The sequence below is a fragment of the Erpetoichthys calabaricus genome, chromosome 15, assembly GCF_900747795.2.
Source record: "Erpetoichthys calabaricus chromosome 15, fErpCal1.3, whole genome shotgun sequence".
Lineage (NCBI taxonomy): Eukaryota > Metazoa > Chordata > Cladistia > Polypteriformes > Polypteridae > Erpetoichthys > Erpetoichthys calabaricus.
In genome coordinates, this window is record NC_041408.2 from 66,422,553 (window position 1) to 66,544,025 (window position 121,473).

Consider the following 121,473-nt stretch of genomic DNA (forward strand, 5'->3'; position numbering starts at 1 on the left):
TAAAACAATAATTATTTTGAACTGGAGAGAAATTTGCAGTTCTTGGAGAAGTTACGTTGAAGAAATGGACAACATGTTAAAGGCACCTTTACCATGATTAAATTGAGTCCTTGGTTGATTTCCTGCCTTGCACCTATGTTAATTTCCAGGGTATCATTCATTGTTAGTTTAAAAGGAATAGAATAACAAAAGGTTCATGTAGTTAAATGGCTTTTTAAGAATTTTGACAATTATTCTTTTTATAAAAATGTAAATGAATATTAAAAAACATACAAGTATTGCATTTGTAAAAGGCCTGCAATTTTTCACTTGAAATGTTAAATAAAAGGATTTTGAAAAAAAAAATGGCTATTTTGTAATTCTTACAAAAATTAATTGTGAATAAAGAAACATTTGGCAATTTCTTTTACTGTAGTACATAGGGCAAGATGTTTTCTGACCAACATCTTTAACATATTTTATTCATAATTTCTAATTTATGCTGCAACAGAATAATTTTAATAAAGCTTTAATGTAGATGTGTACTTTAGATAATATGGTTTTTTGGTCATATAGAGAGATGGTTTGTACACTAAATTCTTGTTGCAACTGTTTATATTCTCTGATGAGCCTGAAACTCCAAATTGTGGCTGAGAAGGTTCAGAAAATAAATCAGTGTGTGAATAATGTGGTGAAAATGCATGGCTAATTAAATATTTCAGTGTAGGCTCTTCTCTCTAGTGCCAGTATAGACATCATGTAAACAAGCTATTTAAATTAACACAAGCCATTTTAATGAATAACAAATAAAATACTGCCTATCTCTAGAATAGGTTTATAGGCTTCTTACAAATATTTCAATGTAGAGTTAATTTACAAACACTTCCTAATAATCCGTATATTTGTATGTTACACAGCCAAGGTAAAGTGCTCTTAGCAAGTGTCATAAGCAGGATGTACTCACCTAGGGAAAATGCTGTATGGAGTCCCCATAGAAACCAAAAACTCCATTAGGAGCCAAAATGGAAATGAAAGCAGCCTGTCTCTTTCAATATAAATTTACATAAAGACCGAACTCTGTGTGTCAGTTAAAGGAAAGAAAGATCTGGGAACTCTGCCAGGTGTTGTACTGTAAAAAGAGATGGTGATCAATCCAAAGGCCTTGGATTTGTTTGAATGTTGAAGGAAATTCATAATCTGTGATTTTTTTTTCTTTTGATGAAACACAAGAAAACTAGTAATGGGATTTCAAGTGACACTGTTTTCATCAGGATTTCATCTGGATTCTCATGCCATCCCAAGCATAATTACAGGATCCACTTACCACAAAGAGACTGTGTTTCAGAGTTTAGCTACTTGACAGATGGGACATGAAAGCAATAGATATGTAATCCTTTTTAATAATAAGTATTTATATAAAATATTCTCCTATTTCAAGTCAGTAACAGAAAAGAAATCATCATTGTTTGTTCTTGGTTTGAACAGTTCTGATTATAATATTTGAATGTGAGCCCGTATATTAATAGTTTATTCAAAACTTTTTGGCTTTTGAAAAGTGTTTTGTTTTCATTCTAACAGATCTTTGTGACATCAACCATGTCATTTTTTAAGTAGATAGATAGATAGATAGATAGATAGATAGATAGATAGATAGATAGATAGATAGATAGATAGATAGATAGATAGATAGATAGATAGATAGATAGATAGATAGATAGATAGATAGAAACTTTATTAATCCCAAGGGGAAATTCACATACTCCAGCAGCAGCATAGTGATACAAAAAAAAAAACAATATTAAATTAAAGAGTAATAAAAATGCAGGTAAAAACAGACAATAAGTTTGAATAATTTTAACATTTACCCCCCCCCCCCCGGGTGGAATTGAAGAGTCGCATAGTTTGGGGGAGGAACGATCTCCTCAGTCTGTCAGTGGAGCAGGACAGTGACAGCAGTCTGTCGCTGAAACTGCTCCTCTGTCTGGAGATGACACTGTTTAGTGGATGCAGTGGATTCTCCATAATTGATAGGAGCCTGCTGAGTACCCGTCACTCTGCTACAGATGTCAAACTGTCCAGCTCCATTCTTACAATAGAGCCTGCCTTCATCACCAGTTTGTCCAGGCGTGAGGCGTCCTTCTTCTTTATGCTGCCTCCCCAGCACACCACTGCGTAGAAGAGGGCACTCGCCACAACCGTCTGATAGAACATCTGCAGCATCTTATTGCAGATGTTGAAGGACGCCAGTCTTCTAAGGAAGTATAGCCGGCCCTGTCCTCTCTTGCACAGAGAATCAGTATTGGCAGTCCAGTTCAATTTATCATCCAGCTGCACTCCCAGGTATTTATAGGTCTGTACCCTCTGCACACAGTCACCTCTGATGATCACGGGGTCCATGAGGGGCCTGGGCCTCCTAAAATCCACCACCAGCTCCTTGGTTTTGCTGGTGTTCAGGTGTAGGTGGTTTGAGTCGCACTATTTAACAAAGTCCTTGATGAGGTTCCTATACTCCTCCTCCTGCCCACTCCTGATGCAGCCCATGATAGCAGTGTCGTCAGCGAAACTTTTGCACGTGGCAGGACTCCGAGTTATATTGGAAGTCCAATGTATATAGGCTGAACAGGACCAGAGAAAGTACAGTCCCCTGCGGCGCTCCTGTGTTGCTGACCACAATGTCAGACCTGCAGTTCCCGAGACACACATACTGAGGTCTGTTTGTAAGATAGTCCACGATCCATGCCACTAGGTATGAATCTACTCCCATCTCTGTCAGCTTGTCCCTATGGAGCAGAGGTTGAATGGTGTTGAAGGTGCTAGAGAAGTCTAGAAACATAATTCTTACAGCACCACTGCCTCTGTCCAAGTGGGAGAGTGATCAGTGTAGCATATAGATGATGGCATCCTCCACTCCCACCTTCTCCTGGTATGTGAACTGCAGAGGGTCGAGGGCGTGGCGTACCTGTGGCCTAGGGTGGTGAAGCAGAGCTGCTCCATGGTCTTCATCACATGTGACGTCAGAGCGACAGGTTGGAAGTCGTTCAGCTCACTAGGACGTGATACCTTTGGGACTGGGGTGATGCAAGATGTTTTCCAAAGCCTTGGGACTCTCCCCTGTTCCAGGCTCAGGTTGAAGATGCGCTTTAGAGGACTCCCCAGCTCCAGCGCACAGACCTTCAGCAGTTGTGGCGATACTCCATCTGGACCCACTGCTTTGCTGGCACGAAGTCTCCTCAGCTCTTTGCTCACCTGCGCTGCTGTAATTGTGGGTGGGGATGTCTCTCCTATGCTGGTATCAGCAGAAGGATGGGTGGAGGGTGTAGTACTCTGAGGTGAGAGTGGGTTAGGGTGGTCAAACCTGTTAAAGAAGTTGTTCATTTGGTTTGCTCTCTTCACGTCTCTCTCGATGGTGGCACCCCGCTTCCAGCTGCAGCCAGTGATGATCTTTTAATAAGTAATATGTAATTACTAATATATAATATAATAATATAATATTATTATAATAATATAATAATATTATTATATAATAATATAATATAATAATAATATAAGTAATATGTTTTATTCATTATCAATATTCTTTTATTTGGAGAATAAACTCAAACACTAGACTATAGTTCAGTCCATTATACAATCAATACAATAATACACACAATGTGTTTGAGAGGAATTATGTCAAACTGAACACTAGACCCCTGTCACCTACATGACTTACACAAATACTGTATATGACAATAGATGATGGTATGATGTAGTTTCCCACAAACACCAAAACAGCAGAAAAGATTTATTAGAGACATGCTTGTTTTAAAATAGCAATAATGAAATTTGAACTGTTCCTAACAGAGGCACTTCCATTTTTTCCAGCATAAGGTAGTACAAGACATCATTTACCAGTGAGTTGTGGGAGGTTGGTTAGAATTCTTACAGTATAGCAAAATGAGTGTCTGTGTCAGCAATATAGAGTAGGATATAGATATTTGACTCTACTCAGTGTTACTAGAAATGTTGTTGTTACAGGATTGGAAGTAAGTTTAAATCTGAGAAACATTTAAATGTTTTAACCTAAAACAATATAAGTCTATAATATTTCCATAAACAACATGAGTGCTTCATCACACTGTTCACAATTTAGATCCTGTCCCATATACATTTTAGAGAGTGTTAAATGGAATATATGTGAGTAATGTATAGATTTTGCAGAGATTGAAGAACAATGTATTTAATGGGTGCATGAAGTACATTTATTCCATTTCCATTTTCTCAATTTGTTTTTATCCCAGGCAGGGTCATGGGACAGCTGGAGAATATCCCAACAATCACCATTTACAAAGCAGGAATGACACCTAGACTGGGTGCCAATCCATTGCAGGGTTAACACACACAAGAGCCAATTTAACAACGGTAATTCATCTGACCAGCATGTCTTTGTACTTTGGGAGGAAACCAGAACACCCAAAGGAAACCAATTTAGACATGTGAAGAACATTCAGATTCCACAGAGGGGGAACTGAGAACACAAACTCCAGTCTCTTTATTTTGAAAATGTAGCACAACTGCTGCACCACCATGAATTACAATCCTTATCTGAAATTCTAATTGAGAGGTCCCTTTCCTATTTTTACTATGATTATCAGCTTATTGGTAGAAGCTAGACATACTACCTATATCTTAATCATACTTGAGGGACAGATATGTATTAAAGATGGAAAAATGTACAATATAACATTGCTGAACTCACTTAATCTAATTTTGGGTTGCAGGTGGCCAGAGACTATCCTGGTAAAATCAGGAGCAAAGTAGGCATCAGCTCTGGATTGTATGGTCATTGCAATAGCTCATCATCATCACTTTTTTAACAGACATTTTCTAGGTTTACCCAGTTTAGCCAGTTGCTCACTCATTTTTTCCATAACTCTCCACCTCTGGGGTGGGACTCAACCTTTTCATATCATCTAACATCACCTCCAACCACACCTTCTTTGACATACCTCTTGGCCTCATCACCTTGGCCTCCATTTTGCTGCACCTCTTCACTGAGTCCTCCTTTGCCTTTTGTTCCTTTGTCCACATACTCAAACCACCTTAGTCTGTTTCTCCTTAGCACAATATCTATCACAACCACACAAAGTCTTCTTTTTAACTAAGTATTTGTTTTCTCTCACTCCATGATAATCTACATAACCTTCTGATCATTCTCATCTCTATTCTTTCCAAATATGCTTTAACTGGCAATGTCTCATGCAGACAGAGCAAAGGTTTTTAACCTTTAACCTTATCCTTTTATCGAAGGTCTCCCAGTATACCACAAAAATATGTGAGCCCCCCCCACCCACCCACTCCCCCCCCACAGGCTATGGTACATACTCATGTACCTTTTCTGCAGTCTTGACAAAGGTGTTTGTTTTTGAAGTTACATTTATTAACAAATCATATTTGCTGTTAATGCTGTTACACTACGTATGCTTTTAAAAGCATAATGCAAAATGAATAAGCCATTTAAAAAAGAGTATGGCTTTTTAAAATTAAATAAAATTATTTTTACTATTCGATAAATTTATTAACCATAACATAAAACCAATAGGCATTTTTAGGAATAATTAATAACCAGTAATAAGCAAAATACATACTTTTTCAATGCAGATGTTTTTGATAATAACAAGAGCTGCTCACTACTCACTTGGTTTATGTATTACATTTTAAATTAAACTTAAAATAATTATGTATTTATAAAAAAAAACAAAAGTAATTTTTAAAATGCAGAATTAATCACTCCAGACATTTTTTCATAACTTAATTACAGAAGCTACTTCTTTATTTTGTGGATGCAACATTGGTAGTGTTTCCATCAATGATAAACACATTTAATAAAAGTGGAAATTCAAATACATTTTCTCTCCACATAAAACAATGAATTCACCTGAAAATACAAAAGCACTGTGTAGGACTGTGGGAGTAGTCAGGTAAGCCACAGAAGGGAAGACAGCATCTGTACATCTTAAAAAGAAAAATTGAGTGACGTGTTAGTCTGTCAAATATTCCCCCCCCCCCAGGCAGATACGCGGTGCCAGGTTTTATGTGGCTGCCCCCTTGACCTGGTCCAGCCACTTGGGTCCTCAACAATGAAAATAGCATCCTTTAAGTTGAAAAAAATAAAATAACCCACTTACTGGGAAATCCATGGACATTTCTATCTGCAGGTTTCTAGAGACAAGGAAATCACAAAAAAAATATGTTGAACTTTTTCTGGTTATAAATTACAAACTTTGCAATTAATATTGATATCTAGAAACATTTTACTTGTATGGGCAAAAGGGGTTACATTTAGTAACAGGGGATAATTTCTAGCAATTAACCAAGCTTTCTGCAAGTTAATATTTTATCCTTAATAGTCCTTCCTTCCATAAACTAAATGCTCTTGGAATAATCTGATTTAATAAAGAGATATGAATCCTGGTAAATGTATTATTATATTTGTGTTCCAATATATTTAGAGTGCCAATAAATAGACCAGAAATGCTTGAGACAATTGTATGATAATACTTATGTAAATGCAACAACTTAACTGGAAAACCATTTAAAACTAAAATAGATTCTGGAAAAGATACAGAGAAGTCATATTTTGAAATAAATGGCTGGTAATCTAAAATACTGCGAAAAATCTTTAATTCCAAATTTTCAATTAATTTGGTGAAAGATTATGTGAAAACATAGTTTTGATGCTCCTGTACAAAAATCTGACAAAGGACCTTGGAGTGTCTTACATTCAAAGCAACACCAAAGAAAAAAGTTAAATGCTCCATATCTCCTAAAGATTATTCCTGGAGTATTGGTCCGAATTGACTCATTTTACAAAAAAAAAAAAATCTTGATCCATTTAATTTGGAAAGCACTCACAAAACTACTGAAATGTGTAGCCCCGAAGCTATCCCTTGTACTATAAATACATATGTTATGAACTGACAATTCCACCACTGAAGGTTTCTAAAGGAAGTAGTCCCAAAAATGCCCACTAGAGGGGCAAACACATAATCCTTATACAGTACAGTATATCTTTTTCTTCTTATATATAAAGGGATTTATTCTTTGGAAGAAAAAAATGCTCTGCAATACTGTGAAGTTCTAACGAGCACAAGAGACATACTATGCCTGTTGAAGGCAATTCCAAAAGCAAACAAAATCCCAACACAATATCCAAAGAGTGTTCAAAAGACAGAGCAATAATGTCAAAAAATCCAGAGAAATTACAAAGCACAGCAAAAACACAAGTAAATTCACCAACACCCTAACACATTCAAATGATCTACTAGGTATGTAGGAGATCCTCTGGTTTTATAGGACAGAGGACAGTTGCTGGTGGTAATTGGCAGGTGGCCCCACCTTTTGGGTGACCATCCACAAAACACATGGAACATAACACAGGCAAAAATAGTACAGCAGATAATCAACAAAACTAACATTAACATAAATGAATTGCTCAAGCAAGAGCAAACAACATATAAAACATGGATTTGAACCACAGCCAGGGGAGGAACCCTGACCAATGAATCTAATGGGTTGGCCAACTCTGTCATACCATACAGAGGAAGCAAAAACAGCCAATGCCAGGTAAAGTAATTGAGACATGGCATCTAGCTTGGAGAGAAGTACCTTACCACTCCACAGTTCACTAACTCACTAAACCTGATCCTTTCACTCATCAGTCCACACCACTCATTTATACTGATCTTCACGTACCCCATCCATAGCTCCTGCTGGTGATATTTATTTGCTTAGCTGGCAAGCCCTGAGCTAAGTACTGCGTCGACCATAACTTTAAAGGGGGTGTTTATGAAAACTGACAGTTACAGTGCTCCATATGTAACATGTTTTGGATTCTGATGAAGCTACCTGCTTTATCATCCCTGCTGAAGCTGGATATTTAGTGATTTGAGTGTTCTGTTACCTGTATTTTAAGTAATCTTATGGCAACCTGGAAGTTTACTAGGGCCCATAGGTGGCCTCCACCATGGAGCTCCATGTAGGTGGAGTTGACTCCAATGGGCCCCAGCAGAATCTAGCTGCAGACCTTCGGAGATCTACCTGGTTACATTATGGTTCAGATTAATGTTGAAAGACATAGATGTGCATTCACTGGAAAGAGATTCTCTTTAGATAGATAGATAGATAGATAGATAGATACTTTATTAATCCCAATGGGAAATTCACATTCTTCAGCAGCAGCATACTGATACAATAAATAATATTAAATTAAAGAATGATAATAATACAGGTGAAAAAAAAACAGACAATAACTATGTATAATGTTAAATATTAACGTTTACCCCCCCTGGTGGAATTAAAGAGTCGCATAGTTTGGGGGAGGAACGATCTCCTCAATCTGTCAGTGGAGCAGGACATTGACAGCAGTCTGTCGCTGAAGCTGCTCTTCTGTCTGGAGATGACATTATTTAGTGGATGCAGTGGATTCTCCATAATTGATAGGAGCCTGCTGAGCGCCCTTCGCTCTGCCACAGATGTTAAACTGTCCAGCTCCATGCCAACAATAGAGCCTGCCTTCCTCACCAGTTTGTCCAGGCGTGAGGCATCTTTCCTCTTAATGCTGCCTCCCCAGCACACCACTGCGTAGAAGAGGGCGCTCGCCACAACTGTTTGATAGAATATCTGCAGCATCTTATTGCAGATGTTGAAGGACGCCAGCCTTCTAAGGTAGTATAACCGGCTCTGTCCTTTCTTGCACAGCGCATCAGTATTGGCAGTCCAATCTAATTTATCATCCAGCTGCACTCCCAGATATTTATAGGTCTGCACCATCTGCACACAGTCATCTTTAGAAAGGTTGCTTAATGTCTTTCATCTGCCCGTGAACTTTCTTAAGGAATGCACACTATGGCAAACTAATACGAGAGGAAGTCATCAGGGCGCCAAAATGTTTTGGTGAAAATAATGCTTTCATTTTTTTATATGTCGCATCAACCCTGGCTAATTCTAAAACAGAGAGGGAGAGTAACAGTCATGCTTAAAGTGCTTGAATTTATTGTGGAACCAAACAACAAAAAACGTTTTTTATTACAATGTACAAGGTCAAAATAATGTATTTAGAAAATTAAAAACGCCTCGTAGGTCCTGGTGCCAGATGTAAAATTACTTTATTGCCTCGAGATTCTGCAGATGATCTCCGAGAAAGATGACAATTACAAGAACATAAACTACAATTCCCACAATGCAAAGTACTTCCAGGTCATCTGATGCGTGTGCTTTCTTTTTCTATGGCCTGTGAGTTGGTAACATGTACAGCGGACCAGTGTGAGAGGAGAGTGGGATACAGGGGTATTTAGAGTAACGATTTTGAGATCTTTAAAATTAACTTGAAAACACACCACATAAAAAACCCAGTAATAATTTTTGAAGGCTTCACAAAAAGGGATTTAAATAATGTCGGCCGATCAGGTGAATGCGCTTTGTGACCAGTTAATCAAAGCAGTGAACGTTATGATGGATGGAGAGTCCAGTCAAAGGTACCGACTGGAGGCTTTGAAGGTAACTCTTTGTAGTTTATTATGTAGGTATTGATCACTGTGTACAACTTTAGCGTTGTCCTGCTGGCGACACATAACTTCACGTGCTTGTTTCATGTTCACATCTTTTCTGCCTTCAGTTTGTTGTATATTGTTCATACCTGTCAATTTGTAGATCGTAGGGTTCATAGAATCCCTGATAAAGGAAGAGATTATGGAAAGAACAGTTATTGTTGAGGAAATTGTTTAGGTTTGATGCTGTTGTAAATAACATTTGGAAGATTAGCCATTTATACTATATACAAATGACAGACTGTTATTTCATGGCTTGTTTTGCGTGCTGGGCAGTTGAAATATAAAAAATATTCTGGCAAAGCACGGGACATTGTGTGATAATTCGTAATAATGACATGTATTCTTAATCTGAAGACAGAATCGGCCAAGTAAATATTATGAACAGCTTATCCACGCGCCCAGACTCGGTAGCTGTATTCAAAATAATTTGAAAAGGCAACCATATGCATTTGAATGACCCAACACGATCACGTTATCCTTGGTCTTTATCAATGTTAATTTATACGCCAGCGATATAAACTTCTTTTCTGAAAACCGTAAGCAGTGTTTTTATGCGTAGGGTTACCAGTCTATTGAAGCGTGGCCAATTACATTTTGAGGTAAACCTGTGTTCAAAAAAGTGGTCGCTCAGATCGCACTGCAGATGTCAAAAATAACTAATTTTAAGATCATGTTTATTTTTGGAAGACTAACTATACCTTTCTTTTTCTCAGTTTTGTGAAGAGTTTAAAGAAAAATGCCCCATTTGTGTCGAGTGTGGTTTAAAACTAGCTGAAAAAAGCCAGCCTGCACTAGTGAGGCACTTTGGCCTCCAGATATTGGAGCATTGTGTTAAGTAAGTTTCGTTTTGATTCAGCCATTTATCTTTTAGGTCTTGTTTTGCACTGAAATATTTTTTATTGGTATATTCAACTCTGTTTTTGTACAGTCACACATGAGGTTTTTAAGATTTACTCAGACCTAAGAATCCTGTCAGCAGTGATCTTTACTATAGAGTAGAGCTTTCACTACCTGCCCGGTGCCAAAGAGTAGACTACACTGCACAACAGACTAAAGTGCAACTTTACACATTCCATGCATAGAAGAGTTAAATCACCTTTACACTTTCAGTGCACCGTATTTCCAGCCTGGTTCATTCCCTATTGCATTGCTTTCACACTACAATGGGTAGCCACAAATACAACACCCCCATGTTACTACTTAGACAGTATGTTGCCATCAGTGAACCCAAGAGTGAGTGGTTGAAAACACTAGGGAAACTTAAATAAACATATTTTTGTGTGTTTCTCTTATCTCTAACATGGCACTGTGGCTTATAATCATGACAATAACCTGTTATTGAATTAAGATAGGGAAACAACACAAAAACATCTTGGATTTGAAAATGAAAATACTTTCATAGAAATTCAATCCTCAGCATCCACAGAAATACAATAGCTTGTATCACAGGTTCCAAGTAAAACTCAGATCTGGCTGAAGCCAGATATATTAAGTTAGTTCTTTTATTTTCCAGAAAAGGTTTTCATTTTATTGTGGAGTTTGCATGTTCTTCTTAATGTTGTATGATTTGTCTTTGGGTACACCAGTTTTCCTCTTGCATACTTAAAACATGCAAGTTAGGCTCATTGTTAGTTCTGAACTTGCTCTGTATTTGTGAAAATGGCTTCTGACTCATAGATGTTTGTTTTCAGCATAGCACCCAAAGTTGCCAGAACAGATTCCAATATAACCTTCTACTGCCACAACAGATTCCAATATAACCTCCTACTGCCACCAGAGAAAGACATTAGCCTAACAGATGTCAGTAGTTACATTATTTGCATGAAGTGGTGGGCACAGTCGTCCTGGAAGGCCATAGTGGATGCAGGTTTTTGTTCCGACCCAATTGCTTAATTAGAAACCAACCCTTACCAATAACTCATCTTATTTAATTTTATGGCTTCTTAATGTTTTCATTCTGCCATGTAAGTTCATTCTTGTATCATGTATTTTTATGTCCAGGGATGTCATCCAAAATATTTGTAGCCTTAGGTGGATGAGTAATTCTCAGTCCTTCAGTTTTTCTCTTTAGTTTCCTTTTGAATATACACAGATGTATGTGGAAACATGTTGGCTGGAGAACTGCTGAATCCTTTGTCATTTGCGTCTTATTTCTAATAAGGAGCAGTTGCATGCAGCCATTTCAGACTAAACTAAGCAATTAAGGGTGGGGAATCTTAAAAAAACATGAGACAACTAAAATGAAGCACAAAAATTTTGCTTGAGCAATAAGTGCTTCATCAGCAATAATTGACTTCTCAGTAAGAAATTGGGTTGGAACAAAAACATACAGCCACCATGGTCCTCCAGGACTGCCTTTGCCTTCCCCTTTGTTAAAGGGTACTTTTTTCACCAGTCATAGTTTATATTAATTTGGGTTTGGAAAATTTTAAGGGGTTTGGTTTCACATTTGGATATATACAATGTAAACACCATGTTAAACTGCATGCATATGCAAAGCATTTATTAAATTTTATTTAAAAAATGTTGCACTCAAGAATACAGTTTGCACTAGCAAATTAATGTATAATATGATGGTAAAATAAATATGTTAGACTTGACAAACACTGAACTTATCCTGTAAGTGGACATGTCTAAATGTCAGATATTTGTTTTATTCAGGTATCGTTGGAACAACATGCAACAGCAAGAAAAAGGTTTTTTGAAAAGCAATGTGATGGGATTAATATCAACTGTAAGTACTAATAAAATATTTTTTATGATGGATAGATTACTGTATTCCATTATGCATTTGTAAAGTTGGTGAGCAAAAATGGAGACATACAGACTTTCCTTAGATTTTAAGGTAGTAAAGTAATTGGTGGGCCTTCTTGACTATGGCTCAGTTGCATTTCATCCATCCAAGTTGTTAGTGATTATAACTTCAAGAAATTTAAAGTCCTTGATCCTTTCCACAGCATTCCCCCCCCACTAAAGATGGGATGCTTTCTGAAGTCTATAAAAACTCCTTTGATTTGTTGACATAAAGGGAAAGCTGTTGTCCTGGCAACAGTGTGTGAGAGAGCAATCTGTGAACAGACATGTAGTGGTGGTATTATAAGTAAATGTAATGATGGAGTTGGAGCCGTGTTTGACAACACACTCATAAGTTAACAAAAAGTGCTGGAGGGGGACTGAGCACATTGCCCTGTGGGGTGCCTGTGCTGAGTACCATTGTGGAGGTATGATACTTCCAGTGTGTACTTGCTGAGGTCAGCCTTCTAATAAGTCCAAAATCTGTTTGGTAAGGTTAGCCTCAAGTCTTTGAGCTTGGTTATCAGCTTTGATGGCAAAAAATTAAGTGGTGAGCTGTAGTCTTCAAAAAGTTTTTTGTTATAGCAGTTTTTATTATTCAAATGTACTAGAATAATGTGAAGTGCAAAGGATTTGACATCCTCTATGGACCAATGACGTACAAATTTATGTATCTGGAATATTCTGTTTAATTCTTCCCAGGACCAGACTCTCAAAGTATTTAATCACAAGGGGAGAGACCGCCATTGATATATAGTCATTGAGACAGTCCACTTTTATTGTCTTGGGTACAGGGATAATTGTCGTCTTTAAGTAGGTGGTGAGCAAAGATTCATTCAGAGAGAACATTAAGTGTGTAATTTAAAATGCTAGCAAACTGGTTGGTATAAGCCGTTAAAGTGTATCCTGAAATTCCATCCAGACTTGATGCAATATAGACTTGCTTAAAATTTTTTCCTTGTGTCATTTACAGAAACACAGAAGGATGGATTATGCACTGCTATACGCAGTCACATGAACACACAGTTTGTTGTCATGATCAAATCGGGCATATGAACCATTTAGTTCTTCAGTGACGAAACATATGGATGTGATTGCATTAGGCTATAGGTTCTCGCCAATAAGCACCTGTAAACATTACCACCGTTTACATTTATTGCGACTTACTGCTATACTCTGTCTCTATCTTGTCCTTGTACTGATGATGTTTAGCAAATTTCCTGATCTTTTTACCTCCATTTCTTGGAATGTTTCCATGTTGCCAACCTTAAATTGCCTTGTTCTGAACCTTGAATAATTTTTAAAGAAGTCATTTGTGATCCATTGTTTCTTATTAAGAAATACGAGGATTGTTTTTGTAGGCACACAATTATCTACACATTTTTAATGAATCCAGTTTAGGCAAATAGATCGCTTCTTGTTGCTCTTCAGTGTCTCTGCTTTATGGGTCATCCCTGAAATTTTGTTTACTTTTCTGACTTGCTTGCAGCCATTCATTATACTATGATGTTTACAATACTTAGCCTTTAAAACCATGTTTAAATATTACTTAGTTTGGAAAATCTAGGTTTTTGTTTTTAATTTTGATTTTTGTATTATATTTGTTTGTTTTTGGGTAGGGATTACCAAAACATTTCTCTGACTGCTTTTGTGCAATTAAATTTAATTAATTTAGCCCATAAAGGAAACAGATCATTTTGATTAGGTTTTTTTATTTTTTTTGAGCTGGGACAAGACAAATTTGAAAAAGCAAATGTGATAACTTTCAAGAATATATAAGTAAAAATACAGACATCCAACACTGCTGTGTGAGAGAAGTAGAAAATGGTGAAAGGTTATTTAAAACTGACACTGGGCTATTCTATTACATTTCTACGTATTAGGGTCACAGAGAAGAAAAAAAATTGGTACACAGTAAATAAAAAAAAGTCTTGTAGTTTATTTTGTCATTAAAGTAGGACATCATAAACTTCATCTTGAAATAAATGTTTAATTTAGTCGAGTTTCCCAAACCCTTTAGAATGAAACCGAAGCACTTGGAGGAAACCAACCAGGAAGAGCTACAAACTTCAGGCAGGGAACGCTGAGGATGTGACCCCCTTACTACGAGGCAGCAGCGCTACCTCCACACCACCGTGCCCCCATATGTTTAATTATTAGTAGTATACATTATTTTTATGAAGTTAACAATTTATCTGTAAAATGTAATACATTTGCTTTAATGCATTTCATCATTAAAATGATATTAAGTATAAATCTCAAGCTGTAATATCATGAAGTTAATGTTATTTGTGTGAAGACTGCTGCCTGTGGCTCCTCTCAGAGCAAGAGAAAGTCCACTTAAGAAGCACATAACGATTAACAATTGGTTCGGGGAACACTTAAAATACAGAGCATTTAATATGCTACTTTAGTTATGATGGGTTTTGAGAGACTCTAGTAAATTTAAACATTGATTTTAAGATGAAGTTTATGAAGTTCTTCTTTAATGACAAAATAAACTACGAGAGTAAAGTGGAAATTTTGAGATTAAAATAGAAGTTTCAACTTTAATCTCAAAATAGACCTTTCTAGCTTCATTATCTTTCTTCTCTGTGGCCCTAATTTGGTCCTGTACATTTCTAGTCCCCATGCACAATGAGAAAAAATGTGACAAATGTTTTGTTCTTTTGCTGCCTGATGATTGCCATTCCAATTGTCAAATTTCTGTAGAACATGTGGGTGCTTATTTTGTATTCTAATATGTTCTAAATTAGTAAATTAATTGCAAAGTGAAAGAGTGCTTGGACAATTACAAACTAAGAATTTGCCAAACTGTGACAATTAAAATCTGAGGATAATTGCAAACACCATAGAGTAGCATGCAGCAGTCTATCAATTCCACCAGAGGTATACATTCTTCATCGGTTTGACTTGAAACTAAAGTTAAGAAGTTGAGAGGCTGAAAGAACTTCAGAAATATTGTCTATATGCAGAAAAACTGTTGTGTTTAATATATTTACAGGTATGTTGTTTTTTAATCATATTGTACATACTCATATATATGTTGTTCTGAGCCTGTTTAATGAGAGGCAAGCTTTAAGAATAAATGAAAAATGTTGAATTGGTTTGGGCAGGTTATTATTTTTTTAATGCAATGAATGTTATTTAAATTTTAGGGTATTTGTCCCATTCTGGAGGAAGAGGGTCACATTAAGGATGTTTTGTCCCGTATTGTGGTTGAAATGATCAAGAGAGAATGGCCACAACTTTGGCCTAATATGCTGAGGGAACTGGAGTCTCTTACTAAACTTGGAGTAAGTGCTGGGGGTCTTTCAATCACTTAGTCAACTTGCTTACAGTCAGAATCATCAATTTTGGAGTTAAAGCCAGTCTTTTATAGTATTAATGGCATTCCTAAATAATTTTGTTTGTATCTCAGAAGTATAATTTTGCTTTGATTAAATATTGTTCGTGTACTTATTAAAAGTCAGTTGATTATTTATTTATTTTTTTTTGGAAAGATAACAGAATAGTACTTCAGAATTATCAAACATGCCTCTAACATTTTAATTTACTACTTTACATAATTTAATCAATTATAGATTTTATTATTAATAATTTTCTCTTCTGTTTAAAAAAATCCAGGAAGTTCAGACAGAGCTGGTGATGTTTGTCCTGCTGAGAGTAGCAGAAGATGTGGTGACATTCCAGACACTCCCTACCCAACGTCGTCGTGATATCCAGCAGACCCTTTCCCAGAACATGGATAAACTTTTTGCTTTTTTCCTGAACATCCTACAGCAGAATGTGAACAAATATCGTAAAATGGTAAGTCTCTCTCTCTCTCTTTCTGTCTCTCTCTGTGACTCTTGTCCTTAATAATAACATAATTACATAATTACATTTTATAAACACCTTTAGTGATACTCAACGATGCTATACATAAATATGGTAAAAACTGACAAAGAGTTAAACAAATAAGAAAAACAAATTTACAATAAAGTACAATCAACAACAGTAAAAGCCTATATTTTAACATTTAGGAGCAGAGCAATACAGTAATCCCTCCTCCATCGCGGGGGTTGCGTTCCAGAGCCACCCGCGAAATAAGAAAATCCGCGAAGTAGAAACCATATGTTTATATGGTTATTTTTATATTGTCATGCTTGGGTCACAGATTTGCGCAGAAACACAGGAGGTTGTAGAGAGACAGGAACATTATTCAAACACTGCAAACAAACATTTGTCTCTTTTTCAAAAGTTTAAACTGTGCTCCATGACAAGACAGAGATGACAGTTCAGTCTCACAATTAAAAGAATGCAAACATATCTTCCTCTTCAAAGGAGCAAACAAATCAATAGTGCTGTTTGGCTTTTAAGTATGCGAAGCACCACGGCACAAAGCTGTTGAAGGCGGCAGCTCACACCCCCTCCGTCAGGAGCAGAGAGAGAGAGAGAGAGAGAGACAGATAAAAAAATCAATACGTGCCCTTCGTGCTTTTAAGTATGCGAAGCACCGTTCAGCATGTCGTTTCAGGAAGCAGCTGCACAAAAGATAGCAACGTGAAGATAATCTCTCAGCATTTTTAGACGAGCGTCCGTATCGTCTAGGTGTGCGAACAGCCCCCCTGCTCACACCCCCCTACGTCAGCGCAAGAGAGAGAGAGAGAAAGTAAGTTGGGTAGCTTCTCAGCCATCTGCCAATAGCGTCCCTTGTATGAAATCAACTGGGCAAAACAACTGAGGAAGCATGTACCAGAAATTAAAAGACCCATTGTCCGCAGAAACCCGTGAAGCAGCGAAAAATCCGCGATATATATTTAAATATGCTTACATATAAAATCTGCGATGGAGTGAAGCCGCGAAAGGCGAAGCGCGATATAGCGAGGGACTACTGTACACCTAAGGTTAGAATGAACATGCTATTAATTTCTGGCATGGATGGCAAAGATTTGGAGTTGCTAGATTTTGTTGCAACTAAGAAAGTGCTTTATAAAAGGTGTTACATAAAATGAAATAACTAGGGGAAGGGGAATTGGCTCCTGTTCCTGTTTTTGCCAAAAATATTGTAATGATTAACCATAGTTTGATTAAATTACGTTAATAGTTTAAATCAAATTATCTTAATGATTATACAATTAAATTTAAATTGAAAAATTGTCCTGCTGGTTTGTAATACTTATATATATATATATATAGACTTATTTTAAGACATGTTATTCATTTAAAAAGGCACATGAGGGCAGTGTTTAAGCTTCATATCAGATTTTTTACATCTGGAAAAAGAAAAGATGCCATCATTGAAAAACGTGCATTGTAAATATAGGTCAGTTTGAGACAATTTCAAGCAAAAGCATGATGGACTTTGCTGCACACTGCGTAGTACAGATCTGAAATACTGAAGCAGTCCATCTATGCTGTATTGCACATACAAAGCAAACATGCTTTTGCAAAGTTGGACTGCTATCTTAAAGGCGCTAACAGAGAAAAACTCTCCTGACTGCAGGTCAGACGAAATTGCAGAGCGTGTGAACAGTAATCGGATAAGACATTACCAATCAGTTCATCTCCAGCACAGGGTATTATATTTCTTCTAACGGCACTGTTGCCGTCCGACTAGAAGAGCATTAGAAGATGCAAGAGCTGTAAACCCACCTAAACAAAGTCAATAAATTCTCACTTACCAGTAACTCATGGGTTTTGCTAATAACCAAGACATATTTCATAATAGTAGATCACCAAATAAATTAAGACTGACAGGTGAAATTAGTGGAACTACTGTACAAAATTGTTCCAGCTAGACCTGAATCTGGAGGCCTTGCTGTAAAGCCAACAGTTGCCTTGTAGACATGCACAAGCAATATGCTTGTGGGCTCACTCCTGTGAACCAGGCTTTGATAGTATGTTTTGCTTGTACACTGCAGCTTGGGTGTTTAGCTTCTGCTCAGAGAGTTAACTGAGTATGTGACTGTCAACCAAATTGATAATGCCATTATTCTTAAACAAAATACAGTGCATCCGGAAAGTATTCACAGCGCATCACTTTTTCCACAGTTTGTTATGTTACAGCCTTATTCCAAAATGGATTAAATTCATTTTTTTTCTCAGAATTCTACACACAACACCCCATAATGACAACGTGAAAAAAGTTTACTTGAGGTTTTTGCAAATTTATTAAAAATAAAAAAACTGAGAAATCACATGTACATAAGTATTCACAGCCTTTGCTCAATACTTTGTCGATGCACCTTTGGCAGCAATTACAGCCTCAAGTCTTTTTGAATATGATGCCACAAGCTTGGCACACCTATCCTTGGCCAGTTTCGCCCATTCCTCTTTGCAGCACCTCTCAAGCTCCATCAGGTTGGATGGGAAGCGTCGGTGCACAGCCATTTTAAGATCTCTCCAGAGATGTTCAATCGGATTCAAGTCTGGGCCACTCAAGGACATTCACAGAGTTGTCCTGAAGCCACTCCTTTGATATCTTGGCTGTGTGCTTAGGGTCGTTGTCCTGCTGAAAGATGAATCGTTGCCCCAGTCTGAGGTCAAGAGCGCTCTGGAGCAGGTTTTCATCCAGGATGTCTCTGTACATTGCTGCAGTCATCTTTCCCTTTATCCTGACTAGTCTCCCAGTCCCTGCCGCTGAAAAACATCCCCACAGCATGATGCTGCCACCACCATGCTTCACTGTAGGGATGGTATTGGCCTGGTGATGAGCGGTACCTGGTTTCCTCCAAACGTGACGCCTGGCATTCACACCAAAGAGTTCAATCTTTGTCTCATCAGACCAGAGAATTTTCTTTCTCATGGTCCGAGAGTCCTTCAGGTGCCTTTTGGCAAACTCCAGGTGGGCTGCCATGTGCCTTTTTACTAAGGAGTGGCTTCCGTCTGGCCACTCTACCATACAGGCCTGATTGGTGGATTGCTGCAGAGATGGTTGTCCTTCTGGAAGGTTCTCCTCTCTCCACAGAGGACCTCTGGAGCTCTGACAGAGTGACCATCGGGTTCTTCGTCACCTCCCTGACTAAGGCCCTTCTCCCCCGATCGCTCAGATTAGATGGCCGGCCAGCTCTAGGAAGAGTCCTGGTGGTTTTGAACTTCTTCCACTTATGGATGATGGAGGCCACTGTGCTCATTGGGACCTTCAAAGAAGCAGAATTTTTTCTGTAACCTTCCCCAGATTTGTGCCTCGAGAAAATCCTGTCTCGGAGGTCTACAGACAATTTCTTTGACTTCATGCTTGGTTTGTGCTCTGACATGAACTGTCAACTGTGGGACCTTATATAGACAGGTGTGTGCCTTTCCAAATCATGTCCAACCAACTGAATTTACCACAGGTGGACTCCAATTAAGCTGCAGAAACATCTCAAGGATGATCAGGGGAAACAGGATGCACCTGAGCTCAGTTTTGAGCTTCATGGCAAAGGCTGTGAATACTTATGTACATGTGCTTTCTCATTTTTTTTATTTTTAATAAATTTGCAAAAACCTGAAGGAAACTTTTTTCAAGTTGTCATTATGGGGTGTTGTGTGTAGAATTCTGAGGAAAAAAATGAATTTAATCCATTTTGGAATAGGGCTGTAACATAACAAAATGTGGAAAAAGTGATAAGAAAATGTAATAAAAGGTTTTCTGTAATGTAATGTTTGCTGCATGCTTTAACATAATGTTAAAACAAATTCTTACACAAAAATTATACACATTAAACCTCTGAGAAATTTGGCTCGTATTATTTTTTTGAGTTGACTTTTTTAATGGTAACAGTTTTTAATTAATGAAAGGGTGTAGAGGATTAATTGAAAATTTGATCAAAATTTGCATCCAGAGTTTCTGCACGAGATTTTGATGTGCATTTAATTTTCTAGATAATTATAGATCCAGATCTATAGAATATTTTGATTTGATATACTTTATTAATCCCGAGAAGAAATTGTCTTTTCGCATGATCTTCAGATATCGGAGACTAGGGTCAGCCATTGTACAGTTCCCCTGGAGCAATTTTCAGGTTAAGGGCCTAGCTCATGGGCTCAGCAGAGTTGGATGCCTTGTGGCAGTATTGGCATTTTGAACCAGCAACCTTCCAGATAGCAGTGCAGATCCTTAGCCACAGAGCCACCATGCTACAGGAAATAATGACAGTCATTACAATTAATAATTTGATCTAAATATTCATGAATCTTAGTGCACAGGTTCCCAAACTTTTTTTTTTTAAAGTCAAAGACCCCCAAAATGTTGTACAACCCCAATTCCAATGAAGTTGGGACGTTGTGTAAAACGTAAATAAAAACAGAATACAATGATTTGCAAATCCTTTTCAACCTATATTCAATTGAATACACTACAAAGACAAGATATCGAATGTTCAAACTGATAAACTTTATTGGTGCTTTGCAAATCTTCACTCATTTTGAATTTGATGCCTGCAACACGTTCCAAAAAAGCTGGGACAGGGGCATGTTTACCACTGTGTTATATCACCTTTCCTTTTAACAACACTCAATAAGCGTTTGGGAACTGAGGACACTAATTGTTGAAGCTGTGTAGGTGGAATTCTTTCCCATTCTTGCTTGATGTACAACTTCAGTTGCTCAACAGTCCAGGGTCTCCGTTGTTGTATTTTGCGCTTCATAATGTGCCACACATTTTCAAAGGGAGACAGGTCTGGACTGTAGGCAGGCCAGTCTAGTACCCGCACTCTTTTACTATGAAGCCACGCTGTTGTAACACATGCAGAATGTGGCTTCGCATTGTCCTGCTGAAATAAGCAGGGACGTCCCTGAAAAAGACGTCGCTTGGATGGCAGCATATGTTGCTCCAAAACCTGTATGTACCGTTCAGCATTAATGGTGCCTTCACAGATGTGCAAGTTACCCATGCCATGGGCACTAACACACCCCCATACCATCACAGATGCTGGCTTTTGAACTTTGCGCTGATAACAATCTGGATGGTCCTTTTTCCCTTTAGCCCGGAGGACACAACATCCATGATTTCCAAAAACAATTTGAAATGTGGACTCGTCAGACCACAGCACACTTTTTCACTTTGCGTCAGACCATCTCAGATGAGCTCGTGCCCAGAGAACCCGGCGGCGTTTCTGGGTGTTGTTGATATATGGCTTTTGCTTTGCATGGTAGAGTTTTAACTTGCACTTGTAGATGTTGCGACGAACTATGTTAACTGACAATGGTTTTCTGAAGTATTCCTGAGCCCACGTGGTAATATCCTTTACAGAATGATGTTGGTTTTTAATGCAGTGCCGCCTGAGGGATCGAAGGTCACGGGCATCCAGTGTTGGTATTCGGCCTTGCTGCTTACGTGCAGAGATTTCCCAAGATTCTCTGAATCTTTTGATGATATTATGGACAGTAGATGATGAAATCTCTAGATTCCTTGCAATTGTACGTTGAGAAACGTTGTTCTTAAACTACTGGACTATTTGCCCATGCAGTTCTTCACAAAGTGGTGAACCTCGCCCCATCCTTGCTTGTGAATGACTGAGCCTTTTGGGGATGCTCCTTTTATACCCAATCATGACAAACACCTGTTTCCAATTAACCTGTTCACCTGTGGAATGTTCAAAACAGGTGTTTTTTGAACATTCCTCAACTTTCCCAGTCTTTTGCTGCCCCTGTCCCAGCTTTTTTGGAACATGTTGCAGGCATCAAATTCAAAATGAGTGAAGATTTGCAAAACAGCAATAAAGTTTATCAGTTTGAACATTCGATATCTTGTCTTTGTAGTGTATTCAATTGAATATAGGTTGAAAAGGATTTGCAAATCATTGTATTCTGTTTTTATTTACGTTTTACACAACGTCCCAACTTCATTGAAATTGGGGTTGTACTATCAAGTAGGGGCCCCTAATATAAAGCCAATTCTCTGAAGGGCAGCATGATCCTGGATCTTGCTCACTGCTAACAGTAGTCGGACTACATGATTTTGTGTATTAGTAGCCGTGTTAATCAAAGCAAGAGCATAATGATAGCAGGCTATTGACACATGTGATCAAATGTCATGTGACATCTGTAGGTAAGAAAGAGAGCACTTACTTGAAATACTGTTTTTAGCAAAAATCCATCATTCTTGGTTCATGGTTCCTGGACAGTCCCCACCCTGGCACGGATCAGCTCAAAGAGGTGGGGATTGAATGGGGCCTATGACCTCAGACCCAATGAGTGCATTGGAAGGGTTCAATTTAGAATGGGCAGTGGATATGGAAATAGTGAATTTGAAGTGCAGCTGAGCATGGAGTTTGTGCTTTGACTGCTGTATAACTAACAGTCCTTTTAACATCCCCTTTTGATTCCTGATTTTTTTTTTGTCATATGATACCTGACAGCTGCTTCTGTACCTCACAGGTTGAGGTCTGCTTCACTGGTATATAACTATACTGAAGAAAAAGCACTTTTATGCAACAACTACAGAACACTTTGAGTTCTTGTATGTTGATTTTAAATACTATATGAGACAACTTTAAAGATCATCTTTAAAATTGGAATTTTTTTTTAAATTGGTGGGTGCAGAAGTTCATTCAAAGTTGACAATGTGCAGCTTTGCCACGGCCCATAGTCTGAAAGCCATTGTCCTACTGTTCTCAGCTACTCATCATATTCCTTTTTTTTTTTTTTTTGCTGAGTATTTATTTCCATTTCGCAAGCAGTGCATGGTAATGACATTTTTTTTTATTTTTAGGGGTTACTAGGGGGCTTTGCCCCCTGCTCGCTTCGCTTGCCAACCCCCCTGCCTGCGCTACGCGCCAGCAACTTCATGTCTCTGTTGCTCACGTATGTGGATTTCACTTTCACCAAATGACAAAACTTTTAATTCTCGCAGATAGACCTCTTCATTGGGAAGAAGCACTACTTTTTTTTTTTTCCCCTGATGGCAACACGAATTAGACGATCTACAAGTCTCCGACTTAAAGTTTAAATCTGAACAATATATTTGATCTCTTTTCGCTGTTCCGTTATATTCACCGAGTAATAATTTCTGTTTGTTTGCGCTAATGCGATCTTTACTATCCTTTTTTTGAGACTTTCGAATTTTTGTACTTCCATTATCTCTAACCTGCTCTGCATATGCACCACACCAATAATTTTGAATTCTTTATGACGTTCTACTTTGTCAGCTACTCTTTGTCTTCTATTTCCGGCCCCGGGCTTGGTTAAATCTCTTGGCACAAAGACTCGACTCGCGGGACGTGAAAGTGTCTCTCTGCGAAAAATCACGTCTCGTCTCCTTCAAAGATTTTTTTTTATAATAAAGAGATAAGGAGTATACGTTTTCCTTGAAAATGTATTTTACTTCCTGATTGGAATAGTTGTTAGTTAAATAAATTATTTTTCTATTCTTCTGAAGCAGAATTTTTTCACACAATAGCAGGGAACATGATCTTGGACTACACTGTCACGAGACATATTAGTTTTACCCAATTGTTTTGTTTTCACAGTAGCAATCCTTAACTTCACATTCTTGTGGAATACTGTGTTAAGTTATTTACAGGCATTCATCATCATCGTCATTAATAGATATTGATAAGATAAATTTGAAAATACTAATTTGAAATTAAAAGCAAGCTCTTTATTACTTTGGTTTAAATTGAAAAAACACAGATGGGGTCCACTTTGAATTTTAAATATAAAACTGAAAAATCATCCCTACGTAATATCTTGTTAAATGCATGCTTAACTGACACCTCTTACTGTAATTTTGTGTGTATTAACATTAAATTGTAGTGTAATGCTCCAGTTTTTTGCTGTAAGATACTAAGGGCCTTGCCAAACACCACTTGTACATTCTTTCTTACTTAAAAGTATACCGTGCCAACTATAACCCCTTAAGTCAGTGAGTAGGTTAGAATGTGGATGAGTAAATAGGTTCTTTAGAAAAGTGATGGATGTCATCCCTTTTCTAATCATGTTGTACACACCTGGAGGTGGTGCATATCCTAGCAGAACTGGCTGTCAGGCAGGTTGGTTACAACCTGATGCTTTGTAGTGATTAATTCTGAGTCATTACATATTACACATTACATATCAATTTATATACTCTTCATTTATAGTGACATTATTTATTTTGCATGACATAAGTTGCCATTAGTTTATAATGAGTAAATATAATTGAAATGCAAATTGATTTGTGTTAAATGATCATGTGAAATGTACCATGTAAAATTAAGGCATGTTCTGATTGTAATGTTTCCAATTGTCCATTTATTACAGAAAACCGATCCATCACAGGACAGCAAGGTAAATGTTTTATATATATATATATATATATACACTAGACAAAGAGCCCGTTTCGACAACGTAAGATGAAACGGGCATGAGTGGAATAGTAATAAGTATAAGCACCACAAGCCTGATATAGGTGTATTGAATGAATGCGTAATTTAATCAGAATGCGTAATTAGGCCTCGAGCTGTAGTCAAAATCGCCTTTCAAGCTTCTAGAGCTTTAATCGAAGTCGCCTTTCTCTTTGAATTTTTGCGGCCGTAAATCTGCTGCCTGCCGCGATGTTGGGGTTGGATGTCGGTCGAAGTCACCTTTCTCTTTGAATTTTCGCGGCCGTAAATCCGCCGCCTGCCGTGATGTCAGTCTCGTGAGGTTTTTCGGGCAGCTGCGCAGAAGGCGACTGCACATTCGGCTTCGGACGTGCGCAGAAGGTGACTGCGCATTCGGCTTCGGACAGAAGTGAGTGAGGAGGCTGGCGAATTATGTATTAAGATATATCAAGTTACCCAACCATATTATATATATATATATATATATATATATATATATATATATATATATATACAGTACTGTGCAAAAGTTTTAGGCAGGTGTGAATAAGTGCTGTAAACAAAGAATGCTTTCAAGAATGGAAGTGTTAATCATTTATTTTCATCAATCAATAAAATGCAGTGAATGAACAAAAGAGAAATCTAAATCAAATCAATATTTGGTGTGACCACCCTTTGCCTTCAAAACAGCATCAATTCTTCTAGGTACACTCACGCACAGTTTTTGAAGGAACTCGGCTGGTAGGTTGTTCCAAACATCTTGGAGAACTAACCACAGATCTTCTATGGAAGATCTTCATGTAATCCCAGACACACTCGATGATGTTGAGATCAGGGCTCTGTGGGGGCCATACCATCACTTTCAGGACTTCTTGTTCTTCTTTACGCTGAAGATAGTTCTGAATGACTTTGGCTGTATATTTGGGGTCATTGTCCTGCTGCAGAATAAATTTGGGGCCAATCATACACCTCCCTGATGGTATTGCATGATGGATAAGTATCTGCCTGTATTTCTCAGCATTGAGAACACCATTAATCCTGACCAAATCTCCAACTGCATTTGCAGAAATGCAGCCCCAAACGATCAAGGAACCTCCACCATACTTCACTGTTGCCTGAAGACACTCATTATTGTACTGCTCTCCAGCCCTTCGACGAACAAACTGCCTTCTGCTACAGCCAAATATTTCAAATTTTGACTCATCAGTCCAGAGCACCTGCTGCCATTTTTCTGCACCCCAGTTCCTATGTTTTCATGCATACTTGAGTCACTTGGCCTTATTTCCACATCGGAGGTATAGCTTTTTGGCTGCAACTCTTCCATGAAGACCACTTCTGGCCAGACGTCTCCGGACAGAAGATGGGTGTACCTGGGTCCCACTGGTTTCTGCCAGTTCTGAGCTGATGGCACTGCTGGACGTCTTCCGATTTCGAAGGGTAATAAGCTTGATGTGTCTTTCATCTCCTGCACTAAGTTTCCTTGGCCAACACTGCGATTCTCAACGTTGCCTGTTTCTTTGTGCTTCTTCAAAAGAGCTTGAATAGCACATTTTGAAACCCCAGTCTGCTTTGAAATCTTTGTCTAGGAGAGACCTTGCTGATGCAGTATAACTACCTTGTGTCTTGTTGCTGTGCTCAATCTTGCCATGACATGAAACTGTATTCCACAACCTCACCTTGGTAGCAGAGTTTGGCTGTTCCTCACCCAGTTTTAAGCCTCCTACACAGCTGTTTCTGTTTCAGTTAATGACTGTGTTTCAACCTCTGTGTGACATTGATGATCATTAGCACCTGTTTGGTATAATTGGTTGATCATACACCTGACTAGAATCCTACAAAATCCCTGACTTTGTGCAAATGTACCTATAAGAATTGATGCTGGTTTGAAGGCAAAAGGTAGTAACACCAAATATTGATTTGATTTAGATTTTTCTTTTGTTCGCTCACTTTGCATTTTGTAAATTGATAATAATAAACAATCATTATTTATATTTCTGAAAGCATTCTTTGTTTACTGCATTTTTTCACACCTGCCTAAAACTTTTGCACAGTACTGTATATATTGTCACAAACTCCACAAAGAGCCATAGTAAAGTTTGGGGCAGCCACCCATATAATTGGTTTCCTGGATGCAAATTGACATTTTAAATGGTTGCACTGCTGTGCACAAAACCGAGTCCAAAACAGAACTGAGGGAACAGGGAAAAGGCGGAGGCTTTTAAAGGGGAAGACAGGAAGTGAGATCAAAGGGGTCGGGCCCAGGAAGGTCTTCAGCCATAGATTCGAGCCCGGATGTGACTTCTTCCATAGGCTTGGTCCCAGAAGTGAAGTCAAGAGGGCCAGGTGGAATCTCCCGTGAATGGTCTGCAAGCAAGGGAGAAAAAAAGTCGGTGCACTCTGCCACATCCCGGTATGACTCGGAACTGCCCTTATTCAAGCCCTTTAGCTGCCTCCCATGCGCACGTGTGTGACAAGATATATGTAAATTTTCCCCTGGGGACAAATAAAGAAAATTTTTATGTCGACATTAAATACACAAACCTTTGTCCTTTCAATCCATCATGAGAAAAAATAAATAAAAAACCTGTTTTATCTCATTTAATCTCTTGTAGGGTAAAGCTCACTGCCGTGTTGGGATAGCAACACTGAACACCTTAGCTGGATACATCGACTGGGTGGCTTTAAATCACATTACAAGTGATAATTGTCGGCTACTTGAGATGCTTTGTCTTTTGCTTAGTGAAACTGAGCTGCAGCTGGAAGCTGCTGAGTGTCTGCTTATTGCAGTGAGCAGAAAGGTATGGTATTATAAAGACTATTTAGGTCAGATTGCAGTTAATGTAAAAGACTTTTAAGTAACTGAAGTAAAAATACATTGCCTTGTAAAGATACTCCAACCCTGTAAATGTTTTCAGATGTTACTGAATTACAGATTATACATCTTACTTTAGTCTTTATTTTTTATTGTGAACTTACATGCTTACAAAGAAAAAAATCTTAAGGCAAAATTAATTAATATTTCAGATAATCAAAAGTTAATATAATTTAATATATACCCACACAATATTTGATTCAGCCTCATTTTGCTACGTTAACAGCTTTAAGTCTTTTCAGGTAGGTACTTGACCTTGCACACTGACAATTTCTACCCATTTACGTTTCTAAGACATTGGCAATTTTTTGTTATTTTTTTTCCTATGGCATGAAACATGGACTGAGCTAACAGAATTTGTCCAGAAATATTATTAGCCATCATGCAGTCTTCTTTAACATGTGAGTTTTCTGGCAGCCACTTGTCTTAAAAGGACTCAGACCACTTATATAAATAATTTTTTTCCTGCATTACATTTTCCCGCATGAGGACAAAAGTCATTATTTTTTTGGTTTCTTTCCACTGTATCTAAGCTAGGCAAGCAACCGTAGCCAAAATTTATTAAACTTTCATTTAGTTAGCTATGGCAGTATATCTTTACCATCACCATTTTTGTCGGTCGGCAAATTTATCACCAGCTTTTTTTAAAGTGAAGTGACAAAAGAGAAAATATTTTCTGCTAGGAAGCACTATGTTCACCTGATGCACCAAAACAACTTTTTAAATTCATTGACTTAACAGCAGCAGGCTTGAGTAAAGTGTTGCAGGTTGGAGTGAGAGAAGGGGGAGTTTAAGTTGCAGTCTAGACCTCTGCATGCATTTGTTTATATATATATATTGTTTATATATATATATATATATATATATATATATATATATATATATATATATATATATATATATATATATATATATATATACCTGAAACATGTAGTGAAAACACCTAAATGTATTATTAAATTACTTGAGTCTGAAAGGTATTTACTTGCATTTTTCATTCAATATGCATAGATATTCATTTTGTGCCATAAGTTTTACAGTTAATACAATAATTTTTAACAGGGAAAATTAGAAGATCGGAAACCTCTGATGGTTTTATTTGGTGATGTGGCAATGCACTACATCTTTTCTGCTGCCCAGTGAGTTTTTCTATCTTTGGAATATTTTCTTGATCTTAAATATTGCCCTTTATATTGTGTTTAATTTCTAATTTTGTTCTGGAATTCTGAATGTAGTCTGTATTCATAAATAGTAATTATCAGACTTATCTTTAATTGAAATATTTTAATTTATTTAGATCTAAGTTTTTATTCATATTATTTGACTGTGTAAGTGATAATTAAACAGCTCTGTGTTGGAATTTGCAGTGAATCTGCTTTGATCATGAAGCCAATTGAGTCCTGAGAACCAATGGTCATTTAACCTTCTCTTTAATGTAATATGCAAAAAGATTGTTTGCAGTATAAGCTATCTTTAATCTGTTCAGTAGTCCAACAGGAGGAATCTGAAAATGACAGCTAAATTTTCACTTGCATCATGAAGATAGTCCTGTTGTGTTTGTGCAAAATAACTGAAAATTTGCTTGCATCAAATATTGGAAGATATTATTCTTAAATAGATCAAAGTTTGTTGAAAAAAATATATATTCTTATCTCTCACTTGTGCTGCAGCTGGTGCAAGATAAATAAACAATACACTAAGACAATAAACACAAAGTCATCTCAGTAGAACATAAAATACTGAAATGATTTTACTCTAGAGTCTAAATTAACAGGCTTCAAACATTTAACAATTCTAATAATTCTGGTAAGTTTAATTCAGATTAAGTAGTTATTTCAGAGTTTCGGTGCCCACAGTTATCCTGATATACACAGAAATCACTGGGAAAATTGTCAAAATCATGTAGCTCTGCTGGAAAGCTAAGCTGAAGTTTTGATCCTGTCACAAAATTTTTATATATGTGTAGTATATACACACCTGCTAGGTATATTAAATAAAGTCATTTATTTATGCCCGATAAACTGCTTTGAGAATCATCATTATAAACACACAGCTACTGAAATCCATCTACAGTAAGTTGTTCTTTCTTGTTAATTTGTTGTTCACTAATGGATTAGATTTTTTTTTAACTTTTGTCACATTTAAAATTTTTTAAACTTGTTTTATTGCACAAACCTACATTGAAAGTAATTAATATTTAATATGATTGATAATTTTAGTTAATCTCGTTTTGAAGTTATTAGTGTCCTAACATTAAGTATGAGGAAATTCTTTCTTTTTTCTACCATCTAGCTACACAAATTGTGTCATAAAGCTTTGTTCTGGAAAACAGATGAACCTTAATGCAGATTTTCATAAATACAATACTACTCTTTTGCAGGTCAGCACATGGAGCAGGACTTACTGAAAGACAGTATATATTCTTGAAAAGACTGTGCCAGGTCATGTGTGCCTTGGGGAATCAGTTGTGTGCGCTTCTGGTAATTAACTTATTTTTGCTTTTGAAAACTACAGTGAAATTTTCTTTGTTAACTTTAAACTTTTTAAGACAAAAAGTTAAATGTTTATAAAGCAACCCAGACAGTTCTAAATAGTTTAGAGGAAATATTTCATTAAAATATTACCTCTGGTCTCCCAAATGCTTTCTCTTAATGCACAACTATTTTTTTGGAAATGTTATTGTGTTTTATGTTTGCTATATTTAGTATGCAAGTTTTTTTTCTGAGCTATACCTAATCATTCTTTTACTGCAAATAAAGGTGGCATATAGTACAGTAAAAGAGCACTAAAACCTTTACCTTTGCTGCTCAGGGGTCTGATGTTGATATTGAAATCCCCAACAACTACGGCAAATATTTGGAAGCATTCCTTGCATTTACCACTCATCCAAGTCAGGTAAAGTGCTTTATGAAAAGAAAAATGTGCTTTTAACTGTCAATAATGCCTTTAAGCTGTTAAATTGTTTTTTTTGTGATACAAAAAGAACACTGTCTTGATGTAAAAGTATGTCATTCAAAATTTAAAAAATTGCGAAATAACTACTTGGTTTTGATGTATAACAAACCTTCAGTATAAAATTATTATTTTAAATATAGACAAAAATTTATACATTCTAAAAAATACTGTCTTGCTTGTGTATTAAACATGTTATTTATCAATGCCACATATTCATTGCATATAGACAAAAGGTAGCAGGAAGATATGTAAAAAAAATTAAAACTAGTTAGTTTAGTGCAGTAAAAAAACAAGGAATTTAGACATTAGCAGCAGGTTTTCACTGGTTTTAGATTCTGGTAAAAAGGACCTGAACTGCCTAAGTAGTGCTTAATGCTCCATGACAAAACCAAATTGTGTTTCAGCATGAAAAGAAAAGCAAAATCTCCTTGGATAAACCAAAAGAGGATGCAAGATCGACAAGGTTCTGTTCCAAGATAGCCACTTCCCCCAGGAAAGCAAACTCAGTCAGTCAGTGTCAGGTGCCCCTTCAGTGTAATAGGAACCACAGCACAGAGAAAAGTGTGTACATTGCAACAGGTACACATGTCGTAACCGTAGAAAGGACGGTCCTTGGGTGTGTGGGAATTGTTAACATTTGAATCTGATGATTGCATATAGTGCGGAACTGACCTCTCTGTACTATTCTTTCCTCTGCATGTCCTGGAGTACAAAAGAAACAGCACCATGCACCCAAAAGTGGACACTGGCAAGACTGAAAAAAAAAAAGCAGTCACTGATTACAAGCGCAAGAAGGCGTGCGAATGAATATGAATAGTATGAATAATGTTGCATCAGTGCCACGATGCTTTCCGAAATGTATTATACAGGTCATAAAATTTCCACACAATACACAGTATTCCAAATATCATATTTACCTATGTCTCTGTTTTTATGTCAGTGCGGCTTTGACATCATGGACCATAAGGTGCATACTAATTCAGCATGAGCAGGAACACTCAATAAAACTGAATAAGAAAAAATTCAAGTGACGGTGAGATACGAAGAAGGCAGATTCGGCAGATTCGTTTGTGTGTCAGCTGTTATCCCTCCAGATCAGATAATTTCCAGTTCCATTGTCTCAACATCTACATTTTGAGGTTTATTACTAACACATGAGAAACGTTTCTGTTTAAACGATGTATTTACATAGATTGTTGTAGACACAAAACACACATCAAATTATTTCCCCTTACAATTCTGGGTAGCTCACTCCCAGATAATCAATCAAGGCAGGAACTGTGAGAACTTCTTGCCCGTTCTGAGGTGGTGGGGGGATGGTATAGCAGGCTGCTTGCTGCTTGGGCTTATCGACACATTTAGAAGACAAAAGAGGCTGACGGAGAGGTGCGAAGGGATTTAAGGTGGACCAGAATTGTGAGTTTTTTTCGTTGGCTCTGGTAATTCTAGTGCTAAAAAAACAGGCCCATGTACACTTATAATGAGAGTGTAATGTACTGTATATACAGCTGCTCTGGCACCCCCTTACTTTATGACTTTATTTACATGTCTTTCTTGTGCTGCATAGAATCATACTTCACCCCATGTGCAACTGTTACAGCACAACTTGTTGTGGGTGTCAACATTCTTCAGTTACATTTATACCAAATTACATTTGCAGCTTGTGTATTACTTTTAGTATATTAGCCACTAAGGAACTGACATATGTCACAGTTGGAGATGTTGTCCTAATTATTAAAGCAGATTAAATTTTGCAACGCCACAGCCCTGGTTAACACAGTGTACCTTGAAAAATAAGGGGGTCTTGTATGGGCCTGGGTAAAAGTATAGATTTTCCAATTAATCGTTTTTTTTTTTTTTTTGTTTAAACGATTTGATATTGAGTCTTAAAGTCTCAAGATCAATGTTGTGAATCTCTGTCCAGCTTAATTACTATTACTACTAGATTTTTGCTTATCTTCGTTTTCTTTGGTGTCTTATCCAGTACATGACAGTAATGCTCCTGTTAAGGCTTTCTATGGAAAAAGCACGTTAATACTTTGCATAAAATGGTGTGTCCTCTTTAACTGAAATCAGCAACTTCGACACTTAAATCTTCGTTTTCTTTGGTGTCTTATCCAGTACATGACAGTAATGCTCCTGTTAAGGCTTTCTATGGAAAAAGCACGTTAATACTTTGCATAAAATGGTGTGTCCTCTTTAACTGAAATCAGCAACTTCGACACTTAAATCTTCGTTTTCTTTGGTGTCTTATCCAGTACATGACAGTAATGCTCCTGTTAAGGCTTTCTATGGAAAAAGCACGTTAATACTTTGCATAAAATGGTGTGTCCTCTTTAACTGAAATCAGCAACTTCGACACTTAAATCAGTGTGGACTTACTACGGATTCAGATGGTGCATTGGTAAAGAACAGCTGGAGAAAAGCAAAGCCATATGTAAGATGTGCAGCTCAGACGTTAATTATTGTTGTAACGCAACACATTTGGAAAATCACTTATCCCAACATCACTCTGAAATGTCTCAGTTGACATCCAAATGAGTAGAGCCTAAATAATCTACACTGGAGACTGCATTTAACTCCTAGCTTCTGTTTAAGTTGCCTCGTGCCCAAAAACATAACAGAATCTATAGCAGTTTTTATCTGTGAAGATAAGAGACTCTAAGCAGACAATTGTTAAAATTTTCAGAGCCATCTGTGATACAAAAGTGAGCATGTGCTCAAAGCAGCCGACTTGAAGTAGCTCCAGAATAGTGGCATTATCAGTCATGATGGCCAGTTCTTTTTCTTTTATTTTTCTTTCATTCAGTGCTACTGTTAACAAGCATCAGCTCTAGATTCTCATTTTAAAATGCTTCCTTTTTGTCTGAGGACTGTCATTACACATTTTCGAGACTGATTAACACAACTGCTATAAGTCAGCAACTGAAGATATGTGTAATTTGTAAAATTATACAAAGACACAAATCTTCCCGCTATATCTTTAATTTCAACTAATTCAACATTATTTCAAATGTCTAATAGGGGAATAAATTTGGCTAACAGTTTAGTTGAAGGGTATCTCCATGGAGATTCATAACACACAAATAGGTTATTGAATAACATTTAACTGTTCATCCATCCATCCATTTTCCAACCCGCTGAAGCCGGGGGGTCTGCTGGAGCCAATCCCAGCCAACACAGGGCACAAGGCAGGAACCAATCCCGGGCAGGGCGCCAACCCACCGCAGGACACACACAAACACACCCACACACCAAGCATACACTAGGGTCAATTTAGAATCGCCAATCCACCTAACCTGCATGTCTTTAGACTGTGGGAGGAAACTGGAGCGCCCGGAGGAAACCCACGCAGACACGGGGAGAACATGCAAACTCCATGCAGGGAGGGCCCGGGAAGCGAACCTGGGTCCTCATGTCTCCCAACTGCGAGGCAGCAGCGCTACCCACTGCGCCACCGTGCTGCCCTAACTGTTCATTACTAATCAAATATTTCTTCTTAAATGTCATTCCATGCTGAGGCACATGTTATGAAGTCACTATGCAGATACCCTTCAAATAAAGTGTTACTTAAATTTGCCACATTATATTGTATGTATGGTTAAGTAATTTATAAAAAGGCCACCACTTAAATATATCAGTGCATGCTAATTCAGTCAAGATAAATCGATATTAAATCGGGACATTGTAAATCGGAATAGAATTGAATCAGGACATCAGTGCTGTGACCCAGCCCTAGTCTTGTAGTGGTCAACTATCCCATCCTGCCTTGCACCTAGTGCTGTTGAACTAGGCTATACTCCCTGAAAACAGTTAATGTGATAATTACCAGAGCCATGTAGATCAGCACCTTCTGTACCTGCTGTATAGAAACACACTGCAGGAGAGTGTATTGAATTTCCTAATAGCCTAACCCCAAACTCGCCCATACCCGTTGCAGTTTGCAGTCAAACGTTAGTTCATCACGCACTCGTGCAATTTCTTGACATTGTATAGAACATTTTTATTACTTAAAAAAAAAATAACTGTCCTTGGTAAACTGTAGTTGGTTGTGTCCAAATGTACTTATTTGCAAAACTTCCAAGTCATATTTTCATATCCCAGCCCAGGTATTAAATTAAGTTAGCAAAGCAAGTAAGAAAATAAGTTATCATTGATTGACAAGGCAAGAAAGTAATTAAAAAATGTCAAATCCAAATAACAAAAGTGATACATACAAAACTCCAATAAACAATAAATGGCTTCCACTCCTAGGCCTTTACAACTCCCTTATATAGCCACAGGGAGTGCCCAGGAGTAGTGATGTCAGGATGGTCCAGCCTCTTGGGGGCTTCACCCACAAAGGACGTGGAATAGAACAGAATAATAAAAATAACACAAATGTAAAAATGTAAAAATAAGATGCATAATCACTCAAGAACAACACAAACCACAATAAGATGCATAAACACATGTAATACCATAGCATTATATATTTTAATTAGAATAGAAACACTCATAACCTTACCTTACGTCACTGGCACACTATTTACAGCCATAACTGCAAGATCTTATTTTATCGACTGTATACAATGGTTGGCTCCTGGCATCTGACATAGAATTAAATGCTGACTAGGGCTTTTCTAAATGATGTCACACAACTATTGTGATGTTATCTATCCTTAGGCTGTTCTTACTGTCTTGTAATTTCAATTTAAAACCATGTTCCTCAGTGAACACTTACCAGTGTCAGCTTGTGCATTCTCTCCAGTTTAACACAAGTAAAATAGGTCTATAATTTACTAGTCATTATTTTCCCAGGTTTATTTTAGATGATAGCTGGATACTTTTCCTTTTTAACAGAACCTGTGAACGCTAGAATTTTCTTTTATATTCTTTCACTGTAAAGTTGCACTGAACCACATATAGGCCATCACAGTCCCAAGGGAATTTGATTATTTGCATTGTATACAGCCAGAATGCATAATTAAAGTACTGTTTATCGTGTTTTTGTTAAAAAATGCATAAGACAGATCTCATACCCACACCCGTAGGCATCATGCTTACCCTGAGATAGTTACTCTTTTTTGTTTTTTTTCAGTCAGTAACACTTCATTATAAAGTGTCTATGGCCAATTTGACTTATTTAGAACACTTCAGAAGTTAACATTTTTGTTGTAAAAATGATGCCAAGAAGAATATGTGTATGTAATATATAATGGTAAATGTCATGGTTTTGAGAATACGTAATTATGTCTGTTTTTCTAAGAATTTGAAAGTTTTTCTTGTGTTTGCTTATTTATTTCTTTTTTTCTTTAATTTATTTAGCCTTGTTCATAATTTTCTATTCAGTTTTTAAGGTCTTCTACACAAGTCTGTTGGGGCTCTTTATTTAGACATGATGCTCTTTCAAAAAATCCTCTTACCATCCAGACAACTTTGAAGTATTTGAGGGCCACTATGACTAATCTTGTTAAGGTAAAACAAATAAAATGTTATGTGAGCAGTGAAAAATATTTATTGATGAACTCATTTTCATAATTCTGTTAGTGTAGTGAATATTATTTTGTGGTATTATTTTCTGTATTACAACAGTAGTCTCATACATCTGGATTCTTGTATTTAGATCCTGGCTAGGCCGACTATCTGCACTGAATTGGCATGTCTTCGCTGTGGGTGTGTCCTAAGGGTGTGCAAATAAAGCTATTTGGATTTACATGAGTGTATTCTGTGTGAATGTGGGGATCTCTCCAAGTTTGGTTCCTGCCTTGCAACTAATGTTTTTGGAATGGGTTTTTGATCTGGTGATCCTGAATAAATTATGATAGTTGTGAGAAGTAAATAAATGCTTTGTTTATTGGGCTTGCATAACAGTGTTATATTTGACTCATTCCCATGTTTTGATTTTCATGTGAAGATTTCTTCTCCTTTGTTTTCAGGTTGGCTTTCCTTCAAAATATGATAGCCCAAGCTGTGAATATTCACGTATGGATTTTGATGGCGATGAAGATTTTAATGCATTTTTTAACTGTAAGTATTTTTTATATTTTGATATTGGTTATTTTTTGCTAAGAAGCCCATACAATGTTCCTGTGTGCATCATAGTATGAAAACTGCCAAGGATTGATAAATCTAATCACATTTTGTAGGAACACCAAAAATGAAAAATTTGTGCTCACTAAAATATAAGGACACCTACATGTACATACAATTAGGAACCCCTTTTCATTAATATAAATGTGGCTGCAACTCATAAATATGTACAGCATGAAACTGTGGTCATGAGTCATAGTTGTTGTTTAAAGAAATATCAGGGTGGGGAAAAATGTGTGATCTTACTGACTTTCACTCTGTTGTAATTGGATCATGGACTTGTGCTTTCTTTGATAATCACTGGGTTGAACAACCTCTTTTCTTCTAATTCAGCCTCTGTATATTTTACCTTCAGGAGAACATAAGGTTGTTCCTGAACTACATTGATGAGGTTGGTGTGAGTATTGTGTAAGGCCAGGTGCTTCAAGCCAAGTTTAAAATTAATAATATCTTGTGAGGGACAGCCGGCGGTTCAGTCTGGCCGGGACGTCCCTCAACTAAGAGAAAGAGCCTTTTTAGGACACTACATCCCCCGGGACGCTAGATGGCAGCTTCCCTGGACAGAAATGGTTCCCAGGATTCCTGCAGGGCAGCATGGGACATGGAGTCCGGTTCTTCTGCCCTGTTGGGTGCTGTTGGTGCCGCCAGGGGGAGCTCACCAAGAACCTGGGGACTGTTATGGTGATGCTAACCCGGAAGTACTTAGGAGTCACGAGGTCAGAAACCCGCAGTACTTCTGGGACACCTGAAGAAGGCATTTGACCTGGAGACGGAATACTTCCGGGTCACAGATGTTAAAAGGACTTGGGAAACCCCAGCAGACTGAGCCGAGTTGGGAGGAAGGGTGACTGAGCTGCTGGGAGTGGAGGATTGATTAATTGTAGTGTATTGTATTGATTAATTATTGGAGTATTGTGGAGTGGAGGCTGCTTTGTGCACTTTATTATTATAATAAATAATAATTGGACTTTTACCTGGTGTCTGACGTGTGGCCTAAGGGTTCAAGGGGACGACAGCACCCCCTATCTAGACAGATAGATAGATACTTTATTAATCCCAAGGGGATATTCACATACTCCAACAGCAGCATACTGATAAAGAAAATATTAAATTAAAGAGTGATAACAATGCAGGTATACCGACAGTCAATAACTTTGAATAATGTTAACGTTTACTACCCCCCCGGGTGGAATTGAAGAGTCGCATAGTGTGGGGGAGGAAAGTGACAGCAGTCTGTTGCTGAAGCTGCTCCTCTGTCTGGAGATGATACTGTTCAGTAGATGCAGTGAATTCTCCATGATTGACAGGAGCCTGCTCAGCACCTGTCGCTCTGCCACGGATGTCAAACTGTCCAGCTCCGTGCCTACAATAGAGCATCTGTCACAATCTGAAACCTTTTCTAAGACCTGTACAGATTGGAGTCTTTCTGTAGGAGACAGTTAGTCTCTAAAATGTAATTTTACTGAGTCAGAGAATGAAGACAGTACTGGGACCCTGTTCTTTGGGGTTTAAGCAGATAAACATGATAGGTTTGTTCTAAGGGCTTTCACTTGTTCTGTTTTATCAATCCACCAACTTCGTTCCCTCTCCTTACCTTAAATGAGCCCTGACAGTGGGTAAAGAAGTTAGGGTGAGAGTAGGAATTATCATCTTGACTTGATCCATTAACTGGATCTTGCACAAAGTGATATTGAGATTGTAAATTTGAGCCAGTTGTCTGCTGAGAGTTTTCCTTGTGCTCTGGCAGAGGCGGGCTCATCCTTTCAAATTGTTTACGTAATTGCGTGACATATTTCAAGATGTTAGTCTGGTTTTTGGTCTGAGCCTCCTATTCTTACCTGATTAGGTCAAGAATGCCCCAGGCCCTGTCCTGTTTAAAAAAGAAATAAAGCCCTATGTCTGACTTTGGCACGTCTCTAAATGCAAACAGAATGAGAGAGAGACCAGTTGATGTGGCCCATTTTGTCTGTCTGGACAAATTTTGAATTTGGTGCCTGAAGCAGGGTGGTCTCTGAGTGTCAAATATTGTCACCCATCATCAAGATATGTTTGAATCTCTGAGCTGATTGCTATAGCAGAGTCACTGTATTCATGGTCATGTGCTTGAATGGGATTATATTTAAGGAAAGGAGCACCAGTGATGCTTTCTGTGCTGAGGAATTGATGTAGATGGTGCTCCGGATAGGAAGTATAATAAAAATGTAACTGCTTTTCTATACCCGATGAAAATATTCTTTGTTTAAGCCTCCTGAATGTTTTATCAACTACTCTTTGCTCTCCCTTAATATACAAATATGCGAGTTTGCAGATTTACCAATGCTTTGGGTGATTGAATTAACAGCTACTGGTAATTTTAATTTTTTTTTGTATTGTGACCTTTAACATTACAAAATTAGGCCCCTTTGGAATATTCACTGCGAGTGTTTGACAGTTAACAAAAGCTGCTTCATTTTGAGTATGTTTTAGGGATGTCCTCTTTTTTTATGTCCTTGTTCCACTGTAAAATTTTTAAATAGCGTGGGCAACAGTTTAGAAGGTAGGGTATGCAGTGTAATGGTGGTGCCTTAATTTATCATTGCAACAGAGTGAGCCACCATTGCTATTTGATAGATACTGGGCAAATTGGATTCAGTTAGGGCACAGACAAGCACCTGCTCAACTGCTTCCTCTGCAGTGCTTTAATGGAATTTCAACCACTTAGTGATGCAGCCCCAAAGGTCAGACGCTTAGGTCCATACAGGGTGAACGGGGTCATATCTGGTGAGAATTTTTTTTCTTTAAGATATAATAGTCCCCTGTGAGGAGCTCATCAAGGTTGTACTAGGGGCATGAGGCTTTCCCATCATAAATGGAGCAAGCACATGGACACCAGATTGTGGATCTTGTGAAGACAAGGACATATTGCCTCCACATCTCCTTTGCTCCATAGGTGTGAAAGTAACTGAGCTTGTTGGACCTCTCGATCTTGTCCTGGTAGCTCTTTGGACACTTTTCTCCACCATTTGATTATTTTGGGTGGCAACTTTTATCTACAGCTGCTGTATTTGTTCTCTCATTTGTTGGAGGTCTTCATGTTCCTTTGCTGGGTTGACTGCTGACTCATTATTGCCAAAATAAATACTGCTGACTGTGTCAGTTATTGAATTCTGAAAAAGAAGAATGGCATAAAACAGGAACTAAGAAGAGTTAGAGTGCCACCGTCAACTCTGTTTTACTGGTGTTGTAGTGTTTTAAGGCTCCTTGTATAAAAAGATAGTTTTGGGATAAGAAATGTAGCGTGTTCTCTAGAGCTTAGTCATGAATAATGGTCTATTATTGATCTGATGTCCTTTAACTATCAACTCTGTTTTACTGGTGTGGTAGTATTTTAAGGCACTTTGTATAAAAAATAGTATTGAGGTAAGAGACATGTGGTGTGTTCTCTACAGCTTAGTCATGAATAATGCTCTATAAGTGACTCCATGAGAACCCTAACTACAAAGAGGACTATTTCATTTATGTTAGGTAGAATGCCCAGAGGGGACTGGGCGGTCTCATGGTCTGGAACCCCTGCAGATTTTATTTTTTTCTCCAGCCATCTGGAGTTTTTTTTTTTTTTTTTCTGTCCACCCTGGCCATCGGACCTTACTCCTTTTCTATGTTAACTAATGTTGTCTTATTTTAAATTCTTATTTTGTCTTTTATTTTTCTTTTCTTCATTATGTAAAGCACTTTGAGCTACTTTTTGTATGAAAATGTGCTATATAAATAAATGTTGTTGTTGTTATTGTTGATGTGATGTCCTTTAATGGCAGCAAGACTGATTAAAGATGGCTCAGATGTGATCCCAGCTTCTCCAGTTGGATGAGGTTGTCTTCTTGGCTATAAGTGGAAGGGAAGAGAGGTTAGGCTGCTGTGTAAGATTTAGATTCTTCTACCATGTACCTTTCTAATCCCTGGAAAAGACAGACTATGCTCTTGACAATATATATACACATTTATGTGTGTGTGGGTGTATGTATTTTTGGGCCTAGAAGGGACATGGCTTGGGAAGTCTGTGGGGATCTGGTCAGGTGTTGTCTGGCTGAGGCCAATAGGAGCTGTCAATGGAAAAACAAGATTGTGAGTGTCAGCACCCATCCTTTTGCTGGTAGTAGTTAACCTTCTCAGAGCTATGAAGTAGACCCATATTTGTGCGTATGTGACAATGCATAGATTAAATGTTGCCATTTCAAATACTGTTAAAAGCATGGTTAATCTGTTTTATTTTAGTAGGTTTTAGACTTCTTTGAAAGGAAAATAAAAATTATTACAAATATTAGAACTGATATAAAGAAAACTTTTGGTAATGGACACATGCCTTGGTAGTTTTAATGTATTAAAAAAGGGTTTACCTCCCATTTAACAGTTACTGACCTTATATGGAAAGATTATATAAAGAAATACATTTATTTGAGATTATTGCCTTTTTAAACCTAGTTAGCCTAATTCAGGGATATTGGGAGCTGTGGGCAGCAGTTTCATCCATCAATGGGCACAAATTAGAAACAAAACCAGCAAGTGAGTCTTAGAAAAAAGTATTATTTTTTTTCTGTATTTTCATGAACTGACCCTAATAGTAAAAATGGGTGGTTTAAGGTTTAAATGGATGTATAATTAATTTTTTGCCATCTCTTTTTGTGATCAGCGTTCCGTGCTCAACAAGGTGAAGTGATTCGCAATTCATGCAAGCTGGTTCCTATGGAGGCTTTCCACATGGCAGGAGAGTGGTTGCATTATCAGTTGAATACATCCATTGATGTTGGCCCAACTACTTGTGAGTTTTGAAAGTTTACTTGTTACCTTTCAGTCTGCACATACTATATTCAGCATCGTTAACAGTCAGTGTTCTAAACCAGGGGTTCTCAAACTTTTTCAATCCAAGAACCACTTAGAAGGGATAAAAAAAATTTACAGACCCCCTCTATATGGAAATGCCAAACAAATACTTTATTATAATACAATACATAGGACTCTTGAAAATAAAACAAAATTTTTAATTGTTTACATTTGGAACTGTGCTACACCACATTTTCTATATATTTTCAATTATCATGTATTTGGTAAATTAGTGGGATATCTGTGCTTGTCTCTTAACTGCATAGTTTCTCAATTCTGGGAGGGATAGTTAGACTCGGATCATCTTCCACATACAAATGTGTCCTGTATTTTGTCTTGATAGCAGTCAGTGCTGAGAATGAGGACTCCCAAAACCAAACTGTATATAATTATTGTCATATTTTCCTTTTTTAGCAGGTGATGGCTCATTTTCACTTGACGATGTAGACAATTGACCATAGAATCTGTCTGTAGAAGGTTTTTTTCCCTCTAATCTAGCCACGTATCCTTAGTGTGACTAAGCAAAGCAGAATTATTAGTGATTGACACTCATGCGATTGACAGTATACACAGAATGAGTCATACAAGGCTTCATTCATTTTTATTGGCTCAGAACATTATGGGAGTGACTGGCACAAATGTAAATTTGTGTGCTTATGCTCATGCTTAATGCAAGGGGTCTCAGCTTATGTTGAAAAGGTCAGTCTTTCAGATAACTATATTCCCCTTTAAAAGCTGATATGCAGGACAAAGTTGTGTAAGTCGACAGCTAAAGTTGAGTATTGATCGGCTCTTAGAAAATACTGTTTATGGCATATGTTAACGCCACTCCACGCTCACGCAGTTGTGCTGTCCAGAAAGTTTATACATTGTTTAATGCTTCTTTGGTTTGTTTAATAAAGAACATTATTTTTTGCATTTTCATCAGATGCAACGTTGTGATTATTTAAAATAAGTGAAATGGAGAATAAAAGAGAAAGGACTAACTAGACGGATAGCACACGAAGTGTATGTGATATTTAAGAATTATGTGCCAAATTTTGCTAGTTATTTTGAGGAGCCCTTTGCCATGTTTCATAAACCCAACTTTGAGAAACACTGTTTTAAACACAAGGTTAGACCAAAAATTATACTCCAATGGTTTTCTTGAGAAAGATGCACAAAATAACACATTTTTATTTTCCTATTGGCCCTTACTCCCATTATTTTTAGCATCTTTAATTTGTTGGAATGGCTGTCACGATACCAGACAGAAAATAGTGTAGAGTTGCTCTATACTCTATTTGGATTTAAATATTGTATTTGGTTTAGTTCTCCCAGTTATATACCTTATAAACCTTATTTTTTGTTAATAAATCTTCTATTAGTACTGTATTAATTTAAATGGAAAGATATATTGTTTCAAGAAATAGCCTAGTATTTAAAATCAGTACTTACAGCTGAATTTTACTTAGAGAATGTGTTTAATTTTGTTTTTTTGCCATTTGAAATAGCATTTTTGTGAATTAAGCAATCTGTAACTGTTACAACTTTGTTGTGCAGCATGGTATCCAGTTATTTAAAATAAAGATGTTAGACAAATCTTCATAATTGTGGTGCCCTGAAATCTTCTTAACCCTTATTGAATGTCATTTGCACATCTTTTTTAATAAAATGTTAAATGCAGTTAGTTTATTTTTATAACAAAATAAGTAATATTATTATTTTTAAGCATCTATACAGGCTACACATGAATATGACATATGTGTAAGCTTCATGTTCATGTGTAACCAGTACGGATATTTAAAAGCTTAAGCTTTTAGCACGAGGAGCAGTAGAGTTAACTCAATTTGATCGTATTTATAAAAAATAAACAGAAAATTGTATTTTTTCTTCTCTGTTTTCATGCTGTGTTTATTGTAACCAGATTAACATTAATTAAAGGACTTAAATTTATTTTTGTTTTGGTCTTTTTGACTAATACACTACTAGGATTTTGTACTGTGTTAATTTCAACATTCATAGTTCATGGCCTACCAGTAAACATAATCATGCAGTTCACAAAAAATTGTAAAAAGGCTCATTTATTTTTGTGTGAGTTATTGAAAAGGTGATGATGGAGGGAAATAATAATTAATTGTTTGCATTCCCCCACAGCTAAAACTGCAGAAGGGTTGTGCTCAATATTTTCTCCATCATATGTTCAATGGGATGCCATGACATTTTTCACAGAGAGTGTGGTCTGTCAGTTATTCAGGGTTGTGGATAAAGAGGTAGGTAGCTGTAGTTTTTTTTTAATTGTAGATGGAAATGTAATTTTAAAGATGTTTACTTGGAATTGCATACTTTTTATGTTGCGCATATGAATATGTCAAACTGTAGACTGGTGTCTTATTTAAAACTTGTTCCTGTCTTGTGCCCAATGTTACTGGGATATTCCATTGGTCTCCTTCAAACCTCAGTTGGGTTATGTTGTCTTGAAAATGGACGTTTGGGTAATAGATATCCATAACTTCAAATTATTTAGCACATCAGTGAAATACAATTGTACTGATAGAATTTTTTTTCAGCAAATGTCTTAATGCCTTAATACATAATCTTAATGTCTTTAAGTAGGAGACCAAAAAATCATTATAGTGTACTGCAAATTATTTCTAGTAAATGTAGCTGTAGTTGTAAAATTTTGAGTTTGATTTGCTTTAATGTTTTCTTATGCTACACAAATACCGTATAATGATCAGGAAAATAAAGAGTGTACCTATCCTATGTTTTCTTCAAAGGCACTTCCATTAGATGATGGAGTAAAACTGCTGCAGGAAGTTCTGAATTATGAAACAAGAGATCCACTGATCCTTTCTTGTGTTTTGACAAATGTATCCACGTTTTTCCCATTTGTTAAATACCGCACAGAATTTCTTCCTCAGGTCTTGTCTAAGGTAACAGTCTTTCTGTTAATGTTAAATGCAGCTGCATATTGAATTCTCTTTGCTTCTAGGAACTGAAAACAAAACAAAAATCCCACCCAAAAATTTTATATTTCAAATTTATTCTTTAGATGATGGTAATGTTATTTACAGTATATAATTTTAATTATTATAGAGAAGCTTCATTTAACTTTAAATGTTGGAATTATTTAAATGAAACCATTACTAAATAAGATGCGTAGCATTATATTTGTAATGAGGGGTGAAACAGCTACAGAGGCGATACGATTTTCATCTACCGTTTTATCAGTTGAGAATTTAAAGAAATACTCCACTCAAAAATATTTTGTTTAAATGTAACCCTATGTGCATTGAAGTGATGGATGAGAAAAAAATTGATTTTCTCGTTTTCATGCAGAACTTGCGAAAAACGTTTGACATAATAGAGCAGCAGTAGAGACGAGTCTTGTCCATTGACAAACAATGTGAAAACTTCCATGAAAAATTATTTTAAAAAGTTTTATGTCACTCATATTGTATAATCCACATGTCTATTATCGGTTCATATAATTAAAATGTGCAAAATATGTACATTTTTTTGCTAAAATATTATTAAGTTACTTCCTGAAAACTCACCTCAACAGGAAAGATGTTTTTCCCACAATATTGAACGTTTGAACTGATATCCGCTTTACCCCCTCATTCATTGGTGAAGAATCCTATATTCAGTTGCTCAGAACCTGTCACCATTATAGTTCTGTTATGTCATAAACATTAAAAGTGTAAAAATTAAAAATGTTTCACGGCCTTCACTACAAAGCACAGGGGGGTAAGTAATATTTAACAAAATATTGTTTTTGGTGGAGTATTCCTTTAAGAAAACTGTAGTTTATACAACTGAAATTGTGATGGTACTTTGTCATTTACAGATAAGATTTCAGTGTGTTCTGACAAAACAATTTATTTAATTCATTGGCATTTAAAATGTATTTTTCATGTAATGTATTGTCTGCCCAGGAATTGCAAACCCAATGTTTTTTTCACATAACTAATGTGAATTGATAAGTAAACATTTAAGGTCTTTTCTGAATCTTTCATGGTATGTGTACACACAAAACATTATTTTAATTAGTCTTCAGTTTTTTAAACTTTTTTTTTCTTCATTTATATACTTTTTTTATCCCATTTAATTTTATACAAAATGTTTTTTGTTGAATGTTTTAAAGATAAAGTAAGGGTACAAATAATGTTTAATACAGAATTTTCACTAAATCATGTCTGTTAACTAAAAAATACCTTTTATTTACCTTCTAGCTATTTGCATCAGTAACATTTGAGGTGATTGAGGAAAGCAAGGTAGGCATTATTATTCACATAAATAAATAAGCTGTTTGTTTTACTGATGTGTAATTGGTACCTAAACTGTTTTGATTTTCATTTTTTAAGATCATTAAATAAAAATAGCAAATTCATATGGAAGTATGAAATGCAACTTTTTCATTATACTTTAGTAAATTTATAAAGATTCAGCTAAGTAATTTACCATTGAACTGTGGCATACAAGTTTATATAATGCAATGTTGAATATCAGTATTTCCGCCATTTAGGTAATATATTTGGTTTATTTAAAGTGTAATTGTAGTGACAAACTACAGTATATCCTGACCTTAAAAGCTTCTAGGGAAGGACCTATTTATAAGATGTATAGGTGTCTTGTCTGTTTACTAGTGTAAAGGAATTTGTTGTATTTAGAGGAGATCTGTATGGTTTTCTTACTAGTTATTCTGAATTGTATTTAGCTAACAACATAAGTTTTTTCATACTACACATACATGTTTACAGTAAAATGTAGTGCTTATTTTGGGAATGTGCAAATACCATATTTTAGTAATGTTATGTTTACTGGAATATCTAGGCATAAAGGTTTTATTTAACAGGATTATAGTTAGCAATGCTGAGTATATGTACAAGTGCTGGACTTAGCACTTGTAACCGTTAAACTAGGAAGTCATGTGAAAGTGATAGAGTATTTGCTGCAGATAGATTTAGGAATGTTTGATTAGAGGCATAATTTTCAAAGTGATTTTGTTTTTTTATATGCAAATAATTGAAGACTCTTTAAAATTTATTTCTAAGTAGCACGCACAGTTAAATTTATGTATATACTGTCCAGGTGTAGTACTGTCAAGGTTTTGTGTATTTCAAAAACTAAAACTGTACCTTTTTATTTCAGAAGTATAGGTTTATAGGCTTTATTATTGTTACTTGTATAGAGTATATTGAAATTCTCTGTTACTTGCGGGTGGTAATCAAAATGCAACATGTCAGTACTCTCGTCCATTATTAGTGAGTATTAACAAACATACCATGAGGGTTTTGTCTTGCTTACATTAAAAAAAAATAAATCCCAGAACACAGTTTATAATACCGTATACCATTAGGAAACATTAATTTAGCAGATTTTAAAAAATGATTATGTAATAACAGTTAAAAGCAAATATGTTTATTGGCCTCGTAAGCCTAATGACTGAAATAAATAATGCTGACAAACTATCCAATTTCAGAATTAACTTGCTTAAAACTCGGGTGATGTTCAACAACAGTGCACAATCACAACAAAACAAAGCACACAATTAAACCTTTAATTGAGTCCATTATCTATCTCTCCATCTGCACTCACCAGCCACTTTATTAGGTACACCAGTTCAACTGTGTGTTAATGCAAATATCTAATCAGCTAATCATATGGCAGCAACTCAATGCATTTAGGCATGAAGACATTGTCAAGACGACCTGCTGAAATTCAAACCGAGCATGAGATTAGGGAAGAAAGGTGATTTAAGTGACTTTGAAATGTGGCATGGCTGTTGGTGCCAAATGGGCTGGTCTGAGTATTTCAGAAACTGTCGATCTACTGGGATTTTCACACAAACAAACTCTAGGGTTTACAGAGAATAATCCGAAAAAGAGAAAATATTCAGTGAGTAGCAGTTGTTTGGGCCAAAATTGCTTTGATGATGCCAAATGTCAGAGGAGAACGGCCAGACTGGTTCAAGCTGATAGAAAGGCAACAATAACTCAAATAATCACTTGTTACAACCATGGAATGCAGAAGAGCATCTCTGAACACAACATGTCGAACCTTGAAGAGGATGGGCTACAGGAACAGGAGACCACACCTTGTGTCACTCCTGTCAGCTGAGAACAGGCAACTGAGACCTCAATTTGCACAGGCTCACTAAAATTGGACAATAGAAGATTGGAAAAACATTGCCTGGTCTGAAGAGTTTTGATTTCTACTGTGACATTCAGATGGATGGTACGATCAGAATTTCGCACCAACAACATGAAAGCATGGATCCATCCTGCCTTGTACTGGTACTTCAGGCTGGTGGTGGTGGTATAATGGTGTGGGGGATATTTTCTTGGCACACATTGGGCCTCTTAGTACCAAATGAGCATTGTTTAAATGCAATAGTCTTCCTGAGTACTGTTGTGACCATGTCCACCCCTTTTTGACCGCAGTGGACCCATCTTCTGGTGTCAACTTCCTACAGGTAAACATGTCACAAAGCTCCAATCATCTCAAACTGGTGTCTTGAACATGACAATGAATTACATTTTCTGGATATCAAGTAACTCACAGAATGCGATAAAATGACAATGTCAAAGAATAACAAGACCAAATGCTAAAACACGTAGACAAGCAAGAAGTAATTGTGAATATAGAGAAACAGAGCTGTAGACAAACACGATACCGCAAATGCATGCAAGACAAAGTCCAGGATACAGAATGTAAGAATGTCCCAGAGATAGAAATTCATGGTGTGAAATAGCTGAAATTTCTGACCATAAGAAAGCATTGCTTTTACATCCATACATTAGTATTTCTTTGAAGACCACTACTTATCAAGGTCAGTGTTGTGATCAATGTCAATCTGTATTTTTAATACTGAAAACAAAAGAATGTATTGCCAAAATAGAAAAATTCAGCTTACTCTGGTTGAGCCATCAGAAGTATCGAAATAGATTATAACTTCCTTTAGAAAACATAAGAAGTATCAACAGCTCCTTATCTTTAACTTGTGTTTTTTTTTTTTGTTTTTTTTAGGACTATAGGTCCATATGTTTAACTAGTTAAAGAATGAAAAATCGAGACATAGTGCAGTTGGTTGCTGTAACTAAAGTTGTTTTGTTTGTCACAATTTTTTTAATTATGTTTTTGATTAGATTTGTATGCACAGGGAATTCACATATGCTGTCGGTTTGCATTGTTTTGCTCTAAAATAATATATATACATTATTTTTCATTATAGGCTCCCAGAACTCGAGCTGTGAAAAATGTGCGAAGGCATGCATGTTCCTCCATTATAAAGATGTGCAGAGATTATCCACAGCTAATACACGTATGTCATTTTTGTGAATAGAGGCATTCTGTTTATTTGACTTTTTTCCTAAATGCTTGTTTGACTCTCTTCTAATTTTCTGAATTTTATTTTTTCTTGGCTTTAAACATTTATTTTCTGCCATATCTTGATTTTTTATATTTCTTTTATTCACATGTTATGATTCATAATACATTACTATAGCTCAGATGATGTTTTTGACCCATGATTTATCATAGTTTAACAGTAGTATTCTTGGAACTGCATTGTTACAGTTTTCTAGATTGTTGCACACAACTTAGAATCTGTCTTTGCTTTATGATGCCCTGTTGTTCACATGTTGTAAAGGAGTTTATTGCATTGTGTGTGTAGGTACTCCAATTTTTCCTTTCTACTTATTTTGATTTTTAAAATCTAAGCCTTTTGAGATATGTCATTAAGCTTGTTGAAAATGTTCTTGAAAGAAAATTTCTCAATGGTGTATTCTGCTCAGTGCATTATAGTGTTTTAGTATGTTTTATCTCAGCATATAAATGTTGATCTAATTGCAGTCTAGTGAATCCTGTGTAATGACCTTTCAAGACAAATTTCAGAGTGGTTACTCTGATCTAAATGCATACACAGTAATGGTCTACCCTTTGTGCCCTGAAGAGAGAGAAAGAAAATATGAAACACTTCTTTTCTAGTACATTTGCTGCCAGCAGACTTCTTGCACATTGTGTAATTTGTGCTGTCTCTCCACACAACATAATGCAAATCATAAAACCATGCATCCTTTCTAGAAAAGGCCTTGCAAGACTCTGCATCATTGATAAAAGAGCAGGTGTTAGTAACTTTTTTTGCTTTAATGTACTGTATCACTTGGCTGGTCTAAATCGAAACCTAGTACCTTTTGAGAATTTGGAACACTAAGCCCTAAGGCAAAACTAACAAAAACATAATTCATAATCACATATCATGTTTATTTTATAGGAAGGAATTGTTTGATTAATTGGGTTTACTTCATGCCACAGCTGTAGTATAAAAAAAATATGATTTTCTAGTCACATAGATGGCATGGACTCTGATATGAGTCCTGTGTTTTGGAGCCTTGAGGTTTGATTATAAGTTAGCCCTTATTCGACAACTAAGTATATTGTGGTAATTGATTCACATCAGATTTGTGATCCAAATGTGTTAGGAATTGTAGTACACTTACACATATTAATAAAATCCATAGTTGTACAAAGATATATTTTGAATATACTGCTTGCAAGCACATTTCACTGTTTTCTTTGCCTTTTTATCACTGCAGTAGATTTGGAAATGACATTTGTGTCCTTTTCTTTATCATTTTCTAGCCCTGTTTTGATATGCTTTATAACTATGTGAAGCAACTGTTTTCAAATGAAATGCTTCTGACACAGATGGAGAAGTGTGCATTAATGGAGGCACTTGTCCTTGTCAGTAATCAGTTCAAGTGTTATGAGAAGCAGAAGATATTCTTAGAGGAACTAATGGGAGCTGTCTCCACTCGATGGCTGTCTGGTGAAATGACACAGTATGTTCTAAAAATTAAAATATTGATCTTAACCAAATGTGAATAGTTATTATTGTTGGTTAGAGGTATTTGTGAAAAAAAAACAGTGGAATCATAATGCACATTATTTTCAGGACCATTTGACAATATACGTGCATTAAATAGACCTCTGATTACAAAGTAAGATAAAATCTAATATAGAATGATTATAATTTTTCACTTATTTTCAGTTTCACATCTCTGTTTAATTAAGATACTGGAAAGGTATAGTTTTTGGGAGTAGAGAAGGAGAAAGGCAGAGAGAGCTAAGTAAATTGTAAATAACTGACATTGATCTTTCCAGATATTTGTCTTAGATATGCATTGATTGATTCACTAGCTTTTGTAATAGATTGAATTTTTTTTTTATTTTCTGGTAGTTTAACATTAGCAAAGCATATGCATGTTATTGGAATGCAAGTATATAAAAAAGAAAAAACGGCTAACAAGTGTGCATCTTTCAGTAGTACACCATAATTAGGACCCTGTTCATACTACTACATTTTTATTTAAAAACACATACATTTGTCTATGGTTTCATCTTTTGTACACACTACCCCAACATTTTTGAACCCTAAAAACAAAGGCTTTTAAAAACCCTGTCCAGAGTCTGATACTTTCATAAACATAGCGTCAGTGTTGTGAGGTTAATGAGCAAAAACTTAATTTTCCAAAAGCGACACTTTAATCATACTCAGATTGGTTCGTAGTTGTTTTGTGGTCCTACCTTAATTGGATTCTGCTTATTACAATGTCTCATTCACCAATTTCGACATAGCAGGCATTGGAAGAGTCACTTTCCATGGTGCTTGCTTTAGATGCATACAGGTAAGCAGTACAAAATCTAAATTGGGTTTTGTAGAAGTTTGAATGCTGGACATATACGTAAAAGCCAACTTACTTACCGGTTACTATAGTTTGGTGATGAATGTTATAGTTGGTGGTGTTACCGTTGTAGTGAAAAATTCAGAGCCTCATGAAAATCAGACTGTACAATTAAATAACTTGGTAGACAGGCTCAAATCAACATTTATTATTTAAATGTAATCTTTTCTGTACTGAGGACTGCATTCTGCAATAAAATTAATAAGGCACTTAATGAAGTTGTTTGATATTACAGGACAGAGAGCCATGAAAGCACAATGCAGTAAAGCAAGTCCACACCACAGTGTTGATGCTGCGTTTATGAAGGTTTCTGGCTCTGAAGACAGTTTTTAAAAGTCTTCATTTTCAGGAGCCATAAATGTATTCATATTAAATGAAAATGTAGTAGTGTGGACAGGGGCTAAATCACTTCTTGCAAGTGAGGTGTGTAGTTTTTATTGTTTATGCTCCATTTGTTGTTTTTGCAGTATGTATGCGTAATCTATAATTATTTCATTATATATTTGTTTTTACATTACTTAAATTGTGTGTCTAGTTACTGAAAAATTCTGTCAGTGTTATTTTTAAATAATTTGAAACTAGAACACATATGGTAATCTTTTATTTGAGCCAGAGTGCTTTCGGATCCTGGAATGTTTGTCTCCTTTGTTGGTGCTGACCAGACAATATCTGATCCTATCTCAGATGATCCATGCGGAATTAACAGATCGAGGGTAAGTCAAGTTATTTTTTATATTTTCTTTTGAAGCATGTTACATGTCTAATCATTTGATCTATTTTAAATTGTATTGTTTTTGAATAACTAAATGTTTTAGTCAGTGAATAGCCCAATACGTGCCTGGGCTATGAAATATGTTTAACCATGGGTTAATTTACACAATTGTTTTTGGACTATGTTACTTTGATTGTCTGTGCTGTTTTGTGTTTACAAACTATGTTGCCCAAACCAGACACAGACAGACGCAGGACACACGCTTCCCCCCCAAGGGGAAAATGCCTCACCCCATTTCCCACCTGTACAGCACAGTTCCAAAGCATCAACACACAGTACACAGCACTTTCCTTTCTTTTCTCTTCACTCTCTCTTCGGCTCCCCTCCTCCTCCAGCGAGCTTTGTCCACTTCCTCCCGACTCTGGCTCTTGGAGTAGTGGTGGCTAGAAGTGCTCCAGGTGTCCTGTAATCATCTTCTGGCAGCACTTCTGGTTGTGGCGGAAGTGCTGCACCAAAGGGCTCAACAGTTCCAGGAGCACCCCCTGGCGGCACACACAGAACCTAACAGGGCTGTGCCAAACTCCAATGCCCATGGAGCCCTTTGGGAATCCGTGGTGCTGCTACAACCTAGGGGGGCTGCCACATAGCGCTCCAGGGGAGGTACTGCCCTGAATAAGCTCTCTCCACTGGTCCTCCCACTGTCGAGGCATCCCGACTGGGCAAGGGTCCTGGCCATCCACCACAGTTTCAAAATACTGGACTGTGGATGGTGTGCTGTGCAGAATGTCAAATTGTATTATAGTTTGTATGTATCATCATACCTTTTTAGAATGCATTAAACTTTCCTTGTTTTACCCCATGTCAGAAAGAATATAGTGTACCCAATATTCAACAATGATTAATTATTGAGGATTTTGCTAATGTTGATGGTTAAATCAATTTACTTTCAGAATTTGTAGGGTGAAACTTTACTTTCTTTGCATACTCCTTTTACCCTTATCTACCTAGATCACCATATCTTGTTGATTTAGAAGTAATAAACAGTATAAGTTCAGTTCTACTCTATTTCCCCCTCCCTTCTGCTGTAGATAAGCTTTTGTGTGTACACGATTCTGGGCGTAGTGAAACGGGCCCGCTGGCCTCGTGAACTGGAAGAAGCCAAAGCTGGAGGATTTGTGGTCGGGTACGCCCCCAACGGCAATCCGATCTTCCGCAACCCCTGCAGCGAGCAGGTTGGAAAACTTCTCGACAACTTGCTCGCTCTCATAAGGTGGGTCGAGTTGGACGTGAGTACTATAGCACTTTACAGTGTCTTTTAAGTGTTCTCAGAACGCAGTCTTCCATTTTGAAACAGTGGGAGAACGGGCTGAGTGCACAATGCAGTACTATTTTCTACTTTTATAAGTGGGCAGTAGTACTGAACAATAAAGTGAAAATCATTAAGGATAAGCCTTAAAATCATTTTAAGTTTCCTAGGTCACGTATTTCCATTTTAAATAGTGGGAGCACGTGCTGGGGACTTTCAATCCAAAGTAGAATTTCCTCCTGTTATGTTTTCAGTGGTAGTTAGTGCTGTACATGTAGATATACCCAGATAATTTTTGCTATTCCTGTTTTATTTTCCTAATATAGTCAATTTTTAATTTTGAAGGATTAATCAGTCTTATTGTATATGTTTTATTTGCTAGCTTTTTTTTTTAAACTACATTCCTAGAGTGAAGTATTCCTACACCTCTAAATGTTTAAATTAGTGAGAAGAATATACAGACTAAACCATATGAAGATATGTTTCTTTTTAAGACAATTATCCAAAGATTTCTGGAAGATTCACTAATGAAAAATAATTATACATTTCTCTATCAAAATTTAGTTTAGTCTTTCTAAGAAAAAGATTATGAATGTAGTACATGTGGGGGTGTTTCCATTGCCCTTCTGTGCTAGTTATGGATGACAGCTTCAAACAGCACATCCTTTTCTCTATAAAATTAGTGATAAGTCACACTGCATTGTATTTTGGGGCATGGATGCCATCTTTACAGGATTGTACTGGTTTGTTTGCCATAAGGAACAATAATGCAAGAATCTGCTATGCTTTTAAAAAATCAAAAGCTAATAGACAAAGGAGAGAAAAAGGAACAAACTGAACTGGGTGCAAGGTAATGCTATTTAAACAAGTTGAGCTTAATAACCAATGTGGATAAATATGACTTGCCAGCCAAAGAATGGCTAAGACAAGCTAACTCTTCAGATAATTGTTTTCTGTTGTATTTATTTATTCATTTAGCTATTTTCAGGTTTTCTTACATGCCTTTTTGAAACGATTGATATTCAATAAAAAAGTGTTTTTGATCAACTTCCAGTTTTTATAATTTAGTTTAATACCTTACGCAATCTTTTAGACAAATGGGCAAAAATGTGGTATTTGGCCCAGTGTTTTCTGAAATTTTGTGTCAGCAAAGAATTTTCATATTGATGCATTTCAAGACTGTACCTGAAATTAAAATTCCATATTCTCCCACAATACAGAAAATGAATAATATCTAGAACCTACTCTAGTCAATCGTTTTTTAGTCAGAATACACTTTGAAACAGTCCTTTGGCTGTCAGAATCTACGGATCTAGGTAGAAATAGTTATAAGATTAGCGTATGACTTACTGTACAAAAATGATACAGTAGCTATGCTTAGAAAAACAAAATGATCTTCAGCGTGTTTTTATACGTTTAATAGATAAAGCTGCTTGAAGTATACCATACAATTTTTGGCTTTTAATTCATTTTGGTGCCAAAACTTAAAAGTAATTGTAGGAAAGTACTTTTATTTGGGATTTGACTGGTAGTCAAGGATGTAGAGTAATAAGGTAATATTGGAGACCCTGTAACAATGATAGCTTTATGTAATTCCATCTTAAATATTTACACTTATTACAACCACAACTATTTTCAGCAGAAAACTTTTTTTCTAAATTTATTACTCAAGGCATTTGTGCCACTGCTTCTATAGTGGAACCTTAATTAAAATAATTGTATCAAGAATTTGCTGTTCAAGTACATTTTATTGAATGGTTATGATTGTGAATGTCTGTTTGTTTGGTCCTCTTGAAATGTATGCTTCTCTGCAAGTTTTATTGGATAGGTGGCTACGTCTTGACACTGTGATGTATATGAAATCTTCCAGTCTTCAATGTTAGTGAGCTGTGCATCCTTCTGTGCAATTAACCTATAACTTAAACTTGAAAAGGGGGATTCTGAATTTTATAATGTTAAAAAAGCTAGGGGCACATTCAATTCTTGACAAACTAAGAGCAAAATTCCAAAGCTGTCTTAATTCATTTGTCTAAAAAAAGTGCATTTTTGGTTGTGGGAGTTTTTTAAAGCTTTTGAACATTGTCTTGTATATTTGTTTAGCTGTATGCCATGTTTTGTTACTGTCTGACTTTTTAAAAGATAGGTACAGTTGAAGTCAGAGGTTTACATACTCTTAGGGTGAATTCTTTAAAAAAATCACTTTATAACCCAGATTTTATACTTGCATACTATACATTTGTCCTACCGTTTAAGATATCTGCTTTGTGCAGGGCAAAAGTAATTTTTTCCAACAATGTTCACAGACAGATTATTTAATATTTTATTGATTTTTATCACAGTTCCAGTGGGTCACAAGTTTACATACACTTTGTTAATATTTGGTAGCTTTGTTATTAAATTGTTTAACTTGAGCTAAACATTTTGGCTCGCCTTCCACATGCTTCTTATAATAAGTTACTGGAATTTTGTCCCATTCTTCCAGATTGAACTGGTGTAACTGGGACATTTTCATAGGCCTCCTTGCTTGCACATGCTTTTTCAGTTCTGTCCACAAATTTTCAATCGGACTGAGGTCAGGGCTTTGTGATGGCCACTCCAATACTTTGACATTGTTGTCCTTAAACCATTTTAACCATTTTGCTGCAACTTTGGAAGTATGCTTGGGGTCATTGTCACGATTTTGTCTGTTTTGTGAAGTGCACCAGTCCCTTCTTTAGCAAAGCACCTCCACAACATGATGCTCCCACCCACCTGCTTGACAGTTCGGATGGTGTTCTTTGGCTTGCAAGCCTCACCCTTTTTCCTCCAAACATAAGGATGTCCATTATGGCCAACCAGTTCGACCTTATATTCATCAGACTAGAGGACATTTCTCCAGAAGGTAAGATCTTTCTCCCCATGTGCCACTGCAACTGCAGTGTGGCTTTTTTATGGCGGCTTTGGAGCAGTCGCTTCTTCCTCGCTGAACAGCCCAGGTTTTGTCAATATAGGACTTGTTTTATTGTTAATATTGATACTTGTCTTCCTGTTTTCTCCAGCATCTTCACAATGTCCTTTTGCTGCTGTTCTGGGATTGATTTGCACTTTTTGTGCCAGAGTACGTTCTTCTCTAGGAGACAGAATGCATCTTCTTCCTGAGGGGTACCTTCAGGTGTTTAGAAATTGTTTCCTAGGATGAACCAGATTTGTGGAGGTCCACAATTTGTTTTTCTGAGATTCTGGCTGATTTCTTTTGATTTTCCCATTATGTCAAGCAAAGAGGCAAGGAGTTTAATGGTAGGCCTTAACATACATCCATATTCTGACTCCAGTTAAGCTAAGTTGCTATCAGAAGCTAATCATCTAATTGCCGAAAGGCTTGATGTCATTTTCTGGAATTTTCAAAGCTGTTTTAGAGCACAATTAACAAAGTGTATGTAAACTTGTGAACCCACGGGAATTACAATATAATCAATAACACTGAAATAATCTGTCTGTGAAAATTGTTGGAAATTACTTTTGCCTGCGTAAAGTAGATGTCCTAAACAATATGCCAAATTTATAATTTGTTCGTATGAAATCTATAGAGGAGTTATAAAGTTAATTTTAAAGAATTCATCCTAAGTGTATGTAAACATCTCACTTTAACTGTAGACTATCAGCAATAATTTTGTTTGCCTAAAAATACATTTTCATATTTTGTTCACCTTTAAATATGGTTTGTTATCCTTGACTTTTGGACTCCAGCTCACATGAGTTAATAGGTCCCTGTTGTAATGAGTTCTATAATTTTCTTGACTATGTTCATGAATTGTTTGTGAAGTTAGTGTACTTCTTTAATACAAAAGTGGAATTTATACATGTTTTTTTTCATGAAAAAAATTATTTTTAGTACATATATTTTCTGTATATTCAGATGTGTCAGTTTACAGCTGAAGTTTTGTGTTTTTATTAACTCTGCTTTGTTATATTTTCCCACAAAGCAGTTCTGTTTATAGAGATAGGATAATGTTTCTTGCATCTACATTGTGGTCTCATCTTCATTCTGTTTTGAAGGTACTTTTTAGGAATGCATTTTAATAAGAATTAATAAATTAAGATTATTTCATTTTAGTTTATCTTTATTGTCATACTTTAATGGAATGCTTATTTGGAAATTTCCTCCAAATATTTGGTATCAGAAGGAAACATTTTTTGAAAGTCTTCTTCAAGACAAAGATGTTTTTTGGGCCTAAATAATTTTTTCTAATGAAATTTATGAAATGTGTGCATTTACTTCTGTGCAATGTGGTACATTGGTTATTTGAGAAAATACACTGCAAAAAAGATCTCTCTTACATGGAAAGAAAGCCAATACACTGCTCTCTTCTGGTACAGATGAATGTAGAATTCATTAGCTTTCAGAGTGAACAAAAAACTTCCATGAGCAATAAGCATATAATGGGATAATGTTTATTGCTGGTTTGTGTTTGTCTTTGTAAATAGTTGGTGTTTTACAATTAAAATCTGACCGGGAAAATAAATAAACAATTGAGATAAAGCTGTTCGATATTTATTAAATGCTATAAAAGCTGAATTTTTGTTTCAGAACTCACAACAACCTGTTCTCACCTGAACATTCTGCTAGGCTTAGTGAAACTTTCTCTAAAGCCTTTGACATGATGGAGGTAGAGAAAAATGCTGTACTGGGTAAGTAACCAAAAGTAATTTAATAATGCAAAAGAGTCCAGCTGTGCAAACACAAGTTATATGTGGAATTCGCAAAAGATCATTCACATTATGCAACAAGTAGGTAGGTAATGTAGTGACAAAAACAGAGGAGTAAAAGGAGTTTCTTTTGAAAATGTATTTGTATATTTTTTTATAAGACAAGTGTAGCCAAAATTTGTGATATACAAGGTCATCAGTGTCTCTCAGTGTTTCTTATGAAGACAGTCTGTGTGCTTTCATCCATTCATTGAAGACTGTTATTCTGAATTGAGAGTCACAGTTAACCAGTAGCCATAGCAACAGCATCAAGTGCAATAGTACTGCATGGATTGTCAGTCCATTGCAGGGCATATATTCACTTATTTCAAATATTTTGAGACAAAATGTTTTTGTATTTATTTATTTTATATGTAAACACTACAGTTAGGTCCATAAATATTTGGACAGAGACAACTTTTTTCTAATTTTGGTTCTGTACATTATCACAATGAATTTTAAATGAAACAACTCAGATGCAGTTGAAGTGTAGACTTTCAGCTTTAATTCAGTGGGGTGAACAAAACGATTGAATAAAAATGTGAGGCAACTAAAGCATTTTTTAACACAATCCCTTCATTTCAGGGGCTCAAAAGTAATTGGGCAAATTAAATAACTGGAAATAAAATGTTCATTTCTAATACTTGGTTGAAAACCCTTTGCTGGCAATGACAGCCTGAAGTCTTAAACTCATGGACATCACCAGATGCTGCGTTTCCTCCTTTTTAATGCTCTCCAGGCCTTTACTGCAGCGGCTTTCAGTTGCTGTTTGTTTGTGGGCCTTTCTGTCTGAAGTTTAGTCTTCAACAAGTGAAATGCATGCTCAATTGGGTTAAGATCAGGTAACTGACTTGGCCATTCAAGAATTTTCCACTTCTTTGCTTTAATAGACTCCTGGGTTGCTTTGGCTATATGTTGTTGGTCATCGTCCATCTGTATCATGAAACGCCGCCCAATCAATTTGACTGCATTTAGCTAGATTTGAGCAGACAGTATGTCTCTGAACACCTCAAAATTCATTTGACTGTTTCTGTCCTGTGTCACATCACCAATAAACATTAGTGTCCCAATGCCACTGGCAGCCATGCACGCCCAAGCCATCACACTGCCTCCACCGTGTTTTACAGATGATGTGGTATGCTTTGGATAATGAGCTGTTCCACGCATTCTCCATACTTTTTTCTTGCCATCATTCTGGTAGAGGTTAATCTTGGTTTCATCTGTCCAAAGAATGTTTTTCCAGAACTGTGCTGGCTTTTTTAGATGTTCTTTAGCAAAGTCCAATCTAGCTTTTCTATTCTTGAGGCTTATGAGTGGCTTGCACCTTGCAGTGCCCCCTCTGTATTTACTTTCATGCAGTCTTCTCTTTATGGTAGACTTGGATGTCGATACGCCTACCCCCTGGAGAGTGTTGTTCACTTGGTTGGCTGTTCTGAAGGGGTTTCTCTTCACCATTGAAATGATTCTGCGATCATCCACCACTGTTGTCTTCCGTGGACGTCCAGGTCTTTTTGCGTTGCTGAGTTCACCTGTGCTTGCTTTCTTTCTCAGGATGTACCAAACTGTAGATTTTGCCACTCGTAATATTGTAGCAATTTCTCGGATTAGTTTTTTCTGTTTTCGCAGCTTAAGGATGGCTTCGTTCACCTGCATGGAGAGCTCCTTGACTGCATGTTGTCTGTTCACAGCAAAATCTTCCACATGCAAGCACCACACCTCAAATCAACTCCAGGCCTTTTATCTGCTTAATTGATAATGACATAACGACGGACTTGCCCACTCCTGCCCATGAAATAGCCTTTGAGTCAATTGTCCAATTACTTTTGAGCCCCTGAAATGAAGGGATTGTGTTAAAAAAATGCTTTAGTTGCCTCACATTTTTATGCAATCATTTTGTTCATCCCACTGAATTAAAACTGAAAGTCTGCACTTCAACTGCATCTGAGTTGTTTCATTTAAAATTCATTGTGGTAATGTACAGAACCAAAATTAGAAAAAAGCTGTCTCTGTCCAAATATTTATGGACCTAACTATAAGTAAATGAATGCAATTAAATCTTGTTAAAATGTCAAATTGGCTTTATGTCAGGCTTCAGTTATACCAGTCTTTAAATAGCACCTTATATAGAGCCTGCTATTAAAAAAAAGTACTTTACAAAGCAAGCAAGAACAGAATTCAAGGTAACACAATAACAGTCTTTCAATGCCAGCAATAAAGATGCATGTAAATCATTGTGTGTAAGTCTATTTCATATTGCAAACTACATATATATTTCAATATAAAAATGTATTATTTGGTGTTGAGAACCGACCAGTGGTGGAGTTCTACTCTAGAGAGCCAGGAGGCAGGGAGCAGCCTTGAGCTTAAATAAAAATTCTCCTGGTCTCAGTGAAGGTGGAATTTATAAAGTAGAGAGATGTACTAAATATCTATTGCAGGTAGTAGCAGAAATATTTCACTAAAGTAACACATTTTAATGTTGTATTTTCATTGGACAAATTGTTTTTACAGAGAATAAACAGCTTTTGCTTATAGTTCTGCTTTAAATGATGCTTGATTTATCATTTATTCAATGATGATTGGTTGAGTTCTTCCTTGTTTAGAGTGCTGCAGAGAGATATTATTATTATAAGAATTAGAGAGCCCCCACAACATTATTTTGATATCTATAAAACATATGTTTCAATATCTATATATATAATTCACTAAGCCGCCAACAAGTAAGACACCCATGGCGCACGCAGGACGGAGCCACGCCCACCAACTGTAAGACCATTGGATACGATGACAACTCGCAGAGCCACGCCCACCAACTCGGACGCGACGACTCGGAAAATATGCCATCATTTATGTTCGTCTGTGCTAGAGTCCACATGCACCTCAGAGCCACGTTGATTGTTCATAGAGGCATGTTTCTCGCGGATGTGAATCGCTGTATGCAGCGTCTAAAACAGTTTGCGAGGGGTATCCCATGGGATCCTTAAAACAATCCTTTAAAACTGAGGTTAAAACACAATGAAGGAAGCAGTCTTTAAAAACCAATAAGCCCTGTGCCTCTTTTTCATTAGCGTCTCACCTGCTTCACCGATGCAGGCCCTGCAACAGTCGAGATGCTCTCTCAGCAGCTGACCTTCTATGTGCCTTACTCCAGTACTGTCAGTCGCCTGATTAAAAATGGCCTTTTGAAGGGGAGCTATGGACCCGCTATACCACAGGAACACATTGCCTTCGAGCCTGCTCTCGCTCACTCTAATGTACCGGCTTTCTCTCTGTCCTCACTCGCTCGTACACTGCACAGGGGAGAAATGCCCGCAGCACGACTCCACCCGGAAACCGTTTCAGCCACACTTCCACGCCCCTCGCAATGCTGTGAGTGCAATGATTATTTATTTAAAAATGGCCTTTTGAAGGGGAGCTGTGGACCCGCTATACCACAGGAACACCTGTGACATTGCCTTCACATTGTTTTCCTTTTATTTCTGATCCCGTCGAGCAGATCAGACACCCAGGCAAACAACACTGAATAATCATTAGCTGCAACTACTTTGCCCACCCCAACTCCTCACCTGAGTTGTTTTCGTCTGTGTTCAGCAGTGTTTCCCAAACTCGGTCCTGGTGAACCCCTGTGGCTGCAGGGTTTTGTTCCAACCAGATTCCTAATCATTAATGCTGGTGAAACTCATCTGGGATAAGTCGGTTTTTCAAACGCAGCTGTGTAGCAGATTAGTCTAGCAGACTAGCTGGATGTAATAATCCGAGATGAATGCGCGCCCCCGCGCTGAGTGAAAAGCCAATGTATATTGAGTCTAGAAAACATGATCAGCAAGTCTTTGATAGGCTGCAACAAAATTATGAAAGTACAGGCGCATTTTTTTCACACAAGCTGTGTGTGTGGGTGGGTGGGTGTTAATTAGTTACTCAAAGGATTTCAAGATTTAATATGCATATGCGGTAACACTGCAAAAGCAGCCCAAACCAGAAAAGACGGCTGGCAAAAAGTGGCCGACAAATTAAACGCGTGTGCATTGTACTTACTGAAAGCAGCGTTACAGATTTTGCAAATGTTCATTTTTTTTTCCCTCTGCTTAAAAAACATTAAAAAAGCGGCGTGATTATGCGGCGTATACTACGCCGCGGGTTGGTATGCAGCGTGTAAAACAGTTTGTTTGTCACAGATAATTCGCCTTTTATCCGCAAAATGCCGCAAAGCGCAAGTGCTGAAACTTATCCCTACCGACGAAGTAACTTTCACCAGCGTGGCCTCTATCGTCACAGACAATCTCGCTTTCAGTCACGGATAATTGTATGTTGCTCTCCTCAGAGGTCCATCTTTTCATTCACTCACAGTGGTATCCACAAACCCACGCCATTTGGACAACTGTGTCGTTCAGGAAGTGTTCACCTATCAATACATAATTATGCGGCATATGCTACGCCGCGGGTTGGCTAGTAACACTTTATTTGTTAACAGGGAGAATTTGGACACAAATGTGCAAATGGTATTAGATTAGCTTGGCTCACTTTTACATCTCATTTTTTGACTGCTAATTAAGGTAAAAACTGTTAAGGGGACTGTTAAGGGGTCAGTAGCTTTAAAAAGGAAGTTAAGTGATTGAATACATGCATGAAAGCACACCCTGTAATATACTTGTGCTTCAAGCCCAGCTTCCTATCTCTCTAAATTAAAAATGCTTGTTCAAGAATTAAACTGACTGATATTTTACTTATTTAGTTAAAATGAGAAATTAAGCAAAATGACACCTTTTACTGGTTAAGTTAGTTTTCCTACAACAAGTTAGCCAGGACTCGCACTTTATTAGTTAATTTTGTACATAACAATTCTATGACTGGAACTGTAAAAATGGTTTATGCAATTTGTTATGGCATTTTATAATACTTTTAATCTTTGCACTTCTTGAAGACCAAAGTGGTCTACTGTAGGCTGTGCATTAAGTGTGTTTGTTAATATTTAACATTAACAGTAATCACCACATCATCTAATATTTTGGTGTATTTTATAGTATGTTTTATAATACAAACCTTGACATAGTTTTTATTGTGTAGGCCTGCCTCAGCCTCTGTTAGACCTATATGATTCTCCTGTATATAAAACAGTACTGGAACGAATGCAGGGATTCTTCTGTACATTGTATGACAACTGGTAAGGTTTTTAAATTTGTTTAATCAGTATTGTGATGTCCTTATTGTAACAATGCCATATGTACAAAATATTTTCTCTTCTAAGTAAATGTTTCAAATGTTAAGTAGCAAAAAAGGTAAATGGACAGAATGACATCCCAGTAGCCATAAAACTGTTTTAATAATAGAAGATACTATGGACAGAATTAAATCCCACTTGAAGCGTGTTCCCTGTGAACTTGTAGCCCCTGTAAACAATATTTTTATTTAATTTTTAGTTCATCAAGGAGATTTCAGTAGGTTTATTTTAATAAGATATAGCTACAAATATTATCAATAATTAACAGTAAATCTATTTGGAAATGCTGCACTGTTTAAAAATCTTAAAGCTGTTTATGTAAGCAGTTTAATAAAATTTACAGTAATAATTTTGAATGTTTAGATGGATTGGAACTATTGTACATGGTTACTGATTTTATTAGTTGTATTAATTTTAAAATTTGTAAAAATATATTTTCTTTTTAACGTTTAACTTGGGTTGTTTACCACATATTGCGCAAGATAATAAATTGCACTTTTCAGGAACACATGCAGATGTGCAGGGTTTATTTTCAAAGTGGTAAATTGTTTTTAAAAAGATTGTAGTCATTATTAAGTAGTACAAAATGTAGCTGAGTAAAAATATTTACAAAATTTGTTCTTGACACCTCTGCTCATATTTACATATTTTCAACTGAAGTGAATGTTCAAGAGAATTATGTATTTATGTTGAAAAAGTGCAAAATTTAATCAAGTTTTTTTTTTTTTTTCTTTTTTAATTTTCATTCTCAGTTATCACATTTTAGGCAATGCAGGCCCTTCTTTGGAACAGGATTTCTACAATATTCCCAGCCTTGCTGAAAAGCTGGTCAACTCTGCCTTTATCAATCTTGTCTTTGTTCCGGACTACCGTCTCCGGCCAATGCTTCATATCCTTTCTGCAGTTTGTTTCTAAGTGGCTCAGTTTTAATTTGAAAATTTCTTCACTGACCTGGGCCAGCAAAAATGTTTTGTGGACCCGTAGTTGGGGGAAACACGGCTATAAAGTATCTGTCTTGTTACTCTTTCTTAACAAAGGTTTTAAAATTACCACTTGAAGAACGTTTTGTTATTTATTTCTTTAATTTGAGGGCTAAATTATACACCTTTTTTCTGATTTTTATCAGTAAACAATGCCTTTACATAAAATGTATATAAAGTAGTAAAAGGTAGGTGTACAAACAGTGTGTGAAAACCTCATTGGTAAAATTAGTGGTAATATAGGAGTGCATACAAGAAGAATGAGGTAAGGTTAGGCAATAGAATTGTTCTGAGCTTTCCATAATCCTGAAATGTACAAGACTGTTCAATCATAAGTGTTACTTTGGTAAGTAAAATGTCAGCATTTTAGACACTTATATGCTGTTTGTACTGCCTTTTTCATGTTCCTCTTACTAAAGCTTTATCTCCATTCCCTTTAAAAAAAATGACTATCATTTCATTGTGCAGTAGTTTATTTCATTTAGCAGCATCCATAACTCCTCAGGGTAATCAGCAATTTTTGTTAGATTGCTGTAAATTTCCGGGGTAGCAAAAGTATTCAGACAGGTTGTAGCCTTGGATCCAACTGGGGTTCTTGTAATTTGCAAAGAGTGCTTCTAACGAATCTCTCAAATACCTCTTACATGTGATAGGTTCTAATTAGGTTGCAATCTCAATTATGTTATACTACATAATAAGCATTTGCATATTTTAACCCTCTAAAACTATTACTAGGGAAAGGAAAAGAACATTGAATGTTACATTTACAGAATCCTAAGATATTTAGTATCCTAAGATATTTAGAATAGAACTAAGATAGAAAGTGGGCTGAACTAAGTTAGGATAGAATGTAGGCAGAACTAAGATAGTTGTTCCTAATTTTGCTGACTCTGGGTAACCTGTAAGCTGCTGTTATAGAATTTGAAAAACAGAAGTAACTGACTATTGCAAACGAAGGTAATGTTAATGAGAAATATTTAAACGGTTCAGTTTTGAAATTGAAGCTAAAAAGAGACTGGATATATCAGCAAAACAATAACCCAAAACCTATTTCAAAATCGACTGATACGTAAGCACCTGCAGAAACAGTTAAGGTTTTGGAATGACCTGCATAGTTCCCAGACTTGAATATTATTTTAAAAAGTTTGGGATGATTCAGACATGTAGTATATGAACTCTGGGAGGAAAAAGAGAAAAAACACAAACGTGTAGCTTCCTAAATAGGAATTGAAAGACTATATGTTGGAAACTTGGACTTTTGCCTAAAGAGGTGTTACTAACTGCAGATGGACAGGATACTTAGATTTATCATTGGTTTTTGAACTTGATCATTTCTACAGCACTCCAAAGTTAATTATGGTAAGAATTAGAGAAAAAAAAAGAACATTTAATTAAATATTTGAAGCCATCATACATTTCTCCCTTAACTTATCCACGTGTGTTTTTGAAGCTGCTTGTTGTCTCCTGCCCAGCAGAATACTATGATAGTCTCATTTGTCCCATTCTTCGACCTCTCTTTTCTTTTCTTCTGCAGGTAAGAATAATATTTACTGTAGTTATAATTTTATGGCTTTGCCAATTTAACAAATGTATACTTTTAAATTCAGAAATCTTCCAATTTAAGCAGCTCAGCCACTATGTAGTGTCGCTATTGCTGTCAAAGTTTTGCTAGTTGTTAAGAAAGTATGGCCCATAGTTAACTAGATATTGTCATAAGGTAAATAAAAAGCACAACAATTTTTATATACTGTATTTTTAATTTTCCATAAGATTTGCTTGTAATAATATTTTGTTTTTAACAAGAAGTGCTCAAAGATAGCAAAATGATTGTGTGACTCTAATATATGATGTAATTACCTTATACCTGTTTTTTCACGTTATTTAAGAGGCTTAATCAGAAGTGGCAGATCCTTAATCAGAAAACAAGTAATCTCTGGTAAGTTAGTGGTTCGTATTTTTGTATATGTGTTGTACATACCAGCCTAGAAAAGCACAGTTTTTTATTCAGTCATGAAGTGTAGGGTCTGGCCTTACAAATGTAACTATATTTGCTTGTTTTTGACTAATTAAGGCAGGACAGAATGGAGAAATTAAATGTCTTTGTTTCTACCTGAATTAGATGCTTATTGTCTAATGAAAAATGATAGTATTTGTCCAGTTAAACAGCTTGATTCTCAAAATGTCCTCCTTTTAAACAGGTTGTCATTTGGCTTTCTCAAATTTTCCAGATTCATGATAATAAGCCAAGTAGAATGCAGGCCAGAACCAATCCCAGACGTATAATATACAGTACAAGGCAGGATGCAAACCTAGAATGGTGTGCTCATCCTCCATACAACATCTTTGCAATACATTCTTTCTTTCTATGCTACTGTTGTGACTGCTATCCACAGTTTCTGTATAGCTATTGTGACAGAGTTATTTTTTTTAGTTTTAATATGCATTTCTACAGGTCTTCGTTTTGGTTTAGGCCTACTGACACCAAAGGCAAATTCCAAATGGAAGAGTAAATCAAAACAGAATCAGAAATCAAATCATATCACAATCAGAATTCACTTTATTGGCCAGGTACACTAATGTGTACTAAGAATTTGTCTTGATAGTATTGGTGGAACATACAAGGACAACACAGACTACAAAAGATAAATATAAGAAGATAAAAAAGAAAATGATAAAATATGATGCAGCCTCCAAAGGGCAAGATAAAAAAATAAAGAGATGGTAGGATGAATAAGATTAAAATGTCCAGGCAGTCTAGCGTGCAGGTGTACATGGATACTACGTAGAAGCTCAAACCTGATTAGTAAGAATAACTGCACATGGAAGAAAGCTGTTTAGTTCATGGGTTCTTTTAGCTTTCACTGCACAAAGAAATTTGCCATAAGGAAGTCTTTGGAACTGGCGATGCCCTGGGTGAACAATGATCAGCAATGATCTTGACAACTCTTCCTTACCCTGCACTCGTGGAGGACTTCAATGTGCAGTAAATTCTAGCCTGTAATCCTTTCACAGGCTTTGATGATGCCTTATATATTGGCCTTAGCCTGAACAGGGAGCACCAAACCAAACAGTTACAGATAAGGTCAGAATGGACTCAGGGATGGCTGAAGTGAATTTCCTTAGCTGGTGCAAAAAGAACATTCTCTGAATCGCTTTCTTAAAATAATGCATGTGATGTTATTGTCCCACTATGACAACATAGTGCCCAGAAATTTAAATGATTCAGTCATCCCAAAGACTGAGCCATTTATAGCAAGTGATAAGTGAGCAGGTGACTGTTTCCTGAAGTCTGTGATCATCTCCTGAGTTTTTTGAATGTTAAGGTCCAAATTTTTATGGCTGCACCACAATGTCAAATATTCCACCTCTTGTCTGTATATGGACTCATAATTGTTTGAAATGAGGATTATTAGTGTTATGTCATATGCAGATTTAGAATTTTGACAGAGAAATCACCAGAGATACAGTCATTTGTATTTAGTGAGACGAGTAGTGGGCAAAGGACACATCCCTGTGGTGCAGCTGTACTACGGGTGAACTGGGTCAGACATGTGCATGCCCAACCACATATACTGTTTCCTATCTGTATGAATACTCTGTGATCCAATCGCTGATTGAATTGGGTACATTGAGCTAGGTGATTTTCTTATCTAGGAGCTGTGGTATGATTGTATTGAAAATAGAGCTAAAGTCCACAGACAAGATCCTCACATATGCCACTGGCTTATCAGGATGCTGGTAAATAAAGCTCAGACTTAAATTCACTACATTGTCCAGGGACTGGTTGGCTCTGTATACAAAGTGCAATAGGTCCAAAAGTATTTTTTAGCATTCTTGAGATAATTCAGAATAAAGTGTTCAAAGGTCTCCATTACCACAGAAATTAAAGCTATTGGTAGTACGTATTAACAGCTGCCATCCTCATGGTATTCATGTAGTAATCTTCTCCTTTCCCAGAACTATTATGTGTAGACAATCAATACAGCAATAAAGAGTGGTTAGTTGTTCAATATTTATCCTTACCTACTGTGGTTAGACCAGTCAGAGTATTGTTATTTATTTATGTACTAGACAAAAAGCCCGTTTCGACAATGTAAGATTAAACGGGCACGAGTTTGTGTCAGCAGTGTATGAAAGAAATGATAAGTAAGAAATAAATAAGAAAGTGATGTAAGTAATGATAATTAACTAAGAGGTTTGGGATATGTATGACTTTATCACGACGAAAAATACTGTACACTTAAAAAATACATGCTATCTATGACAACGTTTTTTGTTTGTATACTGGAGGCCTGTCAGTATGCAACTAAAGTTGTAAAATCTCTCTGTAGACTACATTTTTTGTGAAGACACACTCACTGTTTGGTAGTAATTTCCCTTGATGTGGCCCATCTTTAACTTGCACCTTCACATTACTCGCCCTTGTTACTCTTGAAAAAGCCACATACAATTGACCATGGCTGAAAACGGGTTCAGCAAGGAATATTCCTACCATGTCAAATGTTTGTCCTTGTGACTTGTTTATAGTCATGGCGAATGCTAGTTTGACAGGGACTGCCCTTTGAATTTGGAAACACATGTAGTCTTTAAGCTTAATTTATTTTGTGTCATGTGCATAAAAATTGCCATATTTTATAATTATGTAGGCCTATAGCAGTAAAAGGGAAAAATGAGAAATACAAATCAACGAAAAGTAGAAGAAGGTTTTTTGTAATTATTTTAGTCTGCTTTACTCATTACTGTACAGGCTTGTACTGTTAGTTGATGAATTTTCCAGGCTTATAGTATAATATTGAATGTTCCAGTAAAATATGGAATAGTAATAAGTATAAGCACCACAAACCTGATATAGGTGTATTGAATGAATGCGTAATTGAATCAGAATGCGTAATTAGGCCTCGAGTTGTAGTCGTAATCGCCTTTTAGGCCTCTAGAGCTTTAATCAAAGTCGCCTTTCTCTTTGAATTTTTGCGGCCGTTGGCACCAAGTTGTGAGAATAAGCAGTTTTGAAAGGGCGAGGATGCAAGGGGTATTAACATCACTCCAGATGGTGTGGTGAACATTCAGTGCTTAGTGCGAATAGGCCAGCAGTGTTTTATTTTACTCAGATCTCAGCAGCAGCGCACGACAATGCGTACCGCGCCACCTGTGGAGATTTGTATGCGGCTTAGAATGTGTACCTCGCTTCGCACACATCAACATCTGCGGACGACGGTAGTGTAATGATCGTGATGGCTGTGGAGTCGTTCCTGCCTCTGAAAGTACTTAATAATAATATGTTCTTATGTATTATTTTGAGTGTGAGGGTTGGCTGCGATTGGGGCTAATATCCTACGCCTGGGCGGAAGGATTTGGGATTTCAGAATAATAATCCTGAAATGCGTAGGCTAAATCCGCCGCCTGCCGTGTTGGATTTCAGTCTCGTAAGGTTTTTCGGGCAGCTGCGCATTCGGCGACTGCGCATTCGGCTTCGTTCGTGCGCAGAAGGGGACTGCGCATTCGGCTTTGGACGGACGTGAGTGAGTGAGTAGGCAGGCGAATTATGTATTAAGATAATAAATATATACAGTGTTGACATTTTTTATTCTTGTCTCGTATTCATCTTCTCAAATCCATCCTGCTTGAGCATACAATATATCAATAATATCAATGCACTGCTTCAATATTTACTGGAGTCGCACTAAAATACAATAAATGCATTAAATAAATAAAATGTGAAGAGACTGCCATGCTATAATTATTACCTCAGTAGATTTAGTGATTTAGTGGTTACTGTTCCCGGAGTAGAAAGGCTGAATTTTTTTTCTTTTTGATAAAATTAGAATCCAATGTGTACATAAGTATAATGTTGCCACTGTTTGCAAAAGTCATGCTGCATGTGTTAGTAAACTAAACATGGTCACTTTTTTGTTGTCCTACTTACCGAATATTATGCAGTATTGTTTTCAAATCTAATAAAGCAGTTGTAGTATTTGTTCTGTGTAATTTGAATATGCCTATTTTTTGACAGTGACTCTGAAGAATCTCTTGAAGAGGGTCAGGTATCGCAAGAGATGCTTGAAGAACAGCTATTGCGACTAGTGACCAGAGAAGTTGTTGATTTAATCTGTAAGTTTACATTCAGTTCATTCATAATAAATTATAGATCTCTGGTTAACACATTGTAATTGGTATCTTTATACGAGTACTTTCTGCTCTTTGTGTAATTCATTTTAAGTTGAAGTGTGGATTTTTATCTTTCACAATAAAGTTTATAGAATCAACTTTCATATACAGTACCTCTATTTAGTTTTGTCACATTGCAATATCAAATTCAGCTTGTTCACCATCGAACACCCTTCCCAACAGTTACCAAAGCAGATACCCCAGTATATTGTTGTCACTCAAAGGTACTGAACTCTCGAAAAATTAAGAGGCTCAACATGCTTAATTTGGACAACATTAGTAAGTTCTTTATAAATTCTAAAAAAGATTATGGACAGTTTCTATAATAGAAAATGAGATTTTAATTTATTTTAGCTTTATTGAAAAAGATTGATTAGGCATATAAATCACATCTAATCAAAACATAATCAATATAAGATTTTTAAAACAGAAGTAAGATGTTTTAAATCAGAATCAATACTTAAAGGCCCAACTATGCTCAGTTCCAAGAGCTATTTCAACTAAAATCCCATTATTAAAATGGTTCTGACAAAATCAACTACTAAAAAGTGAAAAGTAAAACTGAACCAAGACAGAGCCCTGGCAGGCTTACTTCTGAATAAATTCTTCCCACAGTCTGAAAATTCTGAAAACGCTTTGCAGCATTCCTTGTAAAGAAAATTTGGTTTGTTTCTAGTTTTAAATAATATCTGACATTACTTTCCCATTAACTTCCAGGGGGTGTTCCAGTTGATCAAAATAAGTCAGTGTCTAAGCAATGCCTGTGGAAGACATTTAATAGCAAATATGTTCTATCTCTTGCTCAACGTGTACTTTCAGTGTCTTTCCTCTGTATTTGTGTGTGTGTTAACCTCTCTTCACCAGCAGTTCCTTTCTTGAGCGTGTTTCTATGAAGCCTGCTTCTCAGAGACTCATTATATTCAATGCGCCTTTATCATGTTCTATCTGTTTCTGTACTTCCCTTCTTTAAAGGCAACTGTCAGCATGCATCCTATGTTTACTCCTACTCATGTATCTAACACTCGTACTAACTTTGTTTGTGTCATCAAACCCAAACTAGGCAATCAAGCCAAAGATGAACTGAACAATCAGATTGCTCTGAGGGACTAGACACACAGACCGTACTGTTTTATAAAGTAGAAGATTATTACATAATTGTATCTCATCTGGTGTTTCACTGAATACTACCATTAAAGGCTCAGAAATAATTGTGAGTCAATAATTATTTGACAGTTTAAGCAATTTGAGAAAGATCTTAGTTTAGGGCAGACAAAAAAAGACCTTGCAAATTGTATGCTAGATAATGGCATGTTCACAATTTTAAGTTCAATTACACCTTGCTTTGCCCAAGATTGTTGAATAGTGTGTGTATGAATATCTACGTAGAGGTGAATTAGATGATAAAGTCTAGAAATGCTACTATATTATCCTAATTTTCGGCTAAAATATATTGAATCTTTGATATTGGTAATAGACTAGGGAAGTTAGGTATTGTATCTTGCAAATAAGTTGCTTCCAATAAGGAAGACAAATTTCAAGGTAAGGCAGGCAGACGTTTTCAGCACATCCAAGTTAAGAATTTCACTGTATTCTGCACAAGATACTAGGGGTGTGAGACATTGGCAAAAAATTATATCTTAATATTATTTTGGACTTTGACAATAATGATAATTAGACGATATTTTGCATCCTTTAAAAACGTGTTTGTAAAACTGTTATTGATCTAGCTTGGTCTTGATAATAGGATATTAATTGTAGCTTACTAATGAGATAAATGGTAACATTCAGAACAGCATGGTTACATGTTGCAACATTTTCTCTGATGCTGAAAACCGTCTCAGAAGGGTTGCTTGAGGCAGGGATGCACAAGTACTTTCAGGGCTGTGGATTCAATAGATAAATTCTTCCAGGTACCCAAAATTGTCTCCAACTCCTCGACTCTGACTCCACAGCCCTGGGTACTTTTTTACAAGTTTCCCCAATTTAGGGAAATGTATTTCTTGTGTTTACACCACTCAACTGGATTTATATCACTGTCCAAAACAAGTATAATCAAGTAGCTCTAGATCTCTTCTTCAAAGGCAGTGTGCAGAGCCTCACTTTCTCTGAATTCTTGATTTTTTTTTTTTTAATAGCTGCTAAAAGTATTTTTTTGCTCCCTCTCTTGTGTCAGTCAGCTACTCACAACTTCTGCAGCCATAGGGGTGGATGGAGCGGGGCGAGGAGTAAATTCCCTAATTAAGAAGTAGTTAAGCAAGAGGTAAATAGATATTGCCAATAAAAAGGTCTCTGAAGGTCCAGATACCTAATGACTTCCATGAACTGAATACTACATACTGTAGGCTAAATACCTGGGGGGAAAAAAGCATCTCTTCCTAAAAATGTTTGCAATATTAAACAAGAGGTTTCTAGTAAATCTGAGCTAGTTTCTGATAACTGGAGCAAAAAGCAAGGTGTATAGTTTATTTTATGTGTTTATTTATTTTTGCATAATGCTGTTTGCTGAGTGCAAGCTCAGGGTGCTGTAACAAGTTCACAAACAAAATGCAATTATAACTTGTACATTACTAATTAAATAATGCATACACAAAAGATAGAGATTTGTTTAACCACACATCAGAGGAATCTTAACAAAATTTCATCCCCATGGCTAAATAAGCAGGTGAAGTTTCATTACCTTTGAAATCCATCCATAGTCTTTTAAAGTATTAATATTTTCCACGCAGTAATAAACCTGAATATTAGGTCATACCATGGATGTCTTTATGCTTTACATCTTTGGAATGCTGTCCTTTCTGTATATGGCGTTTTTTCCATTCTAAATGATTTTTATTACAATATAGTCTGCCTTTTTGAAAAAAACTTGTTATATATTAAGTGACATATACTTGTTTATATATATATAAATATATATAAATATACAGTATTGGGTCTAAGAGAATGAAATGAGATTTGGAAAGATATTCATTGAAACAAAATTACAACCACTAAATGAAATGAGATCATTGATTGTTAACAGGATAAATTCTGATTATCTAATATTAAAATACTGAACCAAACAGGGCTGGCCATTATTGCTAATGCTTTATGCAATTCTTTTAAATCACAGGCCATCTGCCTTCAGCAACATGGAGAGATAAGAGAATTATAAGAGAAGGAATGGAAAAAAGAATTTCTCTAGACTGATCCACTCCCATTATTGCTAATCTAATTGTATTAAACGTGTTGAATAAATTTAAGGGATCTTTTAGGTTTTAACTTAATTAGAATAACAGTGTAGGTTTTCTTAAATTAGAACTCTATTTGTTAATCGTCACAAAACTGTTCAGATATCTGATAATATTTTTAAAATTATTATACTGCATTTCCCAAATTCAAATGTGTTTATCAACTGTCTTTGATGCAGCCAGAATCCATAATTATTCCACAATGCATAACCTTTTAACCTGAACAGATTCTGGAAAATAATCAAAAGAGAGTACATCTTAGATAAGCATGTTTAAAGGGATTATGATCATAAACATTTTTTCAGTGAATTTTTAATACAGGGGAATTTTGTAATTTTAGGTGTTTGCTGTATTATGAAAAAAGGTGCCGAACCACCAGTTCCAAAAGATGATTTGGATGGTGAGTTGGTGATTATACTTATAATGGCTTTTTGTGAATGTGTGACTTTATTGCCACTTCTACCAAAAGTAGTACAAGCATTTTGCTCAGTCCACTCTATGCCATCTTCTTTTTTCTCCATGTGGAAACTGGTACAGACTATGTGGTATTTATTTTGAGTATGTGAAAGCATTGATACATGATTTCACTTAACCAAAATATATATATTTAACTGAACATTGATTAATTTCAGATTGAAGTCACTTCTACCATAATAAGGCAGGGTACCAGTTTCTTGTAGGTCTCTCTCTCACTCTCACTCTCACTCTCACACACACACACACACACACACACACACACACACACACATTTTATTGTACTGGGCCAATCCATTTAACCTATCACACACACACACCTTTTGGGTTGTGTGAAGAAAATCAGAGTGGATTACTTTATAACCTTCTATTAGACAATTGCAACTTTGTTAGTCAAGTATCATGCTCCTCTCTCCAGTGTCAACTGATTACTATTAATTGATGTTTAATAAACATTAAACTTTTCCAGTGTACACACAGCACTAATTATTTGCTGGTTCATTGCACGTTACCTTGAGCAAATTATATATCTTGTCTCTTCTCCAAAAATGTAAAAATCTTTTAAATGTTGTGGTGTTCATCATAGAAGGAAATTTTATAAAATAATTTATTTCTTGAGAAATTATGGCTATAAAGACATAAATACGGAATGCATAACTAACTAAAAAGTTGTGTACTCAAGAATCACATGTGGACTTGTAAAAATAAAATGAAAAGGTGTGTGTTATAAAGGTTTAAAATAGATGTTCTTTATTCCAGTAATCAAAATATACATTCATTTATATTAAAGTGTATTATTTACTTAGCAAAACTAATAAAACCCCAGAAATAATTTTCAGTTGGCTAGTTCCCTTTCTGTAACCTCAGGAAAGTTACTTGGATGATGGCTATTAGATGTGGAATCTGAACTGTCAAATGTAAGGTTCTCAATCAGCTTGACAGAATTTCGGTGTATTACTTGAGCAACAATCATTATATAGGGAGCCAAAATGTACTGGGGCTCTACATTGTTTTTGAGAATTAGCTAACAAGCAGTCTGATTCATAATGGTTGACATTTTGTTTCAGAGGAAGAGATGATGGCTACAGATGCTTCCCATACTCATGCATCCGATGAACTGACAGAGCTTGGAAAGTGCCTGCTGAAGCATGAGGTACCTGGAGATGGCACTCTGCTGGTAGCTGTGCTCAGGAGGCTGCATTTACTTTGTAGTGCTAATTTGTCTATGCTCTAGATGATGCCACCTGTACACAATCCCCAGAATGCTGTGGATTTGTTTACTGTTGTGGTACCATATTGGCTTGTCCTTAAAACAGCCTTGTTTTTGGAGTGTTACAGTTCACAGTAAAGATAAAAATGTAGGCATCAGACTATTCCCATCTTATTTGGTGATTGAAATAAGCTTCCATCCTACTTTAAACTGACAGATGAAATTTCTTTGAACCCTTTATTCCCTTTATCTTGTCGCCAGTATTTTGATGTTTTAAATTGATATCATTTCTTAAAGGACAATTATTGGAACAAGTAAAAGATGTAGGTTATTATTAAATACCATAAAATAAATATATTTTTGCCTTTCATGTTCTTTCAAAAGAGTTGAATCAGGTAGAGTAATAAGATTAATACAGTACTAGGAGTATAGACAGAAGTAATTTTCCACATATGATGTGCAGCATGACTGTATTTAATATTCCAGAGTGTCCCATGTATTTTCTTTTGAGGACATGTATCATCTAAGCACTGGTGTGGTAGAAATTATGAATGGCAGTAATTGTCCTGTATGGAAGGGTACGAAGAAGAAATTGACCATGCAGAATTTTAAATGTACATGTGTAGAAGATATGAGTTACAGTACACTGAAGCCAGATTTGAAAACACTGCTAAGCATTCTGTCTTGCTCAACGTAGCACACTTTTTTTATGCCTGCAGTGTCAAGGGAATTATATCACGATGGAAGGTATAAATTCATAAAACTTAATGCAAGATTCTTTTCCCTCAAAGACTGTCTAATTTCAATTTGAACATAACATATGAATAGTGTTATGTCCAGATCTGGCAGGTTATTGACCTGATGCTTACACAGTCCATGCCATGCTTGAGGGACATGTACAAGAAAGGGGGTGATATATAATAAATTAGACTTGAAGACATGAGAATCAATGTTCACCAGTTTTTCAGCTTGGCAAAGGTTGAACATTTTTGGATTTTTTTAGACTTCAACCAAAAGACTCTAAAGTGTAGTTGCTGCTAAATGTTTTGAAAATAATTGGTTCAGTAATGAATGTTGATCTGACCAAGATATTTTATGTATTGTGCTATTTTTAAATTATTCATTAATGCTTTTATGGTAAATATTCTATTTTACCATAAAATCAGTAGTAAGTAGTGTAAAAAAGTCAAATTAATCTAAATGTAATATTATGGCATAACAACATAAGAAAATTTTAACTGTACTGAATACTTTCTCTATAGACATACAGTTTGGTAAGAACTTGTTGAGCATACCATTATGATAACCGGTTTTCTGAAATATATAGTAGTATTGTAGTTTTTCAGGTAAAATCAAATTGTTTTTATTTAATTATTCAGCCACTTGTCTTCACTCACCTTGATTACTTGAATAAATTAACAGTTTTGTGACTTTGACCTATTACATACCATTTATATAAAGAAGATAACAGAATATATTTTTATAATCTTACAGGAACTTTACACAACACTCCTGACAATTGCATTTAGCAGCCTTTCCTGGAAAGACACAATAACCAGCCAAAGAACTGCAAATCAGGTTTGCTGGCCTTTGCTTAAACAGGTGAGAGAGAGGACAATTGTTTAGAATTTTTTTTAATCAAGCAACTTCTTCAGCCTCTAATGGTTCAGTCTAATATTTTGAACAGAACTATTAACATCTTGTAATTATTGTAATGTCTTGTTAAACTATTGAATGATCTAATTTTAAAGAAATTCTAATTTATCGTTGCAGGTAATTGGAGGTAACCTGTTAGGTGATGCTGTATCCTGGTTTTTCATAAGCATTCTCCGAGGTTTGCATGTACATGGGCAGCATGAAGGATGCAGTGTAGCTCTTACACAGCTTGCATTTGTTGTTTATGAGACACTGGTAAGTCTATTTCCTTCTGCATAATTAAATTGTTGTCATTGTATTTATTATATATATTTAACTTGTTTCAGGAATATGATTTTGACTGAAACAAATGCACTTTTTGGGTTTTATACTATACTGGATAATACTAGATTGGCCCATTATGACTATGTTTTGCTATGCAAGTATGCCCTGTAAAAAAGTGATGCCCCAACCTGGATTAGTTACTTCTTTGAATCCTGTGCTTCTGGGATCGGCACTGGCTTCTCACAAATATGAACAGGATAAGTGGTTTAGAAAATGGACAAAAGAAGTGAATATGGAAACGGTGAAAGGCGGAGTGGTGGCTCCGAAGCTAGGGATCTGCACTGGCAATTGGAAGGTTGCCGGTTCGAATCCCGTAAATGCCAATAGGGACTCTGCTCTGTTGGGCCCTTGAGCAAAGCCCTTAACCTGCAATTGCTGAGCGCTTTGAGTAGTGAGAAAAAGCGCTATATAAATGCAAAGAATTATTATTATTATTATTATTATAAATAAAAAAATAACAGTATTTTAAGAATTCAATGTTGTAAATTAAAATTGTACCTTTCTGCTTGTCTGAGATGTGGAAATTGTTGTCTAATAAGTGTTATGTTGTTACTGTTATTTTTGCACAGAGACCTCGGTACATTGAGCTGAAAATAGTTATGGAACAAATCCCCAATATCCAGAAAGATGACCTGGCTCAGTTCGACATGAAATTGATGAACCAGTCACAACACAAAATTTCAGATAAAAAAAGAAAAGACTACTTTAAACGACTCATCTCTGGAAGTTTTGGGGTAGGGTTTCACTTATAAGTGTAAAATGTAGTTTTCTCTGATAGAATTAATGATGACACTCTGATTGGCCCAGTGTGAGTGCATAAGTAGAATCTGTGATGCTATGTAATTAACTCCAGGTTTACCAGTTGATGCTTCATGAGTTAAGATTAAAAGAAAAAAAAAAGTACAGATAGAATGAATGAACAATCGTTTTTGTTTGTTTGTTTCTTTTCTACCTATAGTCTGTACTGGAGAATCTCAGAAACCCTAAATTGAATTAAGTAGATTTGAAAATCTTATATGTATTATGAACTAGTGCAGAAAACTTTATCCTACAGACTTTATCTTATTGAAATATTGTTTATAGAAATTGGTCCAGTGAATGATGCAGTTCTCCTAAATGCATCTCTCTGTAACTAGAACATTCTGGCATGCTTTTGGTTGTATAAAGTAATCTTATTTCCAGACTTAATGCTCTGTCTTCTTTTATAGTATGTCTCTGCATATTTACAATTGAGAAGGACCTTGCCTTATAGCTCATGATTCTCAGATAACATCCTGCCGATATACTGGGGGCATATCATCAGTGGTGTTACCTGGGGTCAGTGCGTGTTTCAGGTCTTTCAACATATCATACCAGGCCACCCAATGAGGGTTGGTCAGACACCACCTTGTCTCCCAGCAGCATTGGCTGACAGATCACCCCTCCTGATCCATAACCATCTGGAGGCTCTTTCAGCAGCTCCACTATTGATCCTGATTCATTTCCTCTTGCCAGCCCCAGCGATGCCAAGTAGGGTGTAGACCCTGCACGCTACTTCAATGAGCCTGCAGCAAACCTTCCAGCCTTGCCTCCAGCATTGCTCCAGCAGCCCCTGGCACTTGGCTCTCTTCAGTTCCTTTGCCTCCTCAATACAGTACTCCCAGGGAACTGTCAACTTGTTGACGATGACCTGCTTTGAGGACTCTGCAGAAAGGACCACATCAGTCTCAGTGAAGTTGTTGTTATCCGGTCAGGAAACTTTAATGGCCTTCCCAGGTCAACTTGAAGCAGCCAGTCTGATGGAATGTTGAGCAGTCCCAATGATGAAGGTGATCTAGGCTGATGTAGGGGACTGTATTTCAGCTCTGATGAAGAAGGTGTAATTTCTCTTGCCACATTGTTTGCTGGTGGTAACGGCCATAGCAACACTCTCTTGCATTGCCTTCAGCACCTGGTCATGGCACCATCGGTAGTGACCTTCCCCCATGGTCTTTGGGCAGGCCTCTTTCTGAATATAGATAGATAGATAGATAGATAGATAGATAGATAGATAGATAGATAGATAGATAGATAGATAGATAGATAGATACTTTATTAATCCCAATGGGAAATTCACATTCTTCAGCAGCAGAGGGCATGCTGGGATATTGATCTTTCCCCACTCATGTAGTTTTGCAGGGCTTGACAAGACATCACAGACAGCCTGGATCATGAATTTAATGCTCTAGGGTTTTGCCTGCCAGATGTCAGTACATAAGATGTTACACTCCAGCAAACGCTCCCACCATATCCACAATCCTTACTGCTTCATGCCCACCTTACTGCTGTGCCTGTTCTCCTCAATGCCCACCCACACTTCCTCCTGCTATTGACCTAGTCATGGGGGTTTGTGGAAAGGAGTCCAGCCCCAGTTGCCATTGTCCCAACCAGAGCTCTGTGTCTCTGTGACTCTGCCTCCACCATCCATTTCTGCACTTTCCATTTACTTCCTGCCTGAAATTGGATGCCTGCTACTGCCAATTTTGGGTCATTGGAGTCTTTATACGACAGCACCTCTCTTGTATGGGAAACCCTAAACTCCTTGTCCAGGCTTTTGAAGGGAAGCCATAAATGGTGGCTCCTTTAATATGGTGCTGTGCTGATCAGATTGTGAGGAAGGTGCAGCTGACCTTTCACTCCAGCATCTCCCGTAGTTCTCAAGGGAACCTTGTATATTAGTAGATGCCACTGAATTTGAGGTGGGTAGCCATATTGGAAGATCCAGGCTTTGAACCTTCTTTGCAGTTTTTATGTGTATCTTATATTCTTCTAGTACAAAGTAAATCTTTTTGCATAGTTTTATTGAATCATTATTGTTACTTGTACCAGGTACAGTGAAATTTGTACTTGCATGTACTAATAAACGTGCAACACGTCACTGTTCTTTCTGATTATTCATTACTGTTCAGTACACTTACTCTCAAAACTGTAAAACAGTTTCTGATTGACATCTTTAGGTACTTTGCCTCTTGTGGGCAATACCTCAATATAAGCAACTACTTTCTTAAATAAATATTTTTTATTTATGTGTCAGTTCTGGTCTACGTTAAATTGGTTAATAATATAAATTAACACGATTAGATTTTTTTGACTATGTAGTTATTTAACACTTAGGGTAGTATATCGTAATGGCTAATGCAAGTGATCATAACTTTGAAGGCAAAGGGTTCATTCTGTGGCCCTAACCAGATTGCTTACAGATAAATAATTATCCATGTGATTAAGTATCAGTTCATTTAACCTTCCAAATCCTTTTTTATGATTTTAACAACACCAGGAAAATATGCTTGTAAATTAAAATTTTAATGCATTTTATAATTTTACCATATGCACTTGGGTGAAACCAGTGAAAAAAAACACCAGAAAAGAACACTTTGGGAGAAGTACTACTGTCTCTTTTTTATTATGAAAAAAAAATCATGGAGTTATAAGGATATTTTTTATGATGGTTTGTTATTTTTTTGGTTTCATAATTACAAAGAATTTGCTTATTGACTTTACTTTTGTTTTGACCTGCCTTTGGTATAATTGATATGTTTGCTTTTATAACTAAAATCAGTTTTTATAGCTTCAAAGTTTACTGTGTATTTTCTCTCTTTAAATGAAAAATGTATTTTTGTATTTTTTAGAAACCTCTTGGACAACAATTTAAGAAGGAAGTTCATATTAAAAATTTGCCATCACTCTTCAAGAAGACAAAACCAGAAGCCCCGGATATACTTGACACAGAGAAAATTGAGTTGGCCAGTCTGTTTACATCCTCCGCTGATGACATATAAAAAGGACTCCTTAATTTTGTTTACTTAAATCGGCCCTGTAAATGTTCAGGTAACACAATATCATAGGATGACATTGCACATTTTCAGATGGTTGCATTCCACATTATTTTTGTTCCCAATCCTTTTCAGCTGCATATTTTTGTTTCCTGTGAGATTTTTTTATTATTAAATATTGCCTTTTTAGACGTTTTTCTACTGAAACACTAAGACACAAATGACACGCATTCAAAAATGTGAAAGTGTGGAGTGCTGTTTATATTTTTATTGCTGTTTTGATTCCGAAAACTAATTTTAAAAAGTATTGTCTATTAAAAATAGTGTTACAAATCTGTTTCAAAATAAGTTATTAAAAAATCTTGTAATTTGAGCAGTTTAGTTAATAAAATCAAACCTGATAAGGTACACTTAAAAATGGTTCTTTATTGTGGTCTTTATGTTCTGTGAATATTAACGTGGTCTGTAGATTATCAAAAGTTTAGTTTTCCTTTTAATTTCTATAAGGTTACTTTGTTGGAGTTAACAAAATAAATGTCTGCCATAACTTTGTTTATGCCAACTGCACAGACTACAGGAGAAAAATCAGTCATTTATCTGTGGACATTTTTTTTTGGGAACTGACACCTTTAGTGTAATTCACGAAGTATATGAAACAGTTTGTGCTGGCAGTGCATGTCAACTTTTAATGGCTTCTGTAATGTAGCCAGTAGCATTACTAAGAGTAAAGACACTGATCATTTTGCTGCTTTTTGCCCTAGCTCTCAGATGATATGACAATTATCTGTCCTGCGCAAGCCATATTTAAAAAAAAAAAACAAAAAACTTTTCAGATGTTTGCGGAATTATTAAATCACTTAACAAATTTATAACAATTGTTTATTGCACTTTGCATACTTTTACCATCTGAAACATCCATAATTACAACCATCTGCTTGAAATGAGTGTTCATGTGTGTGAGATTTAAGCTCTTTTTTTCAGATTATATATATATATATATATATATATATGTGGGTTGGCACCCTGCCCGGGATTGGTTCCCTGCCTTGTGTCCTGTGTTGGCTGGGATTGGCTCCAGCAGACCCCCGTGACCCTGTGTTCGGATTCAGCGGGTTGGAAAATGGATGGATGGATATATATATATATATATATATATATATATATATATATATATATATATATATACACACACAGTACTGTGCAATAGTTTTAGGCAGGTGTGAAAAAATGCTGTAAACAAAGAATGCTTTCAAAAATGGAAGTGTTAATCATTTATTTTCATCAATCAACAAAATGCAGTGAATGAACAAAAGAGAAATCTGAATCAAATCAATATTTGGTGTGACCACCCTTTGCCTTCAAAACAGCATCAATTCTTCTAGGTACACTCGCACACAGTTTTTGAAGGAACTCGGCTGGTAGGTTGTTCCAAACATCTTGGAGAACTAACCACAGATCTTCTGTGGATGTAGGCTTCCTCACATCCTTCTGTCTCTTCATGTAATCCTAGACACACTCGATGATGTTGAGATCAGGGCTCTGTGGGCGCCATACCATCTCTTCCAGGACTTCTTGTTCTTCTTTACGCTGAAGATAGTTCTTAATGACTTTGGCTGTATGTTTGGGGTCGTTTGTCCTGCTGCAAAATAAATTTGGGGCCAATCGTACGCCTCCCTGATGGTATTGTATGATGGATAAGTATCTGCCTGTATTTCTCAGCATTGAGAACACCATTAATTCTGACCAAATCTCCAACTCCATTTGCAGAAATGCATCCCCAAACGTTCAAGGAACCTCCACCATACTTCACTGTTGCCTGCAGATACTCATTATTGTACCGCTCTCCAGCCCTTCGACAAACAAACTGCCTTCTGCTACAGCCAAATATTTCAAATTTTGACTCATCAGTCCAGAGCACCTGCTGCCATTTTCTGCACCCCAGTTCCTATGTTTTTGTGCATACTTGAGTCGCTTGGCCTTGTTTCCACGTCAGAGGTATGGCTTTTTGGCTGCAACTCTTCCATGAAGACCACTTCTGGCCAGACTTCTCCGGACAGTAGATGAGTGTACCTGGGTCCCACTGGTTTCTGCCAGTTCTGAGCTGATGGCACTGCTGGACATCTTCCAATTTCGAAGGGTAATAAGCTTGTTGTGTCTTTCATCTGCTGCACTAAGTTTCCTTGGCCGACCACTGCGTCTGTGATCCTCAACGTTGCCCGTTTCTTTGTGCTTCTTCAAAAGAGCTTGAACAGCACATCTTGAAACCCCAGTCTGCTTTGAAATCTTTGTCTGGGAGAGACCTTGCTGATGCAGTATAACTACCTTGTGTCTTGTTGCTGTGCTCTATCTTGCCATGACATGAAACTGTCTTCCACAACCTCACCTTGGTAGCAGAGTTTGGCTGTTCCTCACCCAGTTTTAAGCCTCCTACACAGCTGTTTCTGTTTCAGTTAATGACTATGTTTCAACCTACGTGTGACATTGATGATCATTAGCACCTGTTTGGTAGAATTGGTTGATCATACACCTGACTTGAATCCTACAAAATCCCTGACTTTGTGCAAGTGTACCTATAAGAATTGATGCTGGTTTGAAGGCAAAAGGTAGTAACACCAAATATTGATTTGATTTTAGATTTTTCTTTTGTTAGCTCACTTTGCATTTTGTAAATTGGTAACAATAAACAATCATTATTTATATTTCTGAAAGCATTCTTTGTTTACAGCATTTTTTCACACCTGCCTAAAACTTTTGCAGAGTACTGTATATAATTATATATATATATATATATATATTTATTGCCAGTATCATGAAAAGGTTAGGTAAACATTACAACTGGCAACATGTGTGGTCTGAGTATTTTGAATTTACAGAGAATGGTAGGATTGATACATACGCTGAACAGATGAAAACTGCATACAGTGGGGCAAAAAAGTATTTAGTCAGCCACCAATTGTGCAAGTTCTCCCACTTAAAAAGATGAGAGGCGCCTGTAATTTTGGTTTTAAAGACACAGGGGTAGGATGAAAGAAAGTTGAAAATGAAGACATAGTGGTGTGCACATAGCCTAGAGGAATTGGTGATGCCAAATTAGTCTTGTGTGGGTATGTCCTTAGGTGGAGTGGTGGTCCTGGTTTGCACTTAGTGTTGCCAAGGTTGACTTTAACCACTAGTAACCCTAAATTGGATTAAGGGGGTTTGAGAATGTGTGCATGTTTGTCTAATTATTGGCTTCTGGCAGTAATGCTAATTAAAGCTATAGCTTGCAGAGCTGGTCAAGACACTATCTGTAAAAAGAGACACAAAAAACAGCAGATGTATACAGAGGCCTGGCACTGCAGGTGTCGTGAAGAAGTATTATTCGGGGAAAAAACAAGCAGAGTGTTCAGATGGACAGCACACAAAGCTGCCTCAGTTCATGAAATGAGACCAGTGGATTGGGTGCGGCTCATTTTTATTTCTGTCCTAATCACATAACATTCCTGTTTTGTACATATTTCATCCACTTATCTTCATAATAATGACCTCGTGCTGTACCTGTTTTCTTAATAATCACCTTGGCTGGTAAACTTATTTCCTGTAATAACCATCAATCTTTAAATAACAATCATTAGGACTTGAAGGTCATATTTGCCGCCTTGTGCGGAGATGACCATCACCTAATCATCATTTACATTTCTCACATTCTCACATTCCTAATCTTGAGCTAACAAAAATTGGTGGCCTTTTAATTAATCAATCCTCAACATTAAGTTGGAACCAGGATGATCCACATATGTGAAACTGAACTGTTCAATTAACAATTGCTTGTTGCACCAGCATCCCTTAAGACTAAAATCATAGGCAGCTGTGCTGGTAAACACAGCACGCACCTTCACTGATAAGGGCTAAGCTGCTGGAGCTGGAAGCAGTAGGCGGCCTTGAGCAGACAAGCACAGTGTTTTCTAAAAGGAAAAAAATACAATTCTTTACTAATTAACCCTTCTTACATTGCTCAAAGCCAGCTGATATAATATATTTTGCTTTAACTTGATAAATTAAGATACTCCTAACCATCCATCCATCGTCCAACCCGCTATATTCTAACACAGGGTCATGGGGGGTCTGCTGGAGCTAATCCTAGCCAGCACAGAGCACAAGGCAGGAACAAATCCCTGGGCAGGGTGCCAGCCCACTGCAGGGCACACCCACACACTAGGGACAATTTAGGATCGCCAATGCACCTAACCTGCATGTCTTTGGATGGTGTGAGGAAACCGGAGCACCTGGAGGAAACCCACACAGACATGGGGAGAACATACAGACTCCATGGAAGGAGGACCGGGAAGTGAACCCAGGCCTCTTTACTGCGAGACAGCAGCACTACCACTGCGCCACCATACTCATAACTCTTACTATATAAATTTAAAAGCAATTTAAAAATGTTTATATGTTGTGACAGATAGGGGGCGCTGTCGTCCCCTTGAACCCTCAGACACCATGTCAGAAACCAGATAAAAGTCCAAATAACTAAATTTATTATAATAAATGTGCACAAAGCACCCTCCACTCCACTATACTCCAATAATAAATCAATACAATCAACAATAACCAATCCTCAACTCTCAGCAGCTCAGTCACCCTTCCTCCCAACTCGGCTCACTGCTGGGATCTCCCACAGTCCTTTTATAGTCCATGACCCAGAAGTGCTTCTGATAGTCCCCACCCCCCCAAAGTCCATGTGATTCTTAGCACTTCCGGGTCAGATCAAAACACTCTTCTTCAGCCCGGAAGTATATCCTCTCTTCCATTCCCGTGATTGGGAAGTCCTTCCGGGCTATATGGAAAGTACAAGTTCCTTAGGCCTCCCTGCAGCGTCCCCTGGCGGCCCCCACGGCATCCAGCAGGGCTGTGAAGATAAACTCCAAGGTCCATGATGCCCAGCTGGAATTCGGGGCACCTCCATGTTGCCGGGAGAGCTCCATCTGGGGGCGTGGGGGTATTGGCCGGTGTTTAAAATGTTTATGTGCTAACATGCAACATTGCTTAAAGTTTTTGAATACTTGCTTAGTCTTTCGTCAATCAGAAGAGCCAGCAGAGCTGTCATTTCCCAAAACAGAAGCTTATTTACTTCGTTCATTCAAAAAACACAGCTACCTTGGTTCATAGAAAACAAGGCAAGTAAAAAAACAAGAAGGCCTGTAAAATAATAGTGCCTGTCTAAGCTAATTAAAAAAGATGTTAAGCATCTCCTTTTAATAGTAAAATCAATAACAAGGCACATTGATCCTTAGTCTATATTTCAACAAAGGTAGGCAGACGGCTATCAGTAAAGTTAGGAGTCTGTTCAGTAGGTTCCTAACCAGAAGATCCTGCTTAGTTTGAGAACTAAATAAAGAAAAAAGACAGCTCACAATGTGGTAGACCATGAGTTTTTACATTGCAGTCAACTTATAAGCCTGCAGCTCTTGTTAAATACTGAACTTTACAGATTTACCTCCTGAGCTAGCACCTTTGATTTTGCAAGGGACCACATTTCCCATGCCATGTTTCTATTTACTCATCCAGATTACCTTACTGTATGTACAATCGTTTCAGGATATGTCAAATAAAGAGCTCCGGTACTGCCTTTGTTTTATGACAGCCAGAAGTCAGGATTGGTTAAACTGCACTTGATGTGCTGTGCAGAATCAGTGAACCTTTATAAAATTCAGATCCATAGTTCTGGATTCTCACATTAATATAAAGAGTAGGAGTGGATCATGATGTTAACAGACGGCTGCTTCCAAACAAAACAGAATTGTGCTTAATTGAAATGTGTTTAACTTGTCTACAGTGCACTTTGACATTATTATTGAGGACAATTAAGGATGTGCTAAAATGACTGATGAGTTAGGCAGGCTACACTTCTCCAGAGCTTTTTAATCCCAAGCTCTTATCTTCTTTCTCAATATAATACTCAAACTTAATTTCATGTAGTGGTATTCATTGGCACAGTGGTTAAAGCAGCTGTCCTGGGTTAAAATCCCTAACCCAGTCCCAGCCTGCATGGAGTTTGCAGGTTGACCCGTTGTCCAGCATCCCCAAATTGTGCAGATTAGGTTAATTGATGACTTTTTGTGAATTTCTCTTGCGATAGAAGGGCTCCCGGTGCTGTGTTAATCTCTGCATTGCATGTGATACTGCTGGGATAGACTCCAGCCTACAGTGACCCTAAATGAGTTGAGCAGAGACTTGTGTTATTAATTAAATAATCAAGTTCAAGTTTATTGTCACAAGTACAGCACAGAGTGAAATTCTTGCTTGTATATCTGACCAATAGTGAGGAACAAATTCCACAGAGTTTGCTTCACCTGAGTTTGGCGAAGTCACGGAAATGATTGGGAACTCCTTCAAGCTCTGTAAAATACATTGCAGTCAATGGAGAAGGATGGACTGAACTAGTTTTTAGTGAATTATAATGGTGCAATGGTCTTTTAAGTGTCCCTGAGAACTAGGGAAACATCTGTCAACAATGCGAGTCAGATTATTGTGTATATAACTGTGACCTGAGCTGTGAGGCATCAGTGATAAACACTCCACCACCACCATACCACAAAATAACAAAAGGCACAGATGGAATGGGTACAACAAACAAAAGACAAGAAATGGCTGCAAACTAGCAATAAGTAAATAAAACTCGGGTCATTGCGATCACAAAGTTAGAAATCTTGGTGCACACATTGGATGTGCCATGAAGCAGTGGTGTGGGACTGGCTCATTCCATTGTTTGAAGTTGTTGCACAATTTCAATGTTGGCACAGCTCTAACATCTTTTTTGTTTCCCATGACTCTGTGTAGATGTTTCCCACTTTTTTCTTCTATCAAGAAGAAAGAAATACCTTGTAAACAGTATTAAATCTTTTGTTGTTATTATTTTATGGTGTCTCTTTTTGACACCGATGCTTGGGAATCTTTGGGAGGGAGACTAGGGAGACGAGACGTGATCTTCATGGAAGACAATTTGAAGTCCCGCGAGAGACACTTTAACTTGCTCCCAGTTTTTAAAGTAGTGACAAGCGACAAGCAAAACACGCAGCTCGCCAGCAGCAGAAACCCAGCAGATGATCCGACTGCTTCTCCTTGCATGCGTTCAGCCACCCTAACCCAACCCCTTCACAATGCGAGTGGCAGAGACGCGAAGTAGCAAAAGGACAGCTGCTGTACAGGCTTTAAAATGATCGATGGGCAGCGCAACAGCTGAAAACAGCAGCAGAAAGACAGCAGATGATCTGTCAGCATCTCCTTAGCATACGTTCAAACCCCCCCCCCCCCCCCCAAACCCCCCTTCACAACGCGAGCCGTGTAATATGTCCTGCAAGAAAGAGATTTAACCACACCCGTGGCCGGAAGTAAAGGACAAGTATTGTTTTCACAACATCATGCGAGACAAGGCAGTGAGACATCATTTAAAACAAGTCCATGGACATCTAACCTAGCAGTTGTTGGATTGCTGTTGGCAGACACGCTTCATGTGCTCCCAGCTCTTAAAACAATGACAAGCGACAAGCAAAACACGCAGCTCACCAGCAGCAGAAAGCCAGCAGATGATCTGACCGCTTCTCCTTAGCGTGCATTCAGCCGCCTCCCCCTTCACAACGCAAGCAGCGTTATACGTCCTGCGAGAAAGAGATGTAACCACACCCGGGGCTGGAAATAAAGGACAAGTATTATTTTTACAAAAGTTTTAAAGTAAAAGTGAACATAATGCATATGTAACAATTCACATGAAACTAACAATCTCTTTAAATCAATCTCTTTAGGGGCGCAGCCCCCTAGTTTTCATTATGGTCAACTAATGTACCCCTCAAATAAAAAAATACTGCTTTTATTTAATTCATGTGGGGTCAAAATCTGGCTGGAGTACGGATCGGGTCATGACATCAATTAACATTGAAGCAGATCAGCAGCGATCTTACAGTATGTATGCGTGAAAGTTCTGCTCATGGCTGCTGCAGCTCTGTGGTGTCATACTGGACTGACAAAATATCAATGAGCACTGGGGAAAAAATATTCACTTAAGCTAGCTGCACAGCAAATTTCCACAAAAATATTCAGGGAAAAAGATCACCAGCGAACACAGCTTATTCACTGAGAAAATAGCTTTTCGCTGATCAACAAGCATACATGCTGCCACTGTCCGGCACCATCATCAGCAAATTAACAACACAGGGATCAGTTGACATTGGACTGAAGAGTAAAAATATATCACAAGGTCTTATGGAAATAGCAAGGCACATAGTGTAATGGAAAATATCTAGCATACAAGTTAATATTTTTTATTGACATCTAACAGTATCAAATTTTAAAATGTTTAAACAGACAGAGAAGTTAATGTCCAATAATACCTCATTTTGAAGAAAAATTAAGCTATTGTAATTCCCCCTCCCCACAGAATTTAATTGATAAATGCATCATCTGTGATAGAGAGGGGGAGAACTGACCAGAGTGGGACAGTTTATGACTTAATGACCTGTATATCCTTTCTTTCTTGTTTGTCTGAAATCTGTGCATCCTTTGAAACTGGAGAAAATGCTGACGTGAAGACATGAAAGGGGTTGTGCGTGTGTGTGCCTGATCTATGTCATTGATGAGTCAAGGGCTAGAGACCACAGTAAGAGAAGGTTGGCATGCTGCAGGCTTTGGTTCTATTCAATAAAGGTGCGCATAAATAAAGGCGAGCTTCAAAAGGGCAACCTCAATTGAGCGAATGTTTTAATATTCTTGCTTTCGCCTTTTTATACGTTCAATCATTGCCTTTATCTAATAAATTTTCTGTAATAATTTTGTTGTGTTTGCCTTTATTCGCTGCGCCCAATTGAGGTTGCCCTTTTGAAGCTCACCTTTATTTACGTGCGCCTTTATTCGCCGCGCCCAATTGAGGTCGCCCTTTTGAAGCTCGCCTTTTTGTGCGCGCCCTTATTGAAGGATACCGCAGGCTTTCTCTCTGCCCTTTTTCATCCTGAGGAAACCATCTCTCCTGGTGGCCATATCCAGACCGGCCATGCTGCCTGGCCCTACACAGAGAGCATATTGGATCAAAGGCCATGGAGGACCACGTTGGACCATTCAAAGACAGAAAGCCACCTGGTAGTGTAAGCAAGATGAACTGATTATTACTGAGGTTGTATTAATACTGTTATGCCAACATTCTATGATATGGCGTGTCATGAGGCTTAGCTTTAGTGTGGTAATAAATCACTTTGTAGCTTTACTTTTCTTTTTAAAAACCTGGGGGCTTTGCCCCCTGCTCGCTTCACTCGCTAACCCTCGGACAGGCGCTACACGCTAGCCACTTTGTGTTTCTGCCGCTCGTGTATGGGGATGTGGATGTACAATTTAATGTTATTTTCATGGGAATTGTTACATATGCATATTAGAACTAACTATTTTACATTACAGCAAGTAATTAACCATATTAAAAAAAATAGTAAAACATAATAATTTGAAAGTAAATTATGTTTCATGTTGCGTTCGAATTTTTTGTTGCATTATACGATTTCGTTCTGTTTGGTTTTGAAATTAGCACGCAAATATTTTTTAGACTTACATTTTTACTGTAAAACTTCAGTAATAACATCCATCCATTATCCAACCCACTATATCCTAACACAGGGTCACGGGGGTCTGCTCGAGCCAAATCCTGGGCAGGGTGGCAGCCCACTGCAGGGCAAACACACACACACCCACACACCAAGCACACACTAGGGACAATTTAGGATCGCCAATGCACCTAACCTGCATGTCTTTGGACTCTGGGAGGAAACCAGAGCACCCGGAGGAATCCCACTCAGACACGGGGAGAACATGCAAACTCCACGCAGGGAGGTCCCGGGAAATGAACGCAGGTCTCCTAACTTCGAGGCAGCAGCGCTACCACTGAGCCACCGTGCCACCCTCAGTAAAAAAAAAAAAATAATTACATTTTCATCGATATCGCATTGAATTTTGATTCTGTTCTTGGACTTACATCATGACAACGCAACGTATTAGTGCCCATGTGAGAATTTCGTTTCTTTCTCTCTAATAAATAAACTGACTATTTTGAATGTTTGTCTCTGTGATTTGTTAATTGTCTTTGCAAAATCTATTCCAACGGGAAATGGTTAACGTTTTAATATGAATAACATACCAAGATCTCCTTTGGTGTCTAATGTTATCCAGGGAAGATGTAGGCCCTACTACATTACCTTTCTTGGATACATCCTTCTTTCAACAGTAATTTGGGTGGTGGAAGACCGGACGGTGTTAACAGTTGTAGATGTTCTTCAGGAATTTGTAAGTTGATGTTTTCATCTTCCACACAATCACCACCAACTGTTTCAGCATAGTCTATTGATACGCATTTAACCAATCTGCAGTGTAACTGATCAACAATTTCAGCGTTAATTCATTTGACTTCATCGTTTCTCAGTGCTAGGTTTGCCCGTGTACTCATTTCTTCTGTTAATATCCCTTCGGGATGAAATTCATCAATAAGATTTGGACATAATACATCTTCTTTAATTGGGAACTTAAAGTGAGGAAAACATAAAAATTTATAAGAGCTGAGAGAGCAGGAAATGTGTCTGTCAAAAGTATTCAGACGAATGAGATGAGAGAGGACCGTGTGCGTGTTTGAATATGGTTGTGAGGAGGGCGTGTCTTGAAAAAATCTCATGTCAAAAGTCTCGTCTCACCTGGACTTGAAAAAATCTTCCAAAAATTCTCGTCTTGTCGCAAGATTTTTTTTATATAATAGAGAGATACTTTTGAAAGCCCTTACCCTTTTGATGTGAGTTGATACTGGTGTGTAAGGCACCAGTAAGAAACTGCTGAGCAGCTACATGGGTCACATCCCAGGTGTAAGTGTGCTCTGAAGGTTGTGTGGGGTCTGGAAGCCTACCGAGCTATGCATGTGGCCGAGGCTGGAGGTGCTGACATCCTGGTGTTACTCCATTGCTGTGGATAAAGAATACAGAAAAAGCTGTGAGTGAATTGAGGACCCAGAAAAGGTGCAGGAATGTTAGCAATGTGCAGAGTTCAGGAGAGTTTACATGAGCGGAATATTTGTTTGCATTTTTGCATGCACACATATTCAAATCCAATCCCCATAATATAGCAAATTCCTTCTGAATTGAAGCACGCAATGTCACAAGCGTGGCTACTGTAAGCCCATTGGAAATAACAGGAGAAGCGCGGCCTGGGATTGGTTATAGAAATCCCGCAGACATATAAAACGGCACTGCAGTCCCTAGAGGTTGTCGGTTTGTGTCTTTGTCTGTTAGATCTAATAACCTTCAGATTGATCTGTTGGAGAGAAGGTAGTGAAGTAGCTTTAGTTAAGACCTCTGAAGAACCCTATAGAGTGGAGGCAGATTCTGTGGTCAGCCATCTGTTGGCTTAATTTTATTTTTGTGTGTAGTTTTTGCATTTTGAAATCTCTTTCCCTTGAACAGTTTTCAGGATGGAAAGAGGGAAAAGACTCAGATTGTCTTGTTTTTTTTTTCTCTTTAATAAATTTATGCCTTTTGTACTTTATTTTTGATTGTGTCGTTGCATTTGAACTGTTTTTTTTATTGATAACTAATTGCCTGACAAAGGACTGTTTTTTTTGTGGCACTTAATGGAATGATTAGTTTTTAATATTTTTCTGCATCTTCAGTGTATGTGTCTGTCACTACCACCCTGGTTTATCCTCAGCCGTGAATGACAAGATGTCCAAGGTGTAATTGTACTGGGGGTTCAAGGAGAAAGGGACATCACACACTTACATTTGTACTCTTCTTATGTTTTGGGCTTGTTATGTATAATTGTGTAACTTTCTCTCCTGCTTGTTCTGGTGCTCCAATCTAATCGCCTGGGGTTACAGATGTAAAGGAAATGGAGAAATGCTGCACTATAATAGCAGTAAATCCTGACAATGTGATGAGACTGAGTATGGGATTTGGGGGCATTCTGTTAAGGTCTACATAATAGAAGAGTATAAAGGGGAAAATAGGGTGACCCTTTCATCCAGGGCAAATTTTGAGGGGTAGCTTGGAGTGGTGCCAGCTGGCAAAGGGTGCAAGGTAGGAACAACAACCAGGCCAGGTAAAACGATCAGTTCGATCGAATGGGATGAAAGGAGAGAATCAAGAACTGCCCTGAAGCTTTAGTGTGACACGTCCTGTTTGAGATGAGGCGATCTGACGCTTTACTCACAGATGATCTGCAGGACAGATTTCACTTCCCAACGTTGTTTAAATACAACAAACTTGAGCCAACAATCGCTGCCAGGGGGGTACCTTAAGCTATTCAGCAACGGTTAAAAATTAAAAACAGAAAATAAATCACCTAAAACTAATCAGCCACGAACATTAAGGTAAAAAAGGTGTGTACAAATGTCTTTATAAGGCCGAGATTTTGCAGATTTCACGAAGTACCGAAGAACCGCCCAATCCAACGAGCAGGTAGGTGCGCGCTCACGACGAACGGGAATTAGCGCGGGGATGCGCGAGAAATGAAGACGCACATTGTGTAACAGTAGCACAATGCTATGCTAAACTTACTATTTTTGGCATTTCTCTTCAGATTCGCAGCCATGCGGAAAGGTGAACTGATGAATGTACACAGTAGTTGTTTTTCCCGTGGCGCTGCGCAACAATGTATAGTTTTCCTAGAGACATAAACTGTGCACGTGGGTTAAGCCGATGCCACATTATGAATCGATCGCAGTCGCTGATATTCTCGCCGTATCAAGTCAAATTACACGACTAAAAATCAATGCCCATTTCACATTTACTGACCGAGTCTCCCAGAACAGCCGTGCTCGCCCCTTTCTCTGACAGCCAAAAGCGTTTTACCTAACAGAGAGGCGCTTTAGGAAGGATTAACAGCTACAGCTACATTCTCTGACCGTTAATTTTTTTTTCCATTCAGTTATGGTATATAAAACACTAGACAACATAAATGCAAACTTCTCTAAAATTTGTGAGGTTTAAAACACACGTGTTTCTTATTCTTCATCGCTACATCTATCTATCTATCTATCTATCTATCTATCTATCTATCTATCTATCTATCTATCTACATTTTATGAATGTACTACCTGCTGAGCATTCATAGGTTCATTTGGTTGTCAGCTGTCTATCGTACACAGCCCAGCCCTCCGATTAACGAGAAAATCAAACATGTTGGATTTGATCCTAGTTGGTCGTTGAGCGTGTCACATTACACGATCAGCTACTCGAAAGACGGATATATAGTTAGCTTGATATTCGACATTGGTTTGAAATTCGGAAGTTGATGCTTCATATATTCGAAACGAAAACAGAAATGTCATTAAAACCAACTATGGAAAAAAATCACATTTTCCCACAATTTGTTTACAAGTGCACCGACGATTATGTAAATGAACGCTACTCTTGAGTTATTTAAAATGATTGACATATGAGTTGACCAGTAAGCGTCCACCTTATGGTAAACTGGCCAGAGCACGACACACAAAGGAGCTGAGAGACACTTGTAAAGTTGTAGAAAAGCTGAACGGTGTTTAAATGTTATTATTGAATAATATTATAGAGTTATATCAGAATCTGACTGCCTCAAAACGACATGTGCATTCAACATACGTAACAGCTACGACTGAAAATCGCTGGAAAAGTCATCTAATGTGACATTGCCTTTAAGTGGAGATCCTGAGCAGGCTGTGTATTTGCACTGAAGAATTTTTTTGGGTTTCCCTCGGTTTATGTAGGCTACCTGTTGTCAGGGTTCCTTGTCATCAATACTTGCATAGGTACACAGATATATATGCCTGCGTTCAGAAAGCTGTTCAGAAAGCTGTGAATGTCATGCCCTCCAGCCCATACATAGCCTAATGGTTTGACACAACATGGCTTATTTGGCACGCTTGAAGACTATGCAAATGGTCATAATGTATATGAAGACCATGAATGTTTAAGAACTGGTCGAAATGTTTTGTCTGTGATGATGATTGGCTTATGAGCTGATTAATTCTGTGTCCATAAAATCTTGTTAGAACAAGATTAAAAACACTGCTTTTTTGGACTTCAGGGGCTTATATATACGATAGCTTAAAAAATGAAAAAAAACCTCTTACTTCAACAGTGAATTCCTGAAAGCAATGATTTCTTTAGGTTATCTCTTCAAACACGACCATGGAGAAAGTGCACATCCAGTTTAAATGTCTCAGCAGTGAGCTGGGAAGACTTACCAAATGAGCAGTGGAAGGTGCGCTATTGTGCTTTTAGTTTTTAGTGATTCTACTGGCCGTATCTGAGCAATGCTGAAATATAACCTTAGCTGACAATATTGAAGCAGGTCAGGCATGGGCACCCTCAGCCCCAAAGAAGGCACTCAGAGTCTCAGGACAGGCAGCAGAATCAAGCTTTATTACATGATGCACACACAGTCTTAGTTCAGATGAATTGAGCACGCAGCAATGGGCGGATAGTTTTATTACAATTCTTATCATAACACTCATTACTCATCCTCGTCTGACTCCTAATCATCTTGTAGCCTTGGACCTACCTCCAATTAGTTCCACCAATGTTTCCTGCCTAATGAGAACAGTGCTTTGTTCTGCTTATCATGCCCACTTGGCAGGGTCTTCACCATTACCTAGTGCCCATCACCTGATCCTATGTCCATCATCTGACTGAAACTTTCCAACATTACTCCTTACCCTGTGCAGGTGTCTGAGACTTGTTTATTGATCGATTCCCACCAGCAAGTTGGGATCAGGCAGACCCACACATAAGATACTGAGCTACTCAAATGAATAATTCCTTGTTGCACACACATCCCTCAAGGCTAGAGTTCTGGGCAGCTGCATCTCTAAGACAATGGCGCTGTTTCTTATAAAAAACTCTTTCCTTGGCTTGTCGTCACCTCATGTTAATGTCCAGGCAAGCAGAGAGGGAGGCAGAGGCCTAGCCGCGGCAAGTAACTGCTTTTCTTAAAACAATGCCCTCTCAAAGTACACAGTGTCCTTGACTGAAGTTATTAAAGCTTAGCAGCAAGAATATTTGTGGTTTGCAGCCACAAAGAGAAAAATAATAAAATATACAGGTGCAGGCTTTTTATGATTTAACCCTTACTATACTAGCGTGCACTAAGACACTTTGAATGTATGCAAATCATCAACTTTAAGAATATACTTTTCTATAACAACAGACCTGATAGGCCTCTTTTATGAATTTATAATAGTTTGGCCTGTGTAACAAGTAACAAGGACTTGCTAGACAATTGGGCGGAGTGGTGGCTCTGAGGCTAAGGAGCTGCGCTGGTATCCCGAAGGTTGCCGGTTCGAATCCCTGTCACTGCCAAAAAGGCCACTGCTCTGCTGGGCCCTTGAGCAAGGCCCTTAACCTGTAATTGCTCCAGGGGTGCTGTACAATGGCTGACCCTGCGCTCTGACCCCAAGGGGTATGCGAAAACTACCAAATTCCTAATACAAGAAATTGTATAAGGTGAAATAAAGAACAAAAAAAAAAAATTCAGTGAAGTAAAAAGTGTGCTATTTGACCTAAAAATGTAGTGGGGTAAAAGTAGCCCTAAATGAAATTTACTCAGGTAAATTACAAATAGCTGAAAAATGTACTTAAGTGAAGTAATAAAGTAGTTGTACTTTGTTTTTTTATGCTGCTGAGCAGTCGTGAGGCCTCAAATGGGGTACTATGTACCATTTTGGTCTTCATATTATAAAAAATCGGGAGTGGTCTCCCCTAGACTTATCCATCCCCATATTTGAGTATATGAGTATTTGAGGTTGAAGGTAAAGTTGAATAAATCGGACTCTGCAGCTGCATGAATAAAAAAGTACCTCTTCCGATTAGCGGAAATTGCTCAAACGTCGATAGAAATCTACGTTTTGTACCCAATAATTGTATGCAAAATCTGGTTGACCTAAGTGAAAGCATACTCGACTTATTGTGTTTACATACACACACACACAGACACACACAGACATAATTCCAAAAATGGTATTTTCGAACTCAGGGTGGTCTAAAACATTGAGATTCATCAAAATCTCGAAATCAAATTTTTGGACGATTACAATAGTTTCCCTACAAGAAAGTAAATCGCACTCAGGGAGGTCTAAAACGTCGAGATTCATCAAAATTTCAAGGTCGAATATCTGGAGAATTACAATACTTTCCTATACTTTGTATACAAGAAAGTAAAAAGACATAGAAGCACAACAGAAAGTCCAGAGTAGAGAGACTAGGCTGCTGAGAGGAGTAAGAAGTCTAAATTATGAGCGGAGATCGAAGCAGTCGAACCCTTTCAGTTTATGCAAACAAAGGTTAAGAGGCGACATGTTTGGTGTGTTTGAAATTATAAAAGGGATTATTAGTACAGTGGATCTCCGGTATTTATGTAATGACACTGACAAGTGTATCCAGAAGGGGGCACACTCTCCTTGGGAATATGTTCATTGGAGATGGCAGCCTTTACTAAACCAATATTATATTTCTATTTTCGTTTTCGGGGATTCTAAAAGAAAGAAGGAATCAGTAACACTAAAGGAAGAATATACTTAGCTTCTATTTAATATCAACTTAACACTCACAATAATGTAATATTCGAGAGAGAGCTGCTGGTGAAAGCATGATGCAGTGGGGGGTTCCTGTAGTCAGTGTTTGTCCAACTTTGAGAGTGAGTGCGGGAAGGCATTTTGTCCTATGCATGGACAGGAGCAATATTTTCCATCCGTCTTTAGGTTAGCTCTGAGGTTCAGTGCAGTTGTCCAAGCTTTATGCCTTCTTTAAAGTCCAAGGTTCCAAAACATGGGTAGAACTTTTTGCTAGCATAGAAGTAATAGGAAATAGCACACAGTTACTGCAAACCATAATCAGGCTGTGAGACCACTGGGCACACCTACGCTCCTTACTTAGCTGATGGTGGCCCTGGCCATATATTGATCATCTCCAAACATGGCACATCAGCACTTTTAAACAGCCTGCCTGAGTCATCTGACACTTGTGCCTTTTCATCTCCCTGTCATGTTCTCTCTATCAGCTGATTTGTGTGGCTTCAGCAAATACCCATTTTAAATAAAATAATGTGTATGGAATAACCCTCACAGATCCATCCATCCATTTTCCAACCCGCTGAATCCGAACACAGGGTCACGGGGGTCTGCTGGAGCCAATCCCAGCCAACACAGGGCACAAGGCAGGAACCAATCCCGGGCAGGGTGCCAACCCACCGCAGGACACACACAAACACACCCACACACCAAGCACACACTAGGGCCAATTTAGAATCGCCAATCCACCTAACCTGCATGTCTTTGGACTGTGGGAGGAAACGGGAGCGCCCGGAGGAAACCCACGCAGACACGGGGAAAACATGCAAACTCCACGCAGGGAGGACCTGGGAAGCGAACCCGGGTCCCCAGGTCTCCTAACTGCGAGGCAGCAGCGCTACCCACTGCGCCACCGTGCCGCCCCCCTCACAGATCACATTGGCAAATTTCAAACCATTGGCTACACAAGATGAGTCACTGATAGTTTGAGCTGGCATTCCATTATGCAAACGAGTTGTATTAGGACTCATCCTGTGTTCCATTTGAACTGGAAAGTCAGAATTTCCAAGTTCCTAGTAGGAAATTATAGCTGGAATGCCCCCTAAAGTCAGATTTTCTACTACGAAAGTCAGGAGAGACTCATCAACTCTGACCTCAAAATCCAAAGATGGCTGCACCGCTCATCGACAGAAGGGAAAGCTGTAGCAGCATTATACTGTTTAGTAACACTTCTGTCTGTGTCTCACTAAATCAGCTGGACATACAGTGCTGTCCAACCTCTATCTGTGGACATGTACCTATGGTGTTTGGGTATGCACAATACTGTGTAATACGTTGTTCAGTGGTTGTCTGTAAGAGCAAGCACAAGAAAAGTTTTCACTTATGATTTACTGGAATGTGGTCAACTTGGGTGTGACGCAATGCTCAGTTCCGACAATTGACTTCCGAGGTAAATGAAATGCAGCATCAGAACTTGAAAAGTGCCTTGGTACGATTCTTGCTAAAGAAATACGTTCTAAAAAATGAAGATTGTTCATTCATTAATTCTCTCAGCTTTTTCCAGTACTAGATTATCTGTGGACTCTATAATAATTATGCTTGTGTGAGTGTGCCCATTGATAGACTGGCATCAGGTCAAAGGCTTGTTCTTACCTGTTGTTCCCCGTCTCTCCATGACAGTGTGTAGGAATAAGTTGGTTTAGCAAACAGATGGGTGAATTTCTTTGATGGTGTCATCACTGAAAGAATGTCTAAGATGGTAAACTAATACATGTTTCCTGTATTGAATTCCTTTATCTTTAAGCATGGTTTCCTTGTGGCCTGCCTTCTGTGTTTTTCTCCCTGGTATCCTGATTGCCCAGCCCATAATTGTGGGAGGTCCCCAGAATATTCCTGTGAACAGGTCTGATGTCATTGAAATGGCAGAATTTTCTGTGGACAAATACAATAAAAAGTCAACTGATGAATATTTGGTGAACGAGATACAAATAATAAAAGCAACAATGCAGGTAAACATTCTTTCAAGTTTTTCCTAACCAAACTTTTTTTTTCTTTTTCAAAACATTTATTTTGTATTTAACAGGTGATTGCAGGAAGGCGTTACGCTTTGGATGTTCTGATTGGGCAAGCACAATGCAAGAAAAATTCCTTTCCTAGAAAGGTACACTCAGTTTTCTTCTATAAGACTTCATTCAGCTCAAGGGTATCATGTGCTGCTGGGGGGCATTTTTATAGTCTTAAATAAAGACAATTGTGGTTAGAGATTTAAGGTGAAGAGAAATACAGTATATGACTGGCTGACCCCAAAGTCCAAGGAGTACTTTTAAAAAATCTCATCAATGGTTATCGAATTTGGGAGACGTCAGGAGTAAACAAATTATAGATTATGATAATGGAGACCCAGAATTGTTCAACTTGTGTTTGGAGTCAGGGAGCTTCTTTTTGTAATTTTTTTTTTTAAATCAACAACAAAATAATAGAAGATATATGAATAAAGAACCGAAAAGGTGAAACAGTCCAAATGACCCTATGTCATCCTGAGACAAGGGGTAAGTATTTTGATAACCAGGAAAGAAGAGGGTAAAATGTTCACGATGAAGCTCCACCAGAGAAGTGAAAAAGAGCATCGATTAACAGAAAACAGAATCAGGGGGCTGCAGTAAATCAGGATTTAAATAACTGAGCAGCAGTAGTCCAAGTTTAAGTTTTATCTTAAGAGGCACCATTCATCCCTAATGGTGGAGAAAATTGCAGAAAGAGAAATGCATTTGTCCAGAGTAACATTCTCAGGTACTTTCCAGTGGGGACAGCTGGAGCCTATCCCAGAAGGCAATGGGCACAGGCACAGGCACAAACAAATTTTGCATGATGCCAGCTCATTGTGGGGTAAACATACTCACACACCAGGGGATGATTTAACATCACAAGTTCACCTAACCTGCATTTCTTTGGACAGTGGGCAGAAACTGGAGCAAACCCACACTGACCCACAAGCAAATTAAAAGCAGGGATGACCCTGGGCTGGACTCGCTGACTCCTTACTACAAGGCAGCAGAGCTAAAACTGGATCACTGTTCACCTAATTAATTGATTATTAACACATTTTACAATAATTGTGGCCTTAAAAACTGGGGAAAATTACTTATTTGAGACTTATTTTAGTAACATAGTACATCTGTTGGGGAGGCCAACTGGGCCCATATCAGTAATACCTCAAGTTCACATTCGCTGAAGTTTAATTTCTTCTGTTCTGCCATATATGTATATATGTAAGAGCCATTTGCTAGTTATTTAAGTTATATTAAATGTTTGCCTATATATTAGTGCATAGACTATGGGAGGTCTATGAGAGGTTCTTGCAACCCCCAGAAGCTTAATTGAACTGGTATATTCTAACTACCGATATTTCTTGTCCATCTGACCATAGATTAGTCTCAGTTAGTGACCTGCCTTAAGGCATGGAAGGCACATGGTTTCAAACTGTGCCTTAACGTGCTCAGTTACATGTGCAGAGCCGTACATTTAAAACATACTGAATGTGAAGTAAAGCATAGTGAAATAATTCATCCTTAAGTATAGAAAGAATTGAAGTTTAACAAGAAGAAACCTTTAATTCTAATTATTGGCACATGTCTGACCCATTCTTGTTCCTACCTTACTTACCAGCAGCTGCAATACAGTATCTCTATGTATATAAAATCCAACGTCTCTCTATCTGTCTGCCTGATTTTCACGGGAGAACTACTTAACAGATTTAGATTTGTTTTTTTTTCTATAATTTGCTTGAACATTCCAGTTAATTTTGTGACTTCTTTCATCACATTAAGTATCATAGTTCACTTACAGGAGCGATTTATGTACGGTAATCTGAGAGAGAGGCTGCAGGCCAAAGGAAGGGGGAAGCTTGACGTCAGGCGTGGAGAGCCGGGCAGGGCCCTCCTCACTCACGCGACAGCTTCCGTTCAATTCACTGTACCTCTGGCCATGTTTTGGAGCGGACTTTGCCTCTGCTTAGCAAGCAATACCTGTTTGTTTATTGACTTTTAAAGTTTGTCCTGTCTCACTACAGTACTATATATATATAAAGTAAAACACAATCAGATAACACAGATAAAAGATTTTAGGTCAGTGGAAGCGACTGTTTAATTGGTAGTCCAAATAAATCAAAATGCGATGACTGTAACATCAAAATCATGGCTTTTTCAAATAAAAGGTTACTTCTTTTGGGTCATCAATCCATTACATTCAGAGGCAGGTATGAGAATGAATGCCGACTTCCAATTTAGCTTGCTCTCACATAGCGACTGGGGAGGAAGGATTAGGGCTTCTCTGGCGGAAAGGCAAATGACGTCACTAGTTCTCACTATTTTCTTTCCCTGGTCTGGGGTGTAAAGAGGAAACGATTTTTCCCATTGTCAGTCCCTGCAGTTCCTACCTGTTTTAAGTCCACAAGATGCTTCCTAGGCATATATGCCTGAATATACTGTATATTTTGTATAAAAAATAATATTATATGAACAGGTTAAGCATGTTAATTGAAAGCTTATCGAATATGCCGGCCACAGTAATGTATTGAATAGTGATTGAACTTCATTGCTGTGGGTGGCAGTGGTAGTGCTGTGTGTAGTTTGCATGTTCTCCTCATGGTTGACATGCCAGTTGGGTGAATTAGCCTTGCTAAATTGACCCTTGTGTGTGTTCATGCTGCAATGAAGTGTCACATGTTGTTCTTACCTTGTGCCTGAAGATTACTGGGATGGGCTCCAGCTGCCTGATGACCCCACCATGAATAAGGTTAAGATGATGCATAGATAGATGGATGGAAGAATGTGACATTCAAAATGAAAAATTAGTTAGACTGAATTCTGTCCAGATGTTTGATTTTAAGTGTAAAACATACACATGAACTACTGAGAGAATGTTCAAATCTGTATCAGCAAAATGGTGTTCAGCTTCAAATACAGTAAATTTATGAATTCTTTTTTTTCAGAAATGTTGTCACTTTGTGGTAGTAGTTCCTTTACTGAGGAGAAAAGAGCTTGAGGAAATCACCTGCAGTCGTCACTGGACTTATTGGCCAAAATGTCCTCTTTAAATGCCTGAAAGCCTCATTTGTGCATTTTTCTTCTTTGCAGTATATGACATTTCAGGATGTACTGCTCAAATAATAAATCTGTTTCAAGCATTAAATGAGTGTCTGTGTAACAATTCACTCGAATTCTACAGGGTGAGCCAAAATGCAGTACCACATTTCTCAAGGTCATTGCACAAGGTAGTGGCAGCCCAATGGGTTGGGGTGGGAATTCTTTGATAGGCAATCCCTTGTAGTTTTCAGTCGGCAACATGCCTTGGTCCGGTGCGCACCGTGCCTTCTCTGTTGAAGCATTCTTCAAATACAATAAATCCATCATCACTACGCAATGCTCCTTCTGAACGCACTTCAGCATTCCTCCTAACGGTGAAATCCCAAATCGGAAAACAATTCTTTAGTAGGTGGCTAAACTTAGACAGAGGGATACAACATTGAACAGAAAATCTCCAGGCCGTCCTCAGACTGTACGAATGCCTGAAAACATCCAAGCTGTAAGGGCATCAGTTTTGCAGTCTCCTAGATGTTCAGCACACACGCAGGCTTCTGCCTTAGGCATTTCCAACACGCATTGAGGAAGATTTTGCATAAGGGCCTTTAAATTCCATTCATACAAAATGATGGGAGTGCAGGAACTCTCTGAAAGTGACTGGGACAATGTGTGAACATTTCGGCAAACCGTTCATCGAGATGCCATTGTCATGTACAGCGACGAGGCACATTTCTATTGGAATGGTTGCGTAAATAAGCAAAACTTTCGTTATTGGGTTGAAACCAACCCTCGTGAACTACATCAGAGACCCCTGCACAGTGAGCGTGTTACAGTTTGGTGCGGCATTGCAGAATTTGACTCATAGGGTGCAGAGATCCATGCAAGTTTTGCAGGAGATTTTTTGGGGAAGCTGATCTCCCTGCGGGTCGCAGTCGGGTGGCCTTCACGTTCGCCTCATCTCGCTCCATGTGATTTCTTCTTGTGGGGTTATCTCAAATAGACGGTATACACACACCAACCTCAAAAATTGAAGCCCTCAAGGACACTATTCGCTATGAAATCACCGCTATTCCCCTTGAAATTGCAGAACGAATAATGCGAGCGTTCAGAAATCATCTCGAAGAGTGTACTGCTAATGATGGCCACCACCTTGAAGACATGATTTTTAAAACTTAGTGAATAAGATCTATTTTGTATACCCTTTCTTGTGTCGCAATGAAATTTATTTTATCTTGTAACGTCTTGTAGAATAAACGTTTAAAATGTGGTACTTCTTTTGGTTCACCCTGTACTTTATAATTGTTGCAGCTAAGTGTGGCTAAAGGATTTTCTGATTTTGAATTTGGATAAGCATGATCAGGGCTGTGGACAAAGGTTACTTGAATCATGAGAGACAGAAAACCTGCACAGTTGGTTAAGCGAACCTTCATAACTTGGAAAGTAAAGCTTTGGTAGGCCTACTCATCTACCTACACTGTTAATATAATCAAATATGTCGGAAATCTCCCTGTCAATCAAATACTATATGTCAATTGTGGTCGATAGAGGGTACTATTGAGCCAAACTCAAATGTTGCATATGAACAAGAAGAAGTAAAAGAAGAAAAATCTGCTCCTTTACATGAGATCTTTAATGGGTTTCTATAAGTAAGTGCACCCGGTACTGACATTCAGTGAGAAGTCAGTAATCACACCACAGCAGTTAATTATGACAGAAGAGACCACTTTTCTAAAACAACACACTCACTACTTTGAGTCCCCATCCCCTCCTCTAGGTAATTTTTTTGGAATTATCGCCTCTGCCATGTATAAGTATAAAATCAGAATACTTATGGGCTTAACTAGTATTATCTATGGCTCTAAGCACAGGTGTGCACTCACTGAACTGGAGGAGCTACTTAAATGTTATACAACTTAGACAGCATCTTGAATTAATTACTGAAACAATTCAAAATCCTAAGAAAGTGGCACGATAGATAGTACTGCCTCATCATAGCTCCAGTTTTTGTTCTATCGTTTCGCTTCCCTTGTCTCAAACATGCACAATTTTCTGGTAATTCTCCACCAGCCCATCATAGATATGCACATGAGTGTACCCTGGGATGGACTGGCAATAAGGGGTAGACTCTTGCCTTTTTCATGAAGCTGGAAATGTGGGATCAGGAAATGTAAGGAAGCATGTTTGAAAATAGACTGCTTCTGATTATCTGGCCCTTGCACAATGCTCTTTATTAAGTCTGATGAAATTTTAGGTAGCTATAAATGCTTCTATGACTTAACCAAGCATTCTCAAAATCACTTAATCCAATTTAGAGTCATATGGGTTGGAGACTGCCCCACACTGAACGCAAAGCAGGAAAACAGCTCTTGACATGGTGCCATTCCATCGCTGGGCCCACTCACACACAGACACACTTCCTCAGAGCCAATTTATCACTCACAACTTTGATGGTGTGGGAGGAAGACCCAAACCGACATGGGGAGAATGAAGAGTTTCCACATGGTTAATGACTGGCAGGGGAATTTGACTGAAGTTGTGGGTAGAGTTGCACGGTATACCAGTACCGGAAAATTATTGAAAAACCCAAATTTGAAATGGTATGGTACCAGCATTAAGCTTATTTTGGTACAAAAAGTAAATTGCTAATTTCAAACACCTTGAGCAGTCCTAAGTCTGGGGGGAACCGTCCTTCAGCTTCATTCATATATTAATCATGTTTCATCTGTCTTAAATCACATGCTCCTCTTACCAGCAATCTCCACACAATCCCCAGGCCCAGCTCCTAGTATTGATTTATGGAGTGCGGTGGAGAAGGTAGTTGTGTATTTGTGTCTCACACTCGTTTGTGCAAACTACAAGGGGTGTATCGCCCCTTTTAATGATATGAGGAGAGCAGTGCAACAGGAAGGCAAGTGCTGTATGTGTGTGTAGGCTGGGGGATAAAAGCAGCTGTGAGCCAGGGTGTAGGGGTCAGGGGTCTTTTGTTGTCCTTATTTCCTTCAGATTCCATCTGAAGGAAATATCTGGTATCGGTGCCGAAGTCAAAATGTTAGTACTGATTCAGCATTAGTTGGGAGGCAGCACTGCTAACCACATCTTCCATTTCTGGTTTCCTATTTGTGCAGTTCCATGCAAAAATGGAAAACACTCTTTTGAAATACATATTTTGCTGAAATTTGAAGTAAAAGTACAAATTTGAAAGTAAACAAGCTAAAACAATGAAATTTCAGATTAGATTACTTTATTAATTCCAAGGGGACATTGTAGATGCAGGCAACAGCAGAAACATAAAAAACAAGGATGCGGACTAAGGGACAAATAATACAGCCAATAGATCAATCAATCAATCAATAAATAAAAATGTATACTGTACAGAAATTGCAAATTGAAAATGCATTAGCAAAAGTTTTTCTCAAGACTGGTTCACTCATTAGTCTGTTCTGGCTTATGACAATTCCAGAGCTCATTAAATTCTTTGACCCTTCAAAACATTATACAACACTCAACAACCAGAGCCACTGAAAAACAAACTAATTGATTCTAGTAAAGCAGGGGAAGGCTATAAAAAGCTATCAAAGAACTTCCAGCTTTGGAATTTTCACATTCCAAAACATTATTAAGATATGGCAGTTGAGGGGAACCGCTTGGTGGTCAAGATAAGATCTGGAAGATTAAGAAAACTGAGATAAAAAGGTTCATACACTGTGCAGGAAAACAAAGCAAAATCCCCTTGTGATGGCAAGGGACCCACAGGCTGGTTTAGCTGAGAAAGGAGTGGTGGTGCTGACGTGGTCTTCATGAAACAGCCATCAGAAGGAAAAGCTACCTGCGATTTCATCACAAAAAACAATATTGTAAGTATGCAAAACGCCATCTTCATAAGATAGAGGCACTTTGGAATCAAGTGCTATGGTCAGATGAAGTTAAAATTTGTCCATTACCACGAAAGGGTTATTTAGAGGCAAAAATGAGCAGCATTTGGAGAAATTAACACTTTGATGATTATTAAGTATGGAGGTGAATTTATTATACTTTTGAGTTGTGTAGCAGCTACTGGCACATGAAACATTGTGTGAATACGGGAACAAATATCAACAAATCCTTGAAGAAAATAATCAGACAGTGAGAAAACTGAAGCTAAAAAAGGATGGCTACTACAATGACAATAAGCACTCTTTGAAATCTACATTGAAGAACCTCAAGGGACACAAGGTGAAGGTTTTGTAATGGCCCACACTGTCTCCAGACTTGAACATCACTGAAAATCTGAATGTACATCTTAAGTGTGCTGTGCACTCAAGGCAGCCCAAAAAGATCTCATAGCTGGAAATGATCTGCAAGGAAGAATGGGGCAAAACTTCCAATGAAAGAATTTAAAGACTCATAGCAGCATACAAAATATATTTGAAAGCTGTCATTTTTGCCAAAGTTGGTGTTACCAAGTGCTGACTTAGTAGGATGTCCAAATTTTGGAAAATACCATATTGACTCCTTCTTTAAAGTAAAAAATAAATTGAATCTGTATGTTAACATTTTCATAAAAATACCAGTTTTGTAACTGTAGATGTATTCACTAATTGTTCACTTTAAAAATCAACAAAATATGTAATTTGGACAAGAGGTGTCCAAACCTTTGTATGGATTTGCATTGTTTCACTCAGAGTACTCATAATTGCTAGTTCTTGGGGTTGCCTAATACAAAAGTCAATGTTTCCTCCCATGAAAGTTGCTCACATTAGGCGTACTTAGCGCTCTAAATAATTCTGGCATGATCAAGTCTGGATGTGTTCTTTAGTGTGACTTGCAAAGTAGTAGTAGCAGTATTAATAAAATTGTAACATGTACAGATTACATCAAAATTCTCACTTGTGTGTGCAACCAACATGCAATATCTTGCCACTCTATGCATGATAGCACTTGAGGTTCATGCTTATATACTGTATATACATCAACACACTCAGCAAAGAAACAGCTCTAAATTCTACCGTCAGCCCAAATCATTTTTTATTTTCTGTTCCCTAAAGTTACATTTTATATTAAATGGGAGCTAGAACTAGTCTGTATCTCCTAAATTAAGGGACATCTCAAAGTTGTATAGAACAAAGCAGGCACTGCCCATTTTCCTAGGCTTTTAGGTGACACACAAAGAGTATTAAGACAGTAGATTTAACAGGGATGCACAAAGCCAGCTGCACCCCCACCTGCACTCTGGATGAAGAGCTGAACTGCAGCTCTACCAACACCTTGGTCAGCTCTGTACTTCATTTGATAAAAAAGGTGTAAATCAGAGCTGACCTGGCACCTCGGAAGAGACTACTTTAAATGAAAAGGTGCCTGAAAGGACATTCATTTTAAACTTGTTACCACAAACTAATCTCTGGATGGATGTGACAAAACAACTTGCCTATAAGCAGGTGCTGGATAAATGAAATTCTGGATTTGGGGCCCAGTCACCAGAGGTTACACTTTTCTTAGGTGTATTCATATCTTCTGCCTCGTTTAGGGAGCCAAAGGCTGTTGATCCACTCTCTCTCTCTCTTTTTGAGATATGGAAGCTGATGATCTGCTGTACTTGGGATGCAAATCCATTCACTCTCTTTGGAGCAAAAAGCTCACAAACTTTCTTTGGCCTGGTGGCTACTCTACAAAAAGCCTTGGATCTGGATGCCTTGAATTAGCCTTAGGATCCACTTTTAAAAGCCAAGGTCTGTGCCAGTAACTGAAAAGGGAACTTCATTGCCTACACTCTTGTGCCAGAGAGAGTAACGCTTTTCTCTTTGAAGTTGAGGAGGACGTAGCAAAGAGTCTAACAGTGAGCTGAAGGAGGCAGCATCACACCACAGCAAGGACAAAGGACCATGTAGCAAAAGCCAACCGTGCACTCCAATGTTAGTAGAGTCCTCCACCTGAACCATGCAACACCACAACATGCAACACCACTCAACAACAGACATCATCCTTAAAGCCTTGGCATCAAAAAACTATTTCAATTAGAATTCTAAACAGCCAGTAGACAGCCAGACTCTTCTGTGCTATAGGCTCATCTAAAATGTGTACTGTCTTCCATGTTGATATACAGTTATCATCTCTCTATATATAAAATCCAACATCTATCTCTCTGTCTGTCTACTTTTCATGAGAGAACTACTTAATGGATTTAAAATTGTTTTTTTTTGTATAATTTGCTTGAACATTCCGGTTGATTTTGCGACTTCTCTCATCTCGCTAAGAATCATAGTTCACTCGCAGGAGCAATATATTCACACTAATCTGAGACAGAGGTTGCGGGCCGAGAGGATAGATAGATAGATAGATAGATAGATAGATAGATAGATAGATAGATAGATAGATAGATAGATAGATAGATAGATAGATAGATAGATAGATAGATAGATAGATAGATAGATAGATAGATAGATACTTTATTAATCCCAATGGGAAATGGAGGGGGAGTAGGGAGCCAGGCAGGGTCCTCCTCACTGTCCTGTTTCCCTACTACACGAGTGGAGCCACAGGGGACGGCTAGTATTTCAATAATTCTTGTGTTTATCAATAAAATGTATTATTCTGTTTTTTAAAACAAGTGTGCTTCAGTTACCTTGATAAAAATCTAATGGCTAGACACCCCTTCTACAGAGAAAGGAAAATAAAATAAAGTGGGAGCCTTACCAAATTATCTAAAAAATGACTGTAATTTCCAAAAGCAAAACTGATAATTAACTAACTGATTTATTAACATTGATTGGTCTTTTTCTCACATTAATACACATTCTCCACACAACACGGACCTCCTGAAACAGAACTTCTTATGTGTGGCAGGAATAGAGTTGCCCTGACATGACTTTCTAAAGCAGCAACTGAAAGGTAAGAAAGTGCCAGGTGCTGACAAGAGAATACAAAGTACTGGCATGCCATTCAGGTTGGTTTTCTTCCATGCACTTGATCCACTCACCATGATTATAGATTGAAATATGCACTTCTGAAGATAGATGGTGTGGTCAAGAAAAGCACTGCAGGCTCCTCTGATAAATGTTGGGGCACCAACCTGGTCATCCCCATTTAATTCAGTCCACAAAAAAATGAAAAGGGCTACTGTGCCTGCCAATACGAAATTCAAAAAGAACAATCAAAATAAGGAAGCCGCCTGGCTAAGTAAATTACTGGGTTCTGATCAGGGTAGAAAGAGCTCAGCCCTGTTGTGTAGTCTGTTCCAAACCGAATGCCTCCTACTTGACAGGCAGGGGACTGGAAGGGGTGGTGTAGTCCTCATTGTGCATCTTCTCAGTATTGCGGAGGGAACAAAAGAGGAGAAGGTTAGTATGAGTGCTCCCTCTTGCCCCAGGGTGGTATTACAGGCATGTGTGACAATGAATATTGAAATAATCTAAACCTCATTAAACAAGTATGAATTAGTCAGTGATACTATGTTGAATCAATATATGAGGACAGTGCTCTGCTCAAATTGATATTGTTTATCAAAATCCTGAATAAATCCTGTCCAAGCTTCTTGAAACTCCTATTCATTCTTTACATGTTTGCAAATGACTTAACAATTAGAAAAAGTATAAAGCTAACAATTGAATAACCTTCTCTGGTTTTTTTAGGCACTACACACTTAAAAATGAAAGTGGCAAAGTAGTTGTTCAGAGCAATGTCATAGCAGAACCATTTTTAGCTCTGAAAAGAACCATCCACATGAAGGTTCCAGAAAGAACCTTCATTAATTTAGAGTCATAACAGGTTCCATACATAGCCATAAACACAAGATAACAGCCATGTGAAATAACAGTGAGTTTCTGATTTTAAAAGAAGTCTTGCTGCATATAATCACACAAGGTAAGTTCAGATTTTATCAATCTGTTGGGTCCTGCTAGGTAACCCACTATACATTAAAGATTTTTGCTTTATCCACATATACTTAGAACATTTTCAAAGCCCAAAGAACCAATTTTATACACAAAGAACATTTCACATTTTGAAATGATTCTTTGTCTAGCAATGTGTCTACAAAGAAGCACACAACCCAGTAAAGTGCAATTACAAGACCACTGCTTTTAACAATGTAGCAGGGATATACTGCCCAGGGTGGCGTAAAGTGCAGGTAATCACTCAATTAAATCCCTAGAGAAAAACCTTTTGCTCCCAAATCAAAATTTCCCTGACTAAACCTGCTGTGGGGAGCAACTTTATATTCCTGTACCAAGTCCTAAAATTTCTCTTATGGGCACTTTTTTTTTAATAAAGCACAAGTGCAGTCAATAAATAAGTTCCCCATGGGGAAAATCTGCCATTGAAACAAACTTTCTGGTCTTCCTCCGTTTAAGTGGGGAATCTGTGCTAAAATTGCAGGAGGTGTCTTACACTAGACAAACACACAAACTCACATTCAGTTTTATACACAGCATTAGGCTTTGTTAACAATGCTGATCTAGTTCCCTGTGAACCTGCTCAGGAAAGAGGGTATAGAAAATGGATGGATAAATGCTGATCTCAAATGTGAAATTTGTATAGTTTATTTGTAAGAAAAAAGACTAAATAAATGCATTATATAATTTATTTAGAAATGTATTCAAATGTATTCCTGTCTAGAGATTGTTCCTGCATTGCACCCTGTCTTGGCTGGATAGGCTCCTGCCCCCAACGACCCTGTTCAGAATGAATCAGGCTTTCAAAATGGTATGGTATGGTGTACATGTGTTTGAAATAAAAAAAATATATATATTTTAATCAAAGTCTATTTGAAGTAAGTATGCTATATCAGGGCGTTAAAGGATCAGACAACAGAAAGGTCATACGAATGTTACTCGATCTTTGATTAAACGGCGTTATAAAATCATCCATGAATTACTGTATATGAGACATCAATGATTCAGAGAAAGCGGTCAAACTGTAGCTCTCTAGTTCATGTCCGGATCTGCTTATGAGGTTTTGTAAGTGGACGGATAGTTTGTGAGCATAGAAAAACAGATGCACACCATAGAACTGGAAACCGTATTGAACACAATACAACTTTCATCCACCTGCGCCTAAGGTGTGCAGCTGTGTAAGACTAGAAGCTGCCAGCGTCCCCCTTCGCCGGATATAACTGGTAGCGGTAAAAGTCGCTCAGTTCGTTCAAGTGCATTTCTGCGTTTATACACAGAGTAACCAGACAAATGGCAGTAGCGATGAAAGGTCTGCTCGATTGACAACAGTCCAAAGAGTTTACACTCCCTACTACAGAGATAATCACACATTCATCAAGGCTGACATCGGGGAAGTTTGCGATGAATACAGTTTTGTTGATCACTGTCAAGTATCAAAAACAAAAGTGGGAAGCTGCGATGCGTAGAACAGAGACGTAACATCAACGATCTCAAAAACGACTTTTCTTAGAAAATGTATATGTCCTCTTACACCAAAATATTCATAACAAACTTTAATACAAGATATTCAGGATAAATGGAGGACTGTTTAATACGTTGCCATGCATGCTGCTGCTCCTCGGCTCCACCGACTTTTTCCAGGTGTACCCACAAATAGTTTGGACTACGTTTACACTTTGACTTGGCGTCATGGTGGGTTTTCAACAGACGGTTTTTCTCTTCTCTCCTATGTCGACTCGGACTTGGTCCTGTTGATGGTCTGAGTCAATAGGTTTATAACAAGACCAACCAAGAGCTAGTTCCTTCCTGTCGATGCCTTATTGGACTGGCTCACTGGGCGCTCTAATGGAAAATATGTTTAATATACTATAACACATACACCTAATTGAGTAAAAAATCCAAAGCTCTTGCACACTCAAAAGTATAGACTGAACAGGCGTGAGTAGGCAACGTATGAATCACCGTCCCCCAATTTCCCAAGAATCAAAAGACGAAGAGAACTCACAAAATATAACACACTTTTCAAATCAAATTCTTAATTTTATCTAATTTTTACCTCAGTGGTAGCTCATGTCACGTCTTAAGCTATTTCTCCTAAGGAATTTTTATGAAAAATATCGGAGACAGAGTTGATTCTTAAACGAAGCATAAAGTAGAATCTAAGTCTCATGAGCCATGAAATGGCAACCTTTGACCTGTAAATTTTTGCTATGGGAACTGAGCGTTTTTGGTTTGCATACTTGGCACCAAGTAAAGTAAAAGGCCGAACAGAAGGATTTCTTCATTAGGGGTTGGGCTTGTTTGGTGTGTCTTACTTTCTGCAGGAGTCTCTTTGTCTTCCACATTGTTAATCACGTTTATCTCGTTAGTAGAGTGCTGCGAGAGCTGCTATAGTAGCGGTGACATCTGTCCTTTCTTCAATAGTCTCAAATGCGGTATTTATGGCTTGGTCAAATCATCATTTCATTTTTTTAAGGTTCGGGTGGATAGGTTTATAATCGATCGAAGTTAATAGGGATGGCAGCTGGACAGCAAATAACTACCAGTGACTGGCTGTGAAAAGTTGAACTTGGAAGTTATTTGGCTTTTACTTTCCTCGCATGTGCTAAGGCAGGCGCAGGATGCACGCCCAAGTCGCCCTGAACGTAGATCTGGCCGTGGTGTGAATGATAACATGACTTCTTATGGAATAGCATCCCGTCCAGATTAACTTTATTTTCAGCTTCGAACTGTACGGACAGATCCGTCACTTAAAATAACGAATAAAGCAGGTTCCGACTATCTGTATCCATCAGAGTCTTCCATTTTCCCCTGATTCAGAGTTACTAAGAACTGAGTGATCGTCGTATAAAATAAACTGTTTTAATAGAAATTTAGCCAGTTACGTGTCCCAACACAGCTGTTAACAGGCATTGACAAGACGGCTATCGCGTCAGGGTCCTTGACAGGTGTGTAGCGGTGGTGGAGTGGAAAAAACAGGTAGGGTGAACTTCAGGAATATTCAGCTCGAAACGGTGAACTGGGCAGGCATTTATGCTTCTTCGAGTTTTTAGTTTAATGCGTGGTTCGTTGGTAATGATGCATTTATACTCGTGACTGAAGTTATTAGGCCTAATTCATTAACTTCCTAGAAGTGTATGCGCACAACTCCGTTGCATTTTCAGGAAAGTGTAATGTTTTAAAAACGTACAATTCGTAGGAGAACTATTTTACATTTCCATTCCAGGTGATATTTACCCATCCTGACCATCTTCCCTTCCAACCCACCCACCGCGTGAAATTTATTGCCAAAAAGGCCAGCCGCTAACCGTGTAGCACGTCACGCAACACGAGGCTTGCTAGATTCATCTTCCTGTAGGTACCACAAAGCTGTACGAATTCGTAATTAACTTTAATTTCGATATTTACGAGGGAATTGCCTGTTTATAATGCCCATTTTCTATAATGTGTTGCTTAAAGGGATGTCATAGTTGCGCAACGTACCGGGTTCAAGTTCAACTTATTCGCCATTCGTTGACCTTGTATATTCTGCGCGCTCTCCCGGGGTTAGTTTCTCCAGATGTTCTTGCTGTCAAGACGGGACTAAACATCACTCTTTAGTTATGGCAGTTCAGTATCACAGCTTTATTTATTACTCTTATCTAGTGAATGAAGCCGCCTACTGCGGGAGTGCAGAATAGCACACGATAGTTTACGCAGCCTCTAAATACTTTATACGCTTTCAAAAGCTGTTAATGATAACATGCATCTACATACATTCATTATGCAAACAGAATTGCAGTTAAAAATAAAGTGTTGTAGTTACATTTTTTTCAATTTGGACAGTGTGCGGATACACACATTTTGTGCATCCTAAAAACACACACAAACATACAGTCACATATAGTCAAAACATGTATGTTCCGTTCTTGTGGCGTAACTGATTTAGGTTCACTCTTATGTACAGAAAAGACAACGCCCTGAGCGTTTGCTGGCAACGGTGAAACAGATTCTAGTTAAGCTTAGAAAACAATCTTCAGGCACTGGTAGTGTGTGCAATATGTACATGATGTGTTTATTTATTAAGAATAAATAGGGCTTAATGTTTGCAATCAAGAGTTTTCTCAACTGCAGTTACCTCCACTTTGGAGATCACGTCATTTGTGTTTGCACTGAATCCTGCACGTTTGGACAAACACCCAAAATATGGGCCCGATCAGCCCCTAAACGGGGTCACTTCTGCCGATTAGGTTATTCAGCCCTTTTACCACTGATTAGATTGGTAACATGATTATTTAGGTTGGGCTCTAATAACAAAATAGTTAAATTTTGACGATTTTGTTATAATAAGGAATCTTCCAGTAAATGGCCCCAACCTAAAACTAGACGGAATATAATTTTTTGCTGTTTTTTTAAACTATACTTACAATTTTTTATTTTTTTTATTTTTTCAACCTTCCCAGCCCACTTTTATTTTTAAGCATGGCCTCCTTGAGACTTTCCACTTGCTTGCTTTTGTGTGGTGTACTGATCACCTGGTGTCAAATTCCCGGAGGTCACATGCCAGTACCGGTGGACAGAGCTGATGTCAAAGAAGCTGCAAAGTTTGCAATTGATGAATACAACAAGATCTCTAATGATAAATATCTCTCCATACTGAAAGAAATTACAAAAGCTGAAACTCAGGTAAGTATTTTTATATTATCTTTATTAAACTCAACATTGCGTGTATTTTTAAACAAATATTTTGCTCTTAACAGGTAGTTGAAGGAGTCATTTACTACATGGATGTTATGATCGAGCGTACAAGGTGTGAGAAAGACCAGGGTTTAAATTCTAATTGTTCTTATTGTCAAGGACAGGTACCAACATTTTTTTTTCTTTTTATTCTATTTTTAAAATGCTGTAAATTGTTTTGTGTGACAGAACTATATTTAGTCTTGTTTTAGATGGTACAGCAGATATGCTGTATGCCCCTTTTTCACCACGTCAGTGGTAGGGCTTTAGGAACTCCCTCTGTGGACCTTGGCATTGGGGTTCTCTTGTTAAAAATGAAGTCTTCATATTTGCATATCAGAAGCAGCCATATTTATGCCAAACTCTTACTTGTAATAGGAATAAAAAAACAGAATGTGGTGTGTTTATTGAATTGAGCAGTTTGTCCTTGTTAAGAAGGAAAGGTTCAAGCAAAAATATGTCCAATAATAGTGGTTGTAGATAGTAGTATATGATGTAATTTAATTGTTCCTCTGGTGCCAGCTGTTTTATTTATTTATTTTCCTAGAAACTGTGTCATTTCAAAGTACTGGAAGTTCTCTGGAAACACTATACTGAACTTCTGGAAAGCCAGTGTGATGAGATAATAGGTCATTGGGTAAGCCTACTTTAACAGTGGGTTTGTGATCTTTATGTTAAATTCTACTGTATATTTAAATCCAAAGAATCTGAACATAGTTCAGTTTTCGGACATGAATATGGAAATAAATGAATATCTTCACAGTATGTCAAAAATCTGACAATTTGATGTATGTATTTTTTGTTTTGGTCACCTTCTTGTTTCACTCAGTTTCTAGACCATCAGAATTCACAGTATTTTCTCCGATGTGTCACAAGTCAGATCTTATTGTAGAAGGTTACATAAAAGTGTTGTATTTTTGAAAAACCAAGTCCTAATCAAGAGAAACAGACAGTGACAGATCACATTCCACACTAAATGAATGGGCAAGGACTTAGAGGCTGCTTTGCATAAAAAGGTGTAAGTAGTAGAGACAAGTTTTTGTCTTGGAAGACGAAGCATGAGAATAGGATAAAATAAAGTGAATTGAAAATGGAGAACACTGAGAAATACCACAAGAAAATGGAGAAGACCGAGAAATACCACAAGACTTGATAACAGAATAAATAAAATCTAAATTCTTAATATTCTGTAATCCCCTGCTAGTTTTTATAATACTGATATTAGAATGCACACACACATTTTACTCATTTTAATACTGCTCACACATACAGTATGACAAACATATTACACAAGTAAAGACAACAAAAAAAAGGAAAAGTTGCAAACTGCTAAACTATACAATCTAATTACCTGGAAGATAGTTCTCTTAAACAGAAGTGTTGAATCAAAATTCAGAGATAATTAGATGGTATCAACTGCAGTTTCTCCTGAAATGCCAGGTCACCAGTCCATTAGATATATAGGCAAAGACTTGGATTATCTACTATAATGAAAGGATAATCCTCTGTGTGTTTGCTTTTGTGTCTGTCCTGTTGCTGTGTCTCTGTCATTCCAAAAGATGGTGCATCATAAACATTTCTGGTAATAAAATGCATTGCATTCATCATTCCAATAGGTGGTGTATGACAAACATTAATTCTGCTTTAACAAATCCCATACTAAATGGCATATAACAGAGACATATGCAATGCATGGTGCACCGCAAATGTTAAAGCTGAGGTCTGCATTGATTACTCATATTTCGACCCTTTAAAGATAGGTAGCACAGCTAGTTAATTATAATCTAATAAAATCTTACATTTCAGCATACTAGCCAAGAAGTTTGAAGATACCTTGGAGTTAAGCAGATCCCAACAGCTCACTGGCTTTTCTGTTTCGAAGTTTTTTTGTTTTTGTCATATTCCAAAGAAAAATACAAGTTGAACAGGATCTTTTCTGCCCACTGCTACCAGGAAATTCAGTGCTTCCTCCTGATATACTCTTTAAGTTCATTTTGAAGTTTCTGCACAATATTTTTTTTTTTTTATTGTTCAATTGATTGACTGTATTGTTTGTCCTATGAATCAGTATCCAACTTTATGTTACTACTGCTGTATGCATGTAAATTTGCCCTTGGGATCATTAACGTTTGTCTAATTTATTAACCCAGAGTAATTAAGATTGGAAGGGACATCAGCCTGAGGAAGAAAACATTGATGTAACAGGATTATTGATTATTTATGTAATCATTGTTAATTAATAGTAAGTGAGGCCCTTAAGTTTGGGATGAATGCTGCACATAGAGAAGGGAACACATAAGAAAGAAGAACAGGAGAGCAATGATCTTCGTCACCCACACCAGACATCTGCATTTTCTCAATGCATTGGTAATATACTCTCCAGACTGAAAATAATCTGAAACCGCTATGCACTCAGGCTTAAAAGGATTCATAGTAATCATCATCTATATCCTTACAAAAAGTACCCAATAAACAGTTTTTTTTAACAATATACAGCATTTCATACTTTGATACCATTGCTTTTACTGTGTTTTATTAATTTTGCTTTTTAGTAATATTGACTGCGGTGGGCTGGCGCCCTGCCCGGGGTTTGTTTCCTGCATTGCACCCTATGTTGGCTGGGATTGGCTCCAGCAGACCCCCGTGACCCTGTAGTTAGGATATAGCGGGTTGGATAATGGATGGATGGATAGTAATATTGATCTTATATTGTTTGTGTCAAGGTATATTGTTAAGAACACCTTGTGTGGATGATTACTATATTTCCAAAGGGGCTAGCAACTGAGGATGATGTCTCCAATAGAAAGCAGCGCGGTGAGCGGACATCTGCTGGTGCAGAGCTAGTAAGTCTCTTTGCTTGAAGAAACTGTCCACAGGCAGATAAAGCTGTACACGTAGGGCTTTTTAAAGTAGATATATTTAACACTCATACAGGAAAGCCTGCTCCATAACAGGGGTGAACCTTGGACACACACAAAGCAGTTGTGGAAAATGGGATGATGGCAAAATTGGAAACCATCATGAAAGATCCCCTCAAGGAGGTGCTCTTTTGGAGCACTTTTAGGTGCGGACTAATTCCACAACAGTGTGCTAAGAAGTTCCTCAGGGGTTCTTTTTCTCCTACTACTATAAGGAAATTTAGTGCTTCAACCCAATGTACTCTTTAAGTTTCTGCTTATTTAATAATAATTCATTACATTTATATAGCGCTTTTCTCAGTACTCACAGCGCTATCCACACAGGGAGGAACCGGGAAGCGAACCCACAAACTTCCACAGTCTCCTTACTGCAAATCAGCAGCACTACCACTGCGCCACCTGTGAGGATACTTATTGATTGATTGATTGATTGATTGGCATTATTATCTGCCCTGTGGGTCTGTATCCTTGTTTTTATGTTTCTGCTGCTGTATACATCCAGTTGTTCCCATGGATTTAATAAAGTTTTTATCTAATCTAAAAATGTCATTAACAGAAATTATAGCGTAGGTGAACCAAAAATACAAACGGACTTCCATGATAATATACTCAAGGTATAATAAGAGCACCTGGAGTGGGTGATTACCATATTCCCACAGGGACTACCACCTGAGGAAAATACTTTTTCCATAAATATCAGCGTGATAAGTGGGTGTCTGGTTTATTGATTGTATCTCACGTCTGAAGACAACTGTTTGGTCTGCTTATGTCAGGTGGCACGTCTGTTTGCTTAAAGCAGTTGTCTGTGTACATACAAAGCTGTACACACAGAATGCTATAAAGAAGCTATAGTAAATAAAATATAGATACATTTCTACAACAATAGTGTTGAAGGTTGTTGAGATGATTAACAGTTTCTCTGTACTCTGTAAATATGGCAATACTATGTGATGGATGGCAGCCGATGCCATTACCAACCCGGGATGCCTCTGAGGTTGAAGGACAGTCGGAGAGGACTTCCAGGGGACACTCTCTTCCCTGAACTGTTATTTAGCAGCCCCCCGGGTTGCAATGGTGCCTCAAATTCCTGCAGGGCTGTATGGGAATGATTGTTTGCCGGCACAGCCCTGTTGGGATCTGTGGAGGCTGCAAAGGGGAGCTGTGGAAACAGCAGGAGCTGCAGAGCCCTATTTTGGGCTTCAGCTGCACCTGGGAGGAATTTCAGACCTCCTTAATTAACCACCTGGAATGCTCCTGGGTGTGGCTTAAAAAGGCTGAATCCCAAAAGAAGCCAGAGTTGGAGGATAAGACTGGTGAGGGTCATATTTGAAGAGAAAAGAGGCTGCAAGGCTCTAGAGAAAAGGGACACAGTTTTACTCTGCTTGGAATTCTTGGTATCGATCCTTGGGGACTACTCTGGATCCAAGTGCCTTTCCATGAAATAAAGGCGTTTGTTGGACTGAGCTGCTGGTGTTGTCTATTTGTGTCGGGTTGGGGCAGCAGGTGCGCCCTGAGTCTTCACAGCTACTACAACTGTACTACTACATGTAGTACCACCATAGAAGTCCCAACCGCAAAAATGAGTAAACAGTTGTGGGCACCGTGTGTGTTATCACACTTGTCTTAAGGATGTGGTTCATTACAGGAAAAAAACCCTTTGTTTTTCTTTTTTAAACATGTTTGTCTCAAAGTTTCATCAGTAACTTAAACTTTCAGGATATACAGTAAGGAACATTGGGGTGATGCAGAGTCAGGCCACAGAAACTGCAGAACTTGTAATTTAAGAAGACGGATGGCAATTTTAATATCTGAGTTTGAAGTACAGTGACAAAGTATGTGAGTCATCTATAGAATACACAGTATGTCACTGGCACACAGTCAAAAATACAAATAAGTCTTCGGGGTCAAAGAAATGTTCAAGTATGTCAAGAAAATTGTCATGTTTTGTGGAAGGGCTTAGAGGCCCTGAGGAGGAATAAATGCAGGAAGGAGCATATTGCAATGACATCTAAATTAGACCTCTTCTGCAGTGAGGCTCAAGGCAGAGGTGTGTAATGAGAGCTGCAAGGTGCTTGCTGGAGATGCTCTACTTCATGGACTGTCAGTCAAAAACACAACTGTCAGTACAACAGGATAATGAGGGGCTTTTTGGATGTTAGAGGAAATATTACAGATGTGTTGAGATCTCAGGATTAAAAGCATCCTGCTTAGGGATCAAATGGATCACAGTTGGAATGGTGGAAAATAACCCAACCACATTCTTCTGTAGCAGTGGAAATATTCATTTTTTAAAATGGCTTTGAGACACCTCCTTGCAGAGCCAAAGCCGACAAACTCTTCTTTTTTTGTGAGCCTGAGAGGTGAAATTCAGTCTGTCAGGCTAAGCATTGAGCTCTGTCTGCTTAGAAACAGCCCATAGTTCAGGAAGGGAACTTTAGCATCAAAACTCTTGAGCCAGAATGAGTAATGCCTTTCCCTTTGAAGTGGCAAAAGACAAGCTGAAGAAGCAGCAGCACAGCAATGCCAAGGATCATGCAGCGAAGAGAAAGAGTGCACTTCAACACATGAAGAATCCTCCACTTGAACCTGGATCAGCAAGAAAGTAACAACTCCACATAATATAGGACATCATCCATAAAGACTTGGTATCGTAAAACTATTTATCTGTACTAAGATAAAGCAGAACTCTAAATACCAGCCTAAATGTTAAATGTTTGTCTGTCTAGTCTGTCTGTGAATGTACTATAATCCTTGTGTTTATCAATAAATTGTATTATTCTTTGTCTTAAAATGAGTGTGCTTCAGTTACCTTGATATAAGTCTAAAGGTCAGAGACCCCCTTGTACAACAGGGAAACGCAAGATAAATAAAGTAGGAGCCGTGGCGAATTATTGGATTCATTATCAGTATTGCCATAGACAAAACTGATAATTAGTTAACCAAGTTAAACATATCTTTTTAAATCTCACATTTTTATGGCATCCTCCTGGGTGGGCATCTTATTAATAATCATTAAAAATAAAAATCCTATAGTGTTACAGTGGGCTACACTGACACCCTCAGCAGCAAATGGAGCACCATTAGTGTGACACTTACATCTCCTAAGGGTATGCTTAATGTCTTGATGTCTCGGTTAATTTGTGGTAGCCAAATAAGATGAAAGAAAATGTATTTTGCATGGAAGGCTATTAGTACTAATGATTGCTGACGTGTACAATTACATTTTACATAAACATACATGTCTCAAACCTACTTAATCCATTTCCAGTTCTGGGTGTCTGGAGTATAGCATCAAAGCGAGGATCAACCCTGAATGAGGTGTCACAGTAAAAAAAAAATCAAATAAATAAAATGAAGCAGATGATAAATCAAAGGGACAAGTTCATGGAATTAGAGAAAAGGCAGGATTCCTGGTAGGAGTGCACACTAATGCAAAAATCCACACTTCTCCCT

At 37.6% G+C, this 121,473-nt stretch overlaps 3 protein-coding genes across 4 annotated transcripts; all 3 read left to right on the forward strand.

Moving 5' to 3' along the window:
* Positions 1-9,229: 9,229 nt before the first annotated feature.
* LOC114665558 (exportin-5) lies at positions 9,230-81,683 on the forward strand. 2 transcript variants are annotated; one of them, XM_051919307.1, is made up of 32 exons: positions 9,231-9,516; positions 10,283-10,404; positions 12,231-12,303; positions 15,521-15,658; positions 15,990-16,172; positions 24,570-24,596; positions 27,244-27,429; positions 28,566-28,642; positions 29,884-29,983; positions 30,315-30,398; positions 35,790-35,915; positions 36,377-36,467; positions 41,197-41,325; positions 43,524-43,639; positions 44,147-44,302; positions 45,605-45,646; positions 48,607-48,696; positions 50,016-50,215; positions 51,732-51,831; positions 52,919-53,100; positions 57,704-57,804; positions 62,926-63,022; positions 63,832-63,967; positions 65,495-65,593; positions 65,946-65,995; positions 70,070-70,167; positions 73,792-73,851; positions 74,993-75,078; positions 76,630-76,737; positions 76,909-77,046; positions 77,685-77,849; positions 80,763-81,683. In XM_051919307.1, the coding sequence occupies exons 1-32, from the start codon at positions 9,412-9,414 to the stop codon at positions 80,910-80,912; spliced, it is 3,615 nt and encodes a 1,204-aa protein (XP_051775267.1). In that variant the 5' UTR covers positions 9,231-9,411; the 3' UTR covers positions 80,913-81,683. The 2 variants fall into 2 exon arrangements, 1 of the variants encoding a protein (XP_051775267.1); XR_007933551.1 differs by lacking the exons at positions 74,993-75,078; positions 77,685-77,849; positions 80,763-81,683 and having other exon boundaries at positions 9,230-9,516.
* A 17,565-nt stretch (positions 81,684-99,248) lies between these two features.
* On the forward strand, positions 99,249-102,630 carry LOC127525945 (cystatin-C-like). The gene is made up of 3 exons (XM_051919323.1): positions 99,249-99,449; positions 99,524-99,601; positions 102,431-102,630. The coding sequence occupies exons 1-3, from the start codon at positions 99,360-99,362 to the stop codon at positions 102,533-102,535; spliced, it is 273 nt and encodes a 90-aa protein (XP_051775283.1). The 5' UTR covers positions 99,249-99,359; the 3' UTR covers positions 102,536-102,630.
* Positions 102,631-114,826: 12,196 nt separating this feature from the next.
* LOC114665681 (cystatin-C-like) lies at positions 114,827-115,884 on the forward strand. Its single transcript, XM_028820295.2, has 3 exons — positions 114,827-115,051; positions 115,126-115,227; positions 115,650-115,884. Exons 1-3 carry the CDS (start codon positions 114,848-114,850, stop codon positions 115,752-115,754), a joined length of 411 nt encoding a protein of 136 aa, XP_028676128.1. The 5' UTR covers positions 114,827-114,847; the 3' UTR covers positions 115,755-115,884.
* The last annotated feature ends 5,589 nt before the right edge of the window (positions 115,885-121,473 follow it).

Coding starts and splice junctions, on each gene's coding strand:
- LOC114665558 (XM_051919307.1), top strand. CDS start 9,412: ATGTCGGCCGATCAGGTGAATGCGCTTTGTGACCAGTTAATCAAAGCA. Junction 12,304..15,520: donor TGATGGGATTAATATCAACT/GTAAGTACTAAT, acceptor TTTAAATTTTAG/GGTATTTGTCCCATTCTGGA. Junction 50,216..51,731: donor CTGTCTGGTGAAATGACACA/GTATGTTCTAAA, acceptor TATTTGAGCCAG/AGTGCTTTCGGATCCTGGAA.
- LOC127525945 (XM_051919323.1), top strand. CDS start 99,360: ATGGCAGAATTTTCTGTGGACAAATACAATAAAAAGTCAACTGATGAA. Junction 99,450..99,523: donor TAATAAAAGCAACAATGCAG/GTAAACATTCTT, acceptor TGTATTTAACAG/GTGATTGCAGGAAGGCGTTA. Junction 99,602..102,430: donor AAAATTCCTTTCCTAGAAAG/GTACACTCAGTT, acceptor CTTTTTTTTCAG/AAATGTTGTCACTTTGTGGT.
- LOC114665681 (XM_028820295.2), top strand. CDS start 114,848: ATGGCCTCCTTGAGACTTTCCACTTGCTTGCTTTTGTGTGGTGTACTG. Junction 115,052..115,125: donor TTACAAAAGCTGAAACTCAG/GTAAGTATTTTT, acceptor TGCTCTTAACAG/GTAGTTGAAGGAGTCATTTA. Junction 115,228..115,649: donor GTTCTTATTGTCAAGGACAG/GTACCAACATTT, acceptor TTATTTTCCTAG/AAACTGTGTCATTTCAAAGT.